The 144179-nt window shown below is 42.8% G+C and overlaps 1 protein-coding gene across 2 annotated transcripts; it reads left to right on the plus strand.

Moving 5' to 3' along the window:
- Positions 1-5589: 5589 nt before the first annotated feature.
- tsc22d3 (TSC22 domain family, member 3) lies at positions 5590-51554 on the plus strand. Of its 2 annotated transcripts, none has more exons than XM_029257395.1 (3): positions 5590-6295; positions 49370-49421; positions 50124-51554. In XM_029257395.1, the coding sequence occupies exons 1-3, from the start codon at positions 5985-5987 to the stop codon at positions 50373-50375; spliced, it is 615 nt and encodes a 204-aa protein (XP_029113228.1). In that variant the 5' UTR covers positions 5590-5984; the 3' UTR covers positions 50376-51554. The 2 variants fall into 2 exon arrangements, with proteins under 2 accessions (XP_029113228.1, XP_029113229.1); XM_029257396.1 differs by lacking the exon at positions 5590-6295 and adding an exon at positions 47604-48746.
- Positions 51555-144179: the final 92625 nt, after the last annotated feature.

The raw sequence follows: 144179 nt of genomic DNA on the forward strand, positions 1-144179 counted from the left end.
TAGCAAAGGGTCGGTTGAGTGGCGAACAGGACAGGAACGAGGATCCATGGATGTGGTCGGGAAACGAAGCGTAGAGTCAAAAACCGGAGTACATGAACTGAGAGTTAGCGATGCTTGTGAATGAAGTGTCACGAGGAAGGGCGGTTGTCCCTGATGAGATTCCGCAAAGGTATGGGAGCTGCGGAGTATCTTTTAAAGGGTAGGGAGTTAGTCAGGTGCTGGACCGGAGTCGGGTGCTGTCAATTGAGTTGTGGGCGTGGACATGACAGTACCAAGATGACTTACAACAGTGTGCTACTAAAAATTATTTGCCCATTTATACAGCTGAGTATTTTTACTGGAGCAGTTCAGGGTAAATACCTTGCTTAAGAGGACTACAGCACTAGGTGAGGTTTAAACCAGTAGCTTCTGGACCTTAAGGTAGCAACTCTAACCACTACACTACCAGCTGCCTTACAGACAAGATACTGAGAAAATAAAAAAATTGTACATAGACATAATAAAAAACAAGAATAAAGTGTTAAAATATTCAGCAGTAGTGGTCATAGCACAATCTAAGAGGTTTCAAAAGTTGGTCAAATATTACAAAATTCATTCAAGTTTCTCTACAGGTCAAGTCTTACCTTCTGTAGTGGAAAAAATGATACACGTGAGTCAAACACCATACAGTATTTGTGAAAGGAGCATCTGGTGTGGATCTAAAGGGAACAAATCAAACTTTTTGTTTGCTTTGTTTTGCTGTATTTATTTCTTGGAGGAAGTTTCGATAATTGAATGATCATTGCTCCAGTGACCCTGTATCCTATCATATTCCTAAATAAATATAGCAAAGTGCCCAGAGAGGCATGATATTAAGAACAGTCACTGGAAATATCCTATTAAGATATACTTAAACAAGGCAAATTCTGTGAATAGACTAGAAGTAAACAGAAGATTGCTTTTATTTAAAATGACTCAACTTCTATTGTTAAAGTTAAAAGTAGAACCAACCCAGTCCTTTTTAAAATTTAAATGCTCTGCGAAGTCAATTTTGGTTCCTTGTAATAATGCAAAAGTTATTTTTTCTTTATTTTTGTAGATCTTGGACAATAATACAAAAAATGCATTACAACAACAGAAGGAAGGAGTTTCAAGTGCAGTTAAAAAAAAAGCCGTAATTTCAATATACTGTGCTGCTTAAACAAAGACAACGCCAACATAAAGTTACTCAGTCAAACTGAAAGCAGAAGGAAAGGATGAGAAAAAAATCAGACCCAGGCTTGAAATAGTAAGCTATGAAGAACTGTAATCCCCCAAACCCACCCTCATCCCTTGGCCCAAACAAACCCATGGGCCACCGCTTATGCTTCAGGTGCCAGACAGAGACTACTCAGACCTACTCCTTACCATCTGCAGGCACTGCAGCCCCCCAACGCCCAGGTTGCCATGTCACTCCTTGGCAATTTTTCTTCTGCCTTTACCTGATATGTACATGGTCCTCAGCTGGATTTAACACATGAACAGTCAGTGATTCCCATTCTCAGTCAGTGGCCTGTGTACATGTTCGTTTCCCTGGCTACAGCTGATACAGAACAGAATGTGACGGCTGCAGCAGCTCGCCATATGCACATGGGGCCATATGGATTAAGTAAAACTCTGTGGATGGAATATGATAACTCATTATGTGAAGTTACACAAGCCCCCAGGTAGGGTCTCCAGCTCTTTCTGTCTCTAAGAGGGGTGTTAACACGTATGGCTGTATATGTAATATTTTTGATAGTTTGAAAGAGCTCATTTAGTGTCTGTTGTTCACGGTGTGCTATTTGAATGGTGCATTGGCATACTCATTATGCCCTCTTTTTAGTCAAAAAGGGGCTATTTCCATATTTACTAAAATTATGACTGAAATGGTTAGACTCAAAGAAGAAAGAAATTGAAGCAAAATGTCTAGAATCAGAATGGCTTTCTGCATGATGTCTAGTAATGAACACCGATGATGTTGAAGTTAAGCAGATGTATTGGTTATTAGGTTATTAGGGTGGCATGGTGGTGCTGCAGGTATCACTGGGATCTCACAGCTCCTGCTGCTGGGCTCTGCAGTTGTTCATGGGTTCCGATCCCCTTTAGTCTCTCAGCATTTTGCACCTTCTCCCCCATTTTCTGTGTGAGGTTACACCCGCAGTAACAAAAAAACATGTTTTGGGTAAAAAGGTGGTTCTAAAGCGGTCCTGCAAAGACCACCTTGAAAGACACTGTATCAGGAAGAAAAAGATGCAGTCAAAGGAATAGACAGGGAGGTAACACCCAAAAATGGACAGGTCTGACCTTTTCCATGTCCCAGAAAGTCACAGTGTATCATGATGGATGGAGGAAGATTGTAGGAAAGTCATTGGTGGTAACCCCATGGCCTTTGGGTCAAAGGAAATGATACTAATGCTGCTGCTGCTTCTGCTGCTGATGATGATGGTAATGATAATGATGATGGTGGTGGTGGTGGTGGTAACAGGGGGACAGCTGGTAACATAGCAGTTAGCGTTGCTGCCTTTACATCCAAAGGTGACAAGTTCAAATGCCATCTCCAGCCATACCACCCTTGAGCAAGGTGCTTACATTTATTCATTTAGCTTTAAAACAAGGTACTTACCCTAAAACTGTTCTAGTAAAATTACCCAGCTGTGTAAAAAGTTTTGGTAGCTTAACATTGTAAATCTCTGTTAAGAACAGCATCAAGTTTCATCACCTTGTGTTTCCAGATAACCTCCAGATCACTAAAGCCCTCTACTGAACAAGTGGCCATTGATAGTGGAGGGATGGATGACTTTTCGGAGGGTCACGATTTGCCATAATAGAACTAATTTTATCCAAACGTCTGATAAATGTTCCTACAGAAGGACTGATGAGGTAAATACAGGCACAGCGACGCTAATATTCCGGTGTTTTCGAAAAAAAAGAGGGTTTTATTAACCTTTCGTGAGCTCGATCTGCAGTCAGAGAATAGACAGAGGAGCTGAACGTCCACAGTCGTCCGGTGAAATCGTGGACTTGTTAATATAAACTATGGCAGTTTTGACAGCAATCTGCTACTACTTGCTGTATTCTGTGTATATAAATAAGCTTTCTAGGCCACACAATGATTCCTGCCAGCGCTGCACGGACAAAGATGTCGGCTATAACACATTCTAACCTGAAGATGGCGGTCTTGCTGTTTACTGTTAACACGCATGCCTCCTGGGTAGGAAAACTGGACACGGCGACAAGATTGAGAAGGAAAATATCGATCATGCCTTTTAAAAGCGTGCATTTGTTCGCACGGCTAATGTCAGCCGTCACGCTCGCGGTGAATTTGCCCCAAATAGCGCTCAGTTTGATGTGACCATTGCTCTTTCTGTGGTAGCTGGTTCTGTAGGACAAAGGTGATGTTAGACTAGTCTCAGAGGACTCGTGGACCGCAATGTCTGCCTACGTGGTGTACCTGATCTCTGATCGGTTTTTATGTTTTTCTCCTGATGACAATTTCTCTTGCCGCCAAAGGGGATCTAGCAGAAACGTGCAGATCGAGGGTGCCGAACCCTTTACCCAGGCAACCCAGGGCGCCAGGGAGGCTGCAGAACCCCCGGATCCCACCGAATCCTCCGTCATGCTGGTAGACGAACGTGACCACCGCAAGTCTCCAGGACTCCACATCCTAGAAACCCCATTAGATGGGCGCTTGCATAGTCGAGCAGGCCTGGTCAAATATAAAAGTGCTGCTAAGTAGAATAACTCTGCGGAGAACAAACTGATTAGATTAGACTATTTACACAAGCTATCTCGCATCGAGCAGCAAGGCGCTCACTGAATCCGAAAACAAAACCGTAGCCGTGTCACTAACCATGCATGGCAGTTTGCTTCGTGTGCATATTTAGAGTGAACTGATTTCACGGCGATCTCCTTGAAGGACGATAAAGAGAATAACTGTCAGCATTTTATGAAAATGTGCATTTGATTTTTTGCTTTTAAAACTCAGTTATATACGGAAGGTGAGCAGCATTGGTGCCAGTGCACCATAATTCTATATGCTCATGCTATACTCATGTCATGTAGGCTGAGTCATATGGTGGTATGTGACAGATTGGCTGTTCTCATGTATCTGCATCCAAATCTGTCCTTCTCTTGAGATAATGCACTGTTTGTTTTGTTCTCTGTCACTTTGGAGAAAAATGTCTGCTAAATGAATACATGTAACTTATTACAGCACCTGGGCTGTGGTTTCAGATCCGGGTTCCCATCCCCACTCGGTCTGGGTGGCACAGCGAGTAGCGCTGCTCTCTCACAGCACCTGGGTGGTGCAAGCAGGCATGGGTTTGATTCCTGCTCAGTCTGTGTGGAGTTTGCATGTTCTCCCTGACTCTCTGTGGGTTTCCTCTGGGTGCTCTGGTTTCCTCCTGCTTCTGAAGATATGCTGTTTAGGTGGGTTGGTGACTCCAAGTCACCCATAGTGTGTGCGTGACAAAGAGAGTGTTTTTCACCGCTATATGGATGAGTAACCCATTGTAAGTAGTGTATCTAGCAGTGTAAATCACCTTGGTGAATAAGGTGTGTGGGCTGATAACACTACATAGAGTTCGTTGGAAGTTATTTTAGAGAACAGCGCCTGCTAAATAAAGTAAACGTGCAATTTTTATGTTTGCCCTCCACTCACATGGGTTTCCTTCTGCAGTCCAAAGACATGTGCAGAAGAAGGCAATGGTAAACCGCTGGGAGGGTGCACCCTCCCAGACCGCAGGAACCATGGGAGTAGTCAGTCACCATGAGTTGAGCTCCCCTCAACAGCGCTTACTCTAGTAAATAATATCTATGCTATGATTTGTCTGTTTGGGCCACTGAAACATCCCTGTATGAATGTTTCTGCTGAACTTGGTGTAAAGACTACTGCAACATCTCCACTGATGGAGCAAAGTGCTGGCATTCCAGCGGATGCGGAGATGACGTAGGCACTCAGGTGATCTCTGCTGCGCTTCCATTTACTCATTTGCTGACGCTTTTCTCCAATGTTAAGCTACTTACAATGGTTTAGCCATTTAACAGAGCAGCGCAATATTTACTGGAATAATTCATGATATATATCTTGCTCAAGGGTGCTACGGGAAGAGGTTGGATTTAAACCCGTGTGGTCCGAGCCAAGGGCTGCAGCTAGACCCGCTATGCCACCTACTGCCCCACACTGCTGCCTTGGGTCCTGTTTTAAGTTTTATATTTGAAAGAGGCATCTGGAGGCATCCTGCCTGCACATCTCCGCTGTCATCCAACTGCAACAAGTGCGGAGAGGTAGCAAAGCATTTCTTCGGCAGCCGTGCAGGTTTGTCCCATGTGACGTCCTCGTATTTGTCCAGGTGGCGGCAGCACTGCGCAGCGTATTAGGCCTGCGTGCTTCACATCTTTATTATTTTTTTTTCCCTCCTCTTCCTTTCGCTCACGGCCTTCCATCGCGTATGCGAGGCGAGAGAGAGCGAGAGGGCGAGGATGGCGGGAGGGAGAATAGCGCGAGGGAGGCGCTCGTCCTGTGCGCTGGCCAGGCCCTCCCACCAATCGCTGGGGTGTCCCCACCTCCTGGCTGTCTCAGCGCTCTCGCTCTCTCTCCTCGAGCGCGGCGAGTGAGAGGACAAAAAAAGGAAAAGTGGTGGGGCCGAGCAACTGATCAGCAGCTTCTGTTTTTGCTGTCAAACGCGCTCCAGCTGCGCGGCTGTGACGTGCCGAGCTGCCGCCGCTGCCGCCGCTGCCTCCGCGCACGAGATCCCCTCCTCGAGGAGAGGGCCGCCGGGCAGCCCCGTGGAAACACCTGGCAGGAGCACCTGACCTGCACACGGGTGGAGGCACCGAGAGTCGTGCACGTGTGCGCAAACACGGACCGAAGCGCGTGCTGACGCTCGCGCTGCTCTGGGAGCCTTGACAGTAAACAAGGGGGACACATTTGGGGAGGGGGGTGACGGTGGAGCCCTGTCCTTCTGCAGCCAAGGTGGGCCGCCATGTCTGACGAGGATTGCCGCTCGCCGATCGGCCTGGACTGCTGCAGCTGCTGCCTGGACCTGGCCAATGGCTGCGACACGGTGACCGGCCGTCCGGGCCATGCCAGCCTGGGCAGCCCCACCGTCACTCACTTCCGGCAGTTGCGTGACCAGCTGGTCTTCCAGAACCTCAACACGGACAAGCTGAACAACATCATGCGCCAGGATTCCCTGGAGTCGGTGGTGCGTGACCCCTGCTACCTACTCAATGAGGGGATCTGCAACAGCAACATCGACCAGACCATGCTCTCCATCCTGCTCTACTTCCACAGGTAAAAAGGGGACGGGGACACCCACCTGTTCTGCACCTTTCGCCGAAAACGCTGGCTTTGACTCATACCGTGAGACCGCTGGCTGTCTCAGCCACGTTCTTTATCAGTGTGACACCCTTAGTGTTTCCCTTGTAATGATACTGCTATCTGGAGACAATGACAGCTCTCGCTGAGCTTTGAACACCAGCTCTTACTCTCAGTCTAACATCTCTCCGACTAACTGGTTCTCTGTTAGAGCGCCAGCTCCTTGCACCTGCACACCTACGCCATGCGTGACCCTCCATGCATCTTTGTCGGAACGTTAAGGACGTTTCCCCACAAATATGCAAAGCACAAACCACGAATAACCTCATTAATAGGCAGGTAATGAATCTCATTCTGAAACTTTAAATATCCCAAACCAGCCTGGAAGTGAAAACAGCTGAGGGTGGAATTGTAATTTACAAAATATGTGACAGGAGGTTTCAAGTACAGATAAGCGAAGGAGATTGTACATCTAAAGATATGATAAGAGTGCCATGTTCTGATAACACGTTTTATTAATTGATTTATTTCTGCCGGAACGAACAATGAAAATGAAACGAAAACATTCCCATTATTTATCAGGTAGAGGGGGTGCGGTGGCGCAGTGGGATGAACCGCAGTCCTGCTCTCCGGTGGGTCTGGGGTTCGAGTCCCGCTTGGGGTGCCTTGCGGCGGACTGGCGTCCCGTCCTGGGTGTGTCCCCTTCCCCCTCCGGCCTTACGCCCTGTGTTGCTGGGTAGGCTCCGGTTCACCGTGACCCCGTATGGGACAAGCGGTTCTGAAAATGTGTGTGTGTGTGTGTATTTATCAGGTCTTTCGGTGCTTGTGTTGGTTGTTGAAAATTGAGGGAAGTCCTGACTTACTCAAGTTGAAAAGGTGGTTATACTGAAACAGTAACGGTCTACATCAGAACAGGAAGCAGCGCATTTGTGAGCCCAAAAATTTTAACTGCAATATGTGACGGTGAGCAGGCGGTTGGAAAGTGCGACGGATATGAATTTACAGTGGATTAAAGGAGAGATCAGAAATGAATATTCTTTCAGGAATTGGTACAAATCAAAGCTGTGCTATTTTACACTGTGCTGCCAGGTGTTATGGGTTTTACAACTGAAGGTACTGTAAAACAATAAGGAACATCTCTTTCTGTTGCCTCTGAAGCTGAGAAAGCTTTAGTACGTTTAAGTGGAGGGGAAAAAGTTCCAAGACTGAATGACAGCATGATGTGTCGCCCCGTTTTTCCAAATTGCAACGCAACTTTTGAGCAAGATGTGTGTGGACTCATATAGAAACAGCAGTGTTTAGCACAGCTGTGACAGTGTGTCAGTCGTCGTTGATATTATCCAAAATAGCACAGCGGTGACACGGTGGCACAGCGAGTAGCGCTGCTGTCTCACAGCACCTGGGTAGTGTGAGAGGATGTGGATTCAATCTCTTCTCAGTTTAAATGGAGTTTGCGTGTTTTCCCCGGGTCTGTATGGGTTTTCCCTAGGTGCTCTGGTTTCCTCCCACAGTCCGAAGAAGTGTGAATGACAGAGAGAGTGTGTTCCACTGATGTGTGGATGAGTGACCTATTGTAAGTAGTGTATCTAGCAGTGTAAGTCACCACGGTGAATAAGGTGTGTGGGCTGATAACACTACATAGAGTTCATTGGAAGTCACTTTGAACAAAAGCATCTGCTAAATAAATCGATGTAAATGCATCACCTTTGATCTGTAATTACTTGAGAACGTGCAGCAGTTCTGTCAACACCGTGCAACTATACGTTAACAGTTTGCTGAAATTAAATTGAAAAACAGACCAAAGTGGAATGTTTTTCCATACCTTAAAGTATCCATGAAACTCCATATTCTCATACTGCCGTCCTCTTTGCAAAATTAAATAGTACGCAAAATATGTTTTCTTTTTGTTATGCTTGTTTTAAAACCAGATTTAAGTTTGCAGCTGCCAATGCATTTTAAATCGGGCTTTATTTATATTTTAGTTTTGGTAGTGTGTAGTTTCCCTGCGATTATCACTGTCAATCCATTTATCGTGAAATAGCACAGCAATGACCTTTAACAACTGAAACACTAATAAAAAGGTTTCTGCAACATGCAGTGGTGAAACAGTGAAAAGTATTCTTCGGTGAAGTCAACAATAAGTGAAGGGAATTATTCCGTTTTTTACACACCTTCTTCACTGTTTTAGGAAAAATCGTAACCTTATTATAACACTGAGAGTCACTTGGTAAAAGTGGCCAACTTTTCTTGCCCTATAAATATTAAAGGTTGGGTCAGGACTCTATATTTATGATTGTCTCAACTGCTGCTTGTATGTCCAGGTACTGCAGACAAAGGTCAGACTAGTGTATCAGTTGTGCATTATAATCGACATTTATCAGAGAAACTGTCGTACTGTACAAATTTTGCACTTATTGGAAAGCATATTTGCCACCTGACCTCAGTGCTGTTATTAAGGGCACTTTTGTAATGACTGATGTATTTCTCCCTGTGGACCACTGACACATGTTCAGCATCAACGGGTGGACTTCTGGGTCAATATTACTTCACTGCTGAATGGTAGGGCTCTGATTTTGAAGTGGTCTTGAAATTGATTGCTGTTCTCTTCCCTCCGCACTGCTTTGTCCTAATGCACTGCTGTGTGTTCAGCCTTTGCTCTCAAGTTGAGTCCATTCGACACTATCAGCTCCAAGTGTCTTTCTGGATTTATTGCAGGGACTTATCAAATGAACAGGGCGATTGACAGCACTTTGTTCCAACAGGAAAATGAAAACAGCTCTTTCTTGAGTTCCAGCTTGTTCGCCTTTCATCACATTCGCAAGAAATCAGTTTTCGTGTTGCAGCTTGGCAAGGTGGGGCAGGCTAATAGTAATAATGCTGATGTTTACGATGATGATGATTATGATGATGGTTCCTCTTTCTAGACAAGGACATTTCTGTTCCTAATATTATCTTAATGCTTCATTCCTCAGACCCAGGAGGTCCAGTGTTTTCTTTCAGCAGACACTGCAGGTGGAAAGTGCTATTCTGAAGAAAGGAGGCGGAAACACATTTACTACATCTTTTTCCTAGGGCAAGTTGCTTTGTGCTTGCCTGATTGTTATGTAACACATCGCTCTCGTTCAACATCCTCTGCGATGGCTATCAGCGCTGAGAACTCTATTCCTGCTTTGCTATCCGGGCGGTAGGTCCAGCCCAGAGACCCTTGATTTGGGCACAGTGCACATTCTGTATTTGTTTTGTTTGGTGATACCGCAGGTGTGGTCATCTTATAAGACCTGGAACAGGGTGTAACTAGAAGTCTTCGGTAAGGCGTGGATGCTGCTGCTGTTTTTTTTGCCTTTGTACACCCAAAGGTACTGAATAGCCTCTCCTGGAAAAAAAAAGAGCAAGACTTGTTTGTTTAATGTGATGAAACGTCTGAAGCTGTCTGAGGGCCAGCTGCAAACCTTGCCGTGGTTTCTGCTCTTCATGACTGGACCTGATTACCACAGATCGTCTCCAGGGCGTTCCCCCATATTGCAGGCAGCTGGCCAGATGTCTTCCCCTCCTCTCTGGCCCTTGATTTGCTCCAGCGTCCCAGAACAGGAGATCTGAAGACAAGTCTGGCTGACAAGCTGGACTGTCTGCTTGGCCTGGCAAGGAAATGAAAGGAGCGTTTCTTTGAGTATGTGGCTCGGGTGCGGTGTTGTGAGGAATGGGAACATCAGTCGGTACAGAATGGCTTACACAACAAGAAGGGCACCGAAATACAAGTACATTTCTATATCCTCTTCCCTGAGCATGATCTTGCAAATCATGACCAGACATACAAAATAAATCACAGCGCTCAGAAGCCACAATTTACATGTGTATTAATTACAGGAAATTGTGCAGCTGCTGCTGCTGCATTGGGGGTTGCGGTGGCACAGTGAGTTTGGCCAGGGCTTGCTCTCTGATGGGTCTGGGTTCGAGCCCTGGTTGGGGTGCCTTGTGACGGACTGATGCCCTGCCCTGGGAGTGTCCACTCCCCCTTCAGCCTTGTGCTCTGTGTTGCCGGGTTGGGCTCCAGCTCACTTCAACCCCATTTGGGATAAGGGATTTCAGGATGTGTGTGATTTGTGCTGCTCACATGGTTGAAAACCACATGTGAACAGGACTGATGTCAGTGATGAAACAGCACTCCCTGGCCAATTCTTACTCCTCTCCACACCATTATATCAGGAAATGATCACTGACCCCACAGCCATACTATTGACTCCTGGTTTCTTTCGTTTTCCTTAGCAGTTGCTCTTATGCACAGTAATTGTGATCTGTACTGTATTTACCACACACTATCTATAGTTCGCATGGCCAAATGTGCCTATTTAGTGGGGCTAAATTTAGTTAATCATTTTGCTTATCCGCAGCAATGCTGGTATCAGGATGTTGACTGGATTTATTTGGTACTTTGCTCATAGGCGTAACGACAGCGACCTCCCCCAGCCTTCTGAAAAGCACACTTGATTTGTTTCTATTTTTGAACCTTAGTGATATGGTTGCCTTGTGCTCACCTGTACATGACTCAGTGCCGGTGCCTTCCAGACTGCACTGGAGAATGTCACACCCTTCACTCCCATGTCAATACACACACTGCGAGAGCTGTCCAACTTTCGAGTACACCCAGGGCTAAGCTCTCGAGATCCCCATTGTTACCGTCTTGTCCCTCAAACTGGTCTGGATGGTGACAGGCTGGTATTACAACAGACTGCGGGTTAACGCTCGCTAGAAATGTTCCAAAGCGCTGTTCTCAAGATGATCTGACTATGTCCTGTTTAAATATTGGCGATGGTGGCGAGAAACAGGGAGGGAAGAATTGCAGGGTGTGCGGAGCAAACTGGTGCAAAGCAGCTGGGTCTTGTGGAGAGCGGCTGCAAGAAGAGGGCAGGACAATTTGAGCGTGCCGAGGCTTTCCGTGTGAGCGTGCGCAACATGCACACACACGCAACCGTGGCCAGGATTAGGGGCTGAACCATGTGACTTAGAAATGCAGATGAGGCATTTTGCCTCAGGTGTCTGGAACTCCCCACCAGCACTGGGCACACCGGTATGAGTTTTGGCCCGTTGTAGCTCCTCGCAGGACCGAATCAATCCGTCATTGGACTTTCAGTGACTTTGCAGGACGCTACCGTGTGGACGAGGCTTTTAGGCTCAGGGTTTCACGTGGAAAATATGGTGCTGGTTTTGGAATGTCTGTTACCAGCCACTTGCGACTGATTTACAATAAGGAGAGGGATGTTCCAGTATGTTCCTGTATTATCCGGCGGGACTGCGTCCTGCCCTCTGGCTCGGTCAATAAGTAGATTAGGACTGAAGAGGTCAAAGTGACAGTGTGAAAGTGCTGGATTATACTTGCTTACTTTGTGCTTTGGTAGAAATAGGGAGGTGTTCTTCATGCATGTGTGCGTGTCGTGTTATGTGCACGTCACGAAGAAAGCAGTCGAATAAATAACAGTCCATTTATGACCAAAATGACCAAATTAAGTAATCCTGAGTCAGTTTCTGAGGCTTCAAGACAATTTGCAAGATATATCTTTGGCTCACAGCTGGCCCATGTTTTGTTGAATATTTTGCAAAGTTTCAGTTTTGCCCTTTCCAACTTGGCGTACAATGTACTGCGGTGTTTTGGTGTAGAATGTACCATAAAACATGAAATATAGGGCAACAGGTAGTACAGTTGATAATGAATACAAATGTATTACCTGAAGGTTATTGGCTGGAATCCCAGAAAGGGTCTTGCTGCAGTAGCTGGAAGAAGGGACCAGACCCAAACTGCAGTAGTAAAATATTAAATTATTGCAAAATATTAAATTATATCAATTAGTCTTGTTCTAGTTTAATATTTTAGTAATATTTAGTCTAAATATTATTAAACAGAACCGGTGTATTCCGAGTTCTTTTGTCCTCCTGGCAAATTTTGAGATACACCTAAAGCTTCTGAGAACCTGCTTTGTGTCTGAAACAATGATAAGTTCTGAGAAATGAGTAGGAGTCTGGATCAGAGCACACAAAGGGAGGATTACATTTCATCATTAGTGCCCTGACACCTTGGTACTTAATACCTTCCACCACACCCTGTTATAATAAGCAACAGAAAGGTCATGCCGAGACTAAAATGAAGCCACCATAAATGTCACAACTTATTTCAGACAAATCAGGTTATGTGCCCATCATCATTATCCTTCTAAATGCCCTGTATCTTCGTTGAAAACAAAATTAAATTCAAAAGTATTTCAAATAATGGTAGGATTATTGTAAAAGTGAATATAATGTTTCCACAGCATTAAAAAACGTTGCCTTTCTTCATGAAGTTGCAGTTCTTGCAGTTATATCCATTGAGATCAGCAATGCCATTCAAGTGGACCACCAGGTGATATCTTGCTGAATTAAGACATTACTGATATAAGCAAAATTGTAACACCTAGACACGTATTAAAATGTATTTTAGGAAAAATGTCAACAATAGACCACATATCAATTCACAGACATTTCTCATCAGTTTTACTTGATTCATTAATTTTTTTATTTTTAATTACATTATAATGTTACTGAAAAATTGCATTGGAAATTTAAATAACATTCCTGCAATGTACTAACTTTTTCTTTAATTTTGGAAGAAGCAAGACTGAAAATAAATTGTTGCCTACCAAATGCAGTCAAAATAGCTTTGTGATGTACACTTCATAATATGATTTCATTGAAGCTTGCAATTGGATGTGTTCTCCTGAAATGGGAGAATTCGATTTACACTTACAGTGAACTTTTCAGACATCTTAAAAATGGGAATTTACATAGAAATTCAGTTTTTTCTACAACACATTATTTTTTTTAACATATACCAAAAATGTGTGACAAAGACAAGACTGTACATGGCTGCTTTTTTAAACTATTATTTCATCCGCAAGACACCAGTTCCATCATGCTGTGTGCAGACTGTTCCAGATGCAAACCAGCAGCCCTTGGTGACATTAATACAGCTGAGCGTACAAAATGGTCCTGCATGGAAGAAATGTATATTGATGCTCTTTATTTGTCGTCAGTTTTCTTGCTTGTTGTTATGCAAACCAAAGTCATTCAGTGAGCACCTGGGTGAGTTTAAAGTAAAAATAAATTTAAAAATAGAGTGAAAGTCCCCTCAAACAAACATGTACCATATCAAACAAAAGGACAAAGATGGTTTTTTTTAAAACTCCTTAGATCATTCAAAAGTTTGCCCCACATCCTTTCAAAAGAAATCAAATTTTAATTTTCCACAATTTCATACCTGCTTTTACAAGTCTGCTGGTGACTTTCCGAGACGAAATTTACAGCAAAAACTGATTTACGTCCACAATGGTTCACAAAAATCTCAAGTATCTGTTACACCAAGCAATTTCAAGACTTACCTTAAATTCTGTACTCTTGTTATTACAAGAGGTAAATGCTGAACTAACGAAATAAATGTGAAGCACAGCAGCTGATGGGGATTTATGAACATATGGCGAAGCTGACCTGGTTTATCTCGTTCATCCCTTTTGTTTTAGATGTCTCAATCAGACGTTTCGTTCTGAAAGATGGGGTACGCACAATACAATAAGGCTATGTATCCTGCCCAATTTCCCAACGAATTCTGGACAGAGGATTAAAGCAAAAGCAAAACATTAGCTGAGAACAAGTAGATTCTTCTGCTTCGCCTGTGAATTTAGATACAAAGAACAATCTGCTGTCACAGTGCCGCCAATGGAGCCGGCACATATTTGCCTCTGCACTGCTCCATCATCAGACAAAACCCCAATTCACTGTCCTTCAGCTCTTGTTTGAACACATTGCACATGGGAAAAAACACAGGTTAACAGTGTTCTTATGGGAATCCCGTTCAATAAAATCCCGATAGCAAAAAAAGGGATGGATCCTGGAAGGAAGGTAGAAAAAAGCAGTGGGCGGCTGCTCTCAGATCTGAAAGTTGTCGGTTTAAATATCGCTTTTACTTTACATTTATTATTTTTGCATATGCTTTCTCCAAAGTAATCTACAACTGAGACAACAATTAAAAAAATGCATTTCATCAACTGAAGGAGAGATTTGGATGCAGACACATGATTCTTGAGAACAGTCATACACCACTGTATGAACTGATGTATCTTTCGCGAGTAGCTGCATATAGGCTTTCCATTGTCAAAAAATTTTTATTGCAAATTGTTAAACGTTACAAACACATACATTTTAATTGAGCACTTATGAGATGTTTCTTCAGACCCTTGTTGAATGTAGAAAGAGATTCAGCAGTTTTTAGTTTCGGGGGGGGTCACTGCATCACATCGGAACCAGAACCGAAAACCTTTGTGCTTTTGATTTTGGGCCTTTTGTGCGTGGGACTGTTAAGCAGGCAGAGGTGAAGGAGCATAGCAGTCTGGCTGGTTGGTGGGTGGTGAGTGATCAGGTCTAGGTATTGCAGAGCAGATCCATCAATGGTTTTGTAGGCCATAACCAGAGTCCTGAATTTGATGTGGGCACCTGTAGGAATCAAGTGGAGAGAGATGAGGGAGGCAAGGGGTACATGAGAATGCTTTGGCAGGTCAAACACCTCATACAGCAGTGGTCTATATCAGCTGGAGAGGCTTGATGGCAGAGGCTGGAAGACCTGACAGGAGAGAGTTGCAGTAGTCCAGATGGGATATCACTGTTGCCTGGACTAGGAGTTTCCTAAAGTTTGTTGTGAGATCGGATCCTGCGGATGTGATGCAGCAAGTATCTACAGGACCAGGTTAAGACTTTGATATGTTGAGAGGACAGACTTCAGTCTATCACTCCCAGGCTCTTAGCAGATAAGGTAGGTGAAATGAGTGAGCTGTCCAGTTTGTTAGAGTTTTCCACAGCTGGACGGACCAGCTGAGAGGTGAACACCTATTGCTGTAGTACCTTAAGCAGGGTACTTACTCTAAACTGCTCCATTAAATATACCCAGTTGTATGAATGGCTAATTAGTCGTGGGTAGTAGCTTAGCGTTGTAAGCCGCTTTGAAAAAAAGTCAGCTAAATAAATAAATGTAAGAACCCAGCTCAAAATCCTGTTTGCTGAGAAAGACCATATGTGAAAAACCATTGAGGTGTGGGATTTTATCTATCACTGAGGTCTTGGATTTCGAGCCCAGAAAATGTTAATGAACTCTAGAGTCCCTGGTGGGCCAGACTACTTTGGTATGGATGGATATGATGTGGAGCTCTACTCTGGAGTTAGGGATCTGAGTAGATTTGAGGTTAGGTGCTGGTATTCATGATGGGATGCTGCTAAGGTAACAAAGCAATACAGAGGAATAGTTCCACCACATGCCACCCTTTATCTCCACACCATCAAAGACATGGAATACATAGACAGTAAGTATCTACAAACAGGTGACTCAAAGCATCAGCCCACAGGGTACTTGCGGTTTTTGCAGGTACAGCTTCAATAACTATTGGTTAGAAGGTATCTTGTTTATTACAGTTGTAACACTCCCCTTCCCCAGAAACACCCTGCAGTATCATAATATTCCAAAAATAATTATAACAAAATTATTAGATACATGCAGTCTGAATCACATAAGAGAAGATCTCTCAGTAGTCTCATCAATATTTTTTATTGGGTCTTATAGCTAGAGATCATTATATGTGACATACTGACAAACACTATGTCCTCTTTTTTAAAAAAAACTCACTCACACACACAGTCTGAACCGCTTGTCCCATACGGGGTCGCGGGGAGCCGGAGCCTAACTCGGCAACACAGGGCGTAAGACTGGAGGGGGAGGGGACACACCCAGGACGGGACGCCAGTCCATCGCAGGGCACCCCAAGCGGGACTCGAGCCCCAGACCCACCGGAGAGCAGGACCCAGTCCAACCCAGTGCACCACCGCGCCCCCCTAAAAAAACTTTATAAGATAAATAAATAAGAAAGCATGGGTTTTCAGAGGAGCGGGCAGGGTGAAGTGGGGTTGTACAATATGTAGAAGTCATTAAGAGGTTATCCCCTGGCAATGTTAAGACTCATTGTAGAGCCTGAAGGCTGCTGGTAGAAATAACTTGAAATGACCAAGGTAGTGTGCAGAGGATTGTGAATCGGATTCTGTAGTTGGCAGCCCACACCGGTGCATACCGCTGACTAAAGAACCAGAAGCCATAGGTCAGGGCAACAGGTTCAACACCATTTGACTACAACTTTACCTTGATAGATATTTTTGTGTTTATGCTAATCATATCCACACAGGTCTCCAGTCATCACAATAGAAAACCAAAAGAGAATTAGGCAGCCACTAGTATTTGGACCCCCAGAGGTTTATTTTCCTCCCCTTCTTTGCAGCTGGGAGTTTTCATTTTTATATTCAAAATCTCTTTTTTAGCATTGCCTTCTGTTTTGCAACACTCCTTGGTACTACGTTCAGTGTTCTCTGTCACCCTGGAGAGATGAGCACTCTGTTAAACTAAGTTCAACTGAATCGAGTTCAGTCGATCTCATGGTCGACCACAGTTTATTCAGTGTCCATTTCTGTGTAACTTTAATCAGGGGATCCAGGTTCCCTCCTAGGACTGAGCCAGCCTTCCTGATTCACTTGTAGAGTCTCCTGGCATTACTTGTGGTAATGCTACTGCCTCAGGATTCCACTCAGTACCAGTCAACACAGTTTTTACCCAGGTTCCTGTACTCACCCTTCCTCCTGTCCCTGATACACCCAACAATTGTCATGTCATCTGAGAACTTCTGCAAATAACATGACTTGGTTTTGTACCTGAAATTAGATACAGTATGTACAGGGTAAACAGGAAGGGAGCAGGGGCTGTCCATTGTGGTGTCCTTGTGGGTTCCTGTGATCTGTCGTATCCAGGACAGAATCAATGGGTGCAATTGTGTTGACAGATGCTTCTCTTCCAGTAGGCCAGATTATACGAAGTTGAGGGCATTGGCGAAATCGGTGGCTTGGTGGCACAGTAAGTAGTGCTGCTGTCTCACAGCACCTGGGTGGTGCAAAAAGACTGGGGTTTGATATCCGCTCAGTCTGCGTAGAGTTTGCATGTTCTCCCCATGTCTGCGTGAGTTTTCGCCCACAGTCCAAAGACATGCTGTTCAGGTTCCCCATAGTGTGTGAGTGACAGAGAGAGTGTGTTCCACTGATGTATGGATGACTGACCCTTTGTAAGGAATGTATCTAGCAGTGTAAGTCACCATGGTGAATCAGGTGTGTGGGCTGATGGTAACATTACATACTATCCATTGGAAGTCACTTTGGAGAAAAGTGTCTGCTAAACAAATAAATGTAAATCACATAACTTCACAGTGCTGCCTGCCTTGTCCATGTGGCACCAAACTTTGTTCAGCAGGCTGATGATGACCTCCACTCCACCGACATCCTGGTATGTAAACTGGGAGGGGTTCCAGTGCAGTCCTGATCAAGGGTTTATGGCATGCTAGGACAGGCTTTCATCCTCTGTGAACTCAGAACCATTGACCCGAAAGTCATTTAGATGTGTTGAACCTTTTTTTCCACTTTTTTGGGGATAGTTACCAAGCAAGATGTTTTCCACAGCTGATCTGCACATGCCGTATGTACCCCAGACTAATATTGTCCAGTTCTGCTGAAAATCTCTTTGAGTTATTTTGCATGTGAATGTTTGCAGTCAGGGAGACTTATGGCTACCATAATGCTAACAGAAAGTCTTTATACCAGCGCCACAAAGAACTTGAAACAAAGACATGAATTAGAATTTAGGCGGAAGTTCCATTTAGAAGACTAGTCACGTTGATGACAGTCACTATAAATGCAGTGCTGGGCCCTCCAGATGTTGGAAAAATAGGGCAGAAAAGCTAAGTAACTGATGCTTCTGACTTTTACATTGCTAATGTTCATTCATGCAGGCTTAACATGATTTTAACTTTGGCTAGAATGCACAAAAAGGGGGTTTGTGGGAGGTTGACATTGCAATCCTGTCCATTCTGATATATACCATGTTATTACAACACATTTTTCATGTGGAAAAGCCACATCAGTTAAATTAAACTATTGCCAAGTCACAGTCAAATTAAGCTCCAGATCTTAGACCTGGCAGCTTGAAATGTGGGTCTTTTGTAAGAATATTTATTTAATTACAGGAGGAGAGGAGTGTTACACATTCATTAGTGGTCCATTAATATTCAGTTTGCCTACAGGTAACACTCTCCTGATAGCACTGGAGGAGTTTGGTAATATGCGTTGGGCAAAGACACAGTGCCCATGTACCTTGTTGGGCTTGGGTTAGGCTATAGCTTCCAAAAAGATAATAAGGCTATCACTACCAAGTGTCCACCCTTTTTTCTTTGGCAGACCTCCATGTTTACCAAAGCAAAGGAGGAAGACCCAGGACCTTGAGAAGCTAGAGGTGCCCTGGCAATATATGTGTAAGATCACACTGCCTTGCAACAACCAGGGATATGTAGGTGACATCCAGTCATGGCAAAGCTGTATTTAATTGGGTTTATAGTTTATAATATTGTATGATTATATTTAATGTATTCATCTGACATGCCACCAACTGCACAGGATAAGTAGAAGTACAACTTTGAATGTTTGGAAACATGAAAGTCTTTGTTTTACAATAGAGGCTAGAGGTCTGAAGTCACCCCCTTCCTTTGTAGCAGGCTGTCATTCACACACAATTGATTTGTTCTCAAATGTTTTAGCCGTGCAAGTCACATGTAGACAGCTTTCCCTGTAAACAACTAAAACGTTCCTATTTTTTCCCTCTGTCTTGGACATTTAATTACTGAACCGCAGTCTACAAAATGCCATTTTATGCTACCACTTGAAACAAACTGAGGAGATGTGCAGAGGAGAAGGCTTTGAGAATGTCCTTTGCCAGAGGTTGTTTCCAGCACTGCAAGCACAAGACCCTTCATCGAAGACGCATTTGTGGTCCCCAGCGAAAGAACACAAGTTTTTTCTTCAAGGAAAGGGCAGTTGCCTCTGAGCCCTGTGCGTGATTTCAGAATGCGTCGGAAAAATTCCCAAGAATGCAGTAAATGCTACTGCAGTGAGTGACTCAACTCGGGAACAAATGCGTGGTCATGGGTTATGTGTTTAAATGTCCTGCAGGGATATTGTGTGCTGTCACCCCAAACACACATCTAAAAGCCTGCAGGAGTGCAGTAGAAACCACGCCACAATTTGATTTAGCAGAAGAACAGCTATGTGTTCAAGCATCCTACGTGAATATATGCACTTCACTTAAAACAGGCTTGTAAAGGCCCTCAGTAAATTTAATAGCATTTATAAGAAATTGACTTTGCATAAATATGTTAATGATAAGGCAGAAATGTAAGCTGAATGGCCTCTACCTTTAGAATGGCATAACCATGCTTACATCTGGCTCTATGTTCTTATTAGAGGTGTGCAGGTAGTGTGAGTGAAAAAAAGGAGTAATGTTGCACAAAGCATCAGTGATGAAGACTTGGAGAAGGGATAGTGCCCATGAGGGAAAGGGCAAGCAGAGCTGGGTAACATATGGCAAATGATGCAAGGAGGCATTAGGAAAGACCTTATCACAACAATCTGTGAAATAATGTACCAGCCTGCTTTTTTTTTTTTATTAATAAGTAGTGTTGGAGGTTAAATTATGTATTGTAACGCTGTGCCAAGACTTGTGTGAAAGTGATCAAGTTAATTGTGCAAAAACGATACGACAACACCCGACCTCTGCGAGAAATTGCAGCACTGCACTGCCAACGTCTGCCGGCTGAATCAGGACACCTCTTGTCTGGTATTGCAGAATCCAGAACTTCATGTGATTTACTGTGAAGCAACAAATCAGTGCTGTCTTCTCTCTTTCAAACACATGCATTTAAATTTAACTAATGAGGTAATTCAATAGGTCCATGACCATCCAAGTTTAACATCAGCGGCCCACTGGCAGATGCTTTAGATTTTCTTCTTTGCCGCTGCCATTGCTGAGAGCTTTTCGGTCACATTTCAGGCTAGGTCTTCTGCACAAATCCATCCCATTTCACAGTGAAATGGCGTGGGAACGTGCTGCTGCCCGGGTTGAAGGAAACTCCAAGAACACTTGCAGGAAGACCCGACCCGGCAGCGCTGGTGTGGCTGTTGCTTTCTTGCGTTGTACTGCATTGTGAGAACATCAGAGCCCACTGCAATGGACACCTTTTTCAGCACTGACAGCTCTGAGGCTCTCTCCTCCTGGAAAGCCAGAGCGTCGCTCCACTTTGGTAATTAAGGCCCTGGCTTGACGACTGAAAAGATTTATTTATTCTGTTTAAATCCCCATGGCTTATTTGTGGCCATTCCGTGCGGAGGAGAGAGCGCAGCTCGCCCACTGCCAAGTTCTTCTGTTTGTATGCAGTTGTTTCTGGCCAGCTTCCAGGACAACACTGCCAGGGCTGGGCGAGAGAAAACAACTAACAAGACGTATCCTGTCGGAGACTTAGCATTTTTGCGCATTGTGTACAAATCAGGGTGGCAGTAGAAGTTACAGTAAATGAGATAACGCAGGAGGCTGTGATAAGCTCGATCAGACTGAGTTTTCGCTGCTGTTGTCTTGAAACCTCAAATGAAAGAGCATCACGGAGGTGAAGGAGGTGTTGGTTCATGTAACACTCCTCAGAACGGCAGTGGGTGGGATGAACAGCAAGAAGAAATATGGAGCACAGTAGCTGAAGCAGATTCAGCGGGAGGGACAACTCTCACGATGAGTCCTGGGTGGTTGTGAAATAAATACTGGCTGTGCCCAACTCCACTTGTGACCCTCCAAAAGCATGGGACACAGGAGTGTGTACAGGGGGCTGTTTAGTCAAGGTGCTCCATGTGGATGCTGTGAAAAGCCCAGAAGCTTCAAACTGACTCCAGCTCTCAAATGAATTCACTGATGGAGCAGATGCCATGCAGGGAGCTGGTAGAATGACTGACTGGGGCTTCTGGGTCTTCAGCATCTGAATCAGGGGAAAAAAAAGGACTTTGGTCTTCACATCTTACCATGTTGTCTGTTTCACAGTGGCTGATGAAACAGTAAGCAACATATGCTCTGTGTGAATCCTTTCCATTTCTGTGTCGATGCTCTGCCTGTCCCACTGCTACTCCTGTTCTAAGAACTGCTGAAAAGAGCTAAAGGTCTGCATCACCGGAAACACACTCTCAGGAAACACAGCCTCTAACCACTGTTCAGGACCATAAGTGTGCTGCCCAACACAGTGGGGCAGGTTCTGCATGCATGCATGCATGCCTGCCCCGTGTCCTCATTGGCCGTCTCCACCCTCACTTCCTATTTGTTACCACATTTACTCTTTCAGTGTTCTTGCAAACTCTATGCTTTTTTAAAAAGAGTTTTCCATAGAACACATCTCCAATGCATTTAAATCCATGTGGTTAGGAACATCCATCCATCCATCCATCCATCGTCAACAAACACTTGTCCCGATCAAAGTCGCGGCGAAGCAGAGCCTAACCCAGCAACACAGGGAGCAAGGCCAAAAGGGGAGGAGACACACCCAGGATGAGATGCCAGTCCATCGCAAGGCACCCCAAGCAAGGCTCGAACCCCAGAGCTGCCACACAGCGGGCACCGGCTGCACCCACCACGAGTTAAGAACATATACAGAAATATCAAGGTTTGCTATTGCCCCCTTAATGTAGTTGATTTTCTATTTATGAGTTTTCAAGAAGAAAATCCGATTTCTAGGCCTCCTCTGACAGTTGACCGTATTCATTCTTTAACGTGTATTCTGCTTTCATTTCCATGCTGAAGATCCCAGGGTTTGCAAATTTGACTGGCTGGCCAGTATGGAAACTGTTGCGTTGAAGTGGGTAGCCCGCTTCAAAGAACTTCGATGGAGGTATTTGAAGGAAGAAATGGGGCTGTGATGTTTTCATATCAGAACACAGACAGGATGTGATAACCATCTGCGGTCTGAGCATGATGTTGCTTTCCACTCTGGTCTCCTTGTGCAGTTCTTGCACTGTGATGCACGAAATAAAGGGAGTCCAAGATTTATTCCATAAGACCACACCTTTCTCTTCAGCAAGAGCCCACATATTTCCTTAAAAGTTCTTAGTTATGTTTTCACTTTTATTAAGTTTAACAGAACAGAGATGATGACATCTAGGGAGAAAGACTTCGTTTATCAGTTTTTTGCAAATCCCAAGCAGAGCCTTGGTAAAATCTTCATAACTTGGGGCCTGGTCCACTAAAGACAATGTGACATGGCTAGACACACTTTTTTGTAACCGTTTATTGTGTTACAAACTGTAAGCTGTTGTCTTTGCCGACGTTTTCCTCTAAAGTGATCAAAAACGTCAATCTTCACTCCAAGGTAAGACAGCAGCACCTATTTTTTGATGAGAATCAGCAAACTGCTGGTTACTTACTGTACAGTATGCTTTAAACACTTTGCCACAATCTGCTATGAATAAAAGGGTGTAAAAAGTTTGCTTTACAGTGTAATGGTAGCAAGAAAATAAACTTTAATGGTAACCATACAGTGACAAAGACTCATAGCCAGAGTGATGTCTCTTCACAGATTCTGATGAACAGTATTTTGGTGGGGGTGACGTGCCTCGAAAGTCTTCTTACCTTTTGAAAATGCAGAATCATTTCTGAAACACCTCTTTAAAGCTTTTCTAGTATTATTCCTGCCATGCTGGGGGAAAGAGAAAACCACTGCTGTTGACGATGTACCTGCGGTAACCACTCTCTGCTCCTTGTCATGCAAGTGTGTGTGCACATGTTTGTGGTTTGCAGAAAAAAGTCAGACTTGTTTAGTTTTTTATTAACTTTTTGCATAGCACTGTCATGGTAGAACTGTGAGGTGAGAGCAGGAATGATTTTGATGCAATGTGAAGAAAGCTTAAAGGAATGCTCAAAGTCTGAGGAAACCCCATGATGCCTTTAATTTGCATACTATAACACTCATATTATATTGTTATTTCATTATATGCTTAATAGAAATGCCCAAATCAAGAAACATATTTAAAAACGATTGGACTTAATTATTATTTTTTTTTCAAAATTGTGGTTACAGACTTTACTAACAATTTAAATACAGTAATGTGTCACTGTAATGTTACTTTTAGTTATGGAATCAACAGAAAAGTTTCAAAGGAAAATCATTCAGAATATTATTTCCTGCTTCTCTCAAGGAACAGCAATGATACGCTGGGTCTTTTCGCCAGCGCTACAGATCTGGAACGCACAAGGCACTGGCTATGTTAAACACATGCTAATTATTCAAATGAATTAAGCATCCAAGCAGAGAACTGAGCGCAGGAGTGCAGCCAAACCTATAAGCGACATTCACAGAATTGGAACTCCAGCAGCCAGGAACTTCAGTCTTTCATGTTTACCGGTGTTACCATGGAGACCTCTGCGAGATGTGTCAGAGGACCCTCGTTGAGCCTTTGTTCCGGAGAATTAGCATGCAACCAATAACGTCCTAGTGCCTCTCTGACGCCTTGCGTTTCCAGCCGACCCGGGACATGGCTAGGTGAAGATTACAGTGCTAAAACCCGCTCGAATAAGCTGATCCCTCGATAAGAGGCTAAGCAGCCCTGTGAATGTCAGCATTTTTTTTTGCCCATATCACATCTCATGACACGCATATTGTGGGGTGTGGCGCTTGAAAGGGATGGATGTTTAAAATCCCTTTGCGCTCATCGCTGTGTTCGAAAGACAATCAGCGGTGAACTGAATCTATCTGAGCTCTAGACTGAATTTCTAAACAAAGACTTGACCGATGGCTGCAGAGAGCTCCTTTCCGTTAACGTATTACCACTAACATAAGATAATAAACAAGTGATCGGGACACTTAAGAATAATTTACCACTCTTCGAAAAGAAGCAGAGGTAAGCCCAGAGCCTGTTTATATGTTCACAGTTCAAAATTGCACCCAGGGAATGGATGGCAGCATTTACACCCAAAAAGAGTGTAAACGGGGCATTTAAAGGGCACTTTCTGCATTGGCTTCTAATAAAGTCTCTGGGTCTATAAAAACCCATTGATATAAGGCTTCTCCGGCCCGTTTCGCAGGGGCTTGTTCTTTCACACAGCGGTGCGCCAGTTCACTTAACAAGAACAAGCAGCAATAAAAGGATCAGAATCACTCCAGTGTCAAAGCACCACCGTTGGATGCCACCTTCCCTTTTTCACAGCGGAGGGGAAAAAAAAAAATGTCTCAAGGTAATTCTGTTTTCTACAGTTTACCTAAAGAACTGGGAGTACAGCCAAGAGCGCTATCAGAGGAAGCACAGTGGAATAACAGCTGTGGGAGATCCCTCCCCTCCTCCCCTCCCTTGTTTTTCATTTCCCTCGCTCTGTGGAACTTCTGTCTGCTGGCAGGCCGTCTGTCCGGCACGCGAGATCCCTGTGTACAGAAGTAGCGCTTCGACATCGCAGTGGTTGTCTCGTGACTCTCATGCCAGCTGCTCCTTCTGGGGCCTGGAGATGTGCAATAAAATAAAAATGTTCTGCAGGAGATAGACACAGCCCAGATCAGGAGTAGCTTTGAAGAAAACCAAACAAAACTCTACAGTCATTATTATATTGGTACCATTAATGTAATTGTGGAACGGCACCTGGAGAGCCACTCCCGGGGGCACACATGCGCGTATATCATTTGCATACTAGATATTCGATTTTCATAACTTTGCATAGAAATACATTTTAATAGTGAAAGTGCATGAACGTGGGCGGTGATGAAAAAAACAGAGGGTGGTTTTAGGACAGGAAAAGGAAATGCTAGTAGTATCTTCAGAAGAAGGGAGTCTAAAGTTGCTGCTGTTCTTCCGACTTTCTGTCACTGAGGGTCCGTCTGAAAATAGCCCTTCCTGTGTCGGCTTCCCCCTTTCCCTGAGAAGGGTCATGCACAGTTCCAGCCTGTGGACTCTGTGGACTCAAGTAGGCTCTCATAGACCTCCCCGTGTCTGATTTACGTAGATTCTTCATCATCTCCGTCTGACAGAAAGTGATATTTTTGTGCACCGCTTCCTACGCGAAGAGAGTGCTCTACCGGAGTATGGGATGCAGAATGTGATGGAAGGGTAGAGGAGCAGGGAATATACAGGCACAGATTCCGTTGGATAAACACACCCACGGTGCTCCTGAGAAGGGTATCTGTGTTTTTGTCCCCCTGTAATTACCTACTGGTGATATGACCCCCGGTCGCCACCCCACCCCACCCCACTATAGCCGTCACCTTCACCTGCACCAAATTGCCGAGGTGCCGAGCAGATGGGCACAATGAAACACAGACAAAGATTAATGAGTAACAGGCGATTAGGAAGCACTTGTCTGGCTGCAGACAGGTCATGGAGGTCGTAACATCCACAGTAAGGTGAAGTGGTATACAGGGAAAAGGTAGAAGGAGAGCCATGTGGGACTGTTGGCAAAGCACTGACATTTATTAATGCCTCTTAATCATCTTTAGAAGGGCTGTTGGGCAACTTGTTACTGGTATTTCCAGAGGATCCTGTCACTGGATCCTCGTATAAGTCTTGCGAGTTGCTAAAGAGGCTATGCTTCGTGTTCCTAAACTCCATCTGAGCACCCAGGCAACACGTCCGTGTTTTAGCTTTGTGAAAGAGCTGCAATTAAAGCCCTGACAAGGAGATTAGCAAGGCTGCAAATCAGTCCAGCTTATGTACTCCTTTAATAGGATCTTGAGCATGAATAGAATGGAAAAAAGAAACAGTTATTTTTGCTCTTGGAACTGGAACACAAAACATCTTGTATTGGGGTACAATTCAATGCTGGCAGTGGGGGAGAAAATCATTTGTGAGTCAAAGGCCTAAGATTTATGGGATGATCTTACAGCAATCAAGCCATCAAACCAGTTTTTTTCCCGTCTCTGGTTCATTCCCGTGAATTCTGTTTTCTGCACAGACAAGATCTATGTGAGAAAAGAGGGTCGCATGATATCCTGGACGAAAATTTCTCTCAATTTGGTGTAAACCATCTGGTCAGTGGGTTGAGGTGCTCTGTTCAGCGGTTGGCCAGGGTGCCAACTTATGATACTAATTATTATTATTACTGCAGACTTCCCGGTGGCATTCAGGACGTGCATCAGAACCCACGTCGTACCCACGTCGTACTGCTCTGCCCTTCCTTCCACCCAGCCGGTGCTATTTTAAAACCAGGGATTAGGTGGACGCTTTATATAACTACCATGTTTTGATCTTGCTGCTTTGAACAACAATGTCGTTGCGAGAATAAGTTTACTGTGGGCCCTCAACCAGTCTTTTATATATATGTACCGGAGTGCTCCAGTGCCTTTCTTTTTTTTAATAGATGAATATACCCTTAACGGCATTCAAGAAGAGTCTCAGAACACATCTGGTTTGGACCCACTTCTCTTGTCATATCCTAACCGCTTACACCCTTGTGTCTCATCATTTCTCATAATCCCCTTTTTCTGTTCATTCTATATGCAGCTTAAAAAAAATGGTGGTATCGGACAAGATAAGACTGCTTGGACGATAATGTATCTACCTCACTAGCCGTTAATCTGTTTTTCAGATGGACTTTTGTTTACTCTGAATTGTAAGTTACTTTGGAAAAAGTCTAAATGAATGAATGTAAAATGTACTAAAGGAGTGACCCAAACTAATTGGTCGTGCTGGTAGGCAGATCTTGTCATGGTGTACCGAGGACCCAATAGCAGGTGCGTCTTTATTCAGTCGAAGACAGGCAAGAGAATGGTCAGGGGCAGGCGAGGGTTGATGGGTCTTCATACTTCATTTTGGGGAACACACGGAAGCCAGAGTCTAGAGAACGTGAGCGGAGGGTCAAAACATCAGGTGAGCAATCTACAGGAACGGGGTGGGAATCAGGGAGGTAAACAGGGTACAAGACTGGGAGCGCTGTTGAAGTGTTGAGGTTCCACAGTGTGGAGCGTCTAGGCAACCTCTTTATACCCTGCATCACTGAGTAGTCACGGGTGCGATCGGTGGGTGTGACACATCTGCTGTCCAGGAATTAACATTTTGTCTTCTGACACATTCCATTTCTCATTGATATATTGTATCAGGCCATGAGCACTTTTATTATGCAGGGTTTGTGGGACTAAAGCTCCCCATGATTGGAGAATGATTGGTTAACCGGAGCGATAAGTGAGGTCGGGTAGAAACGGGTTAGCGTGGTGAGTGGGGGCGTTTATCTACAACTCTCCAGGTGATCCCCCTGGTGTTTTCCTGCCTCCTCGAAGCCCTTGTGCAGACTGACATGAGCTATAAAAAGTTTTTGTATGGCAAATGCATACATTTGCACGTCATTTCTTTTGGTTAACCAACACAAAGGTGCTTGTTGCAACACAACTTTCTGCAGAACACCGTGAACCTTATAGCCACCTTATATCTGAGCACTCTGACTGAATTTGAATACAGGTTTGACTTGTAAAACTCTCGACCAAGCTGTCATCTTGGAGAACATTCTTCCACAGTGCGGCCTTTTTCTGTGCCTGCACTGCAGTTTCCAAAAATGTAATTTAGATTTTTGAAACATTACTTATATTTACCATTTTTAGACAGCCATACAAGCTTGTCTGTGGTTTTTAAATCAAAGATGTTAACTTCTCTATTAGCGCGGGGATCATGATTTAACTAGTTATGACGTCAATCACAGCAAGAAAAAGGTAAATAACAAACACTTCCCCACTAAAAACAGCCCTGGGGAGCAGTGTTTACGCTATTCCTTGAGTGGATTTTTATGTCTGCCTTGTTACAGCGGATGACTGAAGTTTTTCCCTTTCCTTTGAAACAATGCCTTTGTTTATGTCTAGCTAGAAACTCTAGCAGGGTTTCCTCCAGTAACAGAAAAGAACCCAGGGTTGGTTACATAATTAACATATGGTTTTTTTTTGAGAAAGGAAATAAAGTGCGCATGATAGTTTTTTTTAAGGATTCTCAAGACCACTCTGTCATCTTCTATATTCATTTCATTTATTGACATGCTTATATATTGACCCTAACAAGACATTATGCAAGTGCTTGCTGTACTCCTTTTTTTTTTTTTTTTAACTGATGACTTCTGGGAAGGTTTTTTTTTTTTTTTTTTTGCATAAATGCAGTATATGAAACTTTTAATGCACCATGCAGGTGAGAAGACGACACCTGGGCACCTTAGATGCATGTGATGTTGAGAAGCCATAAACAGGCAGCAGTGTGGACGTGATGGAATGCTCATCTTCACCTCTCCTGACCCCATCAGTGTGTATGTCTCTCCGTCCTGCCTCCTGGAATGTGACCGCTCTGCCCTCACCGCCCCCCCCCCCCCCACTCACACACACACACCTCAAACACACACACTTACACACTCCGGCATGGTGGAAGCCACCAAAAGTGCAAGTGCATGACCCATTTAAGCAACCGATTTCACAGTTGCGTGACAGTCTCTGCCGGCATCGACTTGCCCATGTCTGTTATATCAACTGCACGGTAGACTTGGTCTTCTTCTTGGACGTCTCGGTACACTTCACTTTATCAGTATGGTATAATGCAGAACAATACACCCGACACGCGAGGCCTCTCTACCTCCCCCTCTGCCGCATTGGCTTCACCTACAACTTCAGACGCTTCTTGGTTGCGTGTGCTATTTTGTACTCGATGGAGCCAACCTGCTCTACCGTGACGAAGAGTGTCTGATGTTATTGCAAAGGTCAGCAACAACAATGCTGCCTTTTCTCCTAGATTTAAGCTTCCTTAAAAGCAGGCCACAGTGCACACTTGTGAAAGGGATTAGCCTGCTGCTGCGTTTAACAGTCGAACGTCGCTGCCTAGTTATGTAACATCACCTCTTAAGTGGGATTTCGGAGCACAGACGCTCAGGTGCAAATGCGAGCTGTGGACCACGGGTCGAGGATTACGGTGCTTGGCAATGCCGGTGTGTCTGTAGCTACGAGTTGCTGCGGATGAGCGGAGCAGCGAGTTCAACTCAGACGCACTCCAGCTGGCGCCTCCCCTCATAAATAATTTGCACCGCCCTGATTTGTCACAGCACATGTTCTGGAACATTGTGTTCCCTGCATGTGGAGTGGAGTGGTGCTGGGACTGCACGCAAGCCATACACACACACACACACACACACACACACACACACACGCGCGCGCACAGAGCTGGCTGCAGCTTGCTAACCCAGCCACCTCACTGCCCGTTTAACAACATCACACACAATGACATGAGTTCTCGACTCTCTTCTGCTTCCACTCCAGCCAGAAGGTGTACATTTACCACTATTTGTATACGGAATACTCAGATGGCGCTTAATCTGCTTTGCGGCGCAAAGCCATCGTGAGTTAGCTTAGCATTGTTGCAAAGGAAGGAGAAACACGTGCTAATTAAAAATGTAGCTTTGTAAAACCATTTTATTGCACTCTGAGTTCCAGAAACGAAAGGTGCATTTCAAATACAAGGTGGACTTGAGAAGCATTTTCTGTGGCTTCCCACCTGGCAATGTAAGCTAGAGCGGATTTACACAGCTGTACCGTGTTAGCGACACCCGATAGGCACCGAGCGTTGTGAAGGGCGCCTCTTTTTTATTATCCAGATCATGCGCCTTCTAACAGGACAATGTACAGTACTGTACCTGACAACACTTCAGTATATCAGAGAGCCACTCACTGAGTTTCAGAGCATGTACACAATGGATTAACAGTTGACTGTCATCATAGATAAAGATAACACTTGGTGTGTCTCCTCATGACCTTTCATTTCTGCAGAGGAAGGTGGGACCCATTAGATACGTGTTTGCTTGCTGTGTTAAGGTGTCAGTGTCACGTTGTTGACATGATCCCGTTTTTCTAACACCGGCAGGAAAATTTAGCAGGAAGAAAAGCTGCAAGGTACAAGACAGCCATTAAAATGGCATGCAGCTGTCGTGCTCCTCTGTATCGCTCTTCTTCAAGCGTTGCAGAGACGTGACGCAAGCCGTCAAGGTACACCGCGGACCAATGCGGAGCAGAGCCTGGTTCAGATGGAATCTCTGTTCAGCCTTGTTAAGGAGGGTGGATGCTGATTGGGGAAGTTTTTCCCGACAGGGTTTTTCTAATATCATCACCTGCTTTGAGCTGATGATGGAGGTACTGCGTTCTTTCAGTGTAGGGTAAAGTCAAGGGTCTTTCAACATCACTGTCGATGTTTCAAAAGGCTTGGATAAGATTCCACCATTTATTTACAAATACACCGAGACACAACATCAAGAGATAAAACAAAAGAGTCAAAAATAAAACAAAGAAATAACATTGTCAAGATGCCTAAGAGTCCTGTATGTTTTCCGGTCCAGCAGGAAACCTGTGTCTTCCGGCTGCGCTCCGATACCTGGTCAGTCCTTTGCTAAATGGTCAGGTGACTCTCTACAGTTTCTGCTGCACAATCCACTGACGCTGCTCTTTTTATAACCTCTTGGACAGTTATGATAATTGGCTCTTCACAGACATATCGTTTCAGTGAAATAATTTATTTGAAAAACCTAAAATAATTTATTCACTGGTGCATGCATTAACATTGCGTTTGGCAGCAGTGAGAATTATTCAAGGAGAAGAAAGCTCATTGTTTCTGCGCTGCATGATGTCTTTGAACTGGCATCAAAGCAGTTTCAAAGCATCTAGCGTCTAGTGCCTTTAAGAAAGAGTGTTTTTAACAGAGATTCTGCAATTCTATCTTGTCTGCCGTGCTAGTAATCTTCTGGCAGGAGAGCATCTCCTCTCCTGTGCTTCACGCCTACTTCATGTGAGCCTCCACTTGCGTGCAAGTTAGGGCAGAATCAATAAGCAGCACAGTGATGCCTCTGAATTACAGTTAGAATCTGTGCAGGATACAAGCCGTGATGGACTGGAGCCACACTCCTCCAGGGTGATCACATGAACATGTTCCCTGTTTACCTCAAAGTGCATCTCAGTGCCTTCCATGATCTCTGGTTAAGGACCATGGGGGTCATCATTTGAGGATTGGACATGCCAGTGCACTAAGAAATCTGTGTCTCAGAGCTATAGGAAGCTGCCTGTCACCCTCCTCCCAGCAAAAAACCAGTCCCACCCAGCCTTTCGCACGTCCACTCTCCATCTGGGCCAGAATCCTGCTGCTCCAGACTCAGCGTCTGCCTTTGAAGTCAGGAAAGGCGGACCTCTCATAAGCCTCCCCGATGCACACCCCAAACAATTTCATTAAATGAAATCTCCAATCTGGCCAAGCAGTTCAATTGTTTACCTCAATAACAATAATTACAAAAGTAATCACAATATAAATCCAAATTTAATTGGCTCTTTGTGGAGCTTTGCTCCTGCCATTGGTGGTTTCCTAATGTGTCAACACTTGACTTGGTGTTTTCTATCAGCTACTACAGGGACTCGGTTGGGAGTGACGGAGGGGCTATTTTCCACAGGAACCATATAATGTTGGATTTATGGACTGGTGGGTCAGTGATAGAGAGGCAAGTGAAGGTGAGAACAGAGTGAGAGCAGGGCCAGAATATGGTGTTACAATGATGAAGGTGAGGTAACAGAAGAGTGAGAAAAAAGTGTCAGTGAAGACAACTCAGTGTGACACCAGGGCACAATGGGCTGACAGCTGGGTGAAGCCTCTGGTGAAGTCCTACAGCTTTGCATAAAAATACCTTTTTCCTTTTGTACATGGGGCTACTGGGTGGGGCAATGCCACATTGTGTAACCCCTGATGTGACAATCACGCTCTAAATTCTAGATGTTGAGCTCACGGTAGGCTGTTGTGTAACGCCAGGCATCGATCGAAGCAACTCCTAGCCGCTGATGTGTGAGGAATGGGGGACGACAGCACCAGGGCCTCCAGGGAGAACAATACATTATTAATTAGTTCTGTTTGCGGGAGGACCTGGGATGCCCCTGACAGGGGATGGGGGGGGAAGGGGTGGCACCATGCTGTCTACACACTGGGAGACTGATTAGCACGTGTGTGCAGGAACATGCTGTACTCTTCTTGAGGATTCCAGGTGTGTGCTGTGAGGTGCAGCAAAAGTGGTCCCCCCACCACAGTTCACCTGCCTGACGGGCGTTTTTCAGCAGTACTGTAAAAGACAGCTGACCAGCAGGGAGGTTTAACCAGGTTTGTCGGTGTGTTGAGTATTTTTTGCAAAAATATTATGATCATGAGCAGAATATGCAGGCATCTGTAATCCAGATGTAACACTGAGCATCTGCGATGTTGCTGTGGCAACAGATCTATCAAATCCTGTTGTGTGCATTGATACGACAGTACGAAAGACATCCCTGTCGCTGTCAGCAAAGCCATAGCAAAGGTTTATTTGACGTCCTCCAGAAGACATTGCCCTAACAGTGCCCTGAGCCACAAAGGGACAACAAATTGTAATGGGCCTGATTGACTAGGAAGGACTGCTCATTAGTCAGAACATGGCAGTAATACCGTACAACACAAGGACTTAATTCAGATGCGAGCCAACGTAGACATCTTGTTGCTGTATGCGGACACTAATCTGGTTTGAAAAGCCCATCGTGGTAATTTGCTTTTAGGCTTCTGCAGTTGTTCCTGAATTAACAGACAAGTCGCGCTGGACCACAGCCTTAGGACACATAAATTATATTTGAGAACTGCCACTGTATTATTGTTGTTCTGGCAGCGCTGCCAAAAACATTAAAAGTAGTTATAGACTGTGAAACCCTTTCATTCAGCAGAGCTGCTCAGTGCGGTTTCCTGGGTTGGCTCAATGACTATGAGCTCTTAAGCACCGTATTGAATTGTGGTGAAGCTTGAAGCTGATCTAGGTTCAGTGGGCATGATGGACTTTGGCATTCCCTCCTACCCCAGTGCTCCGTGAGATGAACCTGATGCCAGTCCATCAAAAAGCAGCGGTGCTCCAGTGGGATTTTTGTCTTTGAAAGCAACTACACTTATTCTTTATTCCTTTAGTGCCACAGCTGCTATTGAAGACATTATATAACAGTGAATTTGGAAAAAAAAAAAAACTGAAGAAAGGAACATGAAAATAGAACATGCCTTACATTATGTATTTGCTCAGCAGATGTCTACATCCAAAGTGACTTTCTCGGCCTACAAAGTGTTTTTTCTGTTTTTTTTTTCCCATTTTACTGTGCTGTATTTTTAAAAATATCTGCATTGAGTTACTCTTAGCTAGATTATTTTGCAACATGCAGATCTTGGCATTTTAAAGTGTAATGGTCACAAGTTTGGTCTCAAGTCCAGTATCCCCTGCCACACGCCACCTGCTGTCCTGGTTCCTCTAGTACCACATCATGCTGGGCTCAGGCGAGTGTCTAATCCCCCTGACACTGTTTACTGTTCTCCGCTTACCTTGTGGAACAGGGAGCTCAGTGGGCGCCGGCAGGCAGAATGTATAGGGTGACCTCTGCAACCTTTTGTTCTGTTATGCCTCCCTGCATGAAGAGCTCTTGTTCTGCCACCATCTAACCCTCTGAAGCATTCTTCCTGAAGGCAATAGGGGTGGAAGACTTCAACCTTTTCAGGTTCCATTAGGTGAACGGATACTTGGGGCAGTGTCGCCAGTGCGCTCATCAGAAGATCTCTACAGTGCCGTCATTTAGCACAGAACCCCTACAGTTGCTGCTCTCACTTGTACGTGTGCATTTCCATGGGAACAGCACAACATCACAGCCCACAGTTTATTCTACACGTCTCACTTATCTTCCTTTTTATGGTAATTATTCATGGAGCACCACCCTGAGCTTTGCAAAAGCCGTTGCAAATTGTTCTTTTGTACAGATGCCATTGCATGGCCTTTCAAAGTTGTGGTTCAGCTGCGATGCCGAAGCACGATGAGTCTTACTGTACCGCAGCCTTGCTGCCGTTTGGGGGAGGCTGGGGCTTACATAAGTCTGGAACGTGAAGCCAGAGCTCTGTTTGTGCAGTCAGGCTTGAGATGCTATATTTCCACTTGAATAACAAGGAGGTCTGGGACCGAAGTACATAATGCATGTATACCGTGGACTGCGTAAATGTGAAAGGAACTCGGTCACACATGTGAAGCATGTACGCTTTGTCCCTTCAGCTAAAGCGCAGCATCTGTGTCATCCTGGCGTGATACTCCGGCTGTGCTGGATGATAGCATACGCTGTTAATTAGTATGCGTTGTGGTCATTCTCTGGACAGGGCTGTAAATGCTGGACTGCAAATCAGCCCCCCCCCCCCCCCCCCCCCCAGTTATTTAACTTAGATAACGTTTGTCTGAGGTTACAGATTTTTACACTGAGCCAGAGAAACTGATTTGTGCAGTACAAATATTATCTAATATATAACATCTTTACAAATTATCCATACACCTGAGTATTTCAACATATTTAACATAACTTACTCAACATACCAACATTTCAACATACCTTACTCAACAAAGTACAGCAGACCCGGTGTATTCAAATAAAACAGATAAAGAAGAAATTAATTTGGTAGGTTTTCTTTGGTGAAATACAGACCTGCAGGACAGAAGACTGACGAATTTGTCTGCTCTTAACAGTAATGATGAAACAACCTGTCTGCCTAAACACAGCCCTCACTCCTCCTGGCTGTTGCTCTGAAAAACACTCAAAGGTTGTGGCCCAACTTGATGGAAGACTATACAGTGTATGTACGTGAGTAACACGGTGAACAAAGACAGACGTCCAGCAGACAGACTCTGCTGACAGTAAGTTCTGTGAATCTGAGAGGATCACGGTTTCACATTTCACCGAAAACTGTTTTTTTTCCTGCTGTGATTTGCTATTTGGCATAACAACAGAACAGAGGAGCACCTGGTCACACTGACACGGAGACAGAAGCAGTAACACAGGTGTGATCACACTACTTAAGAAGTTCCAAAAGGATGTCCAGATATTCAACAAATTCAACCACATCACATGCCATAATCACCTTTGTATTTCCTATATATCAACTCTATAGACAGCTACTCATGTCACGTTTGCTGGGCATAGAATGCCACTATATAGAGTAGTGCCCGCTAGATGAATAAATGTGAATGCAAACATACAGAATAACATTAATATGTGAGTGCATGGATTTATTTCTAATGGTAAGGATGCTGTGAGGTCACCACTGTGTGAAAGGATCTGTGCTGTAAAAGTAAAGGCAGTGCACTGCAGAAAGACGATAATGAGGAAATGAATGAGTGTGTCTCTGTTTTGACAACAGGAGGGCAGGCACCGAGCAGGACGGAGACGTATCTGGGAAGTACGGGCGTGCTGAGCAAACACAAAGAGAAAGGGTGCCATTCAGCCGCGTGGGAGAGCAATGGGCCATGGGCTGGATTCCAGGCATGACATCGGGGCAATGCGAAAGTCCTGTCCTGAAGTGTCATTCGGGCCCGACAACTCACTAGAATGAGCAAGTCAGGCTGTTGACCTTTAGAGTTGCTTTAGTCTGAGTTATGCAAATTTAAAAAAAAAGGAAAAACTGGCAAATGAATATGTCCAAACCCCTTTAGTTTACTGTTGTTTTCATGTTCCACTGTTGACTTGTTTGAGTTGACTCTACTCTGTCTACACGAATGGGAGAACAGCCACCAACGGGTGGTTATATAACAGCAGTCTGGGCGGTGCCGTGCTCCAGATGTACAGTATTTGCAAAGAGATACGTGGCAGACACAGCGGCTGCGGATAGCTGGGCTGGGTGTTTACCGCGCCGCAGTCTGGGCGGGGTCACTGCAAGGCTACCGCGTCCCTGACACGGTGCAAAGACACCTGTTTACACAGGTAAGGCACGCTCGGGTTTTGTAACTATTCAAATAGCGCCTTATGTAACCGTCTCGTCGCCCCCCGTGTCACCAGACAACACGAACGAACGCTGTCTGAGTGCTGCATGGATGAATGCTCCTGTAATCTCATAATTACATAGAGGTGTTCATACAGGTGCCAGGACAGAAGACATAAAACCCGCTTTATTATGTTTGATTGTCTCGAGAACACGCAAAGGCCCCAGCAAAAATAAACACGCTTGTATAACTTACACTTAATGAAGCATATGTAAAAGTTCATGTGAGACTGAACTACTAAAGAAGTGAGACACTAAGGAAACTGAGAAACAGAACAAAACACTTTTAAATTTTAAGTATTTTGCTTTCTGTTCATGCACGAAAAGAGAACTTGCACAGGTGCAGGAACCTAAAAGAATGTAGGGCTGGGAGTCGGACATAGCTACGTGGGAACGCTAGCGCTCGCTGGAGGACCTTCCTGCCGCTCAGGGGGATCTGTCACAAGAAGGAGTAGAGCCACCAGCAGTCTAGCTGACGTAAATAGATAAATACACTCTCCCCTGTGACAGAACACCAAATATGTGGTAGAACTTGCAGATAATAGCTCAGTGATTCCCTATATCCAAGCTGCATAGCTATATCTAGCTTCCGTCAACAGAACTAATGCCTTTGCTGGCTTAGTCACTCAAGAGCTCTCAATTATGAAACACTGCTAATATATTTTGTGTCCCCACCCCCAGAATCTTCCTCCTCTCCAGTTTTCTTGATATCATAGTGAAGTTACAATCTGTATTCTTTCTGGCATGTGAAACTGAGATGCTTAGTGTCAAAGACTTCCCCGAGTATTGAGTGATGTGGCGCAAGCGAGAGTTCTCCAGAAGGTTGCTCTCCAGGCGTTCTGTCCAAAGGGAGCGTCCCGTCCATGAGTGTGGAGGGTGTGATCTGCGAGATGTCAGTCTGACTGACGTGTCCCATGGTGAAAGGGCGCACGCCTTGCTGTGTTATTGGTTTTTCCAGCTTTCCCATTGACATGTAATGGCCCGTGACTTGACCCATGCTCTTGCCATGTGACTGGGTTACACTACCGTGGCACCATTCATGAGTCTTCACGAGCCGGGTTTAAGGAGGACTGCATTGCCAACCCCGCTTTTCACTGTAATCAATGATACAGCGTCAACGTTTGCTCATGGCGTGAAAGAAGATTAAAGGACTTTCTGAATAACTGCTCGGGAACACTTTTGGCCTATTTTTAAACAGCAAACCACTTCCTCTTGGCATTTACAACCTTTTCGTTTGGCCATCTTATTGTTGGCCCAATTTTACCTTTGGTAGTTCCCTGACGCTACAATATTGTATGCACAGGACAGACTATCCATTGATTCTGCAAGCTAGAAACAATGATTTTTGATGGTTGGGTTGAGAAAAGATGCATCGCCTTCAACTCAGAGGAAGATGGCACTCTTTTGAGTGTTTTTGGCACTGTATGTGGGATATTGTAAAATCCCCATCTGCATGTTAACTTCACTTCTGTCTTGAACAGACCAGCTAAGTGTTGACAGTAAAGACCTATAACGGCCTAGTTAAAGATGAAAATATTGGAGATGAATATCTGAATATCTTCTACGGCACCTGAGTGATGAGTAAAAGAATACAGGTATGAAAACCAGTCATTTCATGATGGACTTTAAGAATTAGTATCGGTTCCTTGAGAAACTGATATCCGCCGTTCTTAACAGTTTGTTCCTCAAGGAAGAGGAGTTCATCTGCCAGAAACCTTCTGTCTATGGTGGTTACTATAGACATGAAGAGCATATTCTCAGTATGAGTTGTAGATGTTGATGCCTTTGTGTGGAGGACCGCGGTGCCTGAACCGTATTACAATATTTAGTTTATGGCAGCTGTGGAACAGTAATTATTTAGCTTTCGGCAATGCCGTTACAGTCGCTATGCGTTGCGGAATTGTGAAACTGTAAACTGTATTGATGGGCGAGAGACAGGGACACTGAGCAGCAACAAACAGACTCTCTGGCATATAGCTCTATTTTATTTGTGAACATAACAATTTATTCATTCTTTGAATATTTCTAGGAGCTACGCTAGAGAGAAAAACCGTTCAAAGTTCACATACGGCTTCCCTGTTTGCGTAAAGTGTAGGAAAAGTAGTTAAATGCAGAGCAAAACTGTTGAAAGATAGAGCAGAGCAAAACGCATTTAGTGTGAGCAGAAAAAAAAAAAAAAACACTTTTTCTGCTTGTTCTGCAAAGCAAATTCTTTTGAAAAGAGCTCCGGTTTTTTTTAAGTGTCATCCGAGTTCCTTTGAGACTAAGGAGACACTTTAAGGGCAGAGAAAAAATGAAGAAGGTTCTGTTAAAAAGACACTCATGCAAATCTAAGACACATCTTACCAGCCCAGACGGGAAAACCTCAACTTTGACACAAAACTTAATTATATGACTTCACACCTAATTAATTGAAGTGTTTGTGTTTGACAGATTGGAATTTCATACACCTTCAAACTAGCAGACTGTATACACCTGTGTTTGGACAGCGCCATACCTTTCCTTGGAACAACTCTATTGCACTGCTTGTTTTCGTGGGCAATGAAAAAGCCATGAGTTCATCGCTCTCAATCATTCTGTTCTTGCGGCTGTCATTAATAATTACCTTTAATGCTGAAATGCACCTCACCAAAGTGATTTTCTAGTGATATGATTTATAGTGTATAGTCTGTGTTTCTTTAGAACAGATAACCTACGGGGACGTCGACTGGAGAGCAAGAACTATGTTGCATGTCAGCGAACAAAGAACCTATTGTACGAGGAGACAAACAGGATTTATGACATCGTCTGTGATTATTATGGAGATAAAGTCATTTTTCAGGGAAAGATTAGACTGCACAGCTCGGTTTCTTCAGAACCTCACCAGTGGTTGCACTGCTATCCAAGTGGTCAGTAACACAGTGTTTGGCAGATATTTGCTCTTCCTCTCCCAGGGTGTAGTCGTGATGATTAAAAAATTAAATGCCACTGGTGTAACGCAACTTTTGCCACACTGCACTGAGATGCATTAACGATGATGAAATTACTCAAACAACACCGACGGCTTGCAGAATCTGAACTCTTACCGCGCAGAAATTCCGATGACGCTACTCAGAAAGACAGCGAAACCTTTGCTTTACACCATCCCTTGGCTTCGTAAGATGGGAATTACTTCTGGAGACATCTATGAAGGTTCTGTGTGTGGAATGTGGCCAGCACCAACCCGAATACGTACGTGAATCCATCCAACTTCGAGAACTGCTTGTCCTCAGCAGGGTCGCAGTGAAAAGAACCTATCTTGGAAGCATAGGGCACAAAGGTGAGGGGAGTATGCCCTAGGAAGGACACCAGTCTGTTGCAGGGTACAGCTACACACACCGTCACTTACACACTAAGGGCAATTTAGAGTCACTAGTCTATCGAAATGCAAATTTCTGGATGGTGGGAAGAAACCAGTGCATTTGGAGAAAACCCACAAAGACATGGGGAGAGCATACAAACTCCACACAGACTGAGTGGGGATCAAGCCCACATCCTCTCACACCACCCAGGCATGTATAGGATACATTTTTCTATGCAATACATTTTTATTAATGTATAATGTAATGTTCGGTATTTACAAGCATTCATATACATACATCATTCATTTAAGGGATATCGGTGAATAAAATCTTACAGTACATATGTTTAGTTGTAACGTACTTTTCTTGCAGGTTAACTTTTCAAATAACTCAGTCAAATTATTTATTATAGTTATACTTATATTACTATATTTATATTCATATAATTTATTCTCATACAGAAGCAACAATGCTTTGGGGTAGATTTACTAAAACTGCCATACAAATTTAGAAAATTCACAACCTACACAAGGTGGGACAGCTGGTGGCATAGTAGTTGAAGCTACTGCCTTTAGCCCCACAGATTGGAGGTTTGATTCCCCCCATCTGGCTGCAGTACTCTTGAGCAAAGTTCTTACCCCAAAATTGCTCCGGTAACATTATCCACCATATATATAAATGGATAAATAATTGTAGGTAGACTAACATTATAAGTTGCTTTGGATAAGAGCATCAGATGAATATAATATGTTGTTTTAATTTCCATAATACATAATATCTCTGAGTACTAATGAATAATTAACCTTAAGATATTTAGGATTGCCAGATGGAGATGAGAAGCTTATTTTGTCCAAAATATCTTTAAGATACTACTTTCAAAGAATAAAAGAGCAGAAGTTTCCTTATTTACAAACCATAATATTTGCATTTCCAGGGAGGCAGATGAGGACATTTTATTAAAAGCATTTAGGGGGTTTAGGTAAGTTCACTGTGCGGTTCCCTTTGGTGCTGTTGCATTCCAGTGTGGTGCATGGCAGCTGTGTATAATACCTGCAATCTCCCATAAGCCATAAATTATACTTCGGCAGACATTCCTGCACATTGTTTCTCTCTGAAGCTCTTTTCTTGTAGTAACACTTCCTCCAGTGTGGGTCTTTCTCAAGGCCCCTGAAATAACGCCTGCCTTACCTAACAGTTCGCACATGTGCATGTTTGTTTGTCTTGCCATTAAACACAGATATGTATCGTTGCAATTTTACTGAGTATTATTTTCATGCCATGTGGGGGCGCGGTGGCGCAGCGGGTTTGGCCGGGTCCCGCTCTCCGGCGGGTTTGGGGGTCGAGTCCTGCTTGGGGAGCCTTGTGGTGGACTGGCGTCCCGTCCTGGGTGTGTCCCCTCCCCCCTTCAGCCTTGCGCCCTGTGTTGCCGGGTTAGGCTCCGGTCCACCGTGACCCCGCTTGGGGCAAGCGGTTGCAGACATTGTGCTTGTGTGTGTGTATTTTCATGCTTTTTAAATAACGAGACTCACACACACACACACACACACATTCACAACTCTCTATAAAGCAATTACAAAACATAGATTATTGCGTAATGTTTTGTTACACCCTTTAACCAACTTCGTTCCTAGTCATTAAAACAAGTTGTACGCTTCCTACTGGAATTTATGGTCTGCAGACCTTATTTAGCCGAAATGACGCCACTTGCGTGTACGCAAACTCTTTAATTTGCTATATGATACTCACTGCACTTTATTACAGTCTCACCCATTCATTTCCAACAGATCTAACAGACATATAAAGACTGAAAACAACATGTAATATTCAGTGCAACTGTCGATCATTAATTCCATGCGCTCAGGCGCCTGCTGGGGAGAATGTCAAGAAGCCTTCCGGCAATCAGGGGAAAGAGACCAAATTTGACCGGAACACAACCTGAGAGTTAATCCTGCTGATGCATCAGACCTGCCCCTGGCCGGGGGCTCCTTCCAAAGCCCATATATGCTGACCATGGCTTCACAGTTCTCAGCCTTACATTTGTAATTCTGTCCTGTATCGCTGCCCTGATGCAGCGCAGTTTAAATGCAGCAGCCAAACGATACACTTTCAGCCAATATAATAGTTATGCTTTGTGTGTCGTGACTGAGACAGAGAGTGAGTGAGAGAGAGAGAGAGAGGGACAGAGAACCCCAGTTGTGGTAAAAACATCCCAGCCCCACTATTCTCCTCCCCCTCACTGGTCCAAGCTCCCCAGTGTCCCTGGGGGTCCAAGATCCTTCGGTCCCACTGGGCGAGCCCCACTACTCCTGACTGCTGCGTGACCTCCGGTGAGCCATGAGCTACCAGCCCCCCTACTCCCCTAGTCTCTTCAAGAGGAGGGATCGGTAAGTGAAGCAGTACCTGGCTGGGGGGGGGGGGGGTGTTGATATTACGGTACTGGTTTTACTGACAGGTGACTGGAGAGATGAGTGCGAAAGCAAAGAGGTTTCCTTTCTGTTGTGGTCGGGTTGTGTCTAAACATCACAGTCACCGGGTTCTTCAATCCTTAAGTTTGTAATCAGCTTCTTTCCTGTATTTTTATGACCAGAAATTTTTCTGGTTGGTAATATATGCTAATCAGTCAATTACGGGTGAATCTGATTTATAACTTGTTCTATGCTGTGACAATCCTTTTTTTTTTTGTTGTTGTTGTGCCATCAGTGTGATGTATGTTTCTCAAAAAATCCAAAGGGTTACATCTGTTTTAAAGAAAGATGAATGAGCATAATGTCTTTATTTGCCACGATTAAGTACCATTTTTTGGGCAAAATCTCGTTATGGGTGCTTTATAACTGTGACGAGTAAACAGCCGTAGTATAATTAACTGATGTGTTCTGGGCGAGTCAGAGATCACTATAAAATCTAAACACTTCGTGTTGCCCTGATGGTGGGATTGGATACGGGTTCGAATCAAGATCAGTCTGTGCGGAGTCTACATGTTCTCGCCATAATTTTGTGGGTTTCCTCTGGGTGCTCTGGTTTCCTCCCACAGTGTAAAGATGTGTTTTGGTGAAGCGGTGACTCTAAATTGCCCTTGGTGTGTGTGTGTGTGTGTGTGTGTGTGTGTGTGTGTGTGTGCATGTGTTCCATTGCCCTGATAGGGTTCTGAGTGATTCAAATAAAGGATAAAGGCACCAGCTAAATTATTCACAGTGTGCCACTTTGGAGAATAGCATATGCAATATGCATAAAGGTAAATGTAAATGTAATGTGTAATACAAGGTGCATTGTTATTATCGCAAGTACATGTATATGTCTGTAACGTAAAAGGTGTTTGCCTGTGCAGGCGTGACTGCGTCGACGTGACTGTCGGAAGGGCTGCTGGATGGTATAAGCTCTGTGTGGGGTGTGTGCCTGTGAGCAGTGTGTGTTAGCGATGTCTCCACCAGCCTCGCCACGGCACGGCTCTGCAGTGCGTCCACCCGCCGCCGCACCCCCGTCATGTTTGTCCCCCTCGGGATCGTGTCGTCATGGATTGTACCTCTGCAAAGAATACTCAGAAAGCAGCAAGGAGCTGAAAATACTCTTATTAAAATATATTTTTTAAATAACGATATTAGAATAGATCCATGCAATTTTAATAACCTCTCATCCTGAGCAGGGTCGCAGTGAACTGGAGCCTATGCCGGAAACATTGCATGCATTGCGGTGGGGGGTACACCACGGTACACCATGTCAGTGTATAGCAGAGTAAAAATATGTGAATATTTTCTGAAATTACTTTTCATAATAAAAATATTTTAAATATTTGAAAAGCACAGAAATTATTCTCCGCTCTGTGCTCGGGGTTTCTTGCCTGTCTGATCGGAGGCTTCTTCCCCGTCACCAGGGACCGAGGCCTTTTCTGGCACTCAGATGTGGACACAGCTGACCCCGGGTTTCACCGGGCCACCGGGGAGCGTCAGTCCTGTAGTGTGTCCGTAGACTCCGGTGGAACAGGAGCTTGTTTGGAGTACACGGTCCCGGTTGGGGGCTCACAGAGAGCCGACAATAGAGCTTCTTCATAATAGATGAAAGCAGAGTAACGGGGAGCCCTGCTCTGCGGTGGGCTCTTCAGTGCCAGCGCAGGTTTCCACACCGGGCCACTGACCACACACCTTGAGACCAGTGCAGGTCCGGTTCGAAGCCCATCCCCGATCCGCGTGCCTCTCTCCCTCCCTGCTCCGGAACAAAGCGAGGCCGCAGTGCTGGGATGTGTCAGGAGACCCAAAGGACGGAGAACCCCCACCTCCTTCTCCCACCCGAAGCAACAAAGCAACCAGTGTCTGTGAAACCAAGGCGTTCCCAGTGTGCCGGGTGCTCTTCGGGAGGGTGTTTCTATGGGCCGTGTTTGCTGTGCACGCCAGCAGCAGGCATGTCAAAGGCAGGTGCTGGTGGCCTACATGTATGCTGGATTTCACACCAACCCATTTCCTTGTCTTACCTGCTATTTAATTATCATTACTGCTTACTTACTGCAACAAGTTTGCCATAAAGTGCAGGATTCCCTTTTAAAACATAGTAAAACTGTGGTGGACAGCTGGTAACGTAGTTGTTAGAACTACCGCCTTTGGACCCAGAGGTTTGAATCCCACCTCCAGCTGCAGCACCCTTGAGCGAGGTGTTTACCCTGAATTGCTCCTGTAAAACTGCCCAGCTGTATTAACGGACAAATAGTTGTAAGAACATTAACGTTGTAAGTCATTTTGGAGAAAAGAATCCGCTAAATGAATGAATAAAAATGAAGCACTAGCTGATCTACATGCGGTAAATGTGAGAGATTACCTAAGAGCGCATTATAGGAGTTAAATGATTTCGGTGAGAACATTAAAAACCTGCACTGTCTCCCAGGAGCGGAGATCATCTGGAGCACTTTGTCTTGGAACGGAGCAGAAACGCTTGCAGGGTCATTTGTGAGCCCAACAGACCGCTGGCGGTCGATGGCTTTGCGAACAAGTTAAGGAGGGCAAATGCAACATGCTAGCGGGAAGGGCGCTACACGCGGAATGTGTTTTTCCGCTCGGAGCTCAAGTCTGACTTGGCCCGGCACGTGGGAATGAGAAACCGTGTCCGTAAAGGTGCAGCTCCCTTTGCCCCTGTAACACCAGGCTAGCAGAGGCCGTACAGCCAATCTGTCCTTCTCGAGCATCACGCTAAGGACATGGAATTTGCTGTCATTCGTGAAGGTAGGCCTTTGTCAGACCGCATCTTTTTCATTGCCTAGCACGAACGAGGCTCGGCATTCATTTTTTGCTTTGCCCTGCGGTGCTGTGAAAGAGCGCTGCGATCCAATCTGCCCCTGCGCTGCCTCTTGGGGATGTTACATAATAAAAAAGCATCACGCTGGGTCCAGTCCGGTTGGGAATGTGGGAAGCCTGCACATGTGAACTGGTGGTGTGCTCTCTCTCAGCACGCCAAGGAGCTCCACAGCATGTCTGCGCTCATCCATTTACCGTACTGCACCACTATTAACCCCCCTCAAAGTGCAAACAACCCCAGCTATTTTACTGCCCTATCTATCTATCTATCTATCTATCTATCTATCTATCTATCTATCTATCTATCTATCTATCTTATTCTTTTCTGCTTTTACCTGCTTTAATGCTTGTGTTTATGGCTATGAACAGCATCTCCCCATCCATGGTGGCAGGAGTCAATATAGCCATGTGTTGTAGCTAGGTGTCTGTACAGTGCTGTTTCTCCTGTAGGTCCTTCACTACCTGTACCTGCTATGGCTCTGGGTTCCGGAACTGACGTAGTGCCATCGGTGCTGTATGAATGGAAGCGATTTCCGCACCGTTGACAAGAAGCCTTCAGGAACAGGGGGGCCATTTCGGTGTGTGCACGGGTTTCAGCCGACAGACACGCACATTCAGAATCTAGAATCGCATTTGATCCCTTCCTGCAGCTGAAAGTACTCAGCGTGTTGGGTGTGTGACTGGAGCTCATGTACAGCATGCTGATGTGGGTGGTTTCATTACACACACTGTGCTGCTCCTTTGTTGACGGCTCATATGCACCCCACAAGGTTCATACTGCCACGTTGTTTGGCAGGAGATTAGTTTTCACCTACCTTCTCTGATAAGGAGCAGTGCTGTATGATCATTTACATGGTTAACATTACAGAATGATGATGAGAGCCTCTTTATAATGACTTGTGCTGTGATTGGGATCCAGAAATACAATAATACACAGGGAAGCCCTTGTGCTAAAGGGTTTTAGGGTTTTAAAGTCACACTGATCTGGTGACGTGTATTCATACACAAAGCATATGACTGACAGCAGGTGCCTGGACCATATTGTATTCTGGCTCTAAAGCCACACTAGATATAGCCAGGAGCACAGACCAGACATCTTTCAGACAACAAAATATTTTTTAGTGGGTAGGCTCTGGCTCGTCGCGACCCTGCTCGGGACAAGCAGTTGCTGATGATGGATGGATGGATGGATGGATGGATGGATGGATGGATGGAAGTACAAAGAACAACTGCCTGTTTAGCGGCTGGATGTACTTCCTTGTGAACAAGTGACACACAGAATTAAAACAGTACTAATATTCTTAACTTGGAAAAAGTGTCAGCTAAATGACAAATTTAAAGGAATACTAATAGTACAGCTTTTTTTTGCTCATTTGCACAGCCAATGATTTATATTCATACTAATGATTATTCAACTCAATCTGACATCTTTGAGCACACTTTGATGTGTATTCATATTTAAAATAGAGCTGGTAGTGTAGTGGTTAGAGCTGCTGCCTTTGGCTCTAAAGATCACTGGTTTGAATCCTACCTCTATGCAAAGTACTTACCCTAAACTGCTCCAGTAAAATTACCCAGCTCTATAAATGGGTAAATAATTATAAACTGCTTTGGAGAAAAGCATCAGTTAAATGAATAAATATAAAATATCAGTTGTGTATTGGTCAGTGCTACCTACCCATTGAGACAAAGAACCCTGAAGTAAACAAACTAGCATTGTTTGTAGCAGAGGCACAGCCACTCTGTCTCAGGAGCTAGAAATCTCAAGAACAGTTGCTTAGTTTACCAGGGAGCTTTCTAGTAGGAGTAGCTGTGGAACAGCCCCTTCTTTCCATGCCACTGTATCAGCAGGCAAATTTAAGAGAATTATGAGATTACATAAGCATAATAATAAACTAGAAAAAAGACCAAGAAAGTGCTCTTAATGTTGAAATAACACATTCCCTCTCTCACTCACCATCATTACCTGCTTGTCAGGGTTGTAGGGGTCCAGAGCCTATCCTGAAATCACTGTCCACTTGACTAGGATGGGTAGAGTTGGACATGCACACAGTCACCCACTATGGGGAATTTAGAGTCACTAATTCACCTGAAACACATTTTTGGACTGTGGGAGGAAGCCAGAGCATGAGAAGGAAACCCATGCATACATAGGGAGAACATGCAAACTCACACAGGGTGAGCGGGACTCGAACCTACGATCTAACAGCCCAGGTGCTGTGAATGTTTTGCCCAGAGAGCAAACTTGGAAAAATTAAATTTAAAGATAAGAGAAAAGATTAAAAAATGCAATAGGGTAACACAGTGGCACAGCGAGTAGCACTGCTGTCTCACAGTGCCCGTGTGGAGTGAGAGGATGTGGGTTTGATCCCTGCTCAGTCCGGGTGGAGTTTGCATGTTCGCCCTGTGTCTGCGTGGGTTTCCTCTGAGTGCTCTGGTTTCTTCCCACAGTCCAAAGAGATGCTGTTCAGGTTCACTCATTGTGTCTGAGTAACAGAGAGTGTGTGACCCAGTCAGTAGTGTATCTAGCAGTGTAAGTCACCTTGGTGAAAGTGTCTGGGCTGATAACACTACATAGAGTTCATGGGAAGTCGCTTTGGACAGAAGCGTCCGCTAAATAAATAGATAAAAATAAATTTGGATTCATTGTGATTAAAAAAACGTAACAGCGAAAGATATAACAATGATGAGACCATTTTGAACCAATCAACCTGCGCTTGAATGATGCGGTACAACAAAGGCTGGAAGTGAAGACGTGCACTTCTCCACTTGACCGCTAGAGGCCAACCTTACAGCGCTGGGAAACGTGCAGCAAGTGTGAGAAAACATGGAAAATACCCACGTTCCTGTAGTTTTCCATAAACAAACAAATACCTAATTTTTTTTTTTTTTAGCATGACGACGGATCACGACGGAGTGGTTTTTGTTCTTTTTGTGAGATTATTTTTTTCCCCAAATATGCACATTCCGAAGTGCAACCTGCAAATCCTACAGAAATGCAACAGTACGCAACGACGGCATGATAAGCATGGATAGAATATTACAGGATAGAATACTAGTCAATGATTATTATTCATTTCACACACAGCATGCTGCTCAACATGACACGCGATCGGTGCAACAGCAGAACAATAAACAACGAAAGGATGGATACGACAGGAAAGAACAATTAACAAAAGCCACATTTACAAGATAGAGTTGTTCTAGACTAGGGGGACAAAACGAAGGACTCCAGGTTCGCGTGCGGCTCCGTTTGCCGCCGCGAATGCAAAACATCGCCAGTAAAATCTTCTTGTGTTCTTCGCTTCGCTGACCCGCTACAGGAAGTCACAGTAGTACATCGTGTTCCTTCTGCGCTACCAGGACTGTACCGTGTTCCCCCGCGTGTCTTTTGTACTGCACCCGTTTTCAGCCCAAAATAAAGACTCATATCCACTGTACTTTGTTTTTCCTCACACTTGTTTTGTTTATGTCTATCACCGTTATCTTGCGCCCTCATTGTTACTTATTTTTTAGTTAGTAGGTGTTTATGCATATTATGTAACGTGTGCGCCAATGTTTTTTGCACGTTTTATTCGTTTTACAAACAGGTATGTGCAAAATTCGGTCTTCGGGTCAATTTGTTTACTGTTCTCGTGCAGAGTTCAGGGAGGGGGCAAGCAGAGATCCGCGGGCAGAAATCCGCCGGCGGTCTAATTTGCATAATATATTCCTACGTGTTTGGTGCGCGATGTGACGTCAGCGCCCCGTATATAAGTCACCGCTTTCAGAAATAGAAGCAGTCGGTGTAACAAACGCGTAGTGCTGCGGGTGTCTGTATAAAGCAGCTTAACAGCCGTTCCCCAAAGTCTCTACAGAACACAACCAAAACAAAACCGTCTCTTATCCGGTAGCACAACACACCGCAAACGTGGCGAGAAGCATTATCCAAACGGGTCTTGTCCTGAACATGAGCACGGAGATGTTCAAATCGCCCATGGAGGTGGCTGTCTACCAGCTTCACAACTACTCCATCTCCTTCTTCTCGTCGCTGCTCGGAGGGGACGTGGTGTCTGTAAAACTCGACAACAGGTAAATATGCGCGCTATTTTCCCTGTAGAATTTCAGAGTAGCAAGAACGGTTTACCCCGGAGCCCCGCGAGCGGGAGACGGCTGCTAATTAAAAACATGCGGAGGGATATAATTCCGAATTTTTAGCGCGAATTAGTCAGTCTCTGCTGCAACGACGTGTGACTGACGCCGGTAACAGAGCTGGAACCGCGGGTTCGAGAGCCCAGCCCTGGAAAATAACCTAGAAGCCCGAGGTGTTCGTACGGTAGAGTCACTGGCTGGATGTTTTTGTGGTGTCCTGGACGCCCAGAAAAAATTAAAATAATTACCCGCATTATCTGGGCTCGTCCGAATGCAGTGCGCGACTGTGCAGGAGGAGTAGATGAAAATATCTGTGTGCACAACTTTGACGCTGAGTTCGGCCGCGGTGTCCTGAAACGTCCATCCACATACCTTGCCGGCTCTGCTGATGTAACGCAGTAATGCCGTTACACAGCCTGCAGACGGGCAAACCGGCTCTGCGTGTTGTTGCCGTGCCCTTCTTCTTTGCCACCTTTGCACCGCAGCCCGACGTGTTTTGCATATCTGTGGAGCTTATTGTTGATACTTTATTACTAAGTAACGTCTGTCTCCTTTCATTACAGTGCCTCCGGCGCGAGCGTCGTAGCCATTGACAACAAGATAGAACAAGCAATGGTAAGTGGAATTCTTAATGGACACATGGATGGAATTGCTGAACTTTATGACAAAAAATTCGGTTTTTAGATTTTGTTTTTCAGCACTTTCCTCAGCGAGAGTTCGTTGCTCGTTTGCTGTCGGTTGAAATGAGATCTTTAGGGCGCGCGCGCCCCGCGTTCCATTGTCTCGCGGGTGTCGGTCATTGGGCAGCGCCGTGCTGCAGTGCTGCTGCATTGTGGGAAGCGGCGGCGCGAGTCAGCGCTGCTGCACTGCAGATTGTTTGACAGCAGAGATACGGCAGTCGCAGTGTGCACGAGCATCACGTGTGTGGTGGAGAATGTATGGAATAAATAAGCAGCCAGTTCACAAATATGTAACTGAGTAATGAAGCAGTAGATTTCAGAGGCTAGTAACTGCGCTCTTTATTCCAAATTCCCTAATGGGCAGAATGCACTTGTGTACATCTAGCAGCATCTCTGGTTAAGTACAAAATAAATTGGTGGGGGGGGGGGCAGTATTGCACAGCAATACTTTGATATTCAGCTTTGTCTGTTATGGCGTAAATGTTTTCTCTTGAACTGGTTGATTTTTGGGGTTTTTATTGTGTTGACATCTTGGCCCTCTATGTGTGTGACCATAATGAAGCAAGCTGTTTCTTTGAATTGCTCAATTTGAACTCGTGCGAGCACACCTAACCATACCCCTCTCAAACCTGTGCAGGATCTGGTGAAGAACCACCTGATGTATGCAGTCAGAGAGGAGGTGGAGATCCTGAAGGAGCAAATCAAGGAGCTGGCAGAGAAGAACAATCAGCTGGAGCGTGAGAACAGCCTGCTGAAGAACCTGGCTAGCCCTGAACAGCTGGAGAAGTTCCAGTCCCGTTTGCCCTCAGATGACACCCCGCTGCCGGAGAGCCCATCGGAAGGCTCGGGCGAACAGGCAGCCTCTCGGAGTACAGGTTCTGCTGTGTAAGTGGCTCTGCCTTGGGGCGGGCAGAGCCACTGCTCTCAGCCGAACCAGACCTCCGAGTCGTACTGTCGCGTAGACGAACGCGACGACTGAAAGATAGACATTCCAATGGCACAGCCTGTTTTCTGTTTTAATGAGACAATCTCTTAAGATCGAAGTGCTAAATGCACGGGCAGAGAGAGGTTACATTGGGATAGGGAGGAGGCCACAGGCTTACTCTTCTCTCCAGCCCCCACCCTAAGCTTGATTAGGGGGGAAAGAGGGAATATGTGATGGGGCTGGCCCTGAGACCTGACCTGGGGGCACCTGATGCAGACAGTCTCTCAGAGCCTTGCCAAGGAAGCTGAAATCTCCGGAGGGGATGTCCTTCCACGTCCCTCGAGCAAGAGCCCCTGTGGATTTCCCCTTACGGAAACAAGCTGCTTTTGACATCATAATCCGTCAAGTCCGTACAGAACCGTTCCCTCCTCATCGCTCTCCTGTCCCTATTTGTGCTTTGTTTTTTCTTAAAATCAAGAAAAGCAAAAACCTCCTGGAAATGATGGTCCAGGAGTGGGACTTGAGCTGATCCAGTCAGCCTCACTGATTACTCTGTGATTTGTTGTAAAAACGCATTGCTCGTGTGCTCTGCAGCGGGGGTCTTGCTGCTTATGGGGGAAATTTGTCTTGCTTTTTTTCAATGTTTTCTGAAACGGCGCAAAGTGGATTTGTCTTTAGGAGAGTTGTAATACTGCCATGACGTTAAGTATGGAAGAACTTGCTACAAATTTGCATAGGTCTGTAAATTTGTACATAAAGTGAAGTATTCAGAATCACAGAGATAGCGGTAACAGGTGTTTCTGCATCAAGTGCACTCCTGTTTCAAGACTGACCCAGCATTTCTTCCTAGTAGAATTGAAGACACAAACTTGAAACTGAGGAGAAGGAGAGGTGTCCGACTGTTACCGGAGAGTAGGGATCCATTTTCAGCAGGAGATGTTTTCTAGCTACCAAAGACTTATAGCGTGGACTCTCAGACCAACTAGGACCATGTGCATAAAATTTATGCACAGGGTGAAGTCTTGTTAGCTATTACAAAACAAGGGGTATTTCTGTATTGTGTCCATGGGACAAGACTGCAGGTATTCACAATGATGTATGAATACAAAATGCACATTGCAATAAACTGTATGTTTACACAAATGTCTGTTTCTTGCCCATATTTCACAAATGAAACCTGTGATTAGTCTAGCATTTTCCTGCAGCTTTACTCTGTTTAGCTGGAAATATGATCAGTGCTGCCTATATAGTTGCAAATATAAAATCTTATGATGTTGAAAATGTAAGCACCCTCAAATATCACCACAGTGAAATCCACTTGCCTCCCTATTTTTCAGGTGAGGTCAGTATTCTCACGTTAAAAACAATGCAGTTGCCTAGGTAACTTATTTTTCTCAAATGACCTACAGCCACTGATACTGTCTTGGGACTTGTAAAGGCTTAGTTTAATGCTAAAGGAATTTTTTTTTGTTGGGACTGTAAACACTTTTGGAAGAGGCAGCCTTTGTTTACATGTTTTTTTTTAAATCCAACGACTTTTGTTCTTTTAAAAGTGGTTAAGGTTTCGTGCTGGAATCTGAAGAACAAGGGATTCAAGCCAGTTAAAATTAATCTTTAGCTACTAAATTTTTCACTCTCCTTGAGGTGCTATAGATGTAATCATTTGATTAACTTGTTTACAGTGCTCAACAGAAGCTGTATAGTCTTGGTTGTATGTGATCTCAGAACCTGTACTTTTGTTTTACATCTTAGCAACTACACCTTATTGTGGAAAGTGTCAGTTTACATCTGTCCAGCAGTATGTGTTATACTGGGCTTTTTAAAATTACTCATGAAGCAGCATATGGGATAGTCAGGGTCATGTGCTAAAGTTTTGTTCTAATAAAAAAGCAGAAGGTGTAAAAAAGTTTAGCAGAAGCACATTAAGGTGAAGAGGTTTACTAGTGGGTGTGTATGTCTTTTTTTTAACAGGGCTTTAGTAAAATCTGCCACTCCTGAAATTAATCCCAGTTTATAACTGAATTTAGCAGGACACTGGGTGCAAAGTTGACTTGGGGGTCATCAGACCATGAATGACAGTAGAAATGGAAATAATTCTCTAACGTCAGGCTGAGGGATCAACGTGAAAATGGAAGAACAGCTGCTTTTAGGAAGCTTCTTTGCTACCCTGGAAACCCAGCAGTCTCCGATGTTTGATCCTGATAACGTACCTTTCAAAAGCGCGATTTCTCGTGATTTTTCACAAATGTTACAAATTTCAGATCGATTCATAGCAAAATGTGTGATTAGGGGAAAAAAAAAAGTTTTGGAGACGTGAGAAAAAATCTTGCTACAGGAAGCCGAAGCAAATTTAGCCTCTCCAAATGAGCAGTGCTGAGTCAGAGGCGCCGCTTGCGAGGGCATAAAAGCACGCCAAGGTGTGTAAAACTACAGTGAGCTATACATTAGTGGGGTGAGCATGGACAAAGCTTCAGCACCCAGAAGCAGGGCTCTGGAGGAGATGACCAAGCAGGTTCACAGTGATCACAGTGACTCAGATCTCCTCACCCTGCAGCAGAGAAGTGGAACACACTGATGGTTTGAGTCCACATCGGGCTCTGCTCCCCCGAGCTCTAGATAAGGAAGGAGTGCTCCCAGCTTGCTCCGTGCCATATTTGGAGAGATGGGTAAACAAACCCATCCTTCTCCATCGTCTGATCCCTCCCAGCTTCTCCCTGCCCCTTCCTCCCAACCAGGACTGTGAACTTGCTCTCTCCAGGAGCCGCTCTACAGCATCCCCTTCGCGCCAGAACGTCGTAGCAAATTCTCGAATCCCGATAAATCGATCATGAGGACGAAACTTCGCAAAACGCACTGGACTTGAAAAGTTTTCATTATTGGGAGCAGAAGCCTCGGGGCGTCTGCTCCTCGTGTGGAGGCTCTTTGTTGAGCACCAGTCGAAAAACATTGCCGTGTGTCCGAATGTGCCACCCAAACAGCCTTCTGGACGCGGGAGCGAAACGGTTGTGTAAGACCCCTGACGTCACTCGCCATTTATAAGCGCAGAGCGAAACGCGTGAACAGGAAGAGTTTGAGGCCGACAAGTCTTCGGGAGTTGAGGGTGTCACCTTTGAGCGGTACAGTGAGGTCAGATCAGTGTCAGATCGGTGAGTGACTTCTCGCTGTCATCAGATGTGTTCTAGTCGTCACTTGTACACATGAGACAAAACCAGATTGACCACAGTTAATTCGAAGCAGACGCTGAAAAACCCGACGCCGCTATGAACCGATGGCTTGCGCTTTTCCCAAGGTGACATTGTCAAGCGTTCGTCCCCCTGACCGCACCCGTAAATGGGTCCCTGAACTCCCATTCAGGAGTAAACAACCGAAAGCAGAATCCCGGCGGGCGCCCTTTACATCGCAACATCTTCCATGTCAGCCAGTTTAACTGAACCCGCCGAAATGGTTTTTCGGGCCGGGAGCGAAAACGCTTCTCTGCCGGAGCAGCAAGCGGCATGGAAGCTAAGGACGCAGATTCAATGTTCAGATATTCAGGAGTCCTGCTGTTTCACCCTTGAGGAAGCCGTGACCCGAAGGGCCGCGGCAAAGCAGCCAAACAACTGTAATGACTGCTGACACTATCCAAGTAAAAAACCGAACGGCTGCAGAAAAGGCCTATTAAGATCACACCAAGAAGCCAGATATGGACATGATGCCCCTTGGCTGTGAAACATTACTCATTGTTTCCATGGCGACTCTAGCACATTCCGGAGACTGTGTTATACAATTAAATAATAACTTTTTTTTCCCCCTACAGCTAAACATAGAGGTGTTTCTCTATTATTGATTCACATCACAACGGTAGATTTTTTTTTCTGGAATAATTAGCACTTTATGAGAGAGAAGTAAGAACAGTGGTCCAGTTCAGCTTACGGACACAACCGTACTGCCATCTATTATTTCCATCTATTACACAACGTAACGAAATTTATCAAACTTCTTAGTTATGTCGATTTCTGCATTATGCTTACTTAAAATTTACCAACTGTAACAATACCGTTAGTTCTTCTAGAGTGTCAGTTTTAGTTTGCTTCCTTACAGCTACTAGAAGATTCTAGAAGGCACAGAACATCCTAGAAGGCATCAGATACTAAAAGGCACTGGAATATTTGGTCCTTGGAACCTGGTGCCAAAATTTGCTCATTTCAAGAATGTGGAATATTTTTCTGAAAACTGTCATATAGTACGAACTAACAGCAAAAGTATGTTTAATCTAAGGAAGCAACGGAACGTGCAAAAAAATCAAAATTTTTGTGTTATTTACTTGTGCATTTAGTTGATGACTTTTTTTTTTGTTCAAAGCAACTTGCGATATTGGGCTTGTGCTCTAATCTACATGCGATTTTTTTCGTCCGCTTCTACAGCCAGGTAATTTTCACTGCAGCAGTGGTGGGCAAGTACCTTGTTCAAGGGTCCAATAGCAGGAGGGGATTCGAATGGAGAAAGGCAATGGCTCCTACCACTGTGCAACTAAGCAGAGGATTAAATACGCACAAAACTCGACGGGTTCTCTAAGATCCAGTGCGAAAAGCTCCCACCATGGAGGTGTTTCTTGGGTCTTTTCAAAGGACCGAAGTGGTGCACGTTGTGAACGTCAAAGATGATGTGGACCTATCTAGGGCAAACGGTTAAGCCTCTTCAATTTTGCCTTTTTGCTGACTGGGGGAGAATAAGAATCCGACTCTTAAACGCAGTTCTGCTTGTGCCTCGGGCAGCGGAACCGGCGGATGCGAGACTGGCAGGAGCTTGGAGGGAACGCTCGGTGCCGCCCAACACTGCCGTTCGATTTCCTCCATGGCGCATTTGACCCACAGCCTCTCATGAGTTGCCAGGAAAGACAGCTGTTGGGCTGCCTCACTGTTATGTAACCAGAAAACATCTGTTCCCAGTGAAAAAACCGCGACGCGGACTCGATGACTCTGCCCGGAGTAAGCATGCGCACTGGGACACCGATTCTGGTCACTGTGGCGTGAGAGTGTGAGTGTGCGTTTGTGTAAGAGAGCGATTGACGGAGAGAGAGACCCCAAATCCCTCTGACGTCTGGACCCCGCCCCCCGAGACACGATCCACCTTTAGAGCAGACATGGACGTATGGAGTTAAAATTCCATCCCACCATTTTTATATGTTTCATTTGACCGAAAATGAGAACAAACCCTGTTAAAAGTGATCTGGCATAAACCTGAGGCTTTTCAATATCATTATAATTGAGAAATTACTCCAGGAAACAGTTTTGTTTTTTTTTACCCATATGAAATACTCAGATTTCTTTAAAGGAAATAAACAAATTCCATTGTTTACGAAGAAGTAACCAAATATGGAAAACAACACAATGACGGAGACTTACGGCAAATGGGTGCGTGATTCACTAATGCGAAGACGCAAACCTTTTGTTGACACGGTTCCCTAGGACTGTCAACAAGGGTTCCGGGCAGCGTGCGTCAGGAAGACTCTTTTTGTCCAAACCCCTTAAAGAGCTAAATAGGTCTGCAGCAAAATGTTTATAGAAGGAGTCTGGAACCATCCAACTTAAATGGGGGGGGGGAGTTGAAGTTTTCTCATGAACCCTTCTTACTGGTCAACATCAGCAAGATGACAAAAGGTGGCTTTCAGAAACTGTAACTTCTTTCACCTTTATATGTTGATTCCTGTCCTTTAACTGTGCTTACCATGAACCACACACACACACACACAGAAACTGCTTGTCTCAAGTGGGGTCGCAGCAAGCCGGAGCCTAACCCGGCAACACAGGGCATAAGGCCAGAGGGGGAGGGGACACACCCAGGACGGGACGCCAGTCCGTCGCAAGGCACCCCAAGCGGGACTCGAACCCCAGACCCACTGGAGAGCAGGACCTGGTCCAACCCACTGCGCCACTGTGCCCCCTACTATGAATCAGTATGATTAAAATTGCCCAGCTGTATCAACGCACTTTACTTTACAGAGCTTAACATTGTAGGTCTCTGGAGAAGATCCATCCATCCATTTTTATTAACCGCTTGTCCCAGTCAGGGTGGCGACGGTCTGGAGCCTATCCTGGAATCACTGGGTACAAGGCTGACGTGAGGTTCACCCTGGGCGGGACACCAGTCCGTTGCTGGGTGTCTTTGGAAAAAAGCGTCAGCTAAACAAACACATTGAAATGTAAGTTTAGCGCTCCTTGGTAGAAATCTCAGCGGTGCCACTGCAGAGAACCACACAGCATATTGGCAAGAAAAAACTTTCCCTCCGAAAGGAAGAGAGAAACCAAGCGCAGGTGTGTGCTGACCCGTGCCTTGCCTCGAGCCAAGCTCTGCTATTTTCAGAGATCCTTCCATGCCAGGGCAACAGGGGGTAAAATTAGCCTTTCAGCTTCCCATACCTGAACTTCTGCACCTCCAAAGGGGAGCTTGGCCCACCTGGTTGAAGTCACTTGCACATCCACAGCTCTTCGGTTTGGCTGCTTCGAAGAGTCCGATGGTTGTAGATCACGAGCTTCAGCCCTCCTGGGGATGTAGGGTTGATGGGGTTGGCTGCAGCAGCTTGGAGGACCATCACTGTAACCTCAACAACATCGCCCCCTCCTGCTTTGAGGGGAACCTCTGAGAAGGTGATGGAGACTTCCAACGTACCCCACAGGCCCTGACTGTACACCAGAGCCAGGTACGTGAGGTGCGTTTCAGACCCTGACGCCCACACAATAAGGACCGCTGGCATGTTTTTCTCCGCTGCCATTTTCCGAAAACATCGGAACAGGTCCTACAGCACAGGTCTTCGGTCTGAGAGACACCACCTGACCATCCCAAACACACTGTCCACCTTTGCATAAACAAAATCAGTTTGTTTAATAAACCTGCGGTCACTTGTTACCCATTCATTACCATGAACGCAATTTTTTAAACAAATGGGGACAAGCGTCCGATTACAGGATGGTTTGGTGGTTTCTATGGCGCCGTGCAACGTTCACGTACTGAAGAACTTACAGCTCAGTTTCCAGGTTAGCCCACCAGCCTGTGCTCGGTCACATTATTTTGTTTATCTGCTGGCCTTCAGCGGGACAGGAAATGCTGCATTAAAATTCCTACATCCTCCCACCAATTATGTGACTATTTCCATACCGCGGTATGTACACAAGATATAGGCTCTGCTGGGGGGAGTTCACTGTGTCCTTGTATCAGCATTGCGAGTAGTGAGGACAACTGAACTAAAATAAGGCTCTTTTAGGCCAAGATATTTCATATGGAAAACGAGATAAAAACCCTCGGATTTTTTTGGTTGCTCCCATGCATGGTGCCATTCCTGAGAAACAAGACTCATAGGATAACACACCCTGAACCTTGACCTTAATTACCCACGGTTATTTACAGTTCTGCAGGTACCTGAAGATGACGGCAACAACTTATTTGATTTACAACTCACTTTCTAACAGGCGTAGTCCTGCAGTGATTTATGCTGGTATCTCTACAGGTGTGTCTGCAGGAAATTTGCACGTTCTCCGCATGTCTTTGTGGTTTTCCTCCGGGTGCTCTGGTTTCCTCTCACGTTCAAATGGTGTCTGTCAGATGGATTGGTGACCCTGAATTGCCTGTGCTGTGTGAATGAGTGCATGTTCGGCATCTCGTTCAGGGTGTTCCCTGTCGTCCCTAGTGTCCTGTGCTTTCAGGATAGGCTCCTGACCACTGCAACCCTGCTTATGCGTGGCAATCGATAGTGAACCTAACCATGTTTTATTAGATCATCTTAAAGTGCTGTTCAGTGAGGTCTTGGCAGTGAAAAGCGTAAAATGAAATGCATAGAAATAAATATAAGTATATACAAAGAAAGCAGAAAACAAGTGTTGAAACTCATGGAATATCATAGATTCACTTTACAGTGAACAACAGGAGTTATGAATTGCTGCTTCTGTAATGCCCTGTTCATTACACAAAAGAGGAAGTTTATGTGGAAATATTTAAGGGTGGTGTCGTACCTATCCGGAAACTGGATTTCACAAAAGAGCGGATTTATTTTTAGTTGCATTGCTCTCGGAAGATTTCCACACAGCGCTTGCTGTGGGAAAGCGTACAATGCCAAGTGAATCAGTAAGGCCTTGTACGCTCGCTTCTCAGGTCATTTTCACATCCCACATAAATCGGCCTTCCAATGCACCTGAGCACAGTCAAGCCCGAGGTTCAAAGCGTAAGGGTTATGACACACTGACCATGATCTGCAGTTCACTTCAAGCAAAATATAATCTGAATATTTGCTAGATACCAGATTCAGGACTGTTGGAAGACAGAGCTCTTCTCCACAGCACGGTATAACCTCTAGGTTGGCAGACGTCCACAACCCAACCTTAAAAGCATCCATCCAGTATCGGGCAAAGGACATTTTAGATACCAAAATCAGGCTGTGGCAGAGCTTGAGAGACAGCTTTATTGAAGGCTTACTGTTGCTTTCAAGTCATCTGAACTTTGTTCAAGGGCAAAGCTGAACCTGCAACCTCATGAGTCCAGTTTGTTAGCCCCTAAGTCTGTGAGAGCTTTGCTTTGTACTCTGTTGTATTCAATTAGCACTGGGATCTCAGACCCTTCTCTTTTTCCTCCCATAAATGCTGCGTTATAACCCTTCGCATAAACCTTCAGTCCACAAAGTCGTATGGGCCATATGTTCAACAGTTCAATGTACATTTTCTTATTGCTTCCCCGTACCTCAAAAGAGGGTATTATCTCTTTTCTTCCTGTTATTTAGTTTCTTTGAAGAAACTTTTAACTCTCCACATTTGAATTGATGGATGTTTCTCCAGAACCAGAAAACATCTGTTCCCACTGAAAAATTCATGGCACATTCTGTATTTCTCAGTACAAATTGTCCACCTCCAGGGTACGACAGCAGGGCTTCTCTGGATCTTGACAGCTTTCAGGTCACGAGGTTATGTCTTTGACCACCGTGCTGGTTTTTCTAAGATGAGCTTGTTTCCATTTTCTGTAAAACATCACAGACTTTGACTTCTGCTTTGGTCAAGTCGGACAATGCGGCGTGAAAGTGTGCATGTCTGCTTCTCCTCTTTTTTTGGTCAGTTTCCCGTCTCCTTTGAAGGAGACTAGAACTGTGAGCCGGAGCGGCCCGTGGGGGAGCTTCCTGAGCAAGGCAGGAAACACCTGTGGGGCGGCGTGGGGGGGCTTAGGCTTCCACACCGGCCTGAAAAGCACATGTGGGGAGGAGTAGAGCTCTGGGTGGAACGACTCTGGCGTGTCGCTTGATAAGGTGGATCAGCCTGTTGACGTGAGCACCAAGGAGGTGAAAGATTCCTGTCCACCCTTCCCGTTGGAAACTGACGCGGTTAGAACTGGGAAATTCTGGTCCCTACGTCAAGCTGGAGAGCTTAGTCATCAATTCGGAGGTAAAGTGTGCAAACAGCAACAATTCAGCCCAAACACACCCAGCATCTGTTTGTAAAATGTATTTTGTGTGTGTGTTTGTGTGATTTTTCAATGAGAATCTCGTTATTGCTCTCAGGTTTTCGCCAGCTCCGGACATCAACTCTTCAAAACAAAGTGAAGTGAAATACAGGGCTTCCAGTGAATAGCCTGAAGTCAGAACTAAATGTTCCTGGTCTCTCCGCAGGACATGAGCAGTGAAGCCTCACACAAATCAAGGCCCCTAAGACTTTTGGCGTGAGATGTGTGAAAGCAGTACACTGAAAAGGGGGCTCTGGGTTACATAACCGGAAGCACGCTGGGATCAGGCTACCTCTGTTTCCCACTGGTTGCGCTTTGACTGTCCTTTTAAACCTGATTCCAGCTCACTGTTTTTGTGTTGCTTAGTGTGCTTTGGAGGGGTGTGGTGGCATAGAGGCTTTGGCCAGGGCCCACCGCATAGTGGGTCTGGGGTTCGAGTCCTGCTTGGGGTGCCTTGCGATGGACTGGCGTCCCGTCCTGGGTGTGTCCCCTCCCCCTCTGGCCTTACGCCCTGTGTTACCGGATTAGGTTCCGGTTCGCCATGACCCGCTTGGCACAAGCGGTTGTAGACAGTTTGTGTGTAGGTAGTCTGCTTTGATCTCTTATACAAGGCATTTTTCTTACAGGAATTCAGATGCAGAACCATACACCGCTACTGGGACACAGACCAGCAGCTTTTAGGCTCCAAATCCACATGCTTAATCACCACATTTTGAGCTCTTCTATAAAGTGGTAGCCTGGGACCACATGTAAAAGGGCAAGGTATTCCAAGCAGCCACGTTTCATTAAAAATGATCTGAAGGTATGAAATGACGTATAGAATACTGTACTAGGAAAGGATATGAGGCGGTGCGGTCAAGGCCCGGTGTGAAATGTCCGTAAGATGTCTATCAAGGTCAACTCAAAGTGCGCTGTGGTGACATTTGAAGAAACGCTTGCTGTTGTTCCAGCAGCAGCTTTAAGCGCAGGGGGCTCTCGGCAAATCGCTCGTACGCTAATGGCGCGAGGCCTGTTTCATTTCCAAAGCACCCCACTGAGCGAAGTGCTGAGTTCGGAGAAGCAGAGGCCACCTGTCGCACCTCAGCCTTTCCCCACAAGAACGACCCATCTCTCAACACAATATTATGAGGGATTAGCCGGGGCCCAGGAGCGAGACGGCTTCAATTCAGAGGGACAACCCCCCCCCCCCCCCCCCCCCCGCCAACCCCTCCCTCTCAGGCCATTACTCACATCACCCTGGACTATTTGCTTCTGCGAAAACGCCAGCAACATTTCAAGACTTTGCCGTTGTCTGGGAGCTTGCCCAAAGCCGCTAATCCCAGGCCAGACAAACTTAACAAGGGTATCCTGGACTGGTGCTGAGTGGTGCTTCGTCAGCCTTTTATTTTCTGCTGCTGGTGTCATCCGGAGCGGCCCTAGAGCGCAGGGAAATCTATACCGGCGCTGCTTTCCTGAACAGATTAGAGCACGTTTGAGAGGACGCGGAGCTCCGGCTGCTCAACTGATAACAGCAAGAGGGGTGGCTGGGGGGGAGGCATTTTGTGAGTAGGAGGGTAAATTTTACTACGGCTTTACTGAGCCACAGATGAAGCTCCTCCCTAGAGAGTAATGTTCTTTTGACTTCCCTCTGAGCTGCCATCCATCAGCGAGGCACTGCCACCTACTTACATGTGTGAAAGACGCTCTGGCAAGCTAGCGGACCTGTCAGTCCATGATTATAGAAGAGCTGGTCGGTTTGCGTAGGCAGTATTAAATTGCGTTGATATTTTGCAGTCCTTGGGAAGAGTCAAAATGGGGAGGATGTTTCGAACCCAATCTAAAATACAGATGCACTTTTGCTTTGAGATCTATCCTACCCAGCAAAAAGCTCTAGATGTCCAGCCGCCCCTCCTGCACTAATCCTGTCTAGGGGTGTCAACCACGGTCAGTCTGGCTGACCTCCTGCTGTGCTCCCGTAATTAACAGCTTATGGACTCCATCGCTTTGTTTACCAGCTGGAGGATATCAGATGTTGTCCACAAGGATTTAGCATGGACTTGATAATAGCTAGTTGCCCTCTGGCTGACAGAGGATCCATCTCCAGATATCTCTACGTCCGGAACGATCCAGCAGCATATCTCAACATACATGTAACTCAGCTGTCTGCAAAGCAGATTCTTGAACTCACTTGAAAAACACAAAAATAAGCATTCTGCTGGAATTAGTAGAAAAGTCTGTGCTTAGTGTTTATGGAATGAATTGTGAAATTGAGGTAAGATTTTTCCCACCATTTCATAGCATACCGCTTGCTTCCGTGTTTGATTCTGCATGTTGATGGCTCATAAACAAGAGGATAAGGGAGAGATAGTGAAACGGAGGCTGGGATTATATGGGTGAGGTCAGGATTATAAAAACTAATTGCCCTGTTGAGATAATCAGAGAGGCTCAATATTCGGCATGTTTCAGTGGAAAACACTGAAACACACACACACACACACACACACACACACACATACACACACACACCCTTTACCTACTCTACCTAGAAACATCCCTTCAGGTGCATGGTTTGCTGGTGGAAACAATTGTATTCCAGCCTCAGTGCCACTCTCTGTGCGCCTTCTACTTCTGTCAAAGCACCACTGGAGAGTTAAACACCATGGAGGCTTTGCCGCTGGAAGTGTTAGTCACCCTGAGCTGACGGAAAACAGCCTGCTGTGAAAGCTGAAGCACGAAAGTTGCTGTTCTGCCATGACGTTTCAGGCGGGCAGCATTGTCTTCATCTTCAGACCCATAAATGGTGAACTCTTTACAAAGTGATGTGGCATTCTGTTAGTTACAATTTGCCAAGACTGGTAGGTTTGAAGGGAATGTACAGTTTAGATGCTTTTGTGTACAGCAGCACCACAGTCAATAATTAATTTAACATTTACGTTTATTTATTTAGCAGATGCTTTTCTCCAAAACGACTTCCAATGAACTCTATGTAGTGTTACCAGCCCACACACCTTATTCACCAAGGTGACTTACACTGCTAGATACATTATTTGCAATGGGTCACTCATCCATACATCAGTGGAACACACCCTCTCTGTCACTCACACACTATGGGGGAACCTGAACAGCATGTCTTTGAACTGTGGGAGGAAACCAGAGCACTCAGAGGAAACCCACGCAGCCATAAGAAGAACATGCAAACTCCACATATTTTGAGAGGATTGGATGTCCTAGAGTTTCTACTTGAAAGTGTGACGATCAAAAACCCCATTGTCTATACTGGTCATCTTAAGAGACATGTGACATCTTTTAGCTGTCCTTATCAATCCGTTTTCATGACTCTGGTATTTAACAGGTCACGCATGTACTATCTTGTTAAACGCATTTTCTTTAGCAACTTAATTTAACACCATGAAACCTCCTGTCGGCTACACATCCCTACTATTTTTCAGATCAAGATTAATCTTTGTAGCTCAACAGTGGACGTCTTCTTCACACATTGGCATCTTTAGTGATTTAATCCATCGCCCTACTGAGAGTAAACATGTATTCCTGCAATAACTCCTTCTCAGTACATCCCGGAGTTAATCAGTTGTCTGCAACGCTATCAGATCTGAATGCGAGAACCACTTGATGGCAACTGGTGGAAAGGAGTTTCATTCATCTCTGGCATCAGCAATTTTCTCATCTTGATGCGGGACAAAAGAGCACTAGTCTTACATGTGGATGTCCTGTGAGTAGTTGATCGGGTGGAGGTTATGGGGATTTAGACAACGTATATGACTGCACATGTCTGTTTGTGTCGGATACGTTTACTACTGCATCTGTGGTACTAAAAGCAAGATCCTATTGCACCTGGAGGAGGGTGTGGTAGTGCAGATGTTTTGGCCAGGGCTCGCTGTGGGGTGGGTCTGGGGTTCGAGCCCTGCTTGGAGTGCCTTGCGGCAGACTGGCATTCCGTCCTGGGTGTGTCCCCTCCCCCTTCGGCCTTACGCCCTGTGTTGCTGGGTTAGGCTCTGGCTCGCTGCGACCCCGATTGGGACAGGTGGTTATAGACATTGTGTCTGTGTATTCCAACTGTTCAACCACACTGGGGAGAAAACAAGAACCAACACCATCTCTAAAGCAGATCCACTTGACAGAAATCAGTCAAAATAATGTTAATTGATCACAGACTGAAGAACAAACTCTTCTTGTTTACTGCCCAACCAAGAAAACCCTGAATCATGAACACTAAGTCCTCAGTGCTTCCTGGATCTCCAGTGGTGTCTGTTGTGTGTGTGAAGGACGGGAACTGAACAAGTGCTCTTTGACGGCATCTTAAAGGATTGTTGGCGGAAAGATGGCTCACCATGTTGTTTATCAAGTCACACTGGTGAGGGGATCAGTCTAGGAAATCTTGGAAATTATGAATGAGACTTGTTTTTTAAACAAGCCACTTCTGACAGCAGGCAGAAAACTACTGCAAACATAAAAGGGAAAGAATTTTGACCATATCCACAAAGCAGATGAAAGATAAAAAAACCAAATTCCGTATAAATACAAAAAAGGGCTAGAACGGATAACGGTTCAAAGACCAAAATACATCAGCATGGAAAGTATTTTCTGTTTCAGCTTGTTCTTAATTTTTATTTTTTTTTTCATTTTTCTAATTAAGAGAAACCTTATTCTGTGCTGTTTCTATAGTTTGCTGTTATTCTAGATATTTACTATGTCCAGATCCACAAATTTAATTTCAAGAAGTGTCTTTAAAGTCTTTATTTAACCACATTTTACCTCATGCAGCTCTTTAGCATCTAACATTACCTACTGACTACACATTTAACCCAGGGGTATAACAGGGGTTTGGGTTTAAGCTAAGAATGTCAAAATTCCTTGTATAAGTTTGCCTTAGTTATGCTTAAGCTTACAGTTCAGTTTGAATGTGTTAACTTACATTTATCTGACACTTTTCTCCAAAACAGTTCACAATGTTAAGGTTACAGTTATTACAAGCTTACAATTTTTTACTGGAGTGATTTAGGGTAAGTACCTTACTCAAGGGTGCTACAGGTGGGGAGGTTCAAACCTGCAGCTTTTGGATCCAGAGGTAGTAGCACTAACCATAACAGTACCAGCTGTCCCTACGGTAACTTTACCTAGGGTTCATCTAGGCCTGTCACTCAGATTTGTCACTTCTGTCTCCAAAATATCTGCACATCCTGCCCTTCCCCTATTGCTGCGATGGTCCTTTCTCAACTTTTAATCCGCTGTAGTTTGGACCACTGTAATTCTGCTACCTGCTATCCATCTTTTGCAGCTCATCCAGAATGTTGCTGATCTTCTGAACTACAACGTTACTTACCTGAGACACACCTCTTCTCTGCCTCATCTCTCCATTGGCTTCTAATTGCTGGTAGGAGCCACCTGAAGACTCACATCCTAATCTACAGATCCACAAATGGGTCTGGCCTTCATCCCCAGACTCTTAGGTCTCCACAGTGTTTGGAATCTGGCTGCCTGCTCTCTCTGCCTTCTGTCTGTAGATACAGTAAAAAGTGTTGCTCATGGTTAGTTCTTATTCCAAAGCCGTGATTAGACACAGCATCTTCTCACCATTTACATGTGGTCTTAGTCTGCTTACGTTCAGATACATCTTGAAGACGCATCTCCTCTCAAGATAGCCGGTTGAAAAATAATTACATTTACATTTACATTTGCATTTATTCATTTAGCAGACACTTTTGTCCAAAGCGACGTAGATCTCAGCAAAAGTACAATTTATGTATTACATTAAGAATAATAATGTATTATAATTAATTATAATAATATTTCGAATGGAACTTTCTGGCTTTGGTTTTGAAAATGAAAAAAATATGAATGCATTTGCTGTTGTCCCCACTGTAAGATTCCCTGCCAAAACTTTAGAAGCCCTCCTAAGAACACGGTACAGCCGTGTTTCCACCTGTGTTGAGACAAGGTCTCTACACGTAGGTTTCTGAAGCTGGTATGACTTTCTAGGAGTGCACTATTTCCATTCAGCCATTGACAAAAATGCTGTAACAGAGGTGTTCAGGGCTGGATTGTTTACATTCTTGTTGCTGGGTGTGACAAAAGTTGTCAAGCTGGGCTGCTCTATTCATTATTCTGAAGAAGAATGTGATGGGGAAACTACCTGGACAACATTCCAGCAGCCCCCTTTTTAAGTTTTGGTAGGGCTGGGCTTCCACGCTGAATTCCGTCTTTACTTTTACTATGTTGGCCACACACAAAAAAGGTTTGAAACAAGCTACTGGAATAAATCTTATAAAAAAACTACAATGATTACACGTGGGTGTTCTCACACGATCAATCCACGCCAAGTGCCTTGCAGAAGGTTGCTGCAGCAGTAGCAGGGCAGGACTTATCTACGTCACCTGTTGTTTCAAGATCATGTCTATGGCCACTGTGACACCTGTATTCCCTGGCTAACATTTACAGCCAAGCTGTCCTAAACCTAATCATCTGATTAACCCCAACCGTAACCCTTATTCAGATGCATGATAATAATCCATTTAATCCTCAGACAGCAAGTTAATTCAAATAAGAACACAAATGTAACCAATGTATGATTTCTGTGAATTTGGTCAACGGTTGGTTATTGAACCCTTTGACATAAAGGCAAAATCAGTTGTAAAATTTAGAGTAAAAAAATCCACTATTGATTCAAATTGCTATCCTGAAAAGGTGAGTCACACATCTTCATCTGCACAGTCATTGTGTTGTGCTGCTTTCACCTGAATTGGAGGTGGAATGAAAACAGTGGAAAATTATGAGTCAGCATAACTTTTAGGAATGGCTAGACCAGTGTGGTAGAGCTCCTCCACCAATATTTGTTTTTTTTTTTTTTTTTTGCATTGATTGCTCTCATATCACTTGCTGTGATGTTGGAGACTCATCAACAGGTAATCACAGATGCTTTTTTAAAGCCACTAAAGTTACTTTTCTTTACAAAATGCTGACCATTTGACTGTGGAATCTACTTGCCATGGGAACACTGCAGTTCCCACAGGAAAACCAATCCAGCTCTTATTTTTAGACAGATTTTTGATCATGTTGCAGTTTTAAAGCACGCTAGGCATCCTGGTACTGTTCTGCAAGGATTTTATTGTCTGTATAATAAAAATGTGGGTGACTTCCTTAAATCAGCGAGTAATGTGTGTGTTTCCTTGTTCATGTATCCGTGCAAATAAGTAGTTAAATAAATGTTTAGTTAAATACATGTTTACCTTGGCCCTCTTTGAGGAGCATTACATGTTTTCTAAGCATTTATTTAATGTAACCAAAAATGTTCTATGCAGCCTAACATTCCACAGGACCTGTGCTCAATAAGACATAATAATAACAACAAGAGTCAAGTCAAGTCAAGAGAGGCTTTATTGTCATTTCAACCATATACAGTACTGCTGGTACAGTACACAGTAAAATGAAACACCATTCCTCCAGGAACATGGTGCTATTAAAAACAACACAGAGTTCCCGACACAGACTGCATAAAGTGCACGTACTATATCTCAGTTTACACTTGGGTACGATACGCCCGAAACTTAAATTCATTGGAAAGCACACTTAGCAAAAAGTTCTTCAGAATGAGTGCTATTAAAATTTCATTTGCTGTTTTTAGCTCCGGGGGGTGCGGTGGCGCAGTGAGTTGAACCACAGTCCTGCTCTCCGGGGGGTCTGGGGTTCAAGTCCCGCTTGGGGTGCCTTGCGACGGACTGGCGTCCCGTCCTGGGTGTGTCCCCTCCCCCCCTGGCCTTACGCCCTGTGTTACCGGGTAGGCTCCGGTTCCCCGTGACCCCGTATGGGACAAGCGGTTCTGAAAATGTGTGTGTGTGTGTTTTTAGCTCCAATAGAGCTATTATTTTTCATTCAAAGATAAAGTTTTTTAATGACTCACACAATCATTACTGATTTCATTCTTGTTTTTTTTTTTATTACGTAGTTTAACAAAAACTGTTTGATTTACTGCTGACAGCCTGACTAGTGTAAATGCGTGTGCTGTTGAATTCTTCTAAGACGGAAATAGTTTTTAAGACCATTACATTTTCTTGACGGAAACGAGGATAACAAAAGTTTTTTTCTTTTGACAAACCCTCACCTCCAGTAAATACTTCTTCTTCCATGTTCGTGTTATTGATACCCTTTGGCAATGCCTGCTTTGACCTTTCGTGTTTAGATCTTACATAGGATACTGTATGTCTGAGAAGAAAAATGATAGGAGGCATTGCCATCTTCCTCAAAAAATGTGAACAGGTGAGCTTATATGTAGACAGCTGAACTTTGTTAACCTTTATTGTGCTTTCATGTACCTTGGTCTTCTGAAATATGTGGAGAAACACTCATCTATTAAAGGTACAATTTTCTTTCACTTCCTACATTATATGCTTTTATTATGTCCAGTTAGCTGGTTATACACTTTTCCACAAAGTATGTTCTATTTAGTCCTCTGTTCAGACATGTGATTTTGTAAGAAATATGGCTGCATGGAAATACCATGAGGGAAAATAAGAAGGTGAAATTTTTCAGTGCATTTCTCAAAATGTACACAAATATTTATTGTGCAGCTTTCTGTAACCGTTTAATCCAGCTTCTTCACTGTTACCATTTGATGTGTAAGGTCTTTCAGGACAGCTTAAAACAATTTGTGTTTCCACATGTTGAAATATTTTTGCCACACTGCGAAGAAACCGATACTCATGTTTTCTAGTACTTCACAAGAACTTCGGGATCATTGGAGGTCAGACACTTTAGGTCCTGGTCTGAAGGATATTTGACTTTGGTTACGGTTCAGAAAATTCACACTGAAGAACTGCGTTTAAACCGGGTCTTTCAACCAAACCGAGGACGATAGCAGAGAAGCGCCCAGTTTTGTCCTCTTCGCTGAAGGTTGTTGAACTTCCTCCTTCTTTGCTGAATCTCCACACTGTGCACACCCTTTGACTGACACCTTGAATGTTCCCATCTTTTTACTTATCCCTTACTCCTGCTTCTTGCAAGTGTAATAATAAAATATGAACATTCATGGTTTCAGAAGCAGCCACAGTGTCAGCAGATTGAGCACCTTCATTGTAGGGGTGTAAGGTGGGACAGTGCTCTAATGTTCCTCTACCCCATTTCTTCCCCTCCAAAAGAGCTGGACTTTAGAACAAGAAATAAGCAAACGTTATTGAGAGCATATATCTTGGACCCAGGCTCTGGCACCTGTTAAGTGGCGTGAAAAGGAGCAATCCCTTTTTGACCCAAGGGCTGCTGGAGCAAAAAGAACACACATTCCATTCTTAAATAAGCAAGACAGATTTAAAATAGGCCAAGTGATAATGAATGCTGAGCCGATGCCCGCTCCATGGTGTGTTAGCACCTGGCCAACAGAAACCTGCTCTTTGCTATAGTCAAATAAAGCTTTCTGCGGAACAAGAACTGAAGGATTTGGATTCGTTTCAATATATTGTGCTCATGGCTTCATTCAGAAGGATATTTTCCTTTAGTCTCATTATTACAGTTCCAAATGTACGTTTTATCTCATTTGGTGATTAAGAAGCATATTTGACATCGTTCTGACATTGAGCTGAGTGGTGTCAGAGAATTCACATCAGTTCTGAAATCTCATTAAATTGCTGGGAGTAACATTACAGACACACACACAAAAAAAAAAAAAAAAACTTGAAAATGAGTTCTCTTTTCAGTTTATTTAACAGTCCGTTAATTATGAATTGCTATAAGCTGTCATCCAATGCAATTAAATAGACAGTGTTGACATGCTTAGATTGCCTGGAAGAAATGTTTAAGATGATTGACTTGTAATCCTACCGAGGTAGCTTTCAAGGCAATTTGAGTTATATAACATGCACTCTATATATTCTATTCTCGGAAAACTGTCAGAGTAACAAGAGCACTCTGTTGCTTGCCTTTTAAGACAGGTTTTCCCACATTGAATCCCTGCTAAGTGCTGGTCTGTCACTCAGCTTTTCTGTGGTACTGTCATGCATTAAAAATAACACTTCCTAATTTAAACACAAGTATTGGCCTCCAGAGAAATCAATGAGAAGCTGGTTAGACGATGCCCATGAAGGTCCATGCTTTTGGCAGAGACAAGAAAGTACAAGTGTGACGCTGATCTTATTTTAATTCTTCTTGCAAAGAGTTTGAAGCAGTGATTCATTTGGTTATTTTTGAATTTCTGAAAACTACAGGTAAAGTCGATGGGGCATTTTAACCTTCTTTCCATTACTGCAACCAAATAGTACAGAATCTGAGCTATTTTCATCAACAGTTGGGGTTACGGTGGAAACATCTTTAAAACGACGAACATGGATTATGACGCACATTGCTGGCCGTGCCCTTGGCATAGTGTGGTGAGCCTCATGGGGCACCAGAGACATTTTTTTCCATCAATGCTGGACTCAAATGGAGCTGGCAGATTGAGGCTTGAAGACATAGTTGCCTTGTAGGGTGTGGGAGTGAGTGGGTCTTCGGTGTGCTGTGGGCTTCATCGAATGACGTCGTACAGACATTGATTGCTCAGCTGGTTGCTCTCTACGTGTGTTGCTTAATGAGCTCAAAAACATGCAGAGCAGTTGTGCCACCCTTGCCAAATTGTTGCCAAAATTATATGGCACCACTCTTTGTTTACTCTGAGTTATGCAACTCCAAATTTTTGCCCTTTTAGAGCTAATCAGCAGCAGATGGAGGGAAAGAAGCCTCCTGCTGCATACACCAAGAGACAAACAGCATGCATTGCGGAGGGCTTACACATTGGTTCGAGCCTTCTGCCACTGATCTTGGCATCTGGTTAGCGTCTACACTTAAAAGCCATAGCTGGAGAATGCAGGGAAGCTGACTTGTTTGAGCCTGTGGGAATGGTATAAGCTAAGGCAAAATATAGGTCTCAACAGTGTATTTAAATAATGGCGTCATGAAGCTGAAACAGCAGACACGACTGCAAAATTTTGCCAAGGTGTACTAAAAGATTTTCGGGGTGGACAGCATCAGCACATTTTACAACTTGTAATGTAGTCACAAAACCATGTGTTCTAGAATACTTTAGTTTGGAAACTCTAAACGTTAAATATTTTGTCTGAATGTCTTATCTTCTGTGCTAGTATCAGGACCATGAACTAATGAGGAACGTTTCATGTAATAAATTAATGCTTCAAGTTACTTAATGACTAAATCTCTAAATGTAACCTTTAGGTAAATTGTATCCTTTAAAAGAATACCATTTTCCCCATTGCTCATCTTATTTTAATCCCCGTATTGATTGTGATCATTATTTTATTCTTGAGCGAAGGTGTGAGGGGGGCGGTGATGCAGTGGGCTTGGCCAGGTCCCACTCTTGGGTGGGTCTGTGGTTCAAGCCCTGCTTGGAGTGCCTTGCAATGGACTGGTATCCCATCCTGGATGTGTCCCGCTCCCCTCCAGCCTTACGCCCTGTGCTGCTGCTTGGGACATGCGGCTTCAGATGGTGTGTGTGCAAATGTGTGACACGTTTCCAGGTGTTGGGAGGACCAAAAATATCATCAGTAGTATTCAACAGAGTTAAGCACTAATATTTGGGGGCCACACTGGGCTTGCTTGAACGTCACAAAGTCATGCACCTTCAATCTGCTTTTTATATATCTATATATAGGTGATCCCCGACTTTAAATAGTTCAACTTATGATTTTTTTCAGCTTGAACTGGCGATAAATATTCAGTAGAAACTGCACTTCAAATTTTGAAGTTAGATGTTTTTTTTCCAGGCAAGTGATATGTGGTGCAATCCTCTCTCACGATGCTGGGTAGTGGCAGCGATGTGCATCTCCCAGTCTGTCACGCAGAGGTGTGTATCAGGTGTATAAAATGCAATTACCATGGGTTTTGCAGAACGTAATCCCATTGTAAGTCGAAGACCACCTGTATACTGTATATATGTATATATATACCTGTATATATATATATAAATATGTAGGTATATATATATGTATATGATTCAGTCACTTGTATTGTGGTCTCTTTGCACATAGCTGGTACTTATTAGTTGCAGGTAACCAGTCACAGGGAACCCAGCAACTGTACAGGTGTCCGTTAAACAGGCAGCACTACATGTTTGTGCAGGAGGATGTATGAAATATGCCAGTCAAAACAAACATACGGTCATTTCAGCTAGACAGCTGGCGACCTGCGTTCATTTTCAGGTTACTGAAATGTTGATTTCACATTTCAACACAGGCTGCCTGAAATGACAAACGGAGGTAAATTGTGGTTATCATACTGCCCTTTCGCTGTTGCTCTTTTGAAACATAGCTTTGGAAACTTCGTTTCTCACGGGAGTAGTTAATTGCAAAACAGCTGTTTGTCTCAGAGACAGTAAGTTGTAAATAACTGTTTTCTTAAGTTTTTTTTTTTTTTTTTACATGAATGCTTTTCACTGCCTGTAGCTACAAAAAAAAAAAAAAAAAAACAGCTCTTTCTCTATTGCATAAACACATTACTTTTTAAAATTTGTTATCTAAACAGGATGTCTGACTTTCAGGCTGTTACCCTCAAAGCAAAATAGTGTCCCACGGTAACTTAAGGTGCTTATTTTTTTTCTTTTGAACACTGCAGGACATAAAGCATAAATATACGTCTGGTCTAATAATCAATTGTCTAGCCAGCTACCGGAAATGTGTCATTAAACCAAGGCGCACTAGAGTGCCAAAGTGCAAAAAATAGTAACACAGGAAAAAATAAAGGAATTTACGGTAGAAAACATAATCCAATAGTGTCGAAAAAGGCCTAACTTTAGAACAATACGCATTAGTAAAACACATTTCAAAGCATATCACGTCATGTCTGCCAACTTCCAAGCTGGCTGAAGAATCAGAGGGAGAAAAATTCGAACAAAAACACAAATTTCGGCTGCAACACGGCTTCAAGCACCGTGTAAAACGTTACTACGTGCATTATCAGGATGGTAATTTCCAGATTACGTATCATGTTCCAGTTTTCCTTAATGGGTAAACAAAGCAACCACCCCCCCCACCACACCCTTTACAATCAGAACCTGAGAAAGACGACTGTGAGGCAAATTGTTTTCCGGCTCAGACTCTACATTGGCCTTGACAGGTAAGAAAACATATTCCATTTATAGGCAATAAAAACAGTCAAAGGTCAATGAAGCTGAGGGCACAGGCATTAAGTTAAAGGCTGGTGTGTGGGAGTACAGGTCATGAAAGGAGGTCACATGATTTTAATGAACTTCCTTGGAGATCATACTGAAATGTAATCATTGAATCTACTAGGAGTGAATCAGTGCAAAGTACATTCAGCGCACAGAGATAGCACACAAACACTACAAGATGATCAAGATCAAATCACACTGAGGATGACTTGAGGTGAACTTTCCTTGTGCGCAGGTCCGCTCTTTTTCAGGTAAATTGAATTTGCTGTTGCGCTGATATTCGTGTAATTGGAGGCAGAAGGCAGCGAAATGAATAGTTACAAACAAAAATCACTTTGTTTTCTATTGGCTCCACTTAGTAATCATTTAGTTGCTCCATCTAATTTGATAGCCCAGTGACCTATATTGGCTTATAGTTGAGAACTGGTCAAAGTGAGGTATTTGTCAATAGTATTTGTGGTTTTACCTCATGATGGCCATAAAAACAACGTGAGGTAAAAGTTACATATTACTGGATGTTATTACCTTCAGTTTTTGGATGTGTTTCTTTCCAGACACCGCAGAAAACAACAACATGCCCTGTCAAGCCCTTCAGTGTTGGCCCGGGGGGGCAGTCATCAGACCCAACTAAAGCAGCCCAGTGCATGTTACAATGACCCAATGGGTCCACTTAGCCTGTGGAATTAGAAATTATTCTGTCTCCATGTGGGGAAAGCAGACGTTTACTGTATGTTGAGACTGAGTCACCCAAACCACAGAGTTTCTAAGAGCACAACCCACTGCTCTTTTTAACACTCAATGGCCATTAGCACTTTTGTGCACCCTGCCAATAGCATAAAATTATGGCTTTTCTGAGGCACAGGCAGAGTAACTCACAGAGGATGGTGTTGCTGGGCAACAGGATGAGTGGTGGCCCATGTGGTGCAGTGGTTGGCACTGAAGTATTAGCTAAGGGTTTGTGCTTCTGATGCCAATTTTTTTTAGAGAGAAATAGGAACACAGCTCAAGCATAAAGACCCTTGTGGTGAACAGGTGTCTTTATGGCTTGAGAGAGGTGATTCATAAACTGTTTCACTAGCTCAGGGCAGAGATTCTGGAGTGGGCACCATCCCCATACTGAGTTGTTCAACTGGTGAGTAGAAATGATTCTGCTTGGACTTGCAGGTTCAAACTGGCTTCCCTATGAAGGTATTCATGAGCGGTTGCATTGCATGAGTTACACCCTTCATACTTGTAGAGTCTGATCTTAATTCAGAAGCTTCTGAGGTTTCTTCTTAGACTAAAACCTGAGGATTAACAGGCTGCATGCTTTTAATGCCATCTCATTTTAAAACAGAAAACTATTGTCTAAGCATGAAGGCTTAAAAACCCTTAATGGTTACAATCAAACAGATGAGCAACAACTTTGACTGCTGAGATATTTGCATTTGTACATTTCTTAAACTAAAAATGGTCAATTTAAGCTTAAAGCATGCAATTAATACCTGTTGCAGTATCTGCGCGAATAAGCCCACATCATTTGATGCAAGCTTTAATATGTCGGGGTGTGTCAAAAGGTATTTACCTGGGTATTGTCAAGGATTTGGGTTAAACCTTGTTTGTCACAGTAGAATTCCAGACATCATTACTGATTACTCTTATCTGAGGAATGTTCTGAGTAGCACTGAAGGAACAATAACATGCTGATCATTAACTAAAGTGTATGTGTGGCAGTTGAACACTTTCTCCACTCCTGGCCAGGCGCCAGTGGCCTCAGGACTGCCATCACCAAACTGCAAATTCTGGCTCCACACGACATCGCGGGACCACAGACTGTGGCTCATGCAAGGCTCCCAGATGGGCACGTTATAATGCAACCCTGCAATAAATTGCTGCCACGCAACCCAATGGGAGCAGGCATTTCAGAGCAAAGTGTGTCTCACGTTATGGCATGAAGAAGCAGGGCACCCAATACCAGTGGGAAACAGTAGCAAGTCATAGATCTGTGATTTGCTGAATGGGGCCCAAGGATGCTTCTGAGGGATCACTCTTGAATAGCAGCTCTGACACTCTCAGGCACGACAGGTACACAGTGTTTCTGACGCACATTGTCTTCCCTGAACAGTTAGAAAACAGTTCTTAGAAAGAGCTACACAAAGCCACCTGTGCTGTCACGTAAAGATCATATCGGTGGGAGCACAGTAGTTCCGGGGCACAACACTCACCCCTTCCTCTTTGTCTTTTCACTTACTGCCTTGATCATTACGTAATATTGCCTGGACCCTCTCTCTGTATCCCAAACCCCAAATGAAATATGAGAGAAACTTCCAGAAGGCATTTGGCAAAAAAAAAAAAAAAAAAGCATTTTCCACTTTATTGACCTAAATGCATGACTAGATAGTGTAGTGATACAACATGCATTATACCATGCAACATCTCCCAGTCTTTGATTGAATGAATGAATAAATGAATGAATGAATGAATGAATGAATGATGCCAGCAGTGGACTCATTTAAAGACTACTTCTCTGGGTGGTTGCTGTGAAATGCTACTACCACACAGATACACACACACACAGAGGATGCTGTGTTGTTAAACCAGCCTCTCCACTGTATTCAAAAAAATAGCACGTGCAGGAGTGTGAACACAGGTCGTCATTAAAATGTCAATTCAGCTGCAGTGCCGTTCACACAAACACACACACGTGCACTCACAAACACGTGCGTGCGTACAGGCATGGGATAAAATTTGGAATTGCACCATGAGTGGTCTGTGCCATCTGGCATGACTGACAGCAGCTGTGTGTGTGTGTATCTGAATGTGTGCAGAAGATTCTGCCTGATCTGTACATAGTGTCCCAGTTCAGACACATGCCTCCCCAGTGTGCACACACATTCCTTTGGTTTTCTCCCATCGCTGGACTGTTTGGCTCCGGAAGGGAAGGGCACAGATATTTAAGTTTCAAGTTTATTGTCATAGATACAAGTACCATGTACATGTATCATGAAAATCTTCCTGAATGCTTCTCCACAGACTATGGACAAAGACAATAGAAATGCTGCACAAATATATTCCCATATATTTCCACGTCAGGAGCATGGTTCTGTGTGTTAGACCATCATTGTAGGCTTTCCTGTGTTTGTTTCCTTTCTGTGTTTCAGAACTTTATTGTTATTGTGAACATGGTTTCGCTTAAAGCGGGCTGGTTACTCTGGCAACAGGCCTGCTTGCTTACAGTAGGAGCGCAACCATCAACTGTGCTGTGGGGGCAGGCTGCAGAACCCAACAGGACGTTTGCGCTTCGGACCAATGATCTAATATGGAAAGACTGTTGGTTCTTCAAAATGCCAAGGGACAATGGCTGACTGGTACAAAGTATGAAAGTATACAGCTTTTAAAGAATACAACTCACAGCAACAGTAAGTAAAGCCAGTGTAGTATCAGAATGGAGCAACGTAAAAGCAGGAGTGCAAGGCTGATTCTAGAACAAGTGTCAAAAGGTCATACGCTGTAAGTGGGACAAGGAGAGTTGGTAGTGTTGTGGTTAGAGTTGCTGCCTTTGGCTCGAAAGGTTCCAGCTCTGAATCCAAATTCCAGTTGTAGTACCACTGAGCGAGGTACTTACTTTAAAATTACTCCAGCAAAATTACCCAGCTGTATAAATGGGCAAATAGCCTGACATTGTAGGTCACTTTGGAAAAAAGCGTCAGTTAAATGATTAAATGTAACCGGACCATCTCTGGTGACTTAGACAGGCAGCATCTAAAGTACCAACAAATAGTACCATTCTCACCAATATAAAACCATTGTAAATGCAAATGTTCTGACTGTAATCTTGCAGGTGGTGCCTTTATAAATATTGACTGTTTGATTCGAGCTGTTTTTAGCAGTCCCATGGGGCCATTTGGACAAAAGTGCAAAATCCATTTGTTTGAACCAACACATGCCCCCCGGGAGACACGGGAGAGTGGCATGCAAGTCTGATACGTGAGTGATGAACGCAGGTTGGTGAGCAGGGACTGAGGCCAACAGGGGATCTACGGTTTTGAAAGTGTTGGTGGGGACTTTGAGTGGAATGTGAGAAACCAACACCACTGTCTGTATACTTGCTGTGGGTGGCTCCCTTCCCGGTGTCACCTAAGTACCTCTGGACACCATGACGTGTGGTTCTATCACTCAAGCACAAAGGTGATGTTCACTATACACTATGCTGAGGTGCCTGTGGTTTGGAGATGTTCAGAGAGCCAAGCAGAAGGAAATGAAGCAGTACCCGAGGTAAAAAAAGCATCAAATATGAGTAAAAAACACAAGCAGCAGTGAGAAGTGGGCCTTTCAGAGTCAAAGCAAGATATTTACATACATACAAAACTCTCCAAATAAGGAATGTGTCTTTAGGCAGTACTTTTATTACTACTTGTTTAGAAATTGTTTCCAGTCCTTCAGCTCCAGCTGTCTGTCTCAGGAAGCCTATGCTAAAAACACACTACTTCATATAGACTAGGGTTTGAGAATGGTAGCTTTCTAATGAGACAACAGCACAAAGATATGAAGATATTTGTTGTTATAATCAGGAGAACACCTGAAAACAAAGTGATGCTGAAGCTGCTCACTTTCTTTAACTTGGTCTATTGTACTTCCCAGCTAGTGGGGTGGAGAATGCAGGCCGACAACCCCACAAGCCACGGGACAGCAAGTCCAAGCCAGTTCTGAATTAAGGGTCTATTTTGTTTGACTGAAGAAGGCCATTATTGTCCCAGTGCTCCCATGTGTGCCCTTGGCTTCAAAATACTGTAAACAACTTTTCTGGACAGCCTGATCCTTCCAAACTGCAATAACGCACTGAAGCTTTCAGTAAAATGTGAGACGCATCACTGGTTGGATCAGGACCAGACTTTTTCTTCAGAAATTTCTGGATAATGCAGAGCGGGCCTCCTTTCTTTTTTGACCCACCTTAAATCCTTACGCAACGTGGATCAATTTGGAACACCGGTGCAGAACATCGGTAAAGGTGGAGCAGTTGTATGGATGGAGAACAAACAGTGGTCAGTCTCAGCCGGACTCTGTGAAGGTCATGGACACATTGTGTTTGATTGGCAGCTCTGCTAGAGATAAGAGACATGTGTCCTCGAGTGAACCTTGGACTCTGTCTCTTCTATTAACTGTATGAAGACCAAGCCTCAGTGTGAATACCATGTAGTGATGTTCTCACTGACTGACTGACTCACCCACTGATTCACTCACTTTCGTGAACTACTTGTCCTAGTCAGGGTCATGGTAGTCCAGAGCCTATCCCGGAATCACTGGCAACAAGATTTGGTGTGGAACTCTCTTGATGGACCCATTGCAGGGTATCGTTTATTAAAATTATGCTGAACAATATTGATATACTAAGGATTTGTATAACAAACTTGGAAATTCTGCATGTTCAAAATTAATATGTGTTCTTGTGCACCTTAATCGTTAGTAAAATTTGATAATAAAATCAAAGGAGATTTGTGACACATTTTGTTAAAAATGAACAAAAATAAGAAAAACTGTAGATATACAAAGCAGTCATCATCTAATTGGGCTGTTTTAGTTAATTGATTTTATGGATGCTTTTTGACAAAGTTGGGCAAAGTATTACAGACAACACATGTTGTTAGGTAAGTTTTACAACACGTGTTGTAAGTTCCACAGAAGTAGTGGAGCACGGTCAAGGGTGTGCGCAAGCAGACACAGCATGCCCATATAAAGGCCTGATCCTCAGCTGCGTAGGAGCAATCGTCAGAACTGGTTTCTCCTAAAAGGTGTGGCTGCTGGCCTTAACTCCCTCTGATTATCAAAGAATAAAACATGGCAAAATTATATCTGAGATAAATGACAAAATGATAAAATTTTATAGTGCAGCTTTTGCGTAAGCATTCTCAAGTATCAGATAGATTATATAAAAGTGCATTATGAAAATTTAGCAAACTTTTGGTGCAATGTCCCGGGAAAACAGAAAGGATGAACTTGACATTTAACATGGCAGAAGAGAACATTTTGTTTAAAGAGGTTTCATTATATAACCTCTTAATGAAAATATTGATCCTCATTGGGAGGGATTTGTGGTTAAATCACATTTATAGCACATTCTTAAGATGATCACCCGCAAGTGTTGTTCTGCAGATTGTGCTTTCCTGAGAAATTTGTGAAAGGTCCTTTTAACCTCCCCCCCAGGAATTCAAAGTTTCAAGAAATAGAAAGAAATTCAAAAGGTTTGAAGTTTTTTTAAATAATGTGAAGGTTGTATAGAGAAAACAATCAAAATCAGAGCAGATTCTTGCCATGACAAAATCCACTTTATTCCAAACATGGCCTTAATTAAATCTATATTTGGAGTTTAAGGCAAATGCTTTCCACTGGTTTCTATTAGAGACATCTGGGATTCTTGACCTTATATAAGACTGCACTTGCATTTGGAAAAAAAAAAAAAAAAAAAAAGTCTTACATTAGTTTGCTCCAAAACATATCACATTTGTAAAAATTATTCTAAATGACTACTGCCATTTTAGACATTGGGTTATTTTTCTCTGCTTCCTTTGGTCACTGCATACAATGGATTGACATCGATCGTGAAGGACAGTGACCGTGTGGAGTGGTTTCCTTGAAGAATCCAGACGAGTCACACCAGGGCAGTATTTTAATTACTTCCCTGCAATTAACGTGGGGCATGCACTGTAAACACTGTGCTGGCTGTGGGGGAGGTGCTGAGAAAAGCGGTTCAGGCTCACGGCGCACACAAGGCGCAGAAAAAGTGCCTAGTCAGCAGAAAAAGGCGCAGCTCTTTCCACGAGACCACACTCCTGGAAGAGTATGCAAAATGGTCAAGCTCGTGAGCCAATTGGCTCTGAGGACAGGGGGCGTGGCCAGTTTTACATAACAGTTCAAATGGCCAAGAGAAGGCAAACCGTCAGCAATGGGCCACCAGGCAGCTGTTAACCTCACCACTGGCTCCATTCTCTCTCTCTGCCATAGACATCGCCTTACTTATGGGTGGCGGGGGATTGGAAGAAAAAAAACATTAGGGAAGCTTCTTCTATAAGGATGCAGAACTAGAAAACAATCCTCCCCAGTTTCTTTCCTATGATTTGTGCTTAGACAAATTGCATTTCTCCAGTGGGATACACTTTATCACTGGCCATCTCAAGGCATTTTTATCATTCCCATCTTTTTTTTCAAAGCATTTTTTTATGCTTGTCTATTTTTCACCTTGATAACTATAACATATGTTTAACATTTGAAGTTTTGCCGAAAGCTACATACACAATGCATTTATCTAGCTCAGCTATACTGCAGAAGAAAAGCAAAATAGGAAAGTTAAATAGGACAAAGTGTGGTTTCTTTCTCGGTAAAATTCAAGGTAAAACATACATGTGCAGCTCCACCCACGATGTGTCAAGCGATCTTATTTGTGTTGGTGTAAATTTGCGGTCGGCCAAACGCGAACATAAACAGTACGGTTCATTTTCCGTCGGGGGGGGGGACACTGTAGAAGCAAGGCACGCAGTTCGTGTCACTGTCAGGTTCTTCACGTCACCTTCTCAGACTGACGAAGCCCTTGAAAAGAATGCTCCAATATTCCTACAAGGAGCTTTCTTAATATGTTGTGACATCTGTGTCGAGCATCGCTCCACCTCTTGAATATAATTATGTCCTTACCCATTGTTTGCTCTCCTTAACAAAAGGTTCGTGGAAAAGGAATACCTCTGAACATTCAGGATTGTTAGTGCACCCAGCAGCACATTTTCTTGACTAACAACCTTCTCATAATGAATCTACTGAGTTAAGTTCTGTGATTAGTCACTGACACTGGTGTTCCATTTGTCCAAAGTTGCATCATATCTTACATTTTGTGTATTTTGTGCATCAGGCTTTGATGTTTTCCTGAACAAACTCTGGACATGTGCAAACCAGTAACAGCAGTTCCACTTCCACCCCTCAAAAGTCTACTTCCTTACACTCCACACCACAAATGACGTATGATCTGTGCTCTGAAACTGACAGAAATTTTAAAATAGTCAGTAATGAGAACCACAAAGCTGAGAATTTGGTTGCACTGAAATTGTACTGTGTTGGGTCAAATCTGTGTGGCTACGCTTCTCTTGCATTAAACTGAATTGAATAGAATTCAATAGATAATACGCAGTAACACAGAGTGTTGAACAAAGAATCAAGATACATCGAAGAACCAGATATATCACATATAAAGTCAACCAGAGACTAAAGATTAGCTATACATTTAATGGCAATAAGAACTATACTATCTAATAAAGCTACAACTTAAGCCAACTGTCAGCTGAGGAGAGAAAACAAAAAAACACCAAACCACACCAAAGAAGAAAAAAAAATCTCAGGGGGTCCAAATTCCAGTGGCTGCCCACCCCTCCTGGGCATTCTAGGTATAAAAGAGTACAAAAGAGCAACAAGAGTCTGCTCTTGTCTGTCTGACCCCTGTTCTGACCCTTGGGACTGTTGGATGAGTGTCTCTGTACAGCAGGAAAAACAAGGTGGTGTCACTTCTGCTGAAGTTTAGAACCCTTTCCCTTCTTTCCCGTCGTTAAAGCTATGCAATGACATAGCTTGCATGGAAATTCAGTTTAGGATTAATGCAATCAGGCAAATGTGAATGCAATTTTAATTAGTAACATACAGATGACAGAAAACCAGTTCAGATGAGACTAACCACATTTTGTTTCAACTGTAATGTCTGGACGTGATGTGCACACGGATGTATTTCACTCAGATGACCAAAAACAGACGTAGGGTACAATGATCTCAAAAGCAGAGTGTACATAAAAGTGCACAGGGCGAATTAGGAAATGAAGTGCAATAGTGACACTATGAACACAGAGCAAAGAGACACACGGAGTGTTCTGGCAGTAAGTGAAATGGATTTACATGCATGAAATGAAGGACGTAGACAGAATCATGAAGGACAGGCACGGACAGGACAAGAGCACAGGACTGGAACAAAAATACACTACAGGAAAAGTGAACACATTCCTACAAAAATCGTAGTAAAGCGCAGATCAATAATCCACAAACCAGGGATGTGACTTCAAACTTTTATGGTGGAAGATGGTCAAATGGTCAATCGGTGCCAGGTATGTTGATGCAGTTAGATTAATGTAACATGAGGACATCAGGGATTCTGCCCTTGGGATAGTGACACACACGGACCCAATAGATGAACACCCGCATATGGGACATCAAGTTTCCAAGATAAGACGACTGTAAGGTAACGATTCTCAGCTAACTGTATAGACGAGTTTACCCTCAAAGATCTCCTGTGGGCACCCAGTTTATAACCCATGTGGGGTCCACATGGCCATAATAGATGAGAATTCTATATGGCGTACTTTCAAAGCATACTTTTCTCCCCAGAACACACAAGACCACCCGCCCCATGGTCCATGTCCCATTTGGTTCAAGAACCTGGGAGAACTCCTTAATTTGGGTGCTGATGTGTGGGGCTGAAACATTTCTCCATGGACACCTGAAACGAAAGAAAGCCTTCCCACCTCCACCATCTTTCAATGACCACATTCTATTTACTGTCAGCAGAAAATACACCGAAGAACCTCTTTAAAAATAAAGGGAGGATGTTTACGATCCCCTCCCCCTTCAGCCTTATGCCCCGAGTTGCCGGGTTAGGCTCCGGCTCCCCGCGACCCCGTATGGGACGAGCGGTTCAGAAAATGTGTGTGTGTGTGTTTGCGATCTCTGCGTTTGAGAGGCTTTCATTTTGTTTACAAGCTTTCATGCGATGGCGTCACAACTGTGGCTTTGGTAACAAATTGGGCACAGAATGATACTAAGTCTTGGTGTGCGCAGCAAATCCCGAGATTAACTGCAGCTTATCTTCAGATGACTTGCGCCACACTTGAGGATATTTTTGGCTAGCTGTGTTATTGCTAGCAGTGTTTATATTTGAACAGGTCTTGAAGAGATTAGGGAAAGATATAATGTAGCTCTCTGCTACCTAGGGTCCACCAGGTAGTATAGTGGTTACAACTTTTGCTTCCCATTTATTGGACCCAGGTTCAAAGCCTACTCTCGAGGGTAAGAGTTAGGGTTCAAGGTCAAGAACCACTACCGAAATGAGAAAATAGTCAAACATCTTCACGGGTTTCACCAAATTCCAAAAAATGCAGTCATACAGTCCTACATCAGTCATACAAGGTGCTATATAGCCTGGCACGTTTTAGTGCGCTAGTCAGCCTTTCGAGTTTTATGACTTTGGGCAGCACATCATAAACAATGGAAGTTATTTAGGATGTGAGCGCTGATCAGAGGAATATCGAAAAGACTGCGATGAAAAATCAACATATTTAGCAGTGCTTTTGAACAAAAACTGATTTATATATCTAGCCAACTGTCTAACGTTAGGTAGATTCCTTTGTCCTTCTTTGCAACAGCTGGGGAGGCAACAGATGAATGTTTTGGTAAAATCGTTGGTAAAATCGCAAGTTGTATTGTGAAGAAAATTCACCCCCCCTCTCCCCAAAAAAGTACTATGACAGCTAACATTACATTTTTTTCATAACTGCTATTCCTTCTTTGCAAATCTGTCAAGAAGCATTTCCATTATCCTCGTCAAAAAATACTCAACAGTCAATTTTCCTTGAAATTGTCTCTGCTCAAGATCAGCCTTTCCTTTTTGCTTTTGAAACGGTTATACTGGGGGAAACTGCAGCTAGTTGTTGACCTCCAAAATGATTGTAGTTGAGAAGACTTTGCTTGCTTGGTGAGTTTTAATAGCAAAACAATAATTGGCACTGAAAACGTACACAGCAAAGTTCTTCATTGAATGTAGGTGTGCTTTCAAGCCAATGAGTTTACTCAAATGCATTGAGACTGTGCAGCATAATGAGGGCTGTCTTACAGCATTTCCTGGGGCCTGGTAGTTTGAAACCAATGGTATATACCTTCATTTGTATTTTGTGACCCGTGAGCTGGAGACCCTGACCTCATCTCTGAGTGAAGTACACTCTGAAGAGAAAGTGAGCAGAAGTTCTGAAAGTGGTGGCTGCATGTCTTATTGCTGCAAAGCAGACTGCGTAGGAACAGCCCACGAAAACCCTTTGACCTTTCTACTGAGTTTGAGGGCTACTACACTGCATTCACCAGAAGTGGAAAACATCCCTTTAAGAACCATAGAGATACAGCCAACACTGAAATTTGTGTAAAAGCTGAAATACCATAAACAGGGAAAAGCTATAAATAAAACTTAAAATAATTTGTGTGAAGAGTAACTATGTCAAATATTGCTTTTGACAAACTGTAATGCAAAGACAAAAAATATAGTTTTCCAAGTACAAAAATTCTTTTACTTTCACTTTGTTTTTTCCCACTTTTCTAAGAATTCTATTCAATAACCATAAAAATAGCAAGTGAATAGTTCTTTGTGGTGTGGAACAGCCTTGTGGAAAATGATTGACTACTGATTTCAGTTTTAAAGATTTGTCAAAACTGTTAATACACTATAATAAGGCAGTTAATAGTTAGAATCTGTCTTTCTTTCATTGCTGCCTAGATTATCACAGTGGTGATAACTTACTGTTTACTGCGAACAGATCGAGTCTGGTTGTGAGGGTGTTTTCAGATTCTGTGTGCCAGTACTGGTGGTTGCACTGTAATTCTTCCTTTTTTATTTTATCAGATAATACAGCCAGATGACTTTTATTTGCTCCCAGAATTTTGATCCAAACTGTGTGTGTGCATTTAAGTGGTGATCCAGTCATACTTAAAAGTAAATCATCATCCTGCAAAGTCACTTCATTTGGGTAATAAGGATTTTTAAAAAAAATAATTTACATATATACGAGAAAGAGCTACTTTAATAGAATATATTCTGTTTTAAGACATATCAATCAGGCAATATTATGATCGTCCAATGGGATGGACTCCTATAATGCCAGAAGTACCAGACCAATGCATCTATCACTAGATTGATAACAAATATGGGAATAACACCTCTACTAGTGTAAGAACATATTTTTGATCTTAGTTAGCCAAAGAAAATGTATCCATAAACTGAACAGTTTACACTGGAGGTTTTTTCTGGGGTGAAATGAAGGACATTTTTGCTGGCTACACCTAAAAGTGAGGGTGTAAGAAAGCAATTACCAGGATGATACATTTCTGTTAATCATGTTCTATTTCATGCATCACCATAGAGCTGCATCCACTGTCCACAAGTTACATACCAAGCCTCATACTCATACTGGTTGCCAAGGTGGGGTCGGCCAAACTCCAAGTACCCAATATTCTACCCCTGTGTAAGGTGAAGGAAGCTTGTAAATAACATCACTGCTTTGTCATGCAATGATATGTCATTAATCAAGAGTTACAGAAGCATAAAATTACTTATAAACTTTCACAATGAAGCTGCAGTCTTTAACTACACAACCAAACCCATGCTGACAATTATATTATGCGTGGAATAAAAGGAAAGATATGCACTATGTAAAGCTAAAAAGTATCTGAAAGGACATTTTCCTTTAGATTACTCAGAGGTACTTCTCTTTCACTGCAAGAAAGCCAATTTGTGAATGGATCTCAGGGATAATGCTCAATGGTTAAAGAGATTAGACAGATTTCAACACCTGCAGAGCACTCATCTGTAGCTTGGAAAGTTGGGTGTTGTTGAGCCGTGACTTGAAAGCACAGACCAGCCCACGTCAGAGAGAAGGTCGATCAGCTTGATCTTTTATTTCTGGCAAACTGCATCTGGTACGTGTTGCTAAACCAAAGCACCTGTTACTTATTTTAAAATGGAACATTTAATTCAAAAGGAGCTCAGACTGCAATCCTTAAGAAGATGGGAAGCGTTAGCTGTGCTCACAAAGGAAGCGTCTTAGCGGATTATTGCTTGATGTATCGTCACCAAGGATCTAACAATAACATTCAAAGAATCTTTTATTGTTAAAACTCGAACTGGCAAAAATATAGTTATTAATGTAACATCAAAATCCCAGTTTTCCAAATTAATATATGCTCTTTATCTTATTGTCTCAGAAGCTCACACACTAGAACATTATAGTGTTTACTTTTTGACTCAGTGTCAAAAATGAAACAGAAGCAGCTGGTTCATTTTTAAGTGTATTATAAATAGTGGCACAAAGGTGCATCACATTTCTCATAACTTCTGGGCAGTAAATTCAGATGTGGGGTCGAATCTGACTCAATCTTTGCACAATCTGCATATTCTCCCTGTGTTTTTATGGGTTTGCTCACACACTCCAATGATGTATTTCAGGTGAATTGGTGACTCTAAATTGTCCTTGTCCTTTATGTGTGTGCATGAATGAATGAATGAGGGTGTGTTTTATTTCTGTCTCATGCTCTATGCCTCTGGGTTAGACTCCAGATCACCAGGACCCTCTACTGGACAAGCAGCTATTTATAATGTATGGATGGGTATGGTATATTGTAAGGGTATTGTATCTTGAAGAACATGCAAACTCCACACAGACTGAACAGGAATCAGACTCGTTTCCTCTTGCACCGCCAAGGCACCGTGAAACAGCAACTAGCCACTGTGTCAAAAAATCAAAGAAGTGGCAAAGAAAATGTTAAAATTTCTTGTAATCCATAAACCGGCTGCCGTTTAGCAGAGTTCTGGTTGCATTGGCCGACAGCTTGCCTCCATTATTCTGGAAAGTGGCATAGATCCAGACCTTGAGCATGTTCATCATGTTCATCCATGCCTCTAGCCAGATCACATAGACCTCAGGATGTTTTGGGTTAAAAGAAGCCTACAGAGACAGATAAGTTATGATAATCAGTAATTACAGAAATTCATTAAACACGTGAAAGGAAATTGCAAGACTGTATTGTAGAAACACACAGACTTGTCCTGAGCAGGGTTGCGATGAACCAGAGCCTAACCTGGCAACACAGGGCACAAGGCTGTTTGGTCAGAGGGGGAGGGGATGCACCTAGGATGGGAACCTAATTGGTTACAAAGCTCCCCAAGCGGGACTCAAACCCCAGACCCACCAGAGAGTGGGACCCAGCCAAGCCCACTGCACTACCGTGCCTCCCCTTGGAGAAACACAACTAAATTAAATTGTGCAGTCCATTGAGGTGCCATTGATGGTAACGTACATGGTAATAGTAATGGTACAATAAACTGTGTCTGTACCGCAAAAGAAATTCTATTGGAGAAATCCATACTTCAATATTTGCATGAATATGGCAAAGAATGACAAAGAAACAGCATTGCCTTTCTAGAGGATGACCTCTGTAGACCTGTGCTGTTATTGTTAAGAGAGATTTACCTGGCAACACATTTCAGCACTTTTATTGGGAAAGTTGGGCAATTAAAAAAGGCGTGCCATCTGTTCTCTATAGTCTGCTGCACCAGTGGTTTTGATTTCCTGATTAATAAAAAATATTCGCAGCTCTCCAGGACTGTCTCTGCTTATTGTAAAACTTGTATGTCTTGTCTTCAGTTGAATGGTTTTACAGTAAAAGTATTTCAGCACACACTAAATCCATTGAGACAACTTTTTTCATTATCTAGTACATTTGAAGGCTTTTGCAACAAGAACAACAACAATTTCTACTACTACTGCTACTACTACTACTACTACTACTACTACTACTACTACTAATAATAATAATAATAATAATAAAAATAAGAAGAAGAAGAAGAAGAAGAAGAAGAAGAAGAAAAATGCCGCTGTGTCGTTTTTTTACAAACTGCCTCTAAACCCCTGGTATGAAGCAGCTCTTCAGAGCTATTTGCAGCCTTAAAACCCTGTAGGACCTTCCTACAGTGAGACTTCTGGAAGCCCACCAAGTTTATGATGAGACAGGAAGAGGGTCCATCTGGAGCCCAGGAACTGGCATTAGCTGATCTCACCCTTAAGCTGGAGGCAGGAGGTAGAAAACGCACCCTGTTGCTCAGGGCCTTGCTGGCTGTTTGTTCAGCTGCTGGGATCTGTGAAGCAAACTTCTCTTGAGCCCTAGAGTAGGGGTCATGTCAGGTTGGGTAAATGAACTTTGTTGCCAAATACACTCATGAACATTGCATAACTGTCATCTGTGGGGAAGCTTTCTGAGCCAGTATTGTGTTGGGATGGAAGGTAATTCCTGGTGTTAAGGCTGTGAGCACTGAAGATGACCACAGGTGTGATTTGCCAGCTGAGTTCCTGGCTGGGACATTAGATGTGAACATTTAAAGCAGCAGGGGTTTGGGACTGAAGGATGACCATCTCAGATGATGGCTCCAGTTTAGTACTCACATGAATCAGTCTTGCTGCTAAGAGCTGACCTAGTTCTTCTTGGACTAGTACTGGGAGACAGCACTGTGGACAGGCCACTTCTTTCACATGGCTGTCTCATTGTTCTCTGGAGGCAGTTCAAAGCAAAAACTTTGGAAAGCTGAAAGTTTGTGCTGGAGACTTAGTGGTTCCATAGTGGTTCCCTAGTTTTGGAGCACCAGTGGCATGAAGTGCTCTTTGAAGACACTGCCCTCTCTTGTTTCTTTGGGTTAAGGGTTTCCATCACTACTCTTCTGTTTATTTTGCCCTCAGCCACAATCTCCAAGGAGACGGAGATGTGGGAACATATTATGCAAAAACAGCGAGACCAACAGACTAAAAAAAGACAAACACTGACTCATCATCTCTTCCAAAAGCTTCATTACCAAAGACAGTATGTTTGTAACTTGATAGAAACTTAAGTCCAAAAAAATTACGTAGAAAAAATTACTTTTTGAAATATATAGAGTATGTAGTATATGTAATATATATACAGTATATATGTATGTAAGTTATGTAGTAAATATTTAGCTAGAAAATATTTGTATATGTAGTATTTTATGCAAGGGTGGTGTGGTGGCGCAGTGGGTTGGACCAGGTCCTGCTCTCTGGTGGGTCTGGGGTTCAAGTCCTGCTTGGGGTGCCTTGCGATGGACTGGTGTCCCGTCTTGGGTGTGTCCCCTCCCCCTCCAGCCTTACGCCCTGAGTTGCTGGGTTAAACTCCAGCTCCCCGTATGGGACAAGCAGTTCAGAAAGTGTGTATGTGTATATTTTATACATATGTAGTATATGTATGAAATATATAGGATGGATCTCTTTGCTTTCCCAGAGAGCATCCCTCAGATAACCTTTGTATAGAAGCCACAGACAGAAATGGCATTTCAGCAGGAATCACTTCCTGTCTGGCTACTACCTCATATCTACAGCTGGGGTAAGGATGTAGGCGTGACAATTTCCAAACCTTTTGTGTTCTCCACATTTACTTTTAAATATAATTGTCTTCCAAATTTGTGTATATGCACTGCTTCTACAAGGAAATCAGATGGTTAGGTACCTTACATAGGTGGTGAAAGGAAGTCGCATCTATGGATGCTGTGTTTATATACATGTGTGTTTATTCAAGCATGTGTAACTGTTGTTGCATGAGGGATAAGGAGGTAGAGGTAGAGGCAGACAGATTGCATACAGTAGCGAGCACAGCGTTTGCATAAATTTCCGATAATCCTACAACTGGCTTTGTGAAATGATTTAATGGGCTTCTCATTTTGAAGCGCTTTCAATTCTTTGTTGTTGTTAGGTGCCATTGAGTCGATGCCGACTCACAGTGACTGTACGGATGGTTGAGTGTTACTATTCATAGTTTTCGTGGCAGGATACGAAAGTAGATTGCCAGGACTTTCTTCCGTGAGTTAATATTGGTGTTGTTGCCGTTGTCACTGAAATGTGATCCTCCGCAGTCAACACAGACCCATACTGCTGCTGCCCAGCATGAGCTTCACTCCTCTTTGTCTGAATGCTAACCATTGGTCTTCCTGACAAGGTTATAGCCCACGGGGGCATGACAGTGCACAAGCCTGATCACCACGACAAGGTGACAGCTATCGATCGAGTTCAGTTCTTCACTGGTATCTAAGTAGGGGTAACAGGTAGTGCACTGGTTAAAGCTGCAAGCTGGTATTCAAAATACCTCTATCTCCTACTATTGTACCACTGAGCAACTTACTTACCTTGAATTGCTCTGGCATCAGCTAAATAAGTACATTTCAATATGTGTTTCCTCAATTAAGTTTGATGGGCTACTTCAACTGGTTGACATCACAATAAGAATACAGCAAAGATCTTGCCCAGAATTTGCTTTCAAAGAGTTTTATAAGGTATGTTTATTTCCGAATTTTATTAAATCCCCTTCTCCACAGCCACATGCCTCTCCTGTGAAAATACCAGAGTAGACTGAAAATAAGGAATGGATAAAATGTTCTCTTTCCATCTGGGTGTTGTTGCAACAGTTTAAAGATGAGGAGAGGATTCGCGCGAACATCCAACAAAAACGCAATAGCCGCAGTTTTTGTCAGAAAATCAACATCGGATCAAGTTTCACTTCTTCATATCTCAAGGCTACTTGAAACAATTTCCATCCAGACCAAGAGTGATAAAAATGGTTGATTCATAACTACAATCGCAGTTGCCAGCCCGGCATGATGCATCCCATAGTGTGTGTCCAAGCTGCTGAGCTGATTACATGTAAAAATCAGGTCAACCTATAAAGAACAGGAGCATCTGTTGGTGCTCATTATCCATGCAGAAGACATGATTTTTTTGTACTGTCAAGAGTCCATACTATGTTTTTACTCACATGGAGCTTAAGTAGGAGCTGGTAGTTGAATGAATCTTGAATGTTCTGTGGCCACTTTGTCAGGGTTGTTGTTAAACATTTCTTTGTTTGAGGGCACATACAGGCAACCACATGACTTCAGATGAAGTACAGTACAACAGTACACATATATAGAAGAAAACTCAATGACCTAGTGCAGCATGTGCTGTCCCTTTTCCACAGCCCGGTCATGTAGAGACCCCTCAGCCTCCATGTACGTTTTCCGAACTTTTGGCTGTTAGAGGTGTTATGAGGAATAGCTGAGGGCCTTGGTACTCATGCAACTTTTGTGTTCTCCTAACTAATGGCCAGCGGAGCTTCTGGTTCCAAAGCGAAGCTTGGCTGGGATGCCCCAGATGACTGTTAGCCTAAGACTGGGCCTTTTCTTCTCAAACAAATACTCATAGACGTTGTACTGGGCCTCATCAAGAATGTACTGAAGGCGGGAAGAATGTGAGGAGAAGGATCAGAGCGCTGCCAGGAGAGAGCCAAGACTCAGCCCTGCTTAGCTGGGACATAAACAAGCAGTTCCCTACAGAGTCTGGAAGGAACTGGAAGTGCTTTTGTGGAGCAGTAATTATAGGGTGATTTCAGGATAAGCCAACGTCGCTATTTTTAGATCCAAACAGAAATCCTGGTTTCGTGCATTTTCACAGGCCTTATATACACAAAGACTTCCTTTACTATAGTAAATACCGTGTCTGTCATGTTGTAAATAAATTTGACATTCTATCCTAATTTTTCCCTTCAGGACCCAGGTCTGTCATTTACTGGTGTATAAAGCATTCTTAGGAGAAAATTGTGTGAGTGTGAGTCCTACTCTTCACAGGATTCTGCTCACCTTGGCATTCATGAATCCTACTGTTTACACCATCCTTAATGTCCTAATGTCCTTTTCTTGGCCATGTGTGTCTGAACCACAGAGCATTTCACTGATTATGCACACACCTGGAGCGCATTTGCATCATGTAGAAAATAAAGGCGTGTGAGGTAGAGCTCCCGTGGTTACATAACGGCTTTCATTTGGTATGTGGGTGGCAACGTTACAGATGGAAAAGCCTTCAGGCAAAAGTCTGCCCCTTATATATATAAATACACAAGATTTTCATCTCAGAATTTCTTTCTATAGAAAAGATTCAAATATCTGCCAATTGCTTTTTTCAACATTACGTAAAAACACTTTTTAGTACAGTTCAGTCATTTTTTTTCATTGTTGCTGAGCTCTAACCTGGCCAGCTTTAGCAGAGGATAAAATAGGACATGTAACATGTAATAGGATAGGATAGGATAGGATAAGATAGGATAGGATAGGACACGTAACATGACACGTAACAGAAAGGTGTTGTAACAATACAACACGTAATGGGTGTGCAATAATACCCAAATAAGAGAAATAACTAATAAGAAATACTACCAACTGCTCTCCGCTGGGTCTGGGGTTCGAATCCCGCTTGGGGTGCCTTGCGACGGACTGACGTCCCGTCCTGGGTGTGTCCCCTCCCCCTCCGGCCTTACGCCCTGTGTTGCCGGGTTAGGCTCCGGTTCCCCGTGACCCCGTCAGGGACAAGCGGTTCTGAAATGAAATGTTAAACTAAATTAAAATAAATAACAAAAAAGATAATTACAAATTGCAATTACACAGACAATTACAATTAAACAAGTTCAATGACTCTAAAAGATACTTCCCTGCTCCTCTGTGTTGAGAAGTTAACAATCCCTTAAGTGGGCTTAGGGATATGGATGGCTGTTACTAAAAAGAGCCGCTAGAATCACTTTATACACCCTAGTTGAATAATCCAGAGGCAATTGGAGTTCATGGTGATTAATTTGTGTAGTGGATGTAAGCCATTGTCCTTATTGGATACTAGGTTCCTCCACATCCTGCGTCCACTGAGTCAGGGGTATGACTTAATCCATTTTCTTTACATTTCTCACCCGATAAGATGTTTCCCCCAGAACAGAACATCACAAAAGTCAACACTGGTGACTACAGTCTAGAAGAACAGGTAAAGAATTTTGATACATGTTAAGAGACCTAACCCTTCTAGGACAGTGTATTCTGCTCTGCTCTAGGGCATCAATGTTGTAAGACCAGTCCAGATTGTTGTTGTCAAGTACATTTAGGCATGAAATACACCCTGAATGGCCACCAGGCGCATGGGCCCTCTAACATAGCAACTACCACCTTATTGGTGATGAGACTAAGATCCATAACATTACACCATGAAACAAAGTCCTAATTTAGACATCTGTACTTCACATCATCACTTTTCTCAATACACCCAACTGTAGATTCACCAGAGAATTTCTCCAAGTGACGCAGGACAATTTGGCATCGGAACTTGGAGGTGTAGAGGGCAAACAAGAACAAAGACTCTATTATGCCCAAAGGACACATTTGTGTTGCTCACTACCGCATTGTAAACTGCAATCTGTTTATTACATAGTTCAAAATGTGGGACATCACAAACCCATCCACATTCATGTTCATGAGTTTATCCTTGACTGCAGTAGCTAGATAATATTGAAGGCACTGGAGAGGTAAGAAAACAAAACATTTACTTTTACATGTATTCATTTAGCAGACACTTTTCTCCAAAGAGAAATACATCCCAGAGAACAATACAAAAGTGCATTACATCAACAGAAGGAGAGATTTGGATGCAGACACGTGATTCTTGAGTACAGTCAATTGCCACATTTCACCATATGAACCAGGACACATGACACGAGTAGCTGCATAAAAGCTTTCCCATTATTAAAGGAATTCTTTAAATTTATTAGAACATATTAGAATTTATTAAATTATTAAATCCTAACTCTGTCAGTGCTGCTAACTTTCTCCAGGTGAGAATAAGCCCTATGGAGCATGGAAATGATTGCATTGTCCACACCAATAGGGGTCTGATACTGAAGGTGGTGCAGTTGGTCTCTCACAAAAAATTTCATCTAATCGAGCACCACTCTCTTAAGCGTCTTCGTAATATGTCATGTGAAAGCCGCTTGGGTATAGTTATTTAGGCCACAGGCGCCACTTTTTCCTTGGAACTGAGATGAGGCAGAAAGTCTTTCAAAGCAGCAACACTCTGCAGACTCAACAACAGGTACATTTAGAGAGCACAAAGTGTTCTTAGTATCTTAAAAAGTTTAATGTCTGTACATACAGCACAGTCAATATGAAGTGTATTTTCAGAAGACTTATTATTACGTCTCATTTAGCTGATGCTTTTCTCCAACACAACTTACAGTGTTAAGCCACCTGCAGCTATTTGTTCGTTTATACAGCTGAGCAGCTTCACCGGATCAGATTCAGGGTAAATACCTTGCACAAGGGTACTATAGCAGTCGGTGAGATTTCAACTGGTAACCTTTGGCTCTAAAGGCAGCAACTCTAGACACTGCTCTACCAGCAACAGAATGGATATTTTCAAAGTACATTTTCACTTGACACTGGCATCTTGGCAGCACAGTCAGTAAAGCTGCTGTCTAAATGGTCCTGCCATGCTCCTTATCTAGGTGTTTCAACAGGTATGGTGCTGATCTACCTGTCCCTGAGATCTTGGGCCTGCCTGTGAAATTCTCACAAACATTTTCGCTAGAAAATTTAGCGATGCAAATTACAAAATGTTTCCACAAATACAACAGCAACAATGGGTTGCCTGTAGGAAACTCTGCCTGTATATTATTACCCCTGGATTAATCAGTTAAAGAAAGAACAGAACAATATCCCTGAGGGTAAGCAAACTAGATTGGAAGAAGAAAAAGAACATCCTGAAAGGATGAATTCAGTGTTAGAGAGACAGCCCCTAAGGGGAATGCTTATTTATAAAACAATAAGTGTCGAGATTCAGCTGATCCTTCATGGATCACACACACACGTCACTGAATTAAACAGGCTGCAGGCTGGAGCAGAAACTAGAGGCTCTCACGTGAGCTCCTGAGATAGAACTGGCCGACAGAGGGGAATCCCAGCGTGTACTTCCTGCTTTTTGTAAATGCTTCGCTTATGAGAAATCAGCCCTTGTTATGGGCTGTGCTCACAGTGGCGTAGCTGCAAGCACTGTATTTCTACCCCAGCTGCTGGGGGGATTGTGTTACTGTCTCTCCACCATTCATGTCTGTGCAAGTCTCTGCTGAGTATTGCTGCTAATATTTTGTTTGTCCAAGAACAGACAAGTTGTTATGTGCTGTTCAGTGTCAATATACTCCATTTATTGCAAAATTCGTGAAGGACACAAGAAGAAAAGGCAGATTCAAGGTTTCAACCTAGGAAACTCGCATCAGGACATCAAAAAAAATTGCTATTTACATGTGATCCCCGACTTACGAGGGGGTTACAGTCCGCGAAAACCATCGTAAGTCGAAAATATCATAAGTCTAAAATATGTTTAATACACCTGACCTACAGAACATCATAGCCTAGCATATGTACGATGGCCATTAGGGGTTTGCCGCCTTCATGCAGGGCAGTTATCTTCAGTTTCTCCTCAAGAGTAATTGCCCTCATCTTCTTCTTCCCACCAGTAGCAGGAGACGCACATGGGTGTTTCTTTGAGATTATGGATCCACAAAACAACATAGATACAGGGCGGTATCTGTGTAGCGACCACGTGGCAAACTGCGATGTGGATTGCTGCCGCTGCCCAGCATTGCAAAAGAGTATTGCACCCCATATTGCTTACTCGGGGAAAAAAACTGAATTTGAAGTACAGTTTCTACTGAATGTCTGTCGCCAGCTCACCATCGTAAAATCGAAAAATTGTAAGCCGAACCGTCGTAAATCGAGGAACATCTGTATATTTTTTTAGTTTATATTTCTGGTAATTAAAGCAAAAATATACACTGCCTGAAGGTGAGGTTGTCTGAAAACTACACTTGTAGCAGTGTGTGACCTTATTTGGCTCTTTTTTCAGAAATGAATTCTGATTCAGACCTTAACAAACAGTAATTATGCTTACAACAGCAAAATTCTTCACTGCAAAGCACTGAAACACTGCTTCTGAGTGTATCTTGGTGGGGGACAAACATCTTATAGCAATGTGCTTCCACAGTGACCAAGCTTGAGGCCGAAGGCTTGCTTGAGGAGTGACTTCTAGCAAACAGCAAGCTGTGGGCACAGTGAACACTTTGAACCCTGCTGTCAAGGCAGCCACATGCTCATGATACACGGCTGTTTACACTTTGGACAACCAGCCATGCATCAAAATGACACTTTCGCTTTCAAAGTGAAACTCTGGAAAAGCCCCGTCTTTTTTTTTTGCTTTAAATTTCACCCTGAACATGTACTTACTTCCCAAAGGAGATAAGATAAAATACGAGGATGTGGAAAATCCTGCATTTCACATTCTCACCTCGCAGACAGAATACTATGAAGGAATAACGTGACTTGTGTGTGATTTTCTAGAGGAGCACATGAAGCAGAACAACTCCAAGTTCCCTCCAAAACAAAGGGAAAAAAATACACTTTTTGTAAATGCAGAAAAACACACACCTAGGTGCAGAAAGGTACCAAACCCAAAGCATGGCCTTCAGAATTGAGCAGAAACTGCGGCAGTCAAGCTGTGAACTCGCTGAACTCCTTGCAAACGACACAGGCATAACATGTAATGTTTTCACATGTAGGCATGTCCAGCGCGTACGTCTGAGTACTACAAAGACTGAAAAGAGAAGTAAATATTTTTGGAGAATGAAAAACACAGGTGTGTGGAATGCAAAGTGAAGCAAATGCGAACAAGTAGTTCAGTTATACGTTGAACCAGACCTTCGTGTCGGGACCCTTTGCTACATGTTTATATTGGTCCATTGCCAGGGGAGCGCGGCGATCGGACAACCGACCCTCCCTGCTTCCCCGGTCCTATGTGAAGGCCTGTGCTGTTCCCAACAGGGGGCCCAAGCATGCGTTTCAACACCTCAGCTACTAATTTCCCTGTCGCAGGCCAACCTCCAATGTCCGTTGGGCAAGTCCAAACTTCATATATGGAATTCTGTCATTTGGTTTGCTCAGGAGATCTTGAATGTACTCAGTGGCCTTTTTTGTATATCTTTTTTTTTCTACAGGAGCCACACAACAATTTAAGACCTGTAAGACATGATCACTCTGTAAATGCTTGTGACAAAAAAAATCTATTCAGCTACAGATTTTAAACCAAATCACTTACATACATATAAGTAATCATTTTATTGTCATAAAAAATTAAATTTGTTAACTTCATTAATTTCATTCATTCTTAAATTCATTGTTGCATCATGTGATAGGAAACACCACCTTCCTTATTATTGTTACAGTATCTTCTAATGAAAAGTGGCATAATTTTGTCTGGGAGCTCAGAATTTTAAAATCAGTCATACATTTTAACAATAATACAATTGAAAGGAAGGAACACAGTGTGACCAGAGTGATCCCGAATTTTTAATGGTTGCAATTAATAATTATACTCAAGAGCTGTATAAGTTAAATTTGTATTTCATACAAATAGTAACTGAATATATTTCTAATACAAGTTCCTCATTAGCAATAACACAGGAGAAAATACATGTAAACTTGTCCTTCGGAATCTTGTATATTGTCAATGGAAAATTTAAGAATTATGAAATTATCACAAAATACCATTGCTTAAAAATTATAAAAATAAACACAATTATGATCAAGTGAAAAGAGATTATTATATAAATGCTGCCCAGCTGATGTACTTCAACACTAGCTTTGAAAACATGGTTAGTCACTCATCACCCTCTCTTTAAGAGCCAATGAAAGCGCTGTTACATCAATGCTATTTAAAGAAGCCATAATGTTTGTTTACACTGGTGGGGCTGGAGGTGAACTGGATCTTTCAACTCCCCGTGGTGGTCAGACAGGAATCTAGATCATGGGAGGACCATTTACCCAGCGGAAGCATGTCTCTGGGGGTTGGAACAGTCCCACCTTTGTCCATGCATCATCATTTTCTGGCTGAACCCTCCGCAAGCTAAAAAGGGATGCTTTGCTCACAGCCTCGCACCCCTAGTTGCTGATTGTTTGTCTAAGTGAGTTATGAGTTGGGGATCGGGGTGGAAATGTACCCTGTGGCTGTTTTCCATTGGACAAACAACCCCCTACTTTAATGCATTCCCGTGGGACAATGAGGTCATGCTCAGCTGAGCAACACCCACCCTGAAAGCAGTAGGTGAAGACTCACCGCTGATCCTTGGGGGTTTTTCCATGGCAAAACTGTTCTTGAAAAACTAAGGTGTTTTAAAGTTAAAACAGCAGCAGCCCATTCAAGCTATATTTTTGACGTCATGATGTCAGAAACGTTTTTGTCACTTGTACGTCTCATGCAGGGTTTCTGCAGCAATGTCTGTAAATGATCTAATTGCCCTGGGAAGTAATAATAGAAAATGTCTCTTAACCATTTCCCCCAGTCTATGTTGAGTCACTGATTCTACAAAACAATGGCATTGCAACCAGGACAACTGGTAAGGAAGGGTAAGGAGGTACAGTACCATGCTGTGATCGCTCTTTGGCATGTTCTTGTCAGAGTAGAAACTCCATTGCGTCCGTACACTGAGGTCAACAAAGCTCCTAATTATCAATTGTCATGTGATTTTACCACAGTACAACTTAAGGAGTCAAGTAAATTTATTTTTCTTAGATAGATCAAATCAGCTGAACTCCTTCGATGTTTGTATGTTTGTCATGGCAGATGGTTTTAATTACACTCACTATGCACTTGAAGAGCTGCATGAGAGAAAAAAAAAACAGACCTTTTACTTTGTAAATCTCAGATGTTTACCAAGAAGTTGTCAAATCCTGTACTGAGCTTTTGGACGGGGGTTACATGTGAAGGTCAGTGTGATCAGCTGCTGCCCTGTGTGTGCCAAGCTCTTCATGTAGGCCAAGTACCCAACAACTGAGAAGGTCACACTTCTTCATTTTTGCATACTTGTTCAGTGTTTGGCCACCATTTCTTCTCAGTACAAGGTTAACAAACCGACAGCCCTTGATCCTGTATGAATCAGAAGCAGTTCGGAAGTTTTATAATGGACGATATATATATATATATATTTTTTTAAGGAAAATATTTGTTTTAGACGGTTATTTAATGTCTTCTGCATTAGTGTTAATGGGAAGGAGCATATTTTAGATTTCCAAGCATTCCTTCTGCAAAAAAATTACAGCATTACAGTAAGGGTTTTGTATGTTGTTAAAGAAACAAAGTACACACATACACACACACACACTCTCTGAGACCGTTTGTCCTGAACGGGGTCATGGCGAACTGGAGCCTAACCTAGCAACACAGGGTGCAAGGCTGGAGGGGGGTGGGCCACACCCAGGACGGGTCGCCAGTCCATTGAAAGGCACCTCAAGCAGGACTTGACCCCCAGACCTGCCAGAGAGCGGGACCCGGCTGAACCCACCGCGACCTCGCTCAGGACAAGTGGTTCTTGAAGATGGATGGTTACTAAGTTTTGTAGGAAGTTTATTAATTAAGAGCATTATTTTTGGAAGCATTTTCACTTTACAGCTTTTTTCCCCAACCAAGTGCCTAAAACTTTTGCACAGTACTGTATATATATACACACAAACACACACAGTCTGAAGCTGCTTGCCCTAAGCGGGGTCACGACGAGCCGGAGCCTAACCCAGCAACACATATATATGACTGAAACACAAATTTTTAGCATAATGACTTATTTCTTAAACCAAATTTTAAATGTATAGTCTAAAAAGCCACCAATTAAATGATTTCTGTGGTGCTTTACAGGTTTAAAGTTTTGTAACAAGGGACACGTTTGCATTAAATATTCACTGCCAAAATTCTTAACAGAAGAAACCCTAACCCTAACCCTACCCCTAACCCTAACCTCGAACATTAACTGTAGCAGGTCCCTTATGGCTGAAAAGGCGCTCTGGTGGTGCTGGCTACCAACATGCTGCTTGCGCAACCCTGTCTGTGAGCCTCCTCCCCTGGGTCTCCCCCGTCTGGATGCACCTGGCAACTCACGTGCATCCCGTTAGAAGCGGTTTTGACCGGTTTGAGCCGAAGGGAGCTTGTTGTTTCAGTGCATTCTTGCTTCCCTGCAGGAAAGTGGAGGATATAGGCTATAGGTCAACAACATAAGGAACGGTAAAAAAGAAAAAAAAAAAAACGTTGTGAAGGCAAGACTTTTTGATGAGTTTTGAAGTGAATGCTTTATAACACAGGGACCTGTGTTAATCCACCCTATCTCTGCACAACCCGTAAGAACTGTAAGTCGTAAATCGCGTATCAGACAGAGAAAAACAAAGACTGATACGAATTAATTTCGGATAAATACAAGGTTTTTATTCACCCACAGAGATCTCACTCTACAAAATTAGATTTCATTATATGACCTGTATGAAAATTGATACATAGTTGCTTTTTAAATTGTGAACCGTTGGTAGTACAGTGTGAATCATGGCGATGTGATGAGTGGCACTGATGCCTCACAGTTCTTGGGCTGTGAGCTTCGATGCGGGTTTGAATCCCACTCAGTCTGTGAGAATTTGCATGTTTTCCTTGTGTTCACATGCGTTTCCTCCCACACTCCAGACGCATTCTTCGGGTGAGCTGCTGACTTTCTGTGTGTGTTCGCGATGAACGAGTGTGGGCCTGACTGCCCTGTAATTGCCCGGTGTCCTGTCTAGCTGTAATAACACCAAGGGTTATTAATAATGGATGTATGATGGTACAGAGGCCAACAAAACACAGTAAACACCTGAGCACATCTAGGAAATGAAGGACCTGCTGCTTTCCTGCAACATTTTTTGCATCCCCGTATTATGGGCATTTGATCCAGTCGTTATTTATAAACCCAGCATTTACCCTAAGCATCTGAAATAGAGAAAAAGTGAATACCTCAGTCATAATCTTCCTGTTTTCACTTGATAATGTCTGTTGAAAGCATTCAGTACACATGTGCTGATGAGTAAGTATCTCATTTCCTTTTGTTGGTTTAGCTGATGCTTTTCTCCAAAGTGACTGACAATGTTAAGGTTACATTTCTTTACCCATTTATGAAGCTGGGCAATTTTTACTGGAGCAACTTGGGGTAAGTGCCTCATTCTAGGGTACTATAGCCAGAGATTGGAATTGAACCTGCACCCTTTAGACGGAAAATCAGTAACGCTAACCGCTATGCTATTAGCTTTCCCTTACTAGCATTTCCTTACCAGCATTCAGTTGCAATTTGTATTTTTTGTTTTAACTGTAATGCTGATGTAGCATGAGTCAGCTGTCCTTAATGACTTCTAAGTGCAGCCATTTAGCATGTAATGTTTCTAAACCCAAGAGTTACTTCAGAATCTGACATAATCCAGGCTGAGAAGGCTTAACTTCACTTGTATCAAAACTCACAGCTAACCACTAATTCATCGCCTATGCAGAAGCACTATAGTACAGCTCGTAAGTCTCACCCCAAGGCAAGGGGGTTGAGGAAGGGTAACCTAGGAAAGCTGGTAGCATGGTAGATACCTCTCAGCTGTGGCCTAATACTTGCATGTTTACCTTGCACCAGAAAGTCCCGTAGGCCAAACTCCGCCCAATGTCGAGAGGGTCTCCTGACACTCTATTAAACAGCGTATGGGTACATGTGAGCGATCATTTTGTGCAGGTGTTAATGTGAGATCTGTGTCTGCATGAAATAGTCAATTATTAAATTTTTTGCCTGTCTAGCCAGGGTCTTTTTTTCCCCCCACAGTTTCCACACACCGTTTCACAGCTGTCAGCAAAAACAAAGCGAAAGGAAAATAGTCATCCCCCACTTTTACACACCCTCCCCAATTTTCTTTCCAAGTTTTTGTAAACTGCTGGAGGACAGGGAGTGGGGGGGTGGTTGTTCTTGAATTATGAGAGTTCTTCCCATCTCTGCTGTCTGGTGACAGCAGCCGCTCCTAGACAACACATCCCCCACCCCTCCGTCTCTGCTTTCCAACTCATTATCGGTATCAGCAGGGAGAAAGGTGTCAGCGTCTCCCCGGGGGGCACTGGGGAGACCAGGAGAGGCAGTCCCTGTTGCTGAGTCTGCCTGCCTGACACAGGCTCCGTGTTTATAGGGCACCATGTGCGTGCGGCAGCGCTGCCCCATGTCTGCGTTGGTGACTGTTGCGTGACAGCGAGTTTCCCTTTCATCAGCGGTTGCGGTGACAAATGTTCTCTTTCTGACTAGAGACTGGGTCTCCATGGCAACAGGCTGTGTTTCTCTGTCAACAGAGAGCAGTCTGCTATGGGCTGAAACTAAAGGCGCTCGGCTGTCAGCGCAAGTCGTCAGTATGTTGTCCGTTTGGCCTTTGGAACGACTGCCATCATTCTCATTTTCCTCTGACACTTTTCTGCAGGGAGGAGTTAAGGAGAATCCAAGAGGAATACAGGAAATATAATTTTGTTTGTTTATGTTGTCAAACATGGTATTCAGGATTTCATTCCAGAGCTTAAATGGAAACTACACTGGGACTTCTAGGTGCTTCTATAGTTCTGCAAAGAAAGTTGGAAGTGTTTGACTATTAATAAAACATTTTTTTGCATATTCCGGGCCTGTCAAATCATTAAGACTTGTATAGTCTGTATACACACTGTATAATGTATAATAAATGTGCTGTATATGCAGTATGTAGTACATATAATGCATATATTACATAGTCTCTATATATACTGAACAATAGAATGTATTTGCAAATATGTCTAATAAACTTAAATACCAGGGATTGTATTTTTCGTTTGTTACATGTTATGAAACCGAGTTCTGGATTTGTTTTGGACGGTGTGTTCTTTAGAGTGGTGCACATGAGAGCACTTCCTCATCGCTCAAAACTGATACTCTGCTGGCTCGTGGTAAACACCGTGTTCTGATCTGATGTGCCTCTCTTCCCTCTGTGGTTTCCTCCTCTGCGACCACGGTTGCAGACTGTGGCCCGATGGAGTGACGTTACCATGCGCTGACGTTTCTCACCCAATCAGCTCATGGCGCAGGCAAACACGCGAGGTCTGGAGGGGCGAGCACGCCGCCCGCACACTTGAGACCTGCAGTGAAGTCATCACATTGGCTGTTCCCACGTTAGGTGTAGAACTCATGCTGTGTGCTAAAAAAACTGTATTCCACACCTTTGCCCCACCCACACAATGCACCACTTCATGCTCCAAAGTAGTCTCAAGCTAAAAAAAAAGCAGGAAAGTGCTATATTTGTCCTGGTTATGTCATCCAGTCTAATGAAGATGTGTCACCAATAAGACTTCCCTCTTGACTGCAGATCATACCCATTTCCAGACCTCTAGTCAACCACACAAATACATTACGCTTGCAAGAAGATGTAGGAAAGATTCAAATTAAAGAGGCATTGATAAAATTAAATGAACCCAAGAGCCAATAAACCAAATACTACTGTAATTCCTCCCTGCAATATTGCAGTTTCATTATCATCAGACCAAGTTCTGTGTTATAATAAAAATATTACCAAGTCTGACATTCCAATTCGTCTTCTATAACAGTTAACCACAGTCAACCTGGAGTTCTCTATGAGTCAGTGGCCTGCAACTGAAGCCTGCTTTGTTTCCAGGGAAGAAGTATTCACGCACAGACGGGCTTCTCGTGTTTCATCGTGCTGTGTTTCCAGTAAGGAGGAGTCCTCCTTCTCTTCTTTCCGGCGGCAGCGCTGACTCCTACGACATGGCTGGACCCCCTGCCCCAACATTTCCCAAAATTCCTTTTCATTACACCCATCCCACACACCCTTAGTTTTCCGCCACAGCACGTCATTTCCACACCCAGGGGAAAAAAAGGCCCATTCTGCAGTGCTTCACAGTCACAACACCATAAAAACATAGTGTGAAATCATAGTATCTGCATGAGCTCTCCACTGCCAACCATTCACAGCAATGACACATTATTATGCAGTCCATAATGAACAAAAATATTAGTACTATTCAGCTCTTTTACGTTAAGCTTGTCTCAGTCCTATTTCAATGGAGTATATCTTTTAATGTCACATTTTCAATGTCAATATTCCCTGCTAATGTCTTTTATTGGAAAAATGGCATTACCCCGGTCGCCTCTAATTCAGATCTAATCCCTTTTATTTCAGTGCTGATGGTGGTTTTTATTGTATTTTACAGTGAATGTGTAATTATCTTTTGAGATGAGAGGGATGTATATACAGGGGAAGGTGCTGGGGCTGATAGACCATTTTAAATATTTTAGCTTGACTCATTGTAAGTCAATGCTTTAACTTGCCCTTTATTTAAGTACTGTATATAGTAGTGTAGTGGTTTGTGCTGTTGCTATATAGCGCAAAGACTCCAGGTTCAAATGTGACTCCTGCTGCAGTACTCTTCATCAAAAGGATATAGTACTCTGAATTACTATAGTAAGCACACACTGTAAGCCACCTTAGGCAAAGGCATCTGTTGAACAGCAGATATAACTGACTACTGTACATAGTTTTTCAAGGGTTGTAGTTTGTCAGCTTTCTGGCATGAAAAAGTTAACTACTCACTCACTGGTCTAGAACCTATACTGAAAACAGGGTACACCTTAGATGTGATAGCCAGTCAGCTGCAGGGTTGTTGTACACACACATATATTCACACACTAGAAGCAATTTAGAGTCACCAGTTCACCTGAAACAAAAATCTTTGAAGAGGGGAGGACATGAGCACCAGGAGAAAACAGACATGGGTTGAAAATACAAACCCCACAAGGCCATATGCTCCACCACTATATACACACACACACACACACACATTTTCAGAACCGCTTGTCCCATATGGGGTTGCGGGGAACCGGAGCCTACCTGGTAACACAGGGCGTAGGGCCGGAAGGGGAGGGGACACGCCCAGGACGGGACGCCAGTCCATCGCAAGGCACCCCAAGTGGGACTCGAACCCCAGACCCACTGGAGAGCAGGAACTGGTCCAACTCACTGCGCCCCCCTCCGCCACTATCCTTACAATTATTTACCCATTTATAACGGTTGGCTGCTTTTATTGGCGAAATTCGAGGTAGTACGTCTGTTCTACAAAATTGGCATGACAAAGTCCAGATATTACTAGGGAAAGTTCCTAAATACAAAGTTCCTTGACTGTTATTGGGTGCAATTTCACACACACACACACACATTTTCAGAACCGCTTGTCCTTTACGGGGTCACGGGGAACCGGAGCCTACCCGGCAACACAGGGTGTAAGGCCGGAGGGGGAAGGGAACACACCCAGGATGGGACGCCAGTCCGCTGCAAGGCACCCCAAGCAGGACTCGAACCCCAGACCCACTAGAGAGCAGGACTGCGGTCCAACCCACTGCGCCACCGCACCCCCGGGTGCAATTTCATTTATTTATATATACTGAATAACATATGCAAATGCATGCAAATGAAGCATTTAGAAACAAAATAGCAAGTAATCTGAATCGTTCGTCACAACAAACTGTTTTCTTCTAAAACATCTGTATGACACAACCTAGTCCATAAATGGATGAAGTGACAGATATAGCTTATAACTTTTCTCTGTTACCATAATGAACTGAACATTATAAATAAACTAAGGAATAAAATGTTATCATTTTGAATTTGTTGGATATCTTTGTGCGAAAGGAAATAATACTAGATACGTAACAAAGTTACATTTATTCACTTAGCAGACACTTTTCTCCAAAGCAACTTACAATGGATACTATGTAGTGTTACTAGCTCACACACCTTATTCACCACAGGGACATACACTGCTAGGTACACTACTTACAATGGGTCACTCATCCATTGAACACACTCTCTCTCTGTGGCACTCACAGTATGGGTGAACAGCATGCCTTTGGACTGGGGGAGGAAACCAGAGCACCTGGAGGAAACCCACAGAGACAACAGGCAAACTCCACATAGCCTGAGCAGGGATTGAACCCATGTTCTCTCCCACCACCCAGACACTGTGAGACAGCAGCACTACTTGCTGCACCACTATGCCACCCATGGCTAGACACTTCTGCAAGTTGTGTACAGGTATCTACCCATCCTCACAACAAATAAGGTCACGAACACATTCCCTTGTTACATGTGTCTTTGGGCTGTAGGAGGAAACCAGAGCACAAAGAGGAGTCTCATGCAAGGACAGGGAACACATGTAAACTCCACACACACACCGAGCTAAATTCAATACGCAGCCCAGAAGATGTAAAGGAACCAGCCGTATTCACTGTGCTGAACAATATATTAACACAGAAACACACATAAAAACAGCTGAATTTTGGCCAAAGAAGAAAGGAAAGGTCCTTTCAGCCATCCACTAAGTTTGCCAAATGTCCTTTTCGGGAAAATTCCTAATTAGACTCAACCCCCTCCCCTCATACCCACCACATGATCCCTCTGCCAAAACCCCTGGACTTCTCCAGAGCAACTCAATTATTTTAACAGAGTCATTCTCATGGAGGAGGCCTCTACAGTAACTCAGGCCTCAACCATCACATTATCAGAGGACCGCAGAGGAGACAGGGCAACCTGGTTAAAAATGATAGAGAAAGACACTGAAATGTAGTGAAGGTGGTTGCAGGCACCTTGGCTATGATATCAGATAATGCCTGAATGACTGGGGCTACATGCTTTAAAACATCAGTGAGATTAAACCTCTAAATAAACCTTTTAGAGTTTTTAAATTTGTCCATATCCTCTACAAAATGTTAAAATCACCTCCAGGAATCAAGTATCTCTCTGTGACACAAAAGGGGACCAGCTCTTCCAACAGAGCAACATGGGATGGGTCCTTCACTGGAATGTAGATGCAAATAACCCTGATCTCTGTCTCTTCCACATGTTGTGCACATTGAAATCTGGCTGTTTCCTACCTGTCAAACTGGACGTGCAGCAGAGAATGATGCTGGTAGTTTCTGGAAGATTCTACCTCGCCTGGACAGCGCACGCACACTTTCTGAACCGCTTGTCCCATACCGGGTTGCGGGGAACAGGAGCCTAACCCAGCAACTCAAGGCACAAGGCTGGACGGAACACACCCAGGACAGGATGCCAAGCCCTCACAAGGCACCCCAAGCAGGACTCGAACCCCAGACCCACCGGAGAGCAGGACCTGGTCCAACCCACTGCACCACCACACCCCCCACTGCCTGGACATCAACACAGTTAAATTAAAACAATTTTGAATGAACGAATGAATAAACAAAGAAACAAATGAAGAAATAAACAAACAGATGAAAATAAATAAATGGTAAGAAATCTAGGAACAAAATGGAAACAAACACTTTTCTCTGTGTAAAGTCAGCTGTGGGCCGTACAGTTTAACCTTCCTCCTCCTGGATGGACATCAGATGGTGCCTTGCTAAAATAGTCAAAAGGAAGTGGTATTCATATGATGTCTATGCTCTCTGTCTGTGGGAAGTCAGAGGTCAAATGAAGCCATCTGGATGGGGTGGGGTAAAACAATGGCTGTTTCGGTGTCTACTGACATCTGGATGGTGCCATTCTACCATTACTTCAAAAACTGGACACGAGAATGACTCAGGCCGAGGTTGATGTACATGTAATGCTTATGACAACAGTGAATAACAGCAGGAGGTACTAACTTGGCCAGGGTTGATATGTCCTATTACTTAAAGGTGTGTTCAGTTGAAAAAAAGCAGCAAAAATTTCCAGTGCATTAAAATAAGTGAAAGGCAAAAGGAAAAATCTCAGGACAATGCGTTGTCATCATAGACATTGTTATTATTTTAGATTGGAAATCCAATCTATTTTTTAGATCTCTGGAACTCCATGCAAATGTTTCCCATCCTGCTTTAACAGAGAGTGCTCTCATAGGGCTTTTGTGCTCACAAGCCATAAACCCATGCATGAGCAATCAAGGCATCCATTCTTGCAAATATTAAGATTATGCACCTTAATAAGGAAAAAAAAGCACAATTATTAAACCGTGTATTAGCTGCGACTTCTTCCTAACCACAGGGTATATTCTAGGTGCCTTGTGTAGTTTGAATCTGTAACCTCTGGGCCACAAAATCCAGCTTCTTAATCATAAAAGCTCTCTCTATCATTCTGTCACCTATCATCTATCATCCTGTTAAGGGACAGTTTTGGTTATTGTTTCTATCTGGGGATGTGTTGCTGGATGCATTGCAATCTAAAGAATGTGGAGCAAATCTGCCTGGAAGAATGGGCCAAAGTAAATCCCAAATAGTGTGTCAAGTTGTGATGCACTTGGCTCTATTTATTAATCAGTTATTAATTAATTGTAGTTGGACTTTGAGTAATTATGCAAAGAGAGTCTGAGTTTTGTACTTCCCTTAGAAACATTTTCTAAAATAAAAATCAAGGACACTTCAATATGATCAATTCTGAGTTTTTTAAATATCATAAAATAGGGCAGAGAGCAAAATTTCAGTGTACAAGCTGGGCTTCTGTAAAATCAGAGAAATAGACAAGGGTTTGGATATTTCTGCAAGCTAAGTCATTCAGTCCCACTGCAGGCTATTCCAACTTCTCATTAGAAAAGAATGTCACACAAAACATGAGTAATCATGATCTTAAGAGCTGTAATCATAGCTGTAATCATATCTGCATGGTGGCACAGCGAGTAGCGCTGTTGTCTCACAGCGCCTGTGTGGTACGAGAGGACGTGGGTTTGATCCCTGCTCAGTCTGTGTGGAGTTTGCATGTTCTCCCTGTGTCTGCCTGAGTTTCCTCTGAGTGCTCTGGTTTCCTCCCACAGTCCAAAGACATGCTGTTCAGCTTCACCCATAGTGTGAGAGTGACAGAAAGAGAGAGAGAGAGTGTGTGTTGAGAGTGTGTTCAACCATGAGCTGTTGAAGGCTTCCTGGGCAAAAGATTGAAGTTGCAAGACTGATGTATGAATGAGTGACCCAGTGTAAGTAGTGTATCTTACAGTGTAAGTCACTGTGGTGAAGAAGGTGTGTGGGCTGATAACACTACATATTATCCATTGCAAGTTGCTTTGGAGAAAAGTGTTGGATAAATAAATAAATGTAAATATCTGTCCTTTGCATTAGTTACTTTGCTTAGTGAAAAGTTTAATGAAGGATTGTGAAATGGGCTTCCAGCAAATTCAGGTCTGGCAGCTGACGCAGTATCTGAATGCTGTACTTGTCATTGAAACAAAAGACCTCAGAGATAAGAATTCTGGGCCCAATTATGGAGAACGTCTCAAATTAACTGATGAGGTTATAGATCCATGCTGGTTTAACAGGCAGATGTGTTGGTGTCTGAATGAATGGAACAAGCAGATTCTTCATGAAACAGACACAGACACCATTGTTTCATATCGCTCTTTGTAACACCAACGCTAAACAGAACGTGGGTGCATGGAAAGTGCCTTTAGGTGATTTTCCCTGTCCAATATATTTCTATTTGTATGCAACTGTTGTTCTTACAAATTTCACAGCTGGACATCCCATACACGTAGACATCTTCCTACCTGACACCTTTGTTTATTTTTTGGCCCATGTGCTCTTCAGTATGTGAGACTTGTTCAATTTTTTTTTCTGGCAGATATGCTGTTCTAGTCAAAATAGAGTCCATTTGTTGGAAAGCAGCATTTATATTTTCATACAGTTATAGTCATATTTATAATGCATAAATATGTACACTTGCAGGAGGGAGGGCGCAGTGGGTTGGACTGGGTCCTACTCTCCAGTGGGTCTGGTGTTCGAGTCCCACTTGGGGTGCTTTGTGACGGGCTGGAGTCCCATCGTGGTGTGTCCCCTCCCCCTCCAGCCTTACGCCCTGTGTTGCTGGGTTAGATTCTAGCTCCCTGCGACCCCAGATGGGACGAGCGGTTCAGATGATGTGTGTATACTTGTATATTTTTATATATAGATACACACACAAAGACTGTCCGAAACCGCTTGTTCCAAGTGGGGTCGCGGTGACCCAGAGCCTAACCCGGCAACACAGGGTGTAGAGCTGGAGGGGAGGGACACACCCAGGACAGGACGTATAAATATATATATATAATATATATATTTATATATTTATGCGTCCTATATATATAGAAAATTTACATTACTTTTTCCAGAAAGCACTATGTAGACAAGTTTCAGGAGGAAGTCAGCACATCTTCCCAACCCATGTAACCCGTAATGCATACACAATATTTAATGTTGCCAGTGCTTTATCTGTTCATAAAATTACAAAGTCATACTGCAGATTACCTGGTGCCTTTTTTTGTGGTTGTGGATGGTTTAAAGTGGACAGTATTTTACCAAAAACTATAATGCATTACGTCAGAGATGGAATAGAGACAGTACCCAAAATCTTTTAACTACTCAATTCCAGATACAATAGAATAATATACTGATTAGAATAACCCAGGCTTGGCCCTGACTGAAACCTTTGAAGGGACTATTTTGAGAACCTGCTCTCAAATCAATTTACAGTGAGCTTGTCCAGCGTAGGTTGCATGCTGTTAAAAAGTCGTCTGTTTTCAGTTTGAAAATACCATTTTCTCTACAAGCCGCTGGAAAAAGTGGGAAAGTGAAGTGTTTTTCACCTTGCATTTCGAGTGTCATAAAAATACAACAGAGCGTTCGCAAGGAACAGCAGCAATAAATGTTGGCAAAGCAGACACTACAAAGGACGCTGCTCCACAACCACGGCATGTCAATGCGTTTTCATGCTGCTTTTCATTACTCAGTGAAATTAATGCTTTAGTACAGAACCAGCCATTTGCGTTTGTGCGTGCTTTAAAGCTCGAGATTCATTTAGGGTCTTATAAATGAGAAGAATTATTGGTCTATTTCAAAAATGAAAAGGTTCATTTTCCACCTTTATGCATTTTACATCTGGGTGCTATGTAATGAATTGCTATAATAAATTATAAATATATAATAGCATAGTATAAAAATAGTATAATAAATATTGGCTTTCTAAGCCCTTTCTGGCATCTAAAACCATGAGCTGTTGAAGGTTTCCCGAGCAATAGATTGAAGTTGCCAGGTTTGTTGGAAACCGACAAGAGCCTACAAATAGGTATTACCCAAGCGGAAACTGAACTACTTTGAAATACATTGCTTCAGCAGTCTTCCTTCATTTCTTCAGAGAAATGAGAAAATGTTACTGCTGCAACTAATTTTACTAAGAAGAGAAAAACAAGCAGCAGTGTAATGTTGTCCGGACAACATTGTGGAAATGGCTCCTTTCATCCTGCACTATAATGTTTGGCACTTGACTGTAAGAAATGTGCATGGCATGTCCATTATCTCTAAATGGTTTATTAAGAATTCATTTTGGCATGTAAGACAAGAATAAATTCTCTTGTCTTTCTTGTTTTCTCCCTGAAAAGCAGACCGAGAACCATCCCTTAATCACTCGGATTAAGTATTCCCACAGGCGAGCTTTCCATGGAAATCCCACTACACTTGATTTCCTATAGCTTGTATATCATGGCAATGAAATCAAAACCCATGGTGTTTAATTAGAGATGGAGAAAAACAAGCTGTGGGCGGCAAAGTATTTTGTTGTGGATCCTGGACTGCGTTTGAGAACAAGTTGCAGCAGAGCAAAAGATTGTAAATACAGTGCAGATTTGGGGTTCAAAATTTTTAAAGAACTTTAGAACATTGTGCTTGGATCATATATGCTCATGGTATTTCAACTCATGTTTATAAATCAGTCTTTCTAAAAATATACTCCAAGGTGTTTCTGGTCTTTGCACTGATGTCAGAGTCATCTGTTCATGATTTTTCCTTTTACAGACAGAGCTCAGTCTCTCTGGTGACTAACAGCTTTTCATTGGAAATACAATACACACCTTGCCAGAATGAATACCAAGTCACTGTTGCACCCTATCAGCCACACATATAGTTCATATGATGAGGATACACTTGAATTAACCAATGTCAGTCACGTCAATTTTTAATTCAGTTGAGTCACCATACATTTGCTGCAAAGTAATGCACCTAAAGTAACTGTCAGCATATAAAGTAAGTCACAAATTGAAAAAGCAATAATTTAAGAGGGAGCCATTGGAAGATCCACTGTTCAGAAAGCAGGTTGTGCAGATTTCATATAAGAAATGAACAGTAACTTCAAGAGAAATTTTAATTTCTGTGGGTGTGCAGGAAATATTGCTGCAGAGAGCAGGATAGCAATTGATGCTGAGAGTGGAACATTGTAAAAAAAATTCCATCCACTATATGGGGACAAATTTCTCTGTCTGTCATTATCCCCCTTAGTGAGCCCCAGCTTTCCAAATTATGATGTAAGTTGCCAACAGCAAATGATGAGTATTACCAGAGCACACCAGTCTATATGCCATTAGGTTATGTCCTCTTATGAGAAACAGACACTTATATTTAGTACAAAAAAGCAATGAAAACAATTACTTTGTTGAAAACAAATGCGGATCCAATCAGCTGGGAAGCCTTCAAAACTACAAACCAGTAAATGCAGTTATAATTCTGAGCCCTGTTTCATATCAAGAGATCTTTTTCACAACAGGCTTTCTCACACACTCAAGTTGTCATCAGAGGAGGGTAGAGAAGTCCAGGATAATACTCAAAAATGAAACTACTTTTATTAAAAAAAAAAAAAAAACACTGCAAAAGCCCCCTGTAATTACTTAATTCAATTTTCAATTGAATTTTTTTATAGAGTGCTCTTCTCATGCAGTGACACAGAGCACTTTAACATAGGCATAAAATAACAAAAACAAATACATCAGAAAAAAGAAGACAGTTGGCTACAGACTACCACAATATAATGCTTTTATAGACCTATAAGTATGCCTACTGGCCACGGAGGAAAGGAATTAAAACTCCCAACCGAAAATCAAGGAACAAAAAACCTCTTGGGGTCCTAGGGCCAGAGGCTGCCCACCTCTCCTGGGCATAATATAACATATTATATAATATATAATTTATTTTACTATCAAAAAGTAAGCATGCCATTAGCCTTTTAGCTGTCATCTTTATCCAGAAATTTTCTGCTGGTAGGAGTGTGATTCAAACTTTAGAGGACAGGTCATTATCCCCAACTCATAACAAAGAAACCCTGACACAAGAAAAGATACAGGCTCAAAAAAACATGTGAGTGAAAATGTTTAAATAAAAAGTATAAATGACTAAAACATCCCTGTAAAATTCCAGTTTCTCCAAACAGTTATTAACTCATTTCTGCTCCTGTGTCTAGCTACATTTACATTTATTTATTTAGCTGGTGCTTTTCTCCAAAGTGACTTACAATGTTAACCAACCAACTTAGCTCATCCTGAACGGGGTCCCGGAGACCCGAAGCCTGTCAAGAAAACATTGGGTGCAAGGCTGAAGCGGGGGATGGAACACCCTGGACGGGACGCCAGTCCATCACAAGGCCACAACTAGATACCCAGGCACACAGCTGGGGGAAGGTACTGGAGCAATTGCAGGACAAGCACCTTGCAAAAAGGCACTACAGCTGGAGATCAAACCTCCAGAGCCAAAGGTAGTTGTTCCAACTTACAGTATTAACGTACTTATAATTATTTACCCATTTATGTAGCTGGGTGATTTTACTGGAGCACTTTAGGGTAAGCACCTTGCTCAAGGGTACTGCAGCTGGAGGTAGCGATCAAACCCAGGACCTTTAGATCCAAAGACACCAGCTCTAACCACTATACACCAGCTCTCCCCTAAGGTAATTGTCTCGTGTCTCTAGTCTCGAGTGTCTAATGTTTAATTGTTCTAGTTTACAGTTACATTACATGTCCTGTATAGCTTTTTTGCATTTATATTGAATTTTTATTTTTATTTATTTTTACATAAATCTTTTTATAGCATTGTGTACATTGTCTGCGTATATTATCTATTGTGTAAGTTGTCGCTAGACTCTGGCCTGTGCTGCACTGTCTTTTCTTGTTTCTGCACTCATTTGTTGTATTTATTTTTCTTTCAAGCTGAACTGTATGTCTTGTGCGGCACGGAGGTCCGAAAAGAAACCGAATTTCGTTCTCCTGTTTGTGTAACTCACATATAGGCAGAATGACGATAAAGTTGGCTTTGACTTTGACTATATGTCTCTTTTGATCTTCCATTGAGCGTATATGTATCAGCAAAGCAAACATTGCTTAAAATGTCTTTGATTTCCTGTTGCAATCTTTGATTTTCACATGATCGAACTTAGTATCAGTGCTTAGTATAACATTTGCAAAATTTTCCCAAATGGATAATACACTACTTATTCAGTACATCGTTGATTTTCTATAAAAACATATACATAGATTCACAATTTATATAATTCATTGCATCAAAAACGTTTTTGGAACTCACATGCTATTCTTATACAAGACAAAAAAAAAAACCAACCTCATTGTATTCAGTGAATCATCACTGTGTTTGTTCATAGTACTCATTAACTATTGAACATGGGGCCAATTTTACCGCACAGCTGGGAGTGTTAAATTATGTGATATCAATGCAAAATCCTATGGGTGAAGTGTCAAATGAAGTGATATACTAGCAGCCTGTCCAGGATGTTTCCTGCTCAGCCACACATCCTATGTTTGGACTGCCATCTGACTAACCCTAACCTTAACCCTAACCCTGATTTAGATAAATGATTATGGACAGTAAGTGAGTGAGGGAGAATTAGGTTGCAATTATTGGAGCACCGGGAATTTCTCAGAGAAATAAAATTTGTCCATTCCAAAATCTTCTATTTCATATGCTGTCAGAGCAAATTACATTAAAACATTTTTTATCCATAAAAACCATGAAGTTCCAGGAAACCTCAATTTTCATTATCAATTCATCATTTACACCTGTTGTAAGTAGAAAGTCTATGAAGAGCAGATGTGCTCTATAAATGCACAGATGTGCTCAGCAGGCCTGTACCAATTAATTGAATATTGTTATCTGGGCAAGAATATTGAAAGGATACCATACTGGTACATATTGCATACAGACATTAAGAATTTGGGAAGTTAGTTGAGAAGTTTGAAGTTGAGAAGCTTGAGGTTAGATGCTGAGAAATGTATGCCTTCTTTTCCAGCAAATTTCACCACCGCAACTCACTGTGGTCTATCAGCTCATCTCGCCTTTTTAGTGCAGCACTGAGAATATTTACCAGCTCAAGGAAATGTTATCATAGCACCTACAAGGCTTTGAGTGGTCAAGATCTACCTTACCTCGCCAATCTCCTCACCAGCTACAGGTTGAGTCATGCTCTTCACAATATGCAGATTTACTTAGAGGTTTGGAGATCGGTCTGGAAACAGTAGGTGGTAGAACATTCACCAGCAAGACCTCTAAACTGTGGAAAACATTGCCTACTTCTGTGCAAGAAACTCCCACTGTTGCTGCTTTCAAATCTAGGCTGAAAACCCATTTTTTACTCTTTTTTTTTTTCTCTCTTTTCCAGCAGATGACAGGTAATACTATGCTTACGGATTGTTCTCTCTCTTCTTATCCTGAAGCATCATGTCACCCTTGGGAACACCCAAACCACCTGGAAAGCTGATAGCTGAATCAGTGTACCATGATTCTAAGGGGTGTGTGGTGGTGCAGTGGGTTGGCCCAGGTCCTGCTCTCCTGTGGGTCTGGGGTTCAAGTCCTGCTTGGGGTGCCTTGGGATGGACTGGTATCCTGTCCTGGGTGTGTCCCCTCCCCCTCCAGCCTTATGCCCCGGGTTAGGCTCTGGCTCCCTGTACGGGACAAGTGGTTCAGAAAGTGTGTGTGTGTGTGTACCTTGATCCTCCAGATGAAGTTGGGAAGGGACAAACACTCCCAACCCACACTGAATCAGCCACCTGGGATAGGGCCACAGGCTCTAGCTCTGTCCAACTTGTTACACCAGTCTTTTAACCATAGACATACCTACAAAGGCCCACTGCAATTATACTAGATTGCCCAGGAGGGGTGAGCTTCCGCTGGCATTTGGACCCCCAGAAGTTTATTTTTCGCCTCTTAATTGTGGATTTTTTGTTTTGTTCTCCTCAGATGCCTGCTGGAGTACCTGATGAACTCAACCACAATTATCACTATTTTGTATATATTGTTCAATGCTATGCATCAAGGGGTGCGGTGGCGCAGTGGGTTGGGCCGCAGTCCTGCTCTCCAGTGGGTCTGGGGTTCGAGTCCCGCTTGGGGTGCCTTGTGCCGGACTGGCGTCCCGTCCTGGGTGTGTCCCCTTCCCCTCTGGCCTCACGCCCTGTGTTGCCGGGTAGGCTCCGGTTCCCCGTGACCCCGTACGGGACAAGCGGTTCTGAAAATGTGTGTGTGTGTGTGTGTGCTATGCATCACTATGCTGTATAAAAATAAATTGAACTGAACTGAATTTCACTGAATGCACGCAATGTAGTCATGGGATTCAGAAAGCAAAACAAGAAAAGAAACAAAACCTTTTGTTACCTTGTCAGGGGGTTCAACTGAAACTGTTTAGGTACTGCTTTCTCTGCCAGGTTTCCTTTCTGACGCCAAGTAGTATTTATTTTGTTTTTACCACAAAGCAATTTTTCTTTTGCCAGTGTTGCAGATGAACAGGGCTGATGCTGGAGGGGGCCTGGGGTGAGCATTGCCAATCAAGATTTTTGCTCTGCCTCCCAAGTACAGGCTTTCATGATCTAACTAAAGGTATGCCTACTCCTTAAATTTCACCCCTCCCCAGTCAAAGTAGTTTAGAAGCAGCAGTGACAAATGAGTTTTCATTTTTAATGTCAGTTTGACAGTTGACAGTTTACTTGACAGTTTTTTGTAAAGTAGAATTCTTGCCCCCAAAAGTTTATTTTGTACAGTTCAAAGAGCAGACAGAGTGTAGTTCAAATGGTGAGAAATGCATGGAAGTTTAACTTTTTCTGCAAATATTAAGATGACTTTCTGAACCATTGGTAAACTTCTGTACATGCTTAATGCATGTTTTATTGCAATACAGTAAAAAAGGAAGAGCATAATTTCAAGTTTTCTTGTGCTAAAATACGGTAGTGCTTAAAAGTTTGTGAAAAGTTCAGAATTTTCTTTATTTCTGCATAAATATGACCAGAAACATGACCAGATTTTCATGCAAGTCCTAAAACTAGATAAAGAGAATCCAGTTGAACAAATGAGACAAATACATTATTCTTGTTCATTTATTTGTTGAGGACTGAACCCACATTGTTTTGCAGTAACCAGGCACTGTGAAGTTGCAGTGCTACTTGCTGCACCGCCATGAACCCCCAAACAATAACTACTAGAGAAATTTAAAGTCACAAGACAGCCTGTCTTGTGCAGGGCATGAAAACGGAGGAGCTGCTATATTGCTTGTACCTTCAAAAGAGAAGGAACTCTTAATCTGCTCTCTGACTTCTTTGCTGGGTGGGCTGCAAATACGGAATGAGGAGCCTTGGCTGCTAAGCTGCTGGCAAAGGCATTGCCCGCCAGACTGCGGGTCGCTAGCATAGAGAGAATGAGGACAAGGACCCTCTCCAGCTATCTTTGGCCGCACTCTCACTCCAGATGCGGGGTCAGAGTACGGTCATTGGCCCAGACCCAGTCTGAGGCCTGTGAAAACCAAGAAGGGGGCAGTCTGCGTGTGTGTTAGCAGAGCTAATCAGGACTACTCAGACTGGAAAAAATTTAGTCCTGCGTTTATTTTCAGCCAACTTGTCATTGGAGCTGGGGCAAAACTGGGATAGATTATTGTCTTTGAATTTTTCCTGTTAATTCATATGTTACAAGTTTTTTTTTGTTTTCTTTTTTTAACCAAAAATCTTGCAATGTACTTGGATACATCAAAACTGATGTAACCTAAGGTCATGGCGTGTTTTGGGTCTTCCAGCATTGGACACCTTCTCACAGGTGACCCTACCAGGGTTGATCAGGCCCTGATCTGCATCCATGTAGCGCAACCTTGAACCCGTGGCTCACCTCTCCCTATCAACAGCCATCTACATGTCCTTTCCAAAGGTTCAGTGCCTTTCATGGCCTTCCTGCTTTGGCTGCCCAATATACTACTGACTCTTTGCAAACACTCTCCTCGAAAGCTCCTGCAGCCTACTTCAACACAAGCCTTTACCTCCAGCCTTTCGAGCAGCACTGCTCCGCAGTTCCTCATACCTCACCATGTTTCCTTCATTAGCCTCTTTCATTTCTTCTTCCCAAGGACCTGTAAGCTCTACAAGATGACTGGCTCAGAAACTTCTAACAGTAACATAATGCTTGGCATCAGAAATGTCTTTGCGAGACTGGCTGGAAACTTTAATTGCCTACCTCAAACATTAATTTCCAGTCTCTTGCCATCACTTGGAGCCCTGAACTGGCACTGGTTGCTAATTGTTCTCTTTAACTTTCCTTGACAAATGGTATGACCTGCTTTGCTGGGCAGCAGGTCCTACTGTGTGCTGCACCCACACTGATAGACTAAGCCACTACCTTGATCACCTGGTCATGGTGCCAGCAATGGGAACACATCATAATCGTATTTTGAACATTTTCTTATGTGGCTCATCTTGCCAGAACAAACTCAGTACCATTCCACAAAAAAAAAAAATATTATTGTTATATTCTTCTTTTTCTTATTCTCCAAAATAAGGGAATAAAATATTCTTCCAACTGACATATCTCCAAAGCCACTTACAACTTTTTACCTGTTATATGGTTTGGTCATTTTTACTGGCACAATTCACTGTAAGTACCTTGCTGAGGGGTAGTATGGCAGGATGAGAATTCCAAACCCATGTCTTACAAGGTGGTGACTCTTACCAGTGGCCTACAAAGATGTGATGTGACTGAAACACTAGCCAAAAAGTTCACACAGTATACTGTTCCAAAAATTTTTGGTCATTTGAAGGATTGTTTCGTAATACATTACAAATGCCTACAGAAACTTTAAAATCCTTTGTGTGACCCTCTGAGCAGACCGGAGACCTGGGTGAGGACCCAATTGCGGGATCGTTGTAGATAAAGATATTCAGGACAAGGCAATGCTCTCAGTCGGGGAGAAGCGTAGTTCAGTCCGAGGTGCAAACACTGTCCAAAGGCAGAATCTGAAGATGTGGTCGATGACGCGAAGCGAGGTTCGATACCGTGGGAAATAGGAACAGGGATATGGAGACGGGTAAGGGAACAAGGAGAGAGGAACTCAGGGGAGGATGGGTAAGGTACTGAGGAAGAGTTGTGAATGCCGGAGGGCAGGTTGTCTACTAAGAGATTCCACAAAGGGGAAGGAGCCGGGGACGGTTTTTATAGATGAATGCTTTGATTGCTGACAGGTGCTTAATTGGAGTCAGGTGCTGCTGGTTGCGGTGTGGTGCGTGGTCATGACAGTGTGTTTCATACTTTACAGCCTGAGGCAGCCCAGAGTTGAGATTGTAGATATTCCTTACAGATGTTTCAGTGATGCCCAGGAAAATGTATCATGTATTCATTATCAGTAACTGCTTTTTCAATGTCGGGTTACAATGTCTGTCATGCACAAGAAACATAGGGTGCAAAGCAAGGTACACCATGGATAGAATACCAACCCATCATGTCAATCGCAGATACACTCACTACAGGCAAAAAAGAATTACAATTTGAGAAAAAAAGAGAAAAAAGAAGAAAAAGCCCAGGTGTTATGAATTTATAGATTTGATCATAATGCTGTTTGGTTTGGTTAATGCACTAAGAAGCAGTGGGTAGAGGGTTGTAATGGCTACAGCAATCTGTCAGACAGCTGGTTCCTTGAAAACTAACACAGTAAACTGACCTCAGCTGCTCTCTCAGGGTCTGATTCTATTTATAACACAACAAAAACAATTAAGAAATATGAAAACATGGCAGGCATAAAATACTTTTGGAAGAAATAAAAACAGGAATGTGCTGAAGCTGGCAACTCACACCATAAATGGAAGCTATGGTATAAGACAAACTATACAAATTGGTTAAACTAATGAATTGGTTTTAGCACATGTTCTCAAAATGAAGCAGTCATAATTGTTTTGCTTACTGCCAGAGTGCAGCTATGATTCATACACCCTTCCCTCATGACACAGTTATTCAGTATACTATCATTCCCTGATCTAGACGTCAAGAATGTGTACCATTCATGCTTGTATAAAGACTCCACAGTTATCTGGTTTCATTTGGTTTGGTCCTGCTCAGAGTGGTAACTAGTTCCAGTGGATGAACACATAAACAGCTGTGTGTACAGGCTGAGGATGGTGGGAATGGACACCAGCTCAATTGGCGTTAAAATGAAAAGCTGCATTGTGTTCTACTGTGTACATTTTTTTTCAGGGTTGCCTTATTTTGGTTTTAACATAGGAGAAGAACAAATTAATAAAATCTTAGTACTCAAAATGTACCAAAACTGAATTGAAAACACAAAAAGTAAGCAAAAACAAAATGGAGATGACTGTAAAATATTACACAAAGTCCTGTAGAAGCCCATTACCTACTTTACCTTGAATCTCAGTCAGGCCATTGAAAACCCATGCCCCCACACACACACACACACACGCAGACACATTGGCTGAAGCCACTTGTCCTGAACGGGGTCGCGGCAAGCCGGAGCCTGACCCTGCAACACAGGGTGGAAGGCTGGAGGGGGAGGGGACACACCCAGGACGAGACACCAGTCCATCGCAAGGCACCCCAAGGGACTTGAACCCCAGACCTGCCAGAGGGCAGGACCCAGACAAGCCTGCAGCGCCACTGCGCCCCCCATACAGCGGCACCGCTTATGCATAAAATTAAAATTTCTCTTCCACACACAGGAATTCTTTAAAGTGTGCAAAAATATTTAAAATTTACTATTGCACTAATATCTCTGTGTAACTGTCAAAATTCACACCCTCTCCTAAGGGAATATTCAAACCCTCCTAGGTCACATGAATTTACTCTGGTAGCAGAGTCTTATAAAATTAATAACAGGACATCTGGACTACTGCTTTAAGGAAGACCTCCATTATCAAGATGAGTAATATTTTTAATTCTTGAATATATTTTGAGGGGGGCGGGGTGCTGCAGTGGGTTGGACCGGGTCCTGCTCTCCGGTGGGTCTGGGGTTCGAGTCCCACTTGGGGTGCCTTGCGACAGACTGGCGTCCTGTCCTGGGTGTGCCCCCTCCCCCTCCAGCCTTACGCCCTGTGTTTCCAGGTTAAGTTCTGGCTCCCCGCAACCCCGAATGGGACAAGCGGTTCAGAAAATATGTATGTATGTGTGAATATATTTTGAATCCTTTTTGAGAGAACTTGAGTCCAGCTCTCCCTGTGACAACTTTCAGATTTATATTTCAAGTGACGTAATGAATCTGAATGACCTATAGAGTGTATTTCTCTGTGTGTTAACAGTTTTTTTGTGTATTCAGACATTCATCTTGCAGATTAATTTTCAGGAACTACTGAAGTTTGGATACTCGGTACTTTGTGTACTCTAAACTCCAAAAAGAGGAATGAAACAGTGCTAACATGCATTTTAAATTTCTTCCATTCCCAATGGCCAATGGAACATGCAAGGAAGGATTCAGTGAGATGTTGTAACCTATTTCTTGACATGCCTGCTCCAGTAGTAAAGTTCTTGTTACATCTGACTTGGTGAATGTACCCTTGGGTCAAAGGGGGTGATTTCCTCCAGAAAGAGATCAGCAGGGTCCAGATCTAATACTTGACACATTGCCTTGAGAGGCCGCCCGATCCGAACCCTGGACACCGGGTACGGCTCATTGGCTTCCAGCCCATTCCAACATTTGGCCAATTGAGAACCACATTCTCAGAAAACCACATAGACAGATACCTTGTGCACTTACAGCCGTCACATCAATAACTGTCTCACAAAGACCTCTTGCTGTGTGTCCATTGGATGGCTGTCTGTGAAAGTGATTGAGACAAATATTTGGACAAGATGTGCAGTGTAACACGGTTTGGATTTCTTAGACAGGTGACACCTCTACGAGATGAGGAGAGGGGGAGGCTGGTGTAACACCTTCCATTGTGGGAGTTCTCACCTCACCCGTGTCAGACCCATCTTACGTTTTCACACATTTTTCACTTAAGACATAAGTAAACATTAATCCTCTGACTCACAGGAAGAAGGGTGGGACTGATGATCCCCATTTGGAATTAACTTTCCCTGGAAGAGTTTGCATCATAGGTGTGATCCGCCTCCTTTCTAGTGATCAGGGATTGTAGACATTCGAGTAGCAATATGATGAGTCGATGTGTGCAGAAAGTACACACCTCGACTCATCATATTACCTGTAGTACTTGCTATTACATCATAGTACTTGCTCTTTAAAGCTCAGTTCTACAGCTGAGGTCAAAAAATGATGCACGTAGCTATGACGTATTATTTGTTATCTCTGAATCCAAGGGAAAATTGAAGTGTCTGTCAGATGAAATAGATCCAAGTTTTAGAATTTTAATGATTTTTTAAATGATATGAGACTGCAAATGGTGACAATTATTAACAGGCAATAGTACAAATGATACAGATAGTCTTTTGCATAAGTACTAACAATGCATGTATAAAAAAACTATTGTGAGAAAATCATTTGTGAGGCATAGTGAGAAACTAATTAAGGTGAGCAAATAGGACTCAATCCCTTCCCCCCCCAAAAAAAAACAACTCTTGGTGGCTAAAGTCAACTGGTTGCCTACCCTGCAGGGACATGCTAATGCTATATGACTGCGAAAAAATTTTGGTATTTAGTAAGCAATTTCCAAAGTGATGAGTCTTCCAGACATCCTCTGTCTTGACATCCAGGAGCTTTCAGTGGGTAATAGTCAATCATTTCAAAGATAGAGGGTTAATGAGGCTCAACTTGGCAAAGCCCCTCCAGCAACAACCCTGGAGTCTGCCAGTATGGATGACATGGGCCTTTGTTGCATTCTTGTCTCATGTAAGAATGTGTGTGTCTGATGAAAGGCACATAACAAATCAGGTGAAGCTATTATGTCTAATTGGGACTTCGTTAAAGCACAAACATTTGGATTTACTGAAAAATGCCTGATGATTGTTTTACTTTGGATTTAGAGTGTTTTTTTTTTTTTTTAAAAAAAAATACATCTTCTTATTTTTGTGTAAGCTCTTGTTTGGTACTTGCTGTTGCTTTTTTCGCTTGAGGAGCTTTTTTTTTTTTTTATTTCACCGTATTTGAGCTCACAAGTCTTTTTTTAGTTTGACGACAATGATGAAATTGACTCAGGGGACCAAAAAGTAGTATTCCACATAAATCTGCCGTTTTCTGGTTGATGCATGTTACCTATACAATGAAAAAAAAGCACTAGTACAAGTAGTAGTAATAGAAATAATAACAATAGTAATGCTATGTCTCTTTCTCTTAATGTAATGCATAAATTGTACTTTTGGTGAGATATACGTCGCTTTGGATAAAAGCGTCTGATAAATGAATAAATGTAAATGTAATGATAATAATAATAAGAACAACAGATCTCGGGAATGCTAACCTTCGTGAGAGCTGCACTATATAATCTTTATCTCCCTCTCAGGTCCCCTCACTAGTATGCATCTCATATGTCTGGAATACCTGTGTTTCTCCCTGTATTCAATTTCACAGTACAAGAATAATTGTGATTCAACATCGGGATGTTTTCTTTGTCTCATCACCATCTTTGGTGGCTGGGTGTGGGCATGGTAGAGACAAGAAGTGCTAGAGAGAGGCTTAAAAAAGAAACATTATGAAATGGCAGGGAAAAAAAAATACAGAGAAAATATTTGGATCTCCAATAAAGAGTACAAAGTACAGATAAAGCTACTGGCAGCCAGGAGTTGGATCTCACAGAAGATTTTTTGTCTATTGCGTAAAGTACATAACAGGTATTTGTACACATAGCTGCAAATCTGTTCCATAATTCAGACAAAATATCTGACATGACAGAGTAACAAGTTCTCTTGTGAGAAACTATCAAAAGGACAAAATTTATAATGGCTTTAGTTATGATTTGACTGATTTCGTAACGCTTGAAAAAAAGGAGAGAATGCATTATGAAAGTATGATATGATTTTGCACCTGATTTATTTCTAGCACCTTCAGACGTCAGTGACACATTTCCTTCCAAAGCTCTTGGCATCTCTTTGGAGCAATGTTAGTGATAATGATTGTGGTTGTGGGTGGACAGCTATGGTTACTGTTGCTGCCCTGGTTTGTTATTGGCAAATAAGGAGTAATACTATGTGCAGCCCCTGGTGCTGTCCCTAGATTGAGGCTGTTTGTTTTCTGGGACGCAAGTCTTTTTTCATTTCTAAAGTACCACTCCCTTGGGTTGCTGTGGCAACAGAGGAAAAGATTTCAGAAGCGATTGCAGCAAAATCACCACACAGTCACTGCAATTGCATCAGAGACTGTTGGTTAATCGAGCCATGGTGAGAATGAGACATATTCGTCATTCGACTCATACTTTTTCACATGTATCAGTAACGAAAGTGTACGTATTGTTAAACTACCAATAGACTGGAGAGTAATTAGCTAGTAATTCTTTGCCTTTAATGCAATGTTTCTTAACTGGAAATGCAATAAGTTGTAATCACTGCCCATCTTTTAGACTGTCATTTTAACAGTTCCCCAGATGCACAGTTTACAAAAAAATTACCCCCTGCAATGCAAGAAATTGAAAATAACTCTTTGACGCTAAGACTTTGCTTTGGAATGAAGGCCTACAATGCACATTTGTTGCACAACCTCAAGTAAACTGCCTGAGACAAACTCCACTGTCTATGATATGTAACGATGCCCCATAGCTTCAGAGTATGTACACAGACACACATAAACACACTACCTGAAGCCACTTGTTCCAATAGGGGTCGCGGCGAGCCGCAGCCTAACCCGGCAACACAGGGCGCAAGGTTGGTGGGGAGGGGACACACCCAGGACGGGACACCAGTCCCTCACAAGGCACCCCAAGCGGGACTTGAACCCCAGACCTGCCAGAGAGCAGGACCTGACCAAACCCGTTGCGTCACCCCACCCCCCCATAGTATGTAGAATTGTATAATAAAAGACATACATTTTTATTTAGGCCATTTGCTTGGTTCAGATATATATTCATGTGCTGCTTAACGATGTTTCACTTAACGACTGACCGCATACACGACTGTGGTCCCGTAAGATTGTAATGTAGCTGAAAAATTCTTATCGACTAGAGACGCCGTAGCCATCGTAACATTGTAGCGCAACGTCTTACGTGTTTGTAGTGGTGCTGCTGTAAACAAACCTACTGCACTGCCCGTTGTATAAAAGTGTATCACATACAATTATGTACTGTACATAATACTTGATATTGATAATAAGCACCTATGTTACTGCTTCATGTATTTACTATACTGTACTTTTTGTCGTTATTTTATCATTAGAATACTCTTACAGTAAACTTTTTATGAGTAGAAAAACAGTATGCTGCGTTACACCAGCAACGTCATAAATCTCACGTTTACTGCATCTCTTCACTGCATCGAGGCTATACCATCTAGGTTTGTATTAGTACGTCCTATGATCCAGGCTATGTCATCTAGGTTTGTATAAGTACACCCTATGATCGAGGCTATACCATCTAGGTTTGTAGAAGTACACTCTATGATGTTCGCACAACAACAAAACTGACTTATGACACATTTATGAGAACATATCCCCGTCGTTAAGGAACGCGTCTGTACACTTACATTTGGTTTTTTGGTATGTGGTCAATGGTGCAATTATTCAATGAAGGTTCCTACAGGCTTTGTCCACCTGACACACTGAAAGGATACCTGTGGGAGACACCTTGCTTTACAACTTCGGAAGCAAGATCGAGTGTGCGTACCTCTAGGGTGTGATTTTCTGGCCCTGCGGCCAAGCTATACATCTACCTCCTGAGGATTCTCAGTTGTACCGAGGCAACACCTGCAGCCACAGGAGCTATATGCAAAACAGCAGCGCCCCCTCTGGCCAAAGTAGGAGATGTCCTGTGGGACAGGTAGACAGAAAGTTCCAGATAAAACCAGATGCCTCAGTATGGGCAAGCACCAATCAAAATAATGTCTGTGGAAGCTTAATTGTTAATATGAGTAACAATTATTTTTCTATGGATGAAACACAATAAATTTCATGCATATTAAATTCACAAAGTTTTTTACAATAGTTGAAATAATAGTAAATAAACTATGAGCTGTAGAACAATATTGGCGCACTGCTGGAGTTCAGTGGATGCCACCCTGACAAAGGTCTTTTGAAATGAAATATTTCATTAACATTTATTGTTCCAATATTCCATATTGTCTGTAACACACATGCATGCATGCAAGGTGCCGAGCCGAACCTGACTCATAGTGACCACTCGTGTGGTTTCCAAGGCAAGTCAAGGGAGGAACAGAGGTGGGTTTGTAACACACATACTGTACATAAAAACAATAAAACCACAGAACGTATGTAAACACAAAACAACCTAAGTACCCAGCAAAGGGCACTGAGAGCTCTTCTGAAAGATAGCATTGTCGACATGCAGAATGAGAGAAGCTGTTCAACAAAAATAAAAGCTTCAAACGGTGCTTTCTACTGAAATTCCTTATTTACCTCTGCAGGCCAGGGGTATAAAGTCCTAAGGGAAAGGGAATAGCAGAATGTAGGATGACTGAATGACTTCGAACAGGACTGCCTGGCCTTAATGTATCTAGCAATGTAAGTCACCTTGGTGAATAAGGTGTGTGGGCTGATAACATTACATGGAGGTCATTGGAAGTCGCTTCGGAGAAAAGCGTCTGCTAAATAAAGAAATGTAAAATGTAAACGTAAGCGTTGCTTTAAGTGCCTTAACTCATTTAACTAGTGTGTATCCCTTTTAATTTTTGACATTATGTAAAAGAAGGACGATTCACACTGACACATCCAAAATAATCGGTGAAAATGAAATGTATTCCACTGTTCTTTTCACAGGAAGAGCAATCTGACACCCCACCCTTCCACTTCCTCAAACAGGGTACGGCTCCCACAGCCAGTGAAAACCTCACTGCTGACCTCGACCAAGCAATCACGTCTGTTTCAGTTCAGGTTCACTACCTTAAGTCTCCCTTAGAGAACTCAAGAAATAACCCACAGAAACACGAGTAAACATGTTAGTGGATATTAAATGAAAGTACAATTCCACTGGAATTATAAAACCGAAACACCGGTATGAAAGCTTCGGTTTCCTAAAGGTAAAGCGTGTTTTTATTTCCCAGTGCTTAACATTAGGCACGAGAAAGCACGTGCATACCTTCTGAGTGCTAAGTAGGCTTATTTTAGTGTGCATCACTGCTACAGTATATTGATTATTTATGCTTCGCTGGACAAGACCCCAGTAGATGATGGCAAATGCACTGAAAGGAGACAACTAAGGGAACAGTTAATGTGATCCCTCCTGGGTAGCACAAGCAGGTGGGTGGGAAGAGTAGAAAGGGTAGGAGTTCTTGGGCTCTATCTGCTGACAGCAGTGTGCCATGCATCCTTCCCAGCCATGCCCCTCTGCTTCATTCTGAAAGTGCTACATCGTTCCCTTCGTTACCAGGAATCTTTCCGATCCAACCATCACAAGCAGCATGCACAACCAACCACTGCACATGAGGCAGCGTGTTACTTTAATCCGTGGCTGCTATGCCCCCCACCCCCCTGCTTAAACCCCAATCAAAGTGTACATTAGACGTGCATCTGGCTGGCTGGCAGGAAGACTTGTGCATCTGGAACAAATAGTTGGGTTTTGCATGTTGGCTGTCTGATGACTTCGAACCCTTGAGTCCTACAGCATGACCATTGCATAGAGCAAAGTTTTTAGATCACACTAGCTGTTTGCAGGGACATCTTTATCTTGATATGCTGCACTCCTCAAGCATCCCAAGTTTAGAAATTCAAATGCTTATGTAACCCACCAGCAGAGCGGTTATGAAGGCCTAGCTCTTTTGACATACCAAGGATCTCAGGCTCACTCTGTGTGTTTCCAAAAATCTGGAAATGTCTTTCTTGAAACCGCTTGTCCTGAGCAGGATCACGGCAAGTTGGAGCCTAAACCAGCAACACAGGGGGCAAGCCTGGAGGGGGAGGGGTTCCAGCCAGGATGGGACACCAGCCCATCGCAAGGCACCCAAGTAGAACTCAAACCACAGACCTACCACACAGCAGGCCCCAGCCAATGCCTCTGTGCCACCACACTCCCTTCCTTGATGCTCCCTGTGAAAAACAGTCAGTAAATACACTTAGTTTAAATCTGATTAAAAACAATTCAAGCTAACAATGCAGGGTGAAAGAGCATAACACTCTAATAATCTCTGGTATCTTGCACTGTCAGCTTGAACTGATGCTAAGAGGTTATTTTAAATAAGAAATACATTTTAGAAGTTTACATCATTTTTATCTGTACTTAATACTAATAACAACAGATGATAACAGGGAATGCTCTTCCTTAAATGAATGAAATTTTATTGTTTTTTCTTTTATTCATTGCCAGAGACAGATTAACACAGTGGAATGTCCAGTAGGAAAGGGGAGACAGTGGTTACTTGAACTGCAACAGGTTTTTTTTTCTTTCGGTTTGGAGCTTTTTGTTTTCCTGCCAGCTGAATCTGACATGGGGAGGGGTCACATTAATTGCTCCTTTAGTCATCGCAAGTCAGTGATCTAATATAGCCTACTGGTGCTCCTGTACAGCACAAGATACAAGAGAATAGTAAATTCTAAAGAATAAACTGTTCTGTTCTAATGTGAGGTAAAGGAACAGATTTCCGTCCGAATATGTCTTTCTTCCAAATAAGCCATTGCACATCTGTAATAATTACTCTTTATTTGTAGTGGAAGCATAATTGGGTGGAGTTCAGCACTAATATTCAACGATTTCAGAAGTGTTTTTCTTTTTTGTTCCATATAAATTTTCATTAGTAAATGGAAGACAAAAAAAGCATTATTGATCAAGGGTGTTTCTGTTATGACTGGTACTGTGTAGAGCTGACAGTGGGGTAACTGATACTGTAGTGGATAGAACAGATGCCTTTGGACGTGAAGGTCATGGGGTCATCTACTGTATGCTGCTGTGGTACCTTTGAGCAAAATAATTACTGCGAAATACTCTACAAAAGGTGTTCAGTTGCACAAAGAGGTACGTACTTGTAGGTAGCTTAACATTATAAGTCATGTTATAGATAAGTCTCAGCTAAATCAATACATTTTTTAAAAATGTGTTGCTTCTGAGTTGTTGTGATCTTATCAGTTAAGGCGTGTTTCTGTATGAACTGCGTTTCAAATGTAATAATAATTTTGGGCTGGTTAATATACCATAACCTGCTGCATAATTAAAAACACTGGTACACTCACAAATCATAATATAAAATTAACTAGCAGAACAATGTCATCATCACTTCATTACACAAGTGTTTTTGTTTGTCAGGTAGGAAATGTCGTGTGCTGTCAGTAATGTGGTATGCAGTACAAGGTGGGCATAGTAAATGGTAAACAAGAAGAGTGCTGCTTTTCACAATAACACGCAGCCAGTAAGTGGAACTGAGAGTGGCAGGCAGTCGTTGAGCCAACACCCAGGTAAATCTAAAGTAAAAACCTTCCGATGACCTGTTTGTCTCGGCATGTCAGCTGCTTTGGCGCCGCTGGCGAAGAACATGGTACAAATATCTGGCACCATGCTACAGAAAAGTGGCATTAATCACCTGCTTTGTGGTGCTGCAAAGCAACACCAGAGGGGAAGAACACCATATGTTCTTTGGCTGATTGTTTTGCCTTACCTCAAAAACAGTAATTATCTAGGTTTTCCACTCAGAGCCAACTCAGAGAACAAGGCCAAGTACATTTTAATGACAAGGGGCTCAATTACAAGTTCAGTTTGTGAGATTATCACTCTCTTTTCTTTTCACATATCACCGTGAATTAGTTTCACAACCCCCATGCATTCAAAAGTCAACAAAACTGCAGTAAATAAAACAATTCATGGTTGAAACGAAATGAATGTACTTATGAAAATTACATTTTTTTTTCTCAAATTTATTTTATTTTCTTAAGGATGGTTGTATGCTACCTGCTAATCATCCAAAGTGCACATGGAGATGAAATGAAATTTTTATTACAGTACACTTATGTTGAAATGTAATTGAACATTAAAAGAATGACACACATACCCACCAGATGCACATTCATCACATAACACTTCGCTGCGAGCTTCTAAACCTTGTTATCAAAATGTTCCAAGAAACAAATTACATCTTTGGACATAACAATATTTGAAAGTTGATTACAAGTTAAAATAGTAGTTAACACTTGTATTCACGTTATGCGTGTGAAAGAACATTCCGTGCCAACTCTCAAAATGAACTGCTAAAAATGAGCAGTACACATTCCGTTTCGGTTCCTTTCTTTCAAGCATGTGCAGAGGTTTGCAGAAACAACTGAAATTTACTTAAAACAACATGATAATCTGATATATCGCACTCTCTGCTTTTATTCACATCAGCTGTTGTCTGTAGGTCCGTTTTCAGATTTTTTGCTGATTATGAAACATGTTTAGGAGATGCACTATTGTGATGTCCTTGGATGGTGGACTCAACGAAACCAACTCACAGGGTGTCTAAAGTGTGATTTCAAAACATAGCATATAATATTGCATTGCATTGCATTGCCCACAACTGCTTGTCCCAGGTAGGGTCACAGCGAGTCAGAGCCTAACCCGGCAGCACAGGACACAGGGCCAAAGGGGGAGGGGACACACCCAGGATGGGACATCAGTCCATCACAGGGCACCCCAAGCAGTGCTCGAACCTCAAACCCACCACACAGCCGCCACAGGTCAAACCTGCCACACCACTGTGCTCACCAGCATGTAATACATGGATGTATAATGTACTGTATTTTGTAGGGAATCTATATTATTAGGAAAAGTTTTCAGCATAATCAAAAGAAATATTCCTCCTCCCCTGACCTCTACCCTTACCTATATTTATACAGATGCTCTTCACTTAAGCAAGACGCAGGTTCTGTTATGGCTCCAGGTCTTCGCTTCCCTTCCCATCACCCCAGAATGGCAAAATTCTCTTCTTAAATTACCAGCTTGTTTTTTTCCTTGTTCACCTAGTCCTTCCCTTATTTGAAGCCAGAAAATACAGATGACAACATATTACATTTGCTTAAGTTTATTTTGGGAAAAAATTGAAATGTGTTCTTATTTCTTAAGCATGCAGGAAATGTGTTGCAAAATCCTTTCAACACTTTTTTTGTTCTTCTTTGAAGATCATGCTAGCAGGAAGGTTGGTTATACTGGTTTTTTATTTACATTATTTTTGCTATATAATTTTGCCCTCTACTTGAAATTAAATGCTGCCAAAGAACTTTTAAAAGCACTTGAAAAGGTGCAAAACTGTAATAACTGACATGGCTGTAAGTCTCATTAATCCCTCTGCGCCAGGATTGCTAGACACTAGACAGGCAGGATAATTTCTTTGTGCCTGAGTGGAAAATGTAGTTCTCTACCAGCAACATGTGTTTCAACAGTTATTTCATAAAATAATAGCAGGTTAAATTAATTGTATGCAGCACACTGGGGGAAAGAAAAAAAAAAGACTTATAACATGAAAGCTGCTGATTCAAGGGGACTTCCTGTAGTATCTTTTCAAATGGCACTACCTGATTACTTTAGTAAAATATCCAGCTGTATAAATGGATGAAATGATATGCAACTTTGAGCAAAAACATGCACTCGGCAAGGAAACAAGACATCCACAAGGCAAGACTGATTTTGATTTGAAATCCACAGTTAGTTAACTGAAATAGAGGCTTACAGCAGTACATGACTATCTGTATTTATGCTGTTCTTGGCAGTCACAAACCTGTATTAAATACCCATTTTCATATCCTTAGGTATTGATTCCCTCACATCAGGCCACTACTGGGTTCCTCCCTGTTCTCCCCCTCCTCCTCACCCTTGTTTTTATTTCACTTTGATTGCACCATCAGTCTCACTTTACGGCAGTTGTTTTTCTTAGAAAAACAACTTGACGCCAAAACATGCAGCTAACCGAGTGGGAATAAATGCGTTATGGGTGGAAAAATGTTTTACGTGTCTATAAGTTCTAGAATATTTACCCTTCTTAAAGGTAATCCATTTGAGTGCTCTTTCACAAAGCAACTTAATTTTGTTTACCAACATCCGGAGGAAGTTGTCATTACCATTCAAAAAAGGTAAAATTATAAACATTGTAAATGATAGATAGCGAATAGCATGTGCAGGAAATTAACACATCGACCGGAATTCATTGATGATAACAACCTAAATCACACACTTAATATATTGCATCTATCCAAAAACGTACAAGTTTTGCGAAAACATGCATTCTACTTAAAACCATAAGTATAAACTCTCTTTTCATTTGTTACAAGTGAGGCATCTTCGTAGACGGGTGATTATAAAGTCAGTTTTCAAAGTTCATATTTACATTAGGCGATTATAAATAGCTGTACCGGTCATAGACGGCTGACACTCTTGAACACTTTTGAACACATTAACACTTCTGAACACATTAACACTTAAAAAGATTAACAAACAAACAATAAGACGTTCATTCATGGCGTTAATGAATGATAAAGACAAAGTAGCCTTACAACAATAGTAAGACCAACGTCTCAAACCGTTGCCCTCTCCCCTGAACCTAGCTGTCCAGAGAGCTCAGCCTGTTCGCACGACAACTTCTCTGTTTAATAATAGCTCCGCAGCTTTTATACCTCTGAAAATGCATGACTGCATCACATGACTGTTTCTGTAAACTGGCTTTCCCATCCCACCCAGGATGTGACTGAACTCTTTGAGCGTTTGAGGTAACCTAGCTAACCACAACTTCCTCTATGTGCCAAGACAACTGAGAAAACTGTTAAATGTCCTCACCTTAACTCAGAGCAATGCCAGTTCCAGAAAATTAATTTTTATAAAAAAGAGGATCTGAGTGTTGCAGGCAGCACAATTTGTTTGTGTTTACAAGGCGATCAGTTTGAGCAATGATGCTGCAGAAGACCCTCTAAAAACCGACAACACCCCGGAGGCACTTTGTACGACGCTTTGCTGCCCAACTCAGAGATAACAGAGTACAGCTTATCCTGTTTTTCTCTTTAGTACTTTCTTACACGATATTCTGTTCAAGCCAAGTTTCATCTATTTCTCAACCACTGGACCCCATACCTTCATCCAAGTGTTATTTACTTTGCGTGGGTGGCATTTCCCTCCTTTTTTAATACACTGATGCTTTCCCATCACATGTGATTAAAAGAGTGAAATTCACATTTGATTCAGTGCAAGTTAATGTGTGGGTTGGCCTTTTGATCTGTGAGAACAGAGGATTATGTTTACTACAGTACTAGAGGACTCCCATGAGGAAAGTGAACTGCTAGGAACTATCATTATGTGCATCTTGATGCTAACACACTAACTATGCTAACTATGCTAACATTCTACTAGTTAGTATGTCAGTGCCTAAGCTAACTTGGTAGTATGTAAGCTGTGTGTCAGTATGTTGGAAACTCACCCTCTTGGAAGCACCACAGGGGTCAATACATATATTTCTGTGGATGGAGAAGGTACATCTCCTTTTTTGCACTGACACAGTAAGACATATCGATAGCTTAGCATTTTTCTCATTAGTTAATTTCTTATCCTACACAAAAGTGACAGAAAATATTTTAATTTCTCACAGACACATGAATTTTGGCACAAATGAGTGTAACCCATTGATAAAATGTTAATTTATGATAAAAGCCATAGTTTGTACTCAATACTTTTCTCTTTTTTCCCCTATTTCCTTTTGAAAGCAAACTTCTCTTCTGCCTATCATTGAAAAGCAAGAGGAAGCACATGTTGGGTGTAGTGTGCAGGTTTGTTTCGGTTCCCTTTTTCTCAGCATAACCTCCTGAATGGTGATGTACCTGCTAGTAAAATATTAGCTTCCTCTCATTTTGCCTTGGGTAATCTTAAAAGTTTTCATTGTTAACAGGTACTGACAGTATATATTTGTATTCTATGTTTTCATTTATCCATGTTCTCATGTTCACATTATAACCTGTTTTTACTTGCTATTTGAAGAGATTGTGTAGGCACCAAACACACTACAACAGAGTAAAAAGGATATAGGCATTTATAAACAAAGTGTGGAAGTTCCTCCATAACAATAATGTGGCCAAACTGTGGAATGCTATTTATTATCAAAAATGTGGAAAAGACGAAAAACAAAGGAGTAGTCTCCCCAAGAGGAGACCTGGGCTCTGGCTGGCAACTCTGCCTTTCATATGTCTATAAATTCAGCAGATGTACTTCCAAGCCAATGAAATGCTTGCTGGTGCAACTAGTGACCTTGCTGGGCCCTGGGTCGTATTGAGACCCTATCTATATCATCTGGCCTGAGATTTCGGAGAGGCGGGAGAAAGGGCGTGAGAGGAGGCAGGTGAGTTGAGGGTTCCTCCCAAGGGAAAAGCCTGCATGTAACTTGAGGCTTTTGCTGTTGTTCTATAATAGCCAGAACCAGACTGAAACAACAATACTGCAGCCAGGTAGCAATGTCTGCTGTGATGTCTGCTTGCTCAGACACATTGGAAGGCTGAGTCCTCAAGTTTTTTCAAACACATATACATTTATTGTATACTTTTCTCCAACGCAACTTAAAATTTTAAGATAATGATACTTATTTACCCCTTCATGCAGCTGAGTACATTTACTGGATCAGATTAGAGTAAGTACCATGGTTAAGGGTACAATGGCAATAGGTGGGATTCAAACCATTGACATTCACATCCAAGGTAGCAGTTCCAACCACTGTCCTGCCCCAGGACATTATAAACCTAACTTGTCTCCAGTTATGTGACTATTATATAACGCATAATTAAAAAAAGGATAAATAGCTTTTTAAATGGCATTTCAGTTTAAAAGCAAAATGCGACGTGACATTCAGTTGCGTGAGTTTTGTCTTGTACAGACCAGCAAACCAAGGCATCGCAGTGTTTCGCCTTCTGCATGAAAGGCCAACAAACCCAGCAAAAAATGTGATAGGACAGCTGATAATGTTCTTGTAAACGTCATAGGCCTTTATCTTCTGTACAGCTAGTCTTCTGCAAATGAAAGGCTTTGAAGCATCAAGAAAAAAAAAAAAATCAAATTTCAAGATTTGTTTTCCTTTTTCCCAGAACATGTCAGCAAAGCTGTGCTGCTCAGAGTACATTATTCATATATGTTTTAACATTGCACAGCTTTTTTTTCACTCAAGAGAACTCATGACCTTAAGCTACTGGGTCTCAGAGTCCAACGTGGTGCTGCACCCAGGCCTGCATGTTATCAAGATTGCCTCTTTGTGCAGCAGCACAAGGCTCTTCTGTCTACACAAAATTTTCTGTCCACACGAACGTTTGTGAAAAGACACTATTGTTTGTTAACTGGAAGAGTGTCTGGATTTCAGTATGTGTTCTGGAGTGCGTCTTCCTTGCCAAGTGCTACTGCAAGCTCTAGTGTCTACTCGATATGCAACAGACTACAGTTTGTTATTCATTTGGTTTATTAATACACAAAAAAAAAAAAAGAAAAAAAAAGAAAATAGGGCAGTCGGTAACAGAGTGCTTAAAGCTGCAGCCTTTGGACCCAAAGGTCACTGATTTGAATCCCACCTCCAGCTGTATTACCCTTCTGCATGGTACTTACTGAAAAGTGTTCCAGCAAAAATTACCCCACTTTATAAATGAGTAGAAAATTGTAGATAGCTTAACATAATACATTGCTTGGGAGAAAAATGTCAGCTAAAACAATAAATGTAAGTAATGCTTACTTTTCATGTACAGCTTTAAGTGAATGACTTCCAGTTTGTGTTTTGTGTAAAGTTTGATTATTTTATTGCTGCCATTAGGAGGTAGGTTGCTATCAATTATGTGCTGAGTGGCAAGATTTCCATAAACACAAACATTGCTACCTTACAACAGACTCTGAAATCACAGTAAACAACTTCAGTGAGCAAGCTCTGCTGCTTGGGTGTTTTGTCACCTTTCACAGTTTATTAAATCACCATGAGGGTAAAAAAGGCAGCATGGTGATCTCCAGGGAACCCCCAGAAAAGTATATTCCGGGTAAGTACTTCACTGTGGTTATCTTGCTTCTGCAACTGCATCCCAGTGTGAATTTCAGAGAGGGGAAATCTTGAGAGGGTTTAATAACACATTGTATAGTCTGCGGTTGTCTTGGGGAAACAAACAATCAATCAATTAAACAAACCAACAGACAAACAGACAAACAAAACCAACCAACCAACCAACCAACCATTCAACCAACCAACCAATCAACAAACAAACAATACACACACACATTTCCAGAACCGCTTGTCCCATACGGGGTCGCGGGGAACCGGAGCCTACCCGGTAACACAGGGCGTAAGGCCGGAGGGGGAGGGGACACACCCAGGACGGGACAAACAATACATGATAATGTTACATTTTCACCAGGCCACAAGTGAGACTTGGTTAATTATATCAGCCCTTATAATGATAACTGATTTCTTTATGTGATGCCTCCCATAATTTGTGAGTATCTTAGGATAGACTTCAGCCCTTCTTTTTTTTACATGTGGACAGCAGCCAGGTCAGTGGTTCACAGTTAGTGTGCACTGCACAAGGATTTCACATTGTTACAGGTTTTATTCAACAGCCAGAACATCAGAACAGAAGGAGCTTGTGACTGTGTGGGTAGTATGAGGGGAGGCTTTAAATAACAAGGTAAATACCAAGAAGTTCATTAAAGTCAATCCATTATATCACTTATAAAGATGCAGGTAAAGGCATTTAACACTTCAGTTATGCAATCTCAATTTTATAATTTTTTCCTTTGCTAAAACCCTAACTGCAGCCTTATAAACAGAGCGGAGTTTTATATGTTGTTATTGAACTAATGAGGAGAGGACTGCAGTAGAGAACCCAACAGGAAATTTAGCCGAGATAAGAGCAGAAAATAAACAAAACTGGGAGCAATGGCCGATGTTCCATATAACATTTACATTTGTGTACAGAATGAAGTGACAGCATCATTAACAAAATCCTTACTTTATCGTTATTAGTCAGAAAGGTACTGTTTATGGCTGGGTTGGATCAGACTGATGTTCTCAGTTACTTGGAGAAACCCACTTAATTATGCATGTGGTTTGTTAGTATGCAGTTTGATTAATTGGAGTTTGGGTTGTTTTGGAAGTGGATTTCACGAGAAAGACACCCGTGGCACCCCAGGAGTCATAGCAGCATACAATGGAGATGGAGTACGAAATTTAACTGTCAGCTCTGTGCTGAGAGCACCCAAACGATGCTACATTAACAATTGAAATGGATGGAAACAGTCATTCTGTGTAAAAATAATGAGTATGTGTATGGAGGTTTCTTGCCCACATCCTCATGTAGCATGACCTCAGTGGATGGGTCAGCTAGTGAGCAGTCCAGTGAGATGTGCTTGAAGTGAGAAGACACTCAGCTACATATCTCAGTACTCACTGTGATAATAGTATATTAATAATGTTAAAATCACGCCCAAATAAAAGTAAATCCATTTTTTTTTAAATATAGAAAACAATAAAAGACATGCTCAGTTCTTTTTGAAGAACATGTTATGAAATTGGGTGTTTGGAACCCCCTGGTATATACAGCTTTTTCTGTTCTCTTCATTTCACTTTGTGTACTGATATTGTTGCCATGTCGCACACTATCTTTGTGTCACTTCCACCAGCATATTTGGTGTTTTACATTTGCTGTTGGCCCATGAATTATGATGTCATTACCTGTCGTATGATTTCAGAACTGGATACACGTAGCTGTACGCATGTACACTGATGAAGGCATCCTGCTGAAATGCATCCATATAAAAATAAAAACTGTTCTCGTAAACTCATGTGCTATCCCTTTTTTTTTAGTACAGGAAATTACATTCTTAAAGTGTAGGAATTCCCATGAAATATCTCATATCGTCTTAGCAACGTGCAATTAGTAGGAAAGTAATCTTTTCATACAAACTGTTCAAGGGTAATTTTGTCGAGAGTGGGAAAGGGAGCACGAATAATACGAATACAGCTTTCATATGATCTGTTAGATGGGCAGAGTATCCCATGTGACTATGCTTCCTCAAAAGAAAAGCAAAAAAAAAAAAAAAGCACTGCACACATCTTGAGGTCACTCATAGGAACCAGAACACAGTCACAAGCATAATAATAAACCAAAAAAAGCTATGGAAGTTCCAGGCACAATGGGAATCACCACTGATTCAGCATTTAAAACTTGCTCATTTTTATCCAAGGTAGGATTTATCAGTGTTTCCATGGCAAAATATTGGTTCTCACAGCTTCCATTAAACAAGTCAAATGTTGCTCATAAGTACAGTTTTACCTTAACATTCGGAAAGCCGGGTACATTGACTGCTGCTGGTGATGAGGAGCTGCTCATTTGAGTGATATATGTGAGCTCATGATATTTCATATAACTCAGGCCTTGTTGAAAATTACATTCTGGTACAGCAGGTGGCAAAGAAAACGTGATGGGAACAGAATGTCTGATAAACCATGTAGTTTATCTATACTGTACACACTGCATACAGTCCAGAATTTAATCGGTTTGAATACTGTGTTGGCAAGAGTAAATCAACAAGTGTACATGTTGTACATAGCTTCTCTTTCAGTTTTACAGATGCTATTATTTGCTTAGATTTGAAGATCACTGGAATTTAGACAAGAACAGCAGAGATAAATGACCACAATGAACAAGTTTATGTAGTATTATGTTTGCAGTCTTTTTCCCAGCAGCGCAAAGATTACTGAAAGCTACACCATAATCATAACTGTTATCAAACAAAACCCCCAATATCTATGGATCCCTCAAACACAGCATTTTTTTTCTCATGCCAATGAAGCTTCATTTATTAACACAGTCCAGGCTGCAGTTAGCTGTACACACAAAAGTGTATAAGTCTGTTTTAGTCTGGGCAAGTTTAGTCAAAGCAAATAAAGTCTTGATGAAAAGGGGTGAGTATGAAATTCCCTCAATAATCCTGTCTGACATAACTTTAAATATGATCCCTGAGGATTTTACCATCTCCCTGCCTGTTGTTGTGGAGTTCAGCTGTTCCGGGAATCCAACCCAACATAATAAACAGTGTTCACAGTAAAAGGAATCGCCTTTCTCACTACTTTGAGCTCATAAACCATGGCGGGTCTTAACAGAGTTGGACATGTTATGAAACTTCAATAATAGATTTCACATGCTTATTTTCCTGTTCTTTTATTTGCATTAAATTCATTTAGCTGATGCTTTTCACCAAAACAACTTGCAATGACTCGTCCATATGTACAGCTGGTTAACTTTTACCGGAGTAATTCCAGGTAAGGATCCTGTTCAGAAGTATAAGCAGGTGCCTGGGTCCAAATACATTTACATTTACATTGATTCATTTAGCAGACACTTTTTCCCAAACACAGCTGCTGTAATCACTATCCTGCCACATATGTTTACCTTTTCACTAAAAGTTAAAGTAATTCTAACAAAGACACCACAAGAACAGTACTTGGATTACTAGTTATTAGAATGAATGCAAAATGGCCTCTTCTTTGCAAATTGTAAGTGGCTTATTGAATTTTTAAAACTCTTTTCTGTCTGCAATACATTCAGAAGAGGTCTTTTCAGCTCCTGGTTTTTAGAACATGTCAATCATTCACGAAACCACTTCACCCTCAGAACATTATGAATCCAAATGTCTTTTCTTGTGAGTATCGTGAATAGCATATGAGGCAAAAACACGTATAGGTATGTAAGCTGGTGTCCTGAACTTCCTTTCATTCCACAAGCCCCTCAGAGCTCAGTTGCAGGTCATATTATAAACAGTTGTTTGTCTGGCCTTAGTTTCAGAGGTCCTTTTAGAAACCATACACCCACTTAGCTCTGAAGCTTGTCTGCACTGTTATTTATTATTAATAAAAATGACTCTCGAAACTGGATGCTGTATAAATGGGCAACAGTTGTCAGAATTATGAAAATAAAATCAAGGAAGAAATTTTAAACCTACAAGTATTTGCAGCCATGATTTCAGACTAAGTCTGGATCTGGTCCTGAGCCTAATGCACTTTTTCTATAATTTCTCACAGCAGATATTCAAAAACGTTGTTTATCAGGCTATGAGGTGATGGATAGATTGAAGAACTGCACACATTTAGTTGCAATAACAAAACACTCAGATCCCCTTTGCTGGTGTTGAAACTATAAAACACTACTCTTCACTCTCTGAATCTCTTCCCCTGCCAAAGTGAGCACAGACTGTCCTTGAAATGACTTGCAAAACAAAGAATTACATGTATATCTGTACGTATTTTGGTGCATACTTCTGCTAGGGACATAAATGTTAGAATTCACCCGCTGTGACTGCCAAACAACGTAACTGAAATTATGCACCCGGGTACGTGCAGCAATGGAACATAAACATGTAGTCGCGTAGTCCCATTGTCCTCAATAGAGATCCAACAGATTCCTCTTCGTTCAAGTCCAGCGCCTGCAAGCTGATCCCTGATAAGTTATGATCTGTTAACTGGGGACCATGATGGTGTCTGCACGGCATGGCTGTGAGAAGGCTCCTCACCCTCAAGCTGTGCTTTCATTAAACGTTGGCCACCATTCAACCTAATACATTCAGCCATTAAGAATAAAGCCCAAACTGATATTGCTGGGTAGGCAAGGAATGGTGGAATTAGCACTGGCATAGTCACGGAAAAAAATGTCCCAAGATTCAGTGCTAAGATCTCACAGGAACATGTAGAGGGGTCTTGTTATGAAAAACTATAAATATCAATAACACCTTTCTCCAGTCTCAGCCTTTAAATCCAGTCTGAAGACTCATTTGTTCAATCTAGTTTGTCTCACTTGAGCTTATTAAGATGTGAGGATGCTGGCTGTTATACCAGCACTCCATGTCAATGGAAGCTGATGACTGCATGCCATGGTGGAAGAGACCAGCATATGTGAATCTGAACATCAATTCATCAACTTATTAGCATATAGTAACCATAGTGATGTTATAAATAACTGTTTAAGTTGGCTTAAAAGTCATTATCTAGAGTGCCCAGTAAGGGTGGGCAGCCACTAGTAGTTGCACCCCCAGAGGTTTTTACTCCCTTGCCCTCAGTAGAGAGCTTTTTGTTTCCTTTTCTCTGTATCCAGTACCTTTTTTTTTGTATAATGTTTCTTTGTTTAGCGCTCTCTGTCACTGCGTGAGAAGAATCCGTCCGAGACACTCGCCCCATATGGGACACAGGGAACCGGAGCCTAACCCGGCACACAGGGAGTAAGGCCGGAGGGGGAGGGGACACACCCAGGACGGGACGCCAGTCCGTAGCAAGGCACCCCAAGCGGGACTCAAAACCCAAACCCCCCGAAGAGCAGGACCAGGACCAACCCACTGCGCCACCGCACCCCCCGTGTGAGAAGAGTGCTCTATAAAAATAAATTGAATTGAACTGAAATTGGGATTTTAGCGGTTTGACGCAAGCAATGTTGTAAACCATGTTTTGAAACACACCAGCATTACCAGTAAACAGAAAGTGAATGATAGTTATTTGTGGTTTTTGGAATCCTGTGGAAGTTTCTTTAAACTGCCAGTCAGAGGACAGAAGGCCTGACCAATCACATGCTTATCAACCAAAAGCAAAGAAGTTCGAGCAATTTCAAGTTCTCAAGATGGACTGAAATGGAAAAAAAAAATGTTGACAGAAAAAAAAAATCAGAACATTATGCTTGATCATGGCATATGAAATTGAGTGGAACTAGTGCGTCACTAGTACCTGTTTCACCACTACCCGTGAGATCACATATCTGACTTTATCACCTGTAATCAAACAAAACACTGGGCTTTTTGCTAGAGGGGATAAACTGTTTGCATTCCAGGTATCCCCCTTCTTCGTACCATTACCTCACATGGTGTAATTTCACCTGAGAGCCCTGAGTGAGAACAGCACACCTCACTAACTTGTCCATCCCAAGCCCCCGATCCAGTTACCTGCGACAAGCCACAAGCACAGATCAGCAGTCACACACAACTGTGGGACTTCTTTGCGCAACCACCATAAGTCTGGACCTCATCAAAGTACTATGCGAAAATAATAAAGTATAACTCTGAGCCTTAAACAGCTTTCATTTTAAATTGTTTACAGTTTAGTAGTGCATATTAGATTTATTTTTCATTTAGTGCACTCACACACTTTTGAATTTATGCTCAGGTGACAACTTAGAAAGTGATATAAATATTGAAGATATTACTGATCTGAACATTTTGTCTCTGAAGATGTGCTTGTTTAATGTTATGTGGGGAAAATAGAGAAAAAAAAACGTACAGGAATGTTAAAAACAAGTAAAAGGCATTTCCAACGCAGTCCTCTGCTTCCTCCACCTGGACATTTAAATATTGCAAGAACATTTGTACCAATAATACGCCAGAGCTCTCCACTCTGATGTGTCTATACACGCACGCACACACACACACACACACACACACACACACACACTACTCATATATACACACCCACACATACATTCGTATATATGTATGAACGCATACATAAACGTACATATATCCATCCTTCCATCCATCCATTGCTTGTCCTGGTCTGGGTCGCATGGGTCTGGAGCCCATTACTGGGCACAAGGCTGAAGGGTTTCTATCTATCTATCTATCTATCTATCTATCTATCTATCTATCTATCTCTCTATCTATTAGCCTCTTACCCCCACATGGGGTGGTGTGTGTCTTCCTTGGAGTTTGAGGGTTCTGTACTATTCCTAGGACTGCACTCTTCTGGACAGAGACTTCAGATGTTGTTCCTGGAATCTGCTGGAGCCATTCTCCCAGATTTGGGGGTCACAGCCCCTGAGTGCTCCTATTACCATTGGGACCACTCTGGACTTTACCTTCCACATCTGTTCCAATTCTTCCTTCAGCCCTTGGTACTTCTCGATCTTCTTATGCTCTTTCCTTCTGACACTGCTGTCACTTGGGATTGCTACCTCTCTCACAATTGCCCTCTTCTCTTCCTTTTCGACCACCACTCCACATACATGTACAGTATATATGTATGGGGGGGCGCAGTGGGTTTGGCTGGGGCCCGCTGTGTTGCGGGTCTGGGGTTCAACTCCTGCTTGAGGTGCCTTGTGGTGGACTGGCCTCCTGTCCAGGGTGTGTCCTCTCCCCCTCCAGCCTTGCGCCCTGTGTTGCAGGATTAGGCTCCGTTTTGCCATGACCTTGCTTGGGATAGGTGCTTTCAGACTGTGTGTGTGTGTGTGTGTGTGTGTGTGTGTGTGTATACTTTCTTTCTTTAACAACATACAGAACCTTTACTATAAAACGTAACTTTTTGCAAAAGGAATGCTTGGAAATCTAAAGTATGCTCTTTCCCATTACACAAATGCACAAGACATTAAATGACTGTCTAAAACAAATATCATTTTTGTGAAACATCTAAGTGCCCAAGACTTTTGCACAGTACTGTACATTCTGCCAGTAACAGCTCTGAAGTAAAAAGTAATTATTTTCATTTTCAGGGCTTCAGCTCCTAAGCATAATGGAAACAGGTAGTTGTGTTTCTTAAAGTCATTGCCTTGAACTTTAAGGATCCAGATTCGAATTCTTGTTGCTGTTGCAGTGCATCTGAGTAAAGTACTTATGTATATAAGTAGTACGGTAAAAATTACCCAGCTATATAAATGGGTAAACCATTGAAAGCTGCTTGCAGAAAAGTGTTAAATAAACATAGTCCTGTCAGAGAGACACCTTAACTTTAACCCCAGGTCTAACCTTTGGATTCAGCGGATATCTTATTGCTCCTCTTCACTGCTCCCAAGATGCATTAATGGTTAATTTCTGCAGAGGAAGGTCATTATCAGGAGCTGTGAGCAGAACTGCAGTGATTACAGGACACTCCATTGCATTAGTGTTCACCAAGCACTTTATTAAGAACACCTGTACACCTGCTTATTCATGCAACTATCAAATAAGCCAATCATGTTGCAGTAACACAATGCATAAAATCATGCAGATACAAGTTAGGAGTTTCAGTTAATGTTCACAGCAAATACCAGAATGGGGAAAAAATGTGATCTCAGTAATTCTGACTGTGGTATGATTGTTGGTGTAAGACAGGCCAGTTTGAATATTTCTGTAACTGCTGATCTCCTGGGATTTTCACACCCAACTGTCTCTAGAGTTTACTCAGAATGGTGCGAAAACAAAAAACATCCAGTGAGCGGCAGTTCTGCGGCTGGAAATGCCTTGCTGATGAGAGAGCTCAGAGGAGAATGGTCAGACAGGTTCAAGCTGACAGAAAAGCTACGGAAACTCAGATAACCACTCTTTACCACTGTGGTGAGCAGAAAAGCATCTCAGAATGCACAATATGTTGAACCTTGAGGAGGGTGGGCTACAACAGCAGAAGACCATGTCGGGTTCCACTCCTGTCAGCCAAGAACAGAAAGCTGAATGGCAGTGGCTGCAGTGGGGACAGGCTCATCAAAATTGGACTGTTGAGACTGGGAAAATGTAGCCTTGTCTGATGAATCTAGATTTCTGCTGAGGCACACAGATGGTAGGGTCAGAATCTGATGTCAACAACATGAATCC

The sequence above is a fragment of the Scleropages formosus genome, chromosome 13 (assembly GCF_900964775.1).
Source record: "Scleropages formosus chromosome 13, fSclFor1.1, whole genome shotgun sequence".
NCBI classification, from domain to species: domain Eukaryota; kingdom Metazoa; phylum Chordata; class Actinopteri; order Osteoglossiformes; family Osteoglossidae; genus Scleropages; species Scleropages formosus.

Excerpts from the sequence above, each read along its gene's own strand:
- tsc22d3 (XM_029257395.1), top strand. The coding sequence starts at position 5,985 with ATGTCTGACGAGGATTGCCGCTCGCCGATCGGCCTGGACTGCTGCAGC. Across the intron at positions 6,296-49,369 it reads ATCCTGCTCTACTTCCACAG|TGCCTCCGGCGCGAGCGTCG; the intron begins GTAAAAAGGGGA and ends CTTTCATTACAG. Across the intron at positions 49,422-50,123 it reads ACAAGATAGAACAAGCAATG|GATCTGGTGAAGAACCACCT; the intron begins GTAAGTGGAATT and ends AAACCTGTGCAG.